This window comes from Saimiri boliviensis, chromosome 2 (assembly GCF_048565385.1).
Source record: "Saimiri boliviensis isolate mSaiBol1 chromosome 2, mSaiBol1.pri, whole genome shotgun sequence".
Taxonomy (NCBI): domain Eukaryota; kingdom Metazoa; phylum Chordata; class Mammalia; order Primates; family Cebidae; genus Saimiri; species Saimiri boliviensis.
The window spans coordinates 189,577,480-189,720,871 of record NC_133450.1 but is presented as its reverse complement, the minus strand read 5'-3'; the positions used below and the strand labels follow the sequence as shown (position 1 = coordinate 189,720,871).

Sequence of the window (143,392 nt, the reverse complement as noted above, 5' to 3'; positions counted from 1 at the left end):
TGGGGCGCGGTGGCTCACACCTGTAATCCCACCACTATGGGAGGCCAAGGCAGGTGGATCACTTGAGCCCAGGAGTTCAAGGCCAGCCTGGCCCACATGGAAAAACCCCATCTCTACTAAAAATACAAAAATTAGCCAGGCGTGTTGGCAGGCACCTGTAGTCCCAGCTACTTGGGAGGCTGAGGCAGAAGAATCACTTGAACCAAGGAGGCAGAGGCTGTAGTGAGCCAAGATCATGCCACTGCACTCCAGCCTGGGCAACAGAGTGAGACTCTGTCTTAATAAAATAAAATAAGAGCCGGGCACAGTGGCTCATACCTGTAATCCCAGCACTTTGGGAGGCTGAGGTGGGTGGATCACAAGATCAGGAGTTTGAGACCAGCCTGGCCAATATGGTGAAACCCCATCCAAAAATACAAAAATCAGCAGGGCATGGTGGCAGGTGCCTGTAGTCCCAGCTACGAGGGAGCCTGAGGGAAGAGAATTGCTTGAACCCAGGAAGCGGAAGTTGCAGTGAGCCGAGATCACACCACTGTACTCCAGCCTGGGCAACAGAGCAAGAGTCTGTCAGTAAGCAAGTAAGTAAGTAAGTAAGTAAATAAATAAATGTCAAGCAAGTTCCTAAACTCACTTTCCTCATTTATTCAGTTATTCAACAGATGGAGTGTCTCTTGTGTGCTAGACGCCATTCTGGCCACTAAGGAGACTGCAGTAAAAAAAAGAGACAAAACTCTCTCCCCTTGCTTGAGGTGATAGATATCCCAATGACTCTGATTTGATCCTTACACACGGTTGCTTGAACCAGACTATCACACATACCTCATAACTATATACAACTATTATGTATCCACAATCCACATTCATGGAGCTGACATTCTATTGTGGGGAGACAGACAACAAATGAAATAAGAAAAATATATAGTATGTTCAATGGTGGCAAGTGCTGGGGAGAAACTAAAGTTGGGAACAAACATGACAGCTGCTGGCCTGGGGGAGTTGTAAACTGAATGGAGCTTCAGGGCAGGCCTTTCTGAGAAAGTGACATCGGACCTGAAAGAGAGGCAGCTCCCAACCCTGTGGAAAGGGTGGTGAGAAAGCATTCCAGGCAGAGCAAAGAATCAGGGCCAAGACTCTGGGGCCAGAGTGGGCTTGGCTTTCCTAAGGAAGAGCAAGGAGGCTGGAGCCCGGGAAGCTAGTGAGGAAGGCTGAGGGAAGGACAGCCAGTGAGAGAAGATGTGGGCCCCTGTGGAGGCTTTGTAGCCATTGTAAGGGCTTTGATTTCCACTGAGTCAGATGCGAAGCCACTGGAAGGTTTTGAACTCGCATTTTAACAAGAGCACTTTAGCTACCGTGATGAGAACAGACATGAAGCGGGTGAGGGTGAAGGTTACTGCAATCATCCGGGTGAAAGGGGATAATGGTTTGAAGCAGGGAAGTAACAGTGGAGGAGTGAGAAGTACTCTGATTCTGGATATGCTTTGAAGATGCAGCAACAGGATTTGCTGACCGGATTGGATGCGGGATGTGAAAGAAAGAGATGGGTCAAAGATGACTCCAGGGTTTTGGACCTCAGCAACCTGAAGGCTGGAGTTTCCACTACTTGGGATGAGGAAGACTGAAGGGAAGCAAGTTACTTGGAGGCAGAGGAACATGAAGGGAATATCAAGAGCCAAGTTTTAGACATTTTAAACTTGAGATGCATATTTTTTTTAAAGACAGAGTTTCACTTTTATTGCCCAGGCTGGAGTGCAAATGGCAGGATCTCAGCTCCCCACAACCTCCACCTCCCGGGTTCAAGTGATTCTTCTGTCTCTGAGTAGCTGGGATTACAGGCATGCACCGCCACACCTGGCTAATTTTTTGTATTTTTAATAGAGACGGGGTTTCTCCATGTTGGTCAGGCTGGCCTCAAGCTCCTGGTCCCAGATGATCCACCCACCTTGGCCTGTGATGGGATTACAGGCGTGAGCCACCACACGTGGCCTGAGATGCTTATTAAACATCCAAACAGAGATATTGAGTGAACAGTTGGATGTTTGGTCAGGAATTCAGGAACACAGTTGGACTATAATGACATTCATCTGTAAAACTTGGATAATATAAAAACACCTACATAATAATACTTATTATTGGGAATATTAAACAAGATAATCCAGGTAAAGCTTTCAGAGCACACAGGGCCTAGCACACAATATGCTCCCAATACATTTTAGGTATTATTCTTACTGAAATTTAAATACTCTCAGTATTTTTACCATATACATACGAGTATGGTTCCTTTTTGTTTTTTTGAGAAGGATCTAGGATCTAGGTCTGCAGTGGCGCAATCTCAGCTCACTGCAACCTCTGCCTCCCAGGTTCAAGTGACTCTCCAGCCTCAACATCCTGAGTGGCTGGAATTACAGGTACCTGCCACCACACCCAGCTACTTTTTGTATTTTTAGTAGAGATGGGGTTTCACTGTGTTGGCCAGGCTAGTCTCAAACTCCAGATCTGCCTGCCTCAGCCTCCCAAAGTACTGAGATTATAGGCATGAGCCACCGCACCTGGCCAAGATGCCTATTAAACATCTAAACAGAGATGTTGAATGGACAGTTGGCTATTTGATCAGGAATTCAGGAGCTGGTTGAACTGTAATAATATTCATCTGTCAAATCAGGATGACATAATAACACCTACATTACAATACTTATTATTGAAAAGATTAAATAAGGCAATCCAGGTAAAGCTTTTAGTGCACGCAGGGCCTAGCACACAATATGCCTCCAATATATTTTAGCTATTACTCTCATTGCAATTTAAATACTCTGAGTATTTTTACCATTACTATAAAGTTATGAGTATGGTTGCTTTTAAGATTAATAAGTTATTTCTGTGTCAATTCCCAGGAATGATTTGCAAAAGAAAAAAAAGTCTTGCCAGGCACAGTGGCAAGTGCCTATAGTTCCAGCTACTTGAGAGGCTGAGTAAGGAGGATCGCTTGAGCCCAGGAGTTCAAGTCCAGCCTGGGAAACATAGTGAGACCATTTATCCTCCCCCCATCTCAGGAAGGAAGAAAGAAAGTGGAAGGAAGGAAGGAAGGAACAAAGAAAGGACAGAATAAAGGAAGGAAGGAAAGGAGAGAGGGGAAGAAAGAAGGAAGGAAAGGAAGGAAGGAGAGAGAAAGAAGAAGACTAAAAGGAAGGAAAGAAAGAAAAAAAGAAAGAGTGAAAAAGAGAGAAAGAAAGAAGACAGTACCTTTGGAATTGGTTTCTAGGCCTCAGAGATGAAAACTTTGAAGAGTTGCATATGCTTTCTAGTCCTTATAAGTCATGCTATGTTTCTTAAATAATCAGTATCTTACTTCATCAACCCAGAATTTATTTCAAGCTTTGGAAAGGGTTTGACATGGAAAATGAGGCAGCTTATCAGGAGAAATTGAATACTAGTGAGGACCCTGTGGGGAAGACATCTCCAACCTGTTCATGTAGCCTTTGTAACACAGAGTTTAAACGGAATGAAGCATAACTGACTACCCCATCTCGCCTTCAATAGCTATAGATGTTATCGCTGGCCACAGCTGATCTGGCTCCTTTTAAAATTGATTCACAAAAGCCATGACCCATGTCTTCCTGAAATAGCAAGCTTCTCAGAGAAACTTCCCTGGAAGAAGCACACCCTTGCTATCGTCTATTAATTTATTCAGTGATCTTTAGCTGTTTTATGTTGGGGAAGTAGAAATGACAGCTGGTATGGTTTTATTACACATTTCTAGATCTTTGAAGCAGTGAGCTTCTAACATCAAAACCTAAACAATGAGGTTTCTCATTATTTTCACATCTCTTTGAATTTTGTCTATAAATCCCTGGCCCTGTAATTCTCCTTAACATCTATGAAAGGCCAGATGCTCAATAACTACCCATTAAGAATCCTCCTAATCCCCATTTATATGCAAGGAAAGAGGTATTGAAGTGGTTCAAACAGTTCAAAAATGATTGTGTGACATATAGATGACTGAGGTCACATACAATCACAGATCTTGTTTGATGAATTTAGCAATGGCAGCACCACCATAAGGACAGAGGTGGACATACCAGTGAGACAGAAAAGGAACAGTAACAGAGGAGGCGTTCTTTCCCTTAATCCTTGTTTTTGTTTTGTTTTGTTTTTTTCCATCTTTAAATGAGGCCACATAAACTGAACAGATTGCTGCTCATGAGGAGGCCCTTGCTCAATTAAACTTCATGAAACACTGATTTCATTTATTCCCCCTGATTCTTTTATTTCTAATAATTTTATTTCTTTTTTGAGATGGAGTCTCACTCTGTTTCCCAGGCTGGAGTGCAATGGTACAATCTCGGCTTCCTGCAACCTCCACCTCCTGGGTTCAAGTGATTCTCCCTGCCCCAGCCTCCCAAGTAGCTGGGATTACAGGCACCTGCCACCATGCCCGGCTGATTTTTGTATTTTTAGTAGAGATGGGATTTTGCCATGTTGGCTAGGCTGGTCTCAAACTCCTGACCTCAGGTGATCCACCTGCTTTGGTCTCCCAAAGTTCTGGGATTACAGGTGTGAGCCACTGCACCCAGCCTGTTTTTCTGTTTTAAAGGAATCTTTTTTGTTTTCTATTAATTTTTAAGGAAATTTTAGTTTTATATTTCCAGCCAAGCTAAGAGGGAAAAAAAGGGGGTTTGTGCATATTGTATATTAAGTATGGTGGTGACAGAAGAAAAGGCTGTTCAGCAAGAGATGCTTTATATCCCAACTTCTCTTTGGCTTTAACATTTAGAACTCAGGGCCACCTGAAAAATGCAGGTGTCTTTTTGTCCATGATCAATGTGACCATAAAGTTTGTCATCCAACCCAGAATACTTCTGAGAGTGAAACAAGGTAATGTAAAGAATGCCACCAGTACAACAAGCAAATCAGACATCACTTTCATCACCAAATAAGTCCCCAGTCTACAACAATTTTTTCATCACTCAAGAGGCTTGATCCAATAGAAAATTCCATGGCTAGCACACAGAATAAATGTCCTTTTCCACCGGAATAAATATGCCCTACCATTTTATGAATACAAGAGCAGGTTTCTTTCCTTCTCCCTTCTCTTATCCAACGACCTCTACTGCCATTTTAATTACAGAGTCCTCTTGCAGATTTTGTCTACCCAGACCTGCCATAACCATAGGTAGCCCCTACATTCTCGCTCCAAAAAGTTCATTCAGGAGTCTAAAGATTATACAACCCATCTCCCGAATTCAGTTAGTGAGCAGTGAGCTGAATATTTAAAATTCCACTAAGGCTGATTCATGCTTGTAACCCCAACTACTTGGGAGGCTGAGGTGGGAGAATCATTTGAGCCCAGGAGTTCAAGACCAGCCTGGGCAACAAGATGAGGCCGTGTTTCCACATAAAATTTAAAAATTAGCTGGGCCTGCACCTGCAGTCCCAGCTACTCAGGAGCCTGAGGTGGGAGGATCCCTTCAACCCAAGAATTTGAGGTTGTGGTGAGCCATGATCATGCCACTGCACTCCAGCCTGGGTGACAGAGTTTTATTTATTTCAATAAATAAATAAAACAAAATTCCATCAAGAGTGACGATATGATTTAGAATTAGTCTTATCTGCTGTACAAACCAGGACAGAGGTCCTAAGGCAATTTCCAAAGTCCTATCAGATAGGTGGCCTTTCTCATCACTAACAGGGGGCTCCTCTAGTGCACAGAATATGCACAATCTAATTCTATATTTATAGTGGCTAGTGCCCAGAGTAGGGGCTGGTATAGAGTGAGTTCTTGGAATATGCTATGGGATGACCAGGCTGTTTTCTCATCTTTGTCAGCTCTGGGTTCTTGAGTACCCGTGCTTTTCCTCCCCCTTTCAATGCAGTGAGGGGGAGTCCTGCTATGATCTGTCAGCTGGCTGGGCTGGGCTTTGTTGTCAGCCATCAGGGACTGGCTAGCATTCTGCTTCACTCAAGTATTGTACTGAGTCAAACAGAGCCTCCCACAGACTCCAGGTATCAGGTTTGGGCACAGGCTGAATCTGCTGGGTTCCATTCATTCATGAACTTCTAACAAAGTCCATTACCTTCCCAGCTCCAAGGTGGGTGCTGAAAACACAGATTAAAAGTCATATACAACATTGAAAGGTTATATATGCACTGAAGCATGAGGGCTAACAGCAGCAACTCCGCAGCAGAACTGCCTCGGTTTGTATTCCAGCTACACAATGTACCATCTGATTATCCTTGGGTGAACATTTAACATCTCTATGCCTAACTTTTCCATTTGTAAAATGGAAATAATAGAGCCTGCCTCCGAGGGTTGATGTGAGAATTACATTCAATGATTTAGAACGATGCTTGGCATAGTGGAAATGCTCAATAATGCTAACTATTACTATTTTTGGGTTTTGGCTCCTCTTCCTGAGGCCCTAATGCTTGGCCCACTTCCCTTCACTCTCCCTGGTTCTGGCTGGCTCCCTCATTTTTCAGGAGGGTCTTTTCTCTGCTCCTGGCCCACGTCAATGCTGAGGACCACGGACACACATCTTCACGCTAACATTTGGCTGGTGCCTTGTCCATCAGGATTTAAATTCAAAACCTTTATGAGGTTAAGCAATTATCTACCATCCCTGAACACAAGTGAATCATTACATAACTATTTTTCTAAGAAGGAAAGAAAACTTGGTCCACACAGAAGGAGGACCAGATTTGGAAGGAGTTGCTCTGAGCCAGGAGCCCCTGTTTCTAAGCATACCTTGTGACTACATATTTCCAGTTCTTTCAGGGACAAAAGTGGGAGTTTCCACCCACCTCTCAGAAATTCTGATACCAGTGAACAAAAAGAAACTTCTTAGAATTTTTAACAATCACACTGTTATTTTCTTCTCTACTCACCCTAAGTTCTCTATCGGGTACGAGAGCTTCTTAACTAGTAATAATTTGGTATAATATATTTATTCAATTAGGCAAATAGACACTTTTCTTTGTGCTTCCCGAGGAATATTTAATATAATGACCAAAGCCACTGCTACCCAGTCAAGAAAGGTAAACTTTGAAATAAACTGGATTTTTTTTCACTTAGATTAAGAAAATTCTGGATTTCTATGGTTTTATAGTTCATAGCCTCAAACTATTTTAATTTTAATTCACACACTTAACAGTTCCATTGAAAAACATTGCATTGTTAGGCCTGCCCCGGCCAAGTTCCAGGTGATACTCTTTGCATCAACTCCAACACTTAAACTTCAGATCATTTCAGTGAAAGCAAATAATCAAAACTATTAGGCCAAGCGCCATGGCTCACTCCCGTAATCCCAGCAGTCTGGGAGGCTGAAGGGGGCAGATCACTTGAGATAAGGAATTTGAGACCCAGGCTGGCCAAAATGAAGAAACTCTATCTCTATTAAAAATACAAAAAATTAGCTGGGTGTGGTGGCATGCACCTGTAAGCCCAGCTACTTGGGAGGCTGAGGCAGGAGAATCACTTGAACCTGGGAGGTGGAGGTTGCAGTGAGCTGAGATCGCACCATTGCACTCCAGCCTGGGTGACAAGAGCAAAACTCCATTTCAAAAACAAAACAAAAAACCTATGAGCCAATAAACATAAAAACTTTCCCCAAATGCGACCATTCTATTACGTGTAAATCACCACTGCTCTGCCACCCACCTCCCCCACTCCAATCCTTGGGAATGTTTCCTTCTGATGGATCTGAGTTAAATTCTTAAGACACAGCGGGGAACCATTGTGTCCCAGAAGTCTCTACTTCCAGGATGACTTAAACACATCTCTGACCTAGCTTGTTTTTCTGTTTTTGTTTTTGTTGCTAATGATGCCTTCTGACCTGAACCAATGGTTCAGTTGCCGTATGCTCCTAACACACACTTACCTCCTTCCTTCCACCAGTGTCCACAGTCTTCACATTGATCACCAAATCCCAGCATCAATCCTGGAAGAGATTGTAGAGACCAGCCAATCCAAGCCCTCATTTTACAGATATGGACTCTGGAGCCTACTAAGAGGTCGACGCAGCCAGGGTCACACAGCTCATTAATGCAAGAGCTGGGACTAGAATTGCTTAACTGAAGATTCATCTCCCTGTGGTGTCATTCTTCTTCCAACTGGTTCTTTTGCCCTTTGCCCTAGTTGGCTTTCCTGCACTTGCACACAGTCCACACCCTCCTGGGATCTGGCAGGAGCCTATGAGGCTCACCTGGAGCGAACTAACTCAGCTCAGCTGGCCTGGGACTCTTTACCTGCAGAGGAACAAGTATGACGTGGCTCTTTTAGAAACATAAACATTGTGTGGTGATGCACTCGATATTCAAGCATATCCATCACCACAGGTCTGCCAAGTCCACCACGCTGAGGAGCAAACAGCTTACAAGTCATTTATAATATCTGAGACTGTTAAGTTCTTTTTTTCCTATAATTTCAGGTTACACTGCAATAAGAGGTTTGGTAGTGCCCCCTAAAACAAACTTATTTACAATAAACATTTACTTAGGAGATACCGAACAGTTCTCATTTACTAGCCACTGTGTTAGCATGGAGTTATAAAAATGAGAAGATGTGATTCCTGCCCTTATTTGGTGGAAGAGACAGACACATAGACAATGGCAAGATATTATGCTAAGTGCCTCAATGCTTGGACAAAAGTAGGCACAGGTGTCACAGACACACAGAAGCAGCAGCTAAGCCAGCACAGGAGGGCTAGTAGAAATTTTTTCATGATCTTTTTATTTAGAATAGTTTAAGATTTATAGTAAAGTTCCAAAGATAGTGCAGAGAATTCCATATACTTCTCACCCTGGTCTCCCCCAGTATTAACATCCTATATTTCAGTAGTACCATTGTTACAACTATGGAACCACACTGGCATGTAACTGTTAACCTAGTAAAGACTTTTGGGGGCTGGGCGCAGTGGCTCACGCCTGTAATCCCAACACTTTGGAAGGCGGAGGCAGGTGGATCGCCTGAGGTCAGGAGTTTGAGACCAGCCTGGCCAACATGGTGAAACTCTGTCTTTACCAGAAATACAAAAAATCGGCCGGACGTCGTGGCAGATGCCTGTAATCCCAGCTATTCAGGAGGCTGAAGCAAGAGGATCACTTGAACCCGGGAGGCCAAGGTTGCAGTGAGTCGAGATCCTGCCACTGCACTCCAGCCTGGGCAACAAGAGTGAAACTCCATCTCAAAAAAAAAAAAAAAAAAGATTTTTGGAAAAGATGGTATCTAAGGTGATTTCTTTTTTCTTTTTGTCTTTTTTTTTTTTTGAGATTGAGTTTCACTTTTGTCGCCCAGGCTGGAGTGCAATGGCGCCATCTTGGCTCTTTGCAACTTCTGCCTCCCGGGTTCAAGTGATCCTCCTGCTTCAGCCTCCCGAATAGCCAGGATTACAGGCGTCTGCCACGACGTCCGGCTAATTTTTTGTATTTCTGGTAAAGACAGAGTTTCACCATGTTGGCCAGGTTGGTCTCAAACTCCTGACCTCAGGTGATCCACCTGCCTTGGTCTCCTAAAGTGCTGGGATTACAGGCATGAGCCACCACACCCAGCCATTTCTGAATCACATTAGGAATTAGCCAGATGAAGAGATAGGAAAAGGGATTTTAATCAGATAGAATTTGTGTGCAAAGGCCTATCTTCCTCACTAACATCATCCCTTTTCATTCACTCTCTTCCTCAACCTCTTCCCTCTTCCTCACTCTTCCTCTATTCTTCTCTTCTCCCACTCAATCTTTCACCTCCATCTCCACATACTGATCTACTAGATGTTCCCTAAACTCACCAAACTCTTTGCTTTGGGTCTTTGCACTATAAAACGTATATTTAGAAAGATCACTCAGGCTGCAGGGTAGAAAATGCACTAGCGGGGATAGGACTGAAGAAAGAAGACCAATTAGTGGACGGCCTGAGCAAAAGTGGCAGTATTGGGAACAGAAAGAATATAATGACTTTTAGAGATATTAAGGAGACAGAATCAACGAAACTTAGTGGCTAATTCAAGGTAGGGCCTATGGGTGGGGGAAGAGTCAAGTTGACTCCCAGATTTCTGGCTTTAACAATCAGAGGGAATGGATGGTAGTGCCAGTCATTGGGCTAGACAGCATAAGAGTTAAGACTGATTAGAAGGGTGCCATTGTTCGAACGTGTCACCAAAAATTCATGTGTTGAAAATTTAATCCCCAATGCAACAGTAGTAGGAGGTGGAGTCTAATGGGAGGTTTAGGTCATGAGAGCTCCACTCTCTCAAATGCCCTTATGAAAGGACTTTCAGGAGAGGGCACTCTCTTGTCCTCCCACCTTCTGCCATGTGAGGATACAGTAAGAAGGCCCTCACTAGACCAGATGCCAGAGCCTTGACCCTGGACTTCCCAGTCTCTATAACTGACAGAAAATAAACTTCCATTCTTCATAAATTACCCAGTCTCAGATATTCTGTGATAGCAGCCACAAATGGATTAAGACAAATGGGAAGATCACTGGTTCTGCCTTGAACAGGTGAAGCGTGTACCCACGGGACATCCGAGAAGGCAGTGAAGTCAAGAGGTCAGCTGGATATACAATTCTGTGTTTCTGGAGAGAAGTGAGCTGGAGATGTATGTGGTAAATCATTAGCCTAAAGACGGCAATTGAGGCCAGGTGAGATTACCCATGAGTGCAGAAGAGAATGGGATCCAGGAAAAATCCTTAAAGAATGTGACCCAAAGAAGAGTGTGGAAGGAAACTCTGGAGCATCTAGCAAGGTGAAAAAGAAGCTAGAAGAATGTGTTATCCCTGAGGCTAAGAAGGGAGAGCTTTCCTGAAAAGGCCATGTGGCCAATAGTGTCAAATGCTGCAGTGGGTTTGAGGCCCACAAGAGTCTCTTGGATTGGCAATAAGGACTTCTGTCAAAGGAAAAGTTTTAGAGAACAGATGGGGCCAGAAGCCCAATCTGTCCTTAGGCTGTAGAATAAACAGGGTGGCCAGGTGTAGTGGCTCACATCTGTAATCCCAGCACTTTGGGAGGCCAAGGTGGGCAAACTACTTGAGGTCAGGAGTTTGAGAACAGCCTGGCCAACATGGCAAAATCCTGTCTTTACCAAAACAAAACAACAAAAAACAGAAACAAAAATTAGCTGGGCATGGTGGCACACACCTGTACTCAGGAGGCTGAGGCAGGAGAATTGCCTGAACCCAGGAAGTGGAGGCTGCAGTGAGCTGAGATTGTGCCACTGCACTCCAGCCTGGGCAACAGAGTAAGTCTCCATCTCAAAAAAAAAAAAAAAAAAAAAAAAAAAGAATAAATAGGATGTGAGGAAAAGAGGACTGTGTGTGCCCTGTTGCTCTTTTAAAAAGATTTACTGTGGGCCGGGCGCGGTGGCTCAAGCCTGTAATCCCAGCACTTTGGGAGGCCGAGGCGGGTGGATCACGAGGTCAAGAGATCGAGACCATCCTGGTCAACATGGTGAAACCCCGTCTCTACTAAAAATACAAAAAATTAGCTGGGCATGGTGGCGCGTGCCTGTAATCCCAGCTACTGAGGAGGCTGAGGCAGGAGAATTGCCTGAACCCAGGAGGCGGAGGTTGCGGTGAGCCGAGATCGCGCCATTGCACTCCAGCCTGGGTAACAAGAGTGAAACTCCGTCTCAAAAAAAAAAAAAAAAAAAAGATTTACTGTGAATCAGAGGCCAGAGATAACTCAAATGGGACTGACAAAGGATAGGAGACACTGGGAGTGTTTTGTTTTGGGTTTGACAGGGTCTTGCTGGCATGTGGTGGCACGATCATGGCTAACTGCAGTCTGTACCTCCCAAGCTCCAGCGACCCTCCCACCTCAGTCTCTGGAGTAGCTGGAACCACAGGCATGCACCGCCATGACCGACTCATTTTTTTTGTAGAGATAGGGGTCTCAATTTGTTGCTCAGGCTCATCTCAAACTCCTGAGCTAAAGTGATCCTCCTGCCTCAGCCTTCCAAAGTGCTGGGATTATAGGCATGAGCCACCATGCCCGGTCTTATAGATACTACTGTAGTATCTTTGGAGTGTGTGTGTGTGTGTGTGTGTGTGTGTGTGTGTGTGTGCATGTACATGGGAGGAGGTAGGGCCAGATAGCTCAGAGTAAATCAATCATTAACTAGAAAAGTTAACTAGAAAAAACTACTTGCTCCATTTAGAGTGCGCTCAATTCATTATTTTTCCACTGAAAAAATTGTCTTATTAGTAGTAGCTATCATTTATGAAGTGTCCACCATAAGCCAGGCACATTATGTACATTATTTTATTTCACTCTTTAAATAATACTTTGAAGTAGCTACTATATCCTTCTGTTGCAGATGAAGAAACTAATGCCCAGAAAGGTTAAGCATCTGGCACAAGGCCTCGAAACAACTTTCTAGAGGAACTTAACCGAATCTTACTCCAAATTCCATGCTTTTTCTACTGCAACTGCATAACCTCTCCTAAATGATTCCTACAGCTGGCCTTCATTTCACAGTGCAAAAAGCAAAAACTAAAGCAGTGGCCAGGTAATTCCACCCACCACTGTGAGAGACCTGAGGAGAGAGACGGATAACCCAGACATACACTTCTTGTTCAAGGACGGTCTCTGAGTTAAGGAATAAACAGTCTCTGGCTTTGAATCCCAGAGCTCCTTGCAGGGGACCCAATATGTCCCTTTGGGGTGGCTGTGTGTGTGTGTGTGTGTGTGTGTGTGTGCTTGCGCATGTACATAAGAAGAGGTAGGGCCAGATAGCTCAGAGTAAATTAATCATCATTAACCAGAAAAGTGGATGTGAGTATGGGAAAATTGTAAAATTTTATGAGAATTTTGCAAAAATTGTTTTTCACCTGGAGAAAACAAGCATCAAGGACGACCCAAGCTGCCACAAGGAAGAATGATAAGCCTTGCATTTGAAACACTGGAGGACATAACTGGGGCTAGTCGATATGTGTTATGGAAAGGCAGGTTTGACTCTAACAAGAAGAGTTAGGCTGGGCATGGTGGCTCATGCCTACAGTCCCAGCACTTTGGGAGGCTGAGGCATGTGGATCACGAGGGCAGGAGATCTAGACCATCCTGACCAACATGGTGAAACCCTGTCTCTACTAAAAAATACACAGATTAGCTGGGTGTGGTGGCTTGCACCCGTAATTCCAGCTACTCAGGAGGTTGAAGCAGGAGAATCGCTTGAACCAGGGAGGCAAAGTGTGCAATGAGCCGAGATTGCACCACTGCACTCCAGCCTGGTGACAGAGCAAGACTCCATCTCAAAAAAAAAAAAAGAAGAAGAGTTGCCCATCCAAGGATGGACAGAACGGTTCCACAAAGTGGTCTTTCCTGTGATGAGAGATAGTCAAGTCGAAGCAGGGGTGTGGAAGTTAGGGGCCAAGCATTAAAGAAGGCTTGGATGGTGTTTTAGACTATTCCAGATCTGAGATTTTGAGAGACCCTCCGAAGAAAATGGTTAAGATGAGGTTTCACATACTAAGACCTGGTCTTTATTCTCCCAGAATGAATCCTAAATATTATTCAGTGGGAATATTGGTATGTTCCTTTATTCATAATCTGTACAATGTATAGCAATTTAACTTTGATAAGAAAGGAAAAAATGTATTCCTACCTTTAGGAAGCTCTAACCTTATCATCCTGATAATGTCAGGGACAAAGTGTGGAGAATTGATGCTAGTAGCCTTACCTTTGTTTCTTGTGGAGATTAAAAATAAGGAGTTTGGGCCAGGTGTGGTGGCTAACACCTGTAATCCCAGCACTTTGGGAGGCTGAGGCGGGTGGATCACCTGAAGTCAGGAGTTCAAGACCAGCCTGACCAACATGGTGAAACCCTGTCTCTAAAAAAAAAAAGAAAAAGAAAAAAAGAAAGAAAGAAGGAATTCATTTCTTGCTTTCTCAGAGGGCTCCTGACAGGGGATTACAGCAAGCCTAACAGAATAAGATCTGTAATCACTGAATCAAGAAAAGATTCTTTCTTTCCTTCCTTTCACTTGATAAATACTAACTGAGCACTTATTATATTACAGGCACTGCATTTTTATTGAAAGGCAAGAAACTATACCCAGCTATATAAGCACATTTTCATAACATATACAGGTCTCTTTTGTGTGATGGGGATGGGATGGGAATAATGGCAAAATCAACTCTAACCTCTGCCGGAAGACGGCTAGAAATTAGTGTGTGCTCTAAATGATGTCAATGCAAACTAAGCCCTCAGTACATTTTATTTTTCCTGCTGCAAAATAACTTCTAGCACAAGAAAGTAAACCTTTTCTAAAAACAAAATCTCCCATTCCTCGTTTGTAGTTCTAAAGGCGTAGAGGCCTGACATCTACACCCTTGGCCAGAGTGTGCTTGATTCCTCGGGAAAAAAGAGGGTCACTAGGAAAAAGCTGAGAACTCTGGATTTAAGGTAGTAATTCTAATGATCAGGGAAATTTTTAAGTGTGCATAAAAATAGTGCTACAAGGATGTTCATTGAAATATTATTTACAGGAAAACATGGAAGCAACTGAATACCCAAAGGAAGAGGTTTAGTAAATAAGTTATGGTAAATCCATATACTGTATGCCATACAGCCATCATTAATGATGTTTAGAGGAATATTTAAAAATATAGGAAGATAGTCAATATCACTTAGTGAAAAATGCAAGTTAAAACAGCATATACTAAATATTCTATTTTTGTAAAAATACACAGATATAAATGGGTGCAGATACACACACACACACACACACAAAAGAGTGAGAGCTATACATGTATATGACAGAAGAAAGGCCAAAAGAATTACCCCTAATGTGAGTGGTTGTAGTATTATGGGGAATTACTTTTTTTTTCTTTAATTCTGTATTGTCTAAATTTTATTATAGTAAAGATATACTTTTTGTGAAAAAAGCAAGTTATTTAAAGAATGATATGTGTTTTGTATAATTATATTGCTATAAATAAATAAAAGCAAATACATTTTAAAGTTCATTCTGTAACTCTGGCTATGATACACTGAAATTATTTAATTGATTTTTTTGTTTTTTTGAGATGGAGTCTTCCTCTGTTGCCAGGCTGGAGAGCAGTGGCGCAATCTTGGCTCACTGCAACCTCTGCCTCTTGGATTCAAGTGATTCTTCCACTGCAGCCTACCGAGTAGCTGGGACCACAGGCACGGGCCACCACACCTGGCTATTTTTTTTGTATTTTTAGTAGAGACGGGGTTTCACCATGTTGGCCAGGATGGTCTCAATCTCTTGACCTCGTGATCCGCCCACCTCGGCCTCCCAAAGTGCTGGGATTACAGGTGTGTGCCACCGCGTCCGGCCTATTTAATTGATTTTTATTTAGTCAAACAAAAAACAACCTGTCCTAGAAGAGTGAGAAATAAGTAACTATACAAAAATAATATGTAGGGTCAGGTACAGAGGCACGCCTGTAATCTCAACACCTTGGGAGGCCAAGGCAGGTGGATCACTTGAGGTCAGGAGTTCAAGACCAGCTTGGCCAACACGATGAAACCCCATCTCTTCTAAAAATACAAAAATTAGCCAGGTGTGGTGGTGCATACTTGTAATCCCAGCTACTCAGGAGGCTGAGACAGGAGAATTGTTTGAACTCAGAAGGCAGAGGTTGCAGTGAGCCAAGATTGCACCACTGCACTCCAACCTGGGCAAAAGAGCAAGACTCTGTCTCAAAATAAATAATAATATGCAGAATTTGGGGGAAACTTTTTTCGGGGACAATTTCCTTTCAATCTAATAAACAAAGCCACTGATTTTTAAATTCTAGACACTAGTAGATATGAAATGCATTCATTTGCTCATTCACTTAGGGGGTACTTACTGAGTTTTTACCACGTAAATACCTCTCCTTGGTTGCTTGGAGGATTAAAGAATGAGCGATGACATGTTCCTTGTACTTGAGGTGCTTACAGTCTACCTGGCAAGAGATGAAATATTTATGAATTATCCAGAAAACAAAGCCCTAAAAGTTACAGAAAGCAAATGCCAGTGAGGTGAAGGCTATCAACATTCTACCTCTCCTTTAAGCTTCTAAGGTCTCCTCTTCCTGAAGAGGCATTTGTCTCTTAGTGAGCAGTAATTTCTAGAAGTAAGTTATCCTCTTTGCTAGGTGAAGACTCTGGTTAGCATCTATCATGGAGCAACCTTTACTGAGAGCCCAAGAATCATTTCTTTATCCTGACCCTTATTTCATTCAGCTTGGGTCTTGAGTGGACTTCAAAGTTAGTTTATTTTAGGAATTCCAGATCATGTTTATCTCCTGAAAGAAGGAGGAAGGAGAGGTGTGGAGCTGGATAATAACACAGTCCATATTAACAGCTGGTGATGGGTGTGGCAGTGTAGAAAGAAGGGCTGCATTTAGTCTGCTGATGAATAGCAGCCACCCCTTATCCTGTCCCTCCCAACCTGGGGTTTAACAACACTCCATTCTTTTCATCTTTACCTCTGAGGGGAGGATTGTCAAGGAGAATATTCACAGTTAAAGTATAAAAAGCAACAAGGTATGATAAGGAAAGGTGCTAAATTGGGAGCCCAGAGACCTATCCTAGTCCCAGCTAGTTCTAACTAGCTTCCATTTGGGCCTCAGCTTCCCCATCTGCCAAATGAAGGGGTTGAACTGTTCAATATTCAACTACTATAGCTCTCTATAAATTAGGAATCACAAGGTTCCTGTGATTTTATGATGGATTTATTCCCCAATCATGAGTCATCAGTCAATCTCTGACTTTGCAAATACAAATTCCTCACCAGTGATGGAAATTAAAGCACTTAATTCTCTTATGAGCAGGTTGTACACTCTGAATGGTGTGTACTGTACTGTCTGGGAAGTCGAGGCAAAGGAAATGGCTCTTTAATCCCTCCTGGGATCTAAATGGAAAACAAGACAGGCTGTGACATCAGCTGCCATTTCCTCTGAGATCAGACTAAATAATACAAATATCAATATTAAATTATGCAAGCACACTTTTTATTTTTGCCTTTCATGGCAAATCACAGTGAATCCTTTGCTCTTAGCTTTTAGTTCAAGGTTATGTAGGAAGAACAGGAAAGATGAACACAGAATTACAGCATTTTTAGAGCTGTAGGCAACTTTAAAAATTAGATCCGACCTCTCATTATCACATCACTGAGAAAAAATGAGGGGTCCAAGGTGTGAAATAGCTCCATATAATGTTGACTTCTGAAGCATATTCTCTCAATTCACCTCACCTAAACCCACTGTCATTGGACAATACCATTACGTATAAGCCAAATAAATAAGCACTTTTTTTGTTTTTTTTGAGATAGAGTTTCGCTTCTGTTGCCCCAGCTGGAGTGCAATGGTGTGATCTCAGCTAATCACAACCTTTGCCTCCTGGGTTCAAGCAATTCTCCTGCCTCAGCCTCCCAAGTAGCTGGGATTACAGACATGTGCCATCATGCCTGGCTAATTTGTATTTTTAGTAGAGACGGGCTTTCTCCATTAGTCAGGCTGGTCTTGAACTCCCGACCTCAAGTGATCCATCGGCCTCAGCCTCCCAAAGTGCTGGGATTACAGTCACCAGGCATGAGCTACTGTGTCCAGCCCTAACTAAGCACTTTTTTAAAAAAAGACAAAAAAGAGAACCTAATCTCTTTTCCTGAGTTTCCTTCATTACAACTAGATGAACCATGTAAGGGGAAAACTGAATTCACCAGGAGGAACGTATCTGAGACAAGAACAAGTCACCCTCCTAGACTGTATCCAAAATCAATTATTCACGCCAAGATCTAGCTACTCCATATTTCTATCCACTGCCTACTTCTGTCTCTACAGGTACAGAAGCACCAGGCCTAAAAAAATTATTATGAAAATAATGTTGACCTTTAACAGACTAGCCATGTGCTACCATATCACCTACCAGGTGTAAAGGTGCTGCTTTAGCTGGGCATGGTGGTGCCTGTCTGTACCTACCCCAGCTACCTGGGAGGCTGAGGCAGGAGAATCCCTTGAGCCCAGGAGTTTGAGACTAGCCTGGGCAACATAGCGAGAATCTGCTCAGAAAATTAATTTAAAAAGGACGGCTTTAATTTAGGGAATAAAATTCAAATGCTTAAAACCTGTTTTTTTCATCAAGAAACATGATTTTTGGCTAATTTATCCCCTCTTTCATTGCCTATGAATCCAGGCAAGTTACTCAAAGGCATCTCTGCAGAGAAAATAAATTAATTGGTAGTTTCATATGTGAACTATTTCTCTAAACTTGGTCAGTATTAGGTGTTGAAGTTACTGGGAAACAATGGGAAACACACACACTGACCATTTTGATATCTGATCACATTTGATGATATTTTCATAGTCATACACTCCATACCAGAAAGTACTAGATGACACAATTAAAATTTAAGATGCATAGGTTGTTTTAAAAAATGCATAGACTGTTAGAACTGGAAGAAACTTTCAAAAGCATCTCATCATATGCTCCCCCCACCCTTTCCAACTAAAGAAATAGAACTGGGTGCAGTGGCTTATGCCTCCGTCAGGAGACTGAGGCAGGAGGATCACTTGAGCCCAGGAGTTTGAGACCAGCCTGGACAACATAGCAACACCCTATCTATTTCTTTTTTTTTCTTTTTTTTTTTTTTGAGACGGAGTTTCGCTCTTGTTACCCAGGCTGGAGTGCAATGGCGCGATCTCGGCTCACCGCAACCTCCGCCTCCTAGGTTCAGGCAATTCTCCTGCCTCAGCCTCCTGAGTAGCTGGGATTACAGGCAAGCGCCACCATGCCCAGCTAATTTTTTTTTTTGTATTTTTAGTAGAGACAGGGTTTCACCATGTTGACCAGGATGGTCTCGATCTCTTGACCTCGTGATCCACCCGCCTCGGCCTCCCAAAGTGCTGGGATTACAGGCTTGAGCCACCGCGCCCGGCCCACACCCTATCTATTTCTAACAAAATATGTTTAAAAAACAAAAACCAGGTTTAGTGGCATGTGCCTGTAGTCCCAACTACTCAGGAAGCTAAGGCAGGAGGAGGACTGCTTGAGCCCAGGAGTGTGAGGCTGCAATGAGCTATGATCACACCACTGCACTCCAACCTGGGTGACAGAGCAAAACTTCATCTCTTAAAAAATAAAAAAGAAAGAAATGGAATTGCAGTGAAATCAGATACCTGTCCCTCAAACACCACTAGTTGGCAGCAGTGCCAGATCTAGAGGCCGTGTCTCCAGTTTTCCTGTTCATGTTCTTTCCACAGTCCTTGCTACTTTCCAACATCACTGTAGGCTTTCTAAACACTCACGAAGGGTTGGCTGGAGGCTATTCCTTGGGAGTCAGCCCCTCCCATTCCAGAGCTGCCTCTGCTATTCCACCGCATGAGTTATAGATGCAAAAGATTGCTAAAGCTGGAATAAGCAGGTGAGTTCCCTTTCTTGCCCCAGCGTCTGCCAATCAGAAAGGTGACAGAAGTTATAGTTATTAGTTGCTTTCATAGTAAGTTACTGTCCTAATTTATCGAAAGTCCATTGTTGCTATACAATATGCAATGAAGAAGGAACATTTTGGTTTCGAATTATGTGAGCAGTTCAGTCATCTGGTTTGTGTTTAAGAAGTAGATACGGCTTGCTGGGCATGGTGGCTCAGCATGGGCATGGTGGCCTGTAATCCCAGTACTTTGGATTACAAGGTCAGGAGATTGAGATCATCCTGGCCAACATGGTGAAACCCCGTCTCTACTAAAAATACCGAAAAAAATTAGCTGGGTGGAGTGGTGCACACCAGTAGTCCCAGCAACTCAGGAGGCTAAGGCAGGAGAATCACTTGAACCTGGGAAGTGGAGGTTGCAGTGAGCTGAAATCGCACCACTGCACCCACGCCTGGGCGGCAGAGCTAGACTCCATCTCAAAATAACAATAATAATAATAATAATAATAATAATCTACACAGTAATGTGGAAAATGTTAAAAATTTGTGTCTCTGGGGCCCCAGAGCCCTAGGTATAGAACCCTGCCCTGCCATGTAGTCGCTGTATGATCTTCAGCAAGTTTCATCTTTGTCTCTATTTCAACTTATGTAAAATTTCAAACATACTCAAGAAAGGCTAGAATAATTAACTAAAATAAAGTACTAGTCACCAGATTAAGCAGTTTTTAATATTTGGCTGACATCATTTCTCTCTCTCATCTCAATGCTTTTTTTCCCCCCTGAGGTATTTCTAAGCACATTTGGGGGCTGGGGGCTGGGGGCTGGGGGCCAGGGGCGGTGGCTCACGCCTGTAATCTCAGCACTTTGGGAAGCTGAGAAGGGAGGATCGCTTGGATCCCGGAATCCAAGAGTTCTAGATCAGTCTCAACAACAATTAGCAATAAATAATAAATAAAAATGAAAGCACGTTTGGGCAAATTGTTTTAAAGATCTCTGTGCTTCGGTTTTCTAATCTAGGAAATGAAGATTATAATACTGAATTCACAGGGGACAATTATATTGAGTATTCAACGTTAGCTATCACTATTTACGGTGGTACCTATGTGCCCAGGCCTCTCCAGGGCATAAAAGCACTTTGCAGCGCAGCGCTCCAGGCTCAAGACAGATGTTATTATTACTACTATTATTATTTTTTGAGACGGAGTCTCGCTCTGTAGCCTAGGCAGGAGTGAAGAGGCGCGATCTCGGCTCACTGCAACCTCCAACTCCCGAGTTCAAAGCGATTTTCCTTCCTCGGTTTCCCGAGTAGCTGGGATTAAAGGCACGCGCCACCGAGCCCGGCTGACTTTTTAATAAGACAAATGTGTTTAAAGACAGCGTGGAGAAACCCGAGTCTGCGTCGCTGAGATTTCAGCCGGCCGCTGCAGGCCTCCCTTCAGATTCGCTGGGTCAGAACGTAGATTGTCCCTTGCAGGCATCCATTGTCGAGTGTGGCCACGAGGGGGCGGGAACAGGAAGTGGGGATAGGCCGAGTTCCGGGCGCGAGACGGCCGCTGGGAAGAGCAGAGCGAGCCGCTTAAGGTTGCTAAGTCAGAGCCGCGATGTTCCGGATTGAGGGCCTCGCGCCGAAGCTGGACCCGGAGGAGATGAAACGGAAGATGCGCGAGGATGTGATCTCTTCCATACGGAACTTTCTCATCTACGTGGCCCTGCTGCGAGTCAGTGAGTGTCTCCCGGGCTGTGACCGTGAGACCGGCGGGTAGCTCACGGATCGCGCACCTTAACTCTAGTCCTACATGCCATCGGGGGCCCTTGAACTGAGCTGAGCGGTAGCGGGGAGCAAGGAGCCTGCTCTCGGTCAAGGGCGACGGGCATATGCTTGGTTTGAAGTCTGCAGGTCAGGGTTGGGTTGCTGAAGTGCACGTGGTGGCCCGGCGCGCGTGGTTAATCATCCTGGTTCTCCCAGCTTTAAGAATGTTTGGGCCGAGCGCGGTGGCTCACGCCTGTAATCCCAGAACTTTGGGAGGCCGAGGCAGGTGGATCACGAGGTCAAGAGATCGAGACCATCCTGTCCAACATGGTGAAACCTCGTCTCTACTAAAAAACAAAAATTAGCTGGTCGTGATGGCGCCCGCCTATAGTCCCAGCTACTTGGGAGGTTGAGGCAGGAGAATTGCTTGAATCTGGCAGGCGGAGGTTGCAGTGAGCCGAGATCGCAACACTGCACTCCAGCCTGGGTGACAGAGCAAGACTCTGTCTCAAAAAAAAAGAAAGAAAAAAGTGAGCTGCCGGGCGCGGTGTCTCACGTCTATAACCCCGCCTGGCACTTTGGGAGGTCGAGGCGGGCGGATTTTTTGGGGTCAGGAGTTCGAGACGAGCCTGGCCAATATGGTGAAACCCCGTCTCTACTAAAAATACAAAAAAATTAGCTGGGCCTGGTGGCGGGCGCCTGTGATCCCAGCTACTCAGGAGGCTCAGGTGGGAGGATTGCTTGAACCCAGCAGGTGGAAGTTGCAGTGAGCCGAGATCACGACACTGCACTCCAGCCTGGGTGACAGAGCAATACTCCGTCTCAAAAAAAAAAAAAAAAAAAAATGAGCTGAAAGAGCTTCAGTAATTATCCCCCGAACAACTCCTTCGTTTTGCAGACAGAAACAACCAGAGTAGGGAGATAACTGGCCCAAGGTCATTCCGCGATTTAGTGAATGATCTTGACCAAAATCCAGGGCTCTTTTTTTTTGAGATGTATTTTTGCTCTTGTTACGCAGGCTGGAGTGCAGTAGCACCGTCTTGGCTCACTGCAACCTCCATCTCCTAGGTTCAAGTGATTCTCCCGCCTCAGCCTCCAGAGTAGGTGGGATTACTGGCACCAGCCACCACACGCAGCTAATTTTTGTATTTTTTTGTTAGAGATGGGGTTTCACCAGGTTGGCCAGGCTGGTCTCCAACTCCTGACCTCAGGTGATCCTCCTGCCTCAGCCTCCCAAAGTGTTGGGATTATAGGCGTGAGCCACCACGCTGGGCCTAAAACCCAGAGCTCTTAACTCAATACCAGATTCCTTCCTTTCCCTTTCTTTTTTCTTTCTTCCTTTTTTTTTTTTTTTTTTTTGCAAAACGGAGTCTCGCTCTGTTGCCCAGGCTGGAATGCAGTGGCGCAATCTCTGCTCACTGCAACCTCCGCCTCCAGAGTTCAAGCCATTTTCCTGCCTCAGCCTCCTGAGTAGCTGGGATTACAGGTGTGTGCCACCACGCCTGGCTAATTTTTGTATTTTTAGTAGAGACAGGGGTTTCACCATGTTGGCCAGGCTGGTCTGGAACTCCTGAGGTGATCCACCTGCCTCTGCCTCCCAAAGCGCTAGGATTACAGGGTGAATCACCATGCCCGGCCAGGTTCCTTCCCTTTCAGAAGTGCCGACCTTTGAAATCCAAAGGTCCAAAAGGTTTTGTTTCATTTCTGTTTCTTTGGGTAGAGGGTGAAGTAAATGGTTGCTTTTTTGGAAAAAATGGGAAGAAAAGGATATGAGTCTATAGGATTAATGCAAATACTTGGGGTTTTTTTTTCTTCTATATTTTACAGTTGACAGTAAGTTACTCCCATTATATAGTCTTGCTTAATTAACACTGGCCCTTTGAGGGAGGCAGGGCTTAAGATTCTTTATATCCTTTTACAAATGAGAACTCGATTTTCAGAGGGAACTTATGCAAGGAATGAAGGTATTGGAGTTACAGGAATACTGAATGTACAAACTGGAAGCAGCTTTATGATCAGTTCTCGAATGCCCTGCCTTCTCGTTCTCAATTCAATGTCCTTTCCATTGTTCTTTGCTGTATATTAATGGCCAGTCTGGATAGAGCAGGAGGGATGGTTCAAATAAATGAAGTCCATACCAAGGTCATCCTATTGAAGGCTCATGTTAGGCCTAGGCCAGACTCACTGATACTGAGATCTCCCTTATTCTATGTCTCTTTCACCGTCTGTGGTATTACTTTGCTTTCACAGGAGAGGGCGCCTTAGGGAACAGAAACACCAAGATCATCCTAATTCAACAGTCTTGCAACTCCCAAATTTACTTATTTCTTGCCTCTTGCCTTCTTTGTTGACCTAGTGCCAGTAAAATATTTGCTTCTTCCCAGTGACCTTTATATTTGATATGAATTGTTTTATTTTCACTTTTAAGTTAAAATATAATTTGTATATTACACAATACACTCATTTAAAGTGTACAGTTCAGTGGTTTTTAGCAAAGTCAGTTTTGCAGCTATCACGGTCAACTTGACAGTATTTTCCCCCTAAAAGAAACACCATACCCATTCATTGCTACCCCGTTTCCCCTTTTCTCCAGGCTTTGACAACTACTAATTTTTTTTTTTTTTTTTTTTGACACAGGCTCTCTCTGTTGGTAAAGCTAGAGTGTAGAGGTGGAGGCTGCAGTGATCATGGCTGAGCAACCTCGGCCTCCCAGGCTCAAGGAATTCTCCTACTTCAGCCTCCTGAGTAACTGAGACTGCAGGCACACACCACCATGCCCTGCTAATTTTTTATTTTTTTATAGACACTAGGTTTCATTATGTTACCCAAATTGGTCTCGAACTACTGGGCTCCATCAATCCATCTCATTTCCACCTCCCAATGTGTTGGGATTACAGGTGTGAGCCATCACACCCTTCCCTGGATATTTCATTTAAATGGAAGTGTCAAATGCATGGCCTTTTGTGTCTGGCTTGTTCCATTTAGCATAACATTTTCTTTTTTTTTTTTTTTTTTTTGAGACGGAGTTTCACTCTTGTTACCCAGGCTGGAGTGCAATGGCGTGATCTCGGCTCACCGCAACCTCCGCCTCCTGGGTTCAGGCGATTCTCCTGCCTCAGCCTCCTGAGTAGCTGGGATTACAGGCACGCGCCACCATGCCCAGCTAATTTTTTTGTATTTTTAGTAGAGACAGGGTTTCACCATGTTGACCAGGATGGTCTCGATCTGTTGACCTCGTGATCCACCCGCCTCAGCCTCCCAAAGTGCTGGGATTACAGGCTTGAGCCACCGTGCCCAGCATAAGCATAACATTTTCAAGATTCATCCATGTTGTAGCATGTGTCAGAGCTTCATTTTGATGGCTAAATAAGTTTCCATTGGATGGATATATCACATTTTGCCTATCCATTGATTTTTTTTGCCATTAAGAATTAGTAGAAAAGATTGGATATACTGCTGACTTTATGAGCTTCTGACAGATCTGTGTTTTCAGTTTAGTATTAAGAAATTGAGCTGGATACAGTGGCTCTTGCCTGTAATTCCAGCACTTTGCAGGGCTGAAGCAGGCAGATGGCTTGAGCTCAGGAGTTCAAGACCAGCCTTGGCAACATGGCGAGACCTCGTCTCTTAAAAAAATTCAAAAATTAGCCAGGCATGCCCAACAACTCGGGAGGCTGAAAAAAATAAATAAATACAATAATATTAACAAAATGTTCTATTAGTATGACTATTGAGAAAGAAGGAATTTGGGGTAGCTTTTTTTTGGTCAATACTTTTACACGGGGTGGTAATATTACTTCTTTACTCTATGTCGACACTTCTTAGTTTTCTAGACATTTCTATGTACATGATCTTATTAGACTCTCTTAATGACCAAGGAGATAAGACTGTATCAGATGTGATCTAGAGTGTGTAAGTGATTTATCAGTAATCAGTAAGAGACCCAAAATAGGTGTCCAGCTCTTCCGGCTCTAATCCAGTGTTTTCCTATATCATACTCTGCCTTTCAAATGAGTTTTTAAAGGTGAAAAGTGCCCATTTGTTTCCTCTATGGAGTTTTGATCCTTTTACAGTTAAAATAAGTTGCCATAGTAAAGGATTGTCATTTGAAAGAGAGTTGGATTTATACTTTATGGTCCTAAGGGACAAACTATCTGGAGAAAAGGTTTTATGTAGTGTAAGAATGAAACTTACATAATAGCTGAATGACAGCAGAATGGACTGCTTTGGAAGGCAATGAGTCCCTTTTGCTGGGTTATACAGGAAGATGCTTAACCATCATTTGGAATTATTTTCAAAAACATGTTTAAACCTATAAGGTTTTCTTCCCCAGTCTTACAATTCTATAATGTAGCCTATGGACTAATAAATTTGAAAACTAATTTTAGGTGTATTTGTTTTTCTTTCAGCTCCATTTATCTTAAAGAAATTGGACAGCATTTGAAGATGGGAGATCACATATGAATGCATGATATGAAGAGCCTGGTTACAGTTTCTACTCTTCTCTGCAAGTGAATAGGCCCAGAAAGGTGTAAGAGACTCTTTGAATGGACATAAAATTTTTGCTTGTTAAGAACAAGTTCGGGTCTGGTAACTGACCTTCAAAGCTAAAATATAAAACTATTTGGGAAGTATGAAATGATGTCTCATGATCCTGGTATACCCTTATCCCTGTGATATTTGGCCTCTGACAATACTGGTATAATTGTAAATAATGTCAAACTCTGTTTTTTAGCAAGTATTAAGGGAGTTATGTCTGAAATGGCACTGTCTTGTCAGTCATTTCTGTTTACCTTTTTCTTCTGTCTAGAGTGTATTTGTGACGAGTCCCTTAAAATTAGTTATGTTTTATCGAAATCAGCATACAACCACAATGATATTTAAGCACAGGATCATTAGTCTGTTTTTAATAAACATATCAATTAAGAAAAATTGGGTTTCTATTTTTCTTATCCTACTTTTTGCTGCAAACCAACAATCACTAGTGAGACTATTATAATACTGAGATTATTACAAGCTTCAGTAAGTTCATCTTGTTTTAGACTAGAGAATTTGCCACTTCTGATAAAGTGTCATTGTGTTTCATTGCCAGGCAGTCTTAATGAAAAGTGGCGTTTCTGCTTGATGTTGAGCATATGAAATATTAATACTACTAAAGGAAAAAAATATGATATTTTTAATCAAATAGTTCTCCAAGGTTTGTTGGGGGGAAGGGATAGTTTTTAACCTTCTCCCCAGGGGCCATTACATATACCTCTTTAGCTGATTTTGTTGGTATTTACCTTTTGTCTCTAAATGTGATGGTCGTGATTGGGATTTAGGTCACTTTCCTCTTCATAGCTCCATCACTCACACATATCTTGTCATTTCTTCCTTCAAAGGATAACATAGTATGATGTTGAGTAGGTCGGTATCATTAGGATTCTGAGAATAGTGACTGATTTTCTTTTCCTGTATATCTTTTTGTTTTTTTCTAGGCTTGGTTTTTCTATGGAATTTCCACTAAATCAACTAAACTTTTTGCCATTTATCTAAATCACTCACAGCATTCAGCTTTATTAGGTACTCTGTTTCATCTTCCTAAGTCTTTCCTGGAGTCTTCTGACCTGCCCCTGGCTAGACTGATAACCTGCTATGCCTGATGTGTGGCCATATTCTGGGAACTTCTTCACTATTGTCCAGGAACTCCTTTTCTTCTCTCTTATTGTATCTCTTGTTTTCTGTTACCTAGTGTCTTGGTTTACTCCCTTGTTTTGATGGAGCCTTTTTTCTCCAGCAGTGTCCTGAGAAAGGTGGCATATGAGGTGAATGACCTTGCTGGTCTAAAAATGTGGTTTTTTTTTTTTTGGACACAAGAGTCTTGCTTTGTTAACCAGGCTGGAGTGCAGTGGTGTGATTTTGGCTCATTGCAACCTCCACCTCCCAGTTCAAGGGATTTTCCTGCCTCAGCCTCCCGAGTAGTTGGCATTACAGGCATGTGCCACCACACCTGATTAATTTCTGTATTTTTATTAGAGACAGGGTTTTGCTATGTTGGCCAGGCTGGTCTCAAAATCCTGACCTCCAGTGATCTGTCTGCCTCAGCCTCCCAAAGTGCTGGGATTATAGGTGTGCGCCACCATGCCTGGCCGTAAAAGTGTCTTTATTCTATAGTTTGCTGAATATAGAGTTGTAGGTCAGAAATATTTTCCTTCAGGATTTTAAAGCAAAGCCTCTGGCTTTCAGTGTTGCTCCTAAGAAATCTGAAATCATTTTGATTCCTGGTTTTTTTTTTGTGGGACTAAATTTTTCTTCCTGAGAAATAAGGATCTTTGTTCAGAGTATGCATATGTTCCATGATGACTTCGTTTAGTGTGTGTTTATTTTAATTCACTGTGGTGGGCACTTGGTGAACCCATTTCAACTTGAAACTTGTATTTTTTAGTTCTCAGAAATTTTGTAGGTGTTTAAAATTTTTATTATTTTTTTATGGACACATAAGTATATGTATTTATGGGGTACATGAGATTTTGATACAGGCATACAGTACATAAAAGTCACATCAGGATAAAGGGATTATCCATCACTTCATTTATCATTTGTGTTACAAACTTTCCAATTAAACTTTTAGTTTTTTTAGATGTACAGTAAATTATTATTGACTGCAATTACCCGTTATGCTATCAAATGCTAGATCATATTCATTCTGTCTAACTATATTTTTATACCCATTAACCATCCCTGTGTACCTCCCCTAACCCTTCCCAGCCTCTGGTAACCATTATTTTACTCTCTATCTCCATGAGTTCAGTTATATTAATTTGTAGCTCCCACCAATGAATGCTTATAGCTTTTTATTGACTTTTTCCCCCTCTGCTCTCTTTTTAGAATGATAGTACTTTTAATGTTTTTTTCTTTATAGTCTATTTTATCTATAATTGCTTTTCTCTTTTTTCGTTTGTTTCATATTAGATGCTTTCCTTGGTCATTTGCTCATATTTAAAAATTGGGGACTAACATGGATGAAAGGCTCTGAGTAGACCTCGTTGATGTTGAACTTTGCCAAACAGCCATCTATTGGGCCATTTTTGTTGAGAAGACTTTTTGTGTCTCTATCTTTAGTTATTTCCTATTGACCTGGTCATTCCTCAGAGAACAAAGACTCTTCCAATCTTCAAAGTGAAAACTGAGACCTGCCAACATTCTGGGATTCAAAGGAATAGGGCTGTGGTGAGGCTCAGGGCAGAGAGGTGTGTGTGTGTATTTCAAAATCCAATATGCATTTGCTCACTGTATCTCTATTTTGAGTATAATACCCCTGCCCAAACTGCCTGGCATCCCATAAGCTAGAGACCTTCTATTTTACCCTTTTTAGAAAGTGAACTTTTTTGGGGGGTGAGGGGGCAAGAAAGAAAGAAAAAGAATGAAAGAGAAAAAGAGGGAGAGAGAACGGAAATCTTGCTCTATTGCCCAGGCTAGAATGGGTATTAAAACCTCTTTTATGCCAATAATTGTGCTTAACAATGTAGACAGGAAGGAATAAGGGAAGAAAATAACAAACAAGCAGCCAACCAATATTTCATTTAAACCTGTGGAATGCTATGCAATTACTGAGGAGTGATTTACTTCCAATTATATAGTCACTTTTAGAGTAGGTGTGATGTGGTACTGAGAAGAATGTATGTTTTGTGGATTTGGGGTAGAGAGTTCTGTAAATGTTTATTAAGTTTACTTGTTCCAGGTCTGAGTTCAAGTCCTGGATATCCTTGTTAATTTTCTGTCTCATTGATCTGTCTAATATTGACAATGTGATGTTAAAGTCTCCCACTATTATTGTGTGGGAATCTAAGTCTCTTTGTAAGTCATTAAGAACTTGCCTTATGTATCTGGGTGCTCCTGTACTGGGTACGTATATATTTAGGATCATTATCTCTTCTTGTTGCATTGATCCTTTTACCATTATGTGATGTCCTTCTCTGATCTTTGTTGCTTTAAAGTCTGTTTTATGAGAGGCTAGAATTGCAACTCCTGCTTCTTTTTTTTTTTTTTTTTTTTTTTCTGTACATTTGGTTGGTAAATCTTTGTCCATCCCTTTGAGTCTTTGTGTATCCTTGCATGTGAGATGGGTCTGGATGCAGCATACCGATGGGTTTTGGCTTTTTACTCAATTTGCCTGTCTGTGTCTTTTGATTGGGGCATTTAGTCGATTTAAACTTAGGATTAATATTAATATATGTGAGTTTAATACTGCCATTTAATACTAGCTAGCTGTTTTGCCCATTAGTTGATGTAGATTCTTCATTATGTTGATGCTCTTTACCATTTGGTATATTTTTGAAATGGCAGATACTGATTGTTCCTTTCTATGTGTAGTGCTTCTTTCAGAAGCTCTTGTAAAGCAGGCCTGGTGGTGATGAAATCTCTGAGTACTTGCTTGTTCACAAATGATTTTATTTTTCCTTCACTTATGAAGCTTAGTTTGGCTGGATGTGAAATTCTGGGTTGAAAGTTCTTTTCTTTGAGGATGTTGAATATTAGCCCCCACTCTCTTCTGGCTTGTAGGGTTTCTGCTGAGAGATCTGCTATGAGTCTGATAGGGTTCCCTTTGTGGGTAACCTGACCTTCCTCTCTGGCTGCCCTTAGCATTTTCTCCTTCATTTCAACACTGGTGAATCTGACGATTATGTGCCTTGGGATTGCTCTTCTTGAGGAATATCTTTGTGGTGTTCTCTGTATTACCTGGAGTTGAATATTGTCCTGCCTTGCTAGGTTGGGAAAGTTTTCCTGGATAATATCCTGAAGAATATTTTCCAACTTGGATTCATTCTCTTCGTCACATTCAGGTATACCTATCAAATGTAGATTAGGTCTTTTCACATAGTCCCATATTTCTTGGAGACTTTGCTCATTCCTTTTAACCCTTTTTTCTCTAATCTTGTTTTCTTGTTTTATTTCATTGAGTTGGTCTTCGACCTCTCATATCCTTTCTTTTGCTTGGTCAATTCGACTGTTAAAACTTGTGCATACTTTGTGAAGTTCTCATATTGTGTTTTTCAGCTCCATTAATTCACTTATATTCCTCTCTAAATTGTCTATTCTCATTAGCATTTCGTCAAACCTTTTTTCAAGGTTCTTAGTTTCTTTGCATTGGGTTAGAACATGTTCTTTTAGCTCACAGAAGTTTCTTATTATCTACCTTCTGAAGCCTAATTCTGTGAATTAATCACACTCATTCTCCATCAGGCCTTGTTCCTTTGCTGATGAGGAGCTGTGATTCCCCTGAAGGAGGAGAGGCATTCTGATTTCGGGCGGGTATTTTCAGCCTTTTTGCGTTGGTTTCTTCCCATCTTTGTGGATTTATCCACCTGTCATCTTTGTAATTGCTGACATTCAGATTGGGTCTCTGAGTGGACGTCCAGCTTGTTGGTGATGATGTTATTTCTGTTTCTCTGTTTTCCTTCCGCAGACGCCCCTCGTCCACAGAGCTGGACCTTCCTAGGTTCAGCTGTGCTTGCTGTGAAACTCTCAACAGTCAGGGTTTCCAATTGCTGTTTTTTTGTGGGGGTGGGACCAGCTGAATCCGATCACCTGGCTCCCCGCCTTGGAGTCCCCTTTTTTTCTTTTCCGAATTGAACAGTCGATTCTCTCCCAGGTGCCCCAGTCACCTGCTGAAAAGGCACCGGGATCTATGCAATTTCCTGTGTTGCTACCTCGCTGGCAGCACTGAGATTTGTGGCACTTTCTTGCCTGGGAATCTCCTGGCCTGGCTCCCTGTTTCAGTCCCCTTTTCAATCAACTAAATGCGCGACTCTGCCTTCCCAGAGCTCCAAACACCAACTAAAAGGGCACCCAGTCCCGCATACTCTGCACTGAGAACTGCTGCACTGGGGGGCCAGCAAAACAGCCACGCCAGCCATGCTGGCGACCCGTGGGGCTCCTCTGCCAGGAATCTCTTGGTCCCTGGGCAACAAAAATTCATCTGGAAGTGTGGCGTCCACTCACTCCCTGCACCTTCACTGGGAGCTGCAATCCTGAGCTGTGGCTAATCGGCCATCTTCCTTTTTTTTTTTGGAGACAGTTTTACTCCAGGCTGGAATGCAGTGCACGATCTCAGCTCACTGTGACCTCTGCCTCCCTGGCTCAAGCAATTCTTACGCCTTAGCTACCTGAGTACTGGGATTACAGATGCACCCTATCATGCCTGGCTAATTGTTGTATTTTTAGTAGAGACAGTATTTCATCATGTTGGCCAGGCTGGTCTTGAACTGCTGGTCTCAGGTGATCGGTTCGTCTCAGCCTCCCAAAGTGCTGGGATTACAAATGTGAGCCATTGCATCTGGCCTAGAAAAAAAAAAAGCTTGTAATTTTGAGAGGGCATTGTGTAATGGAGGCTATTTAGCTGCACAGAGTTACAGAGAACATCTGATTACTTAAACCTTGCACCAATTCCTATTTTAATGTCTACCTTTCTACCCATTATTTCTAGAGGTACCTGAACCCACTAGTTTATGAGCCTTTTAGGGACTCTGTGATATAAATTAGGTTGTGGGGGTTTTTTGTTGTTCGGGGGTGTTGTGGGGTTTTTTTCCTACTGCTAGCTCAGAATTCAGTTTTTCAGAGTCTACTGCATTACTTACTGTTGATCTATTTTCTAGCTTCCCACGCTTTATTCCTGTTTCCTCTTTTCTTCCATCCTTTTAGGTTTATATCTTAAAACAAAAACCTTTACTGTCTTAGTGGGATTTTGGGAGGGATTGAAGGTAGATACACATGCTTAATCTACCATCTTTATCTGGAAAACAAGTATTTTAATTCTGTGGTTCTGTATTTATTTCTTAATTAAGAAGGTGTAGTATATAGCACTGTGGTCATGAATACTGGCTCTAAAGACAGCCAGACTTGATTTTGAGTGTTGTCTCCGATACTTACGAGATGGGCGATTTTTAGCAAGTGAGCCTCTCTGAGTCTCATTTTCTTTAACTATAAGATTAGGACAAGCCGGGCGCGGTGGCTCAAGCCTGTAATCCCAGCACTTTGGGAGGCCAAGGCGGGTGGATCACGAGGTCGAGAGATCGAGACCATCCTGGTCAACATGGTGAAACCCCGTCTCTACTAAAAATACAAAACATTAGCTGGGCATGGTGGCACTTGCCTGTAATCCCAGCTACTCAGGAGGCTGAGGCAGGAGAATTGCCTGAACCCAGGAGGCGGAGGTTGCGGTGAGCCGAGATCGCGCCATTGCACTCCAGCCTGGGCAACAAGAGCGAAACTCCGTCTCAAAAAAAAAAAAAAAAAAAAAAAAAGATTAGGACAATAGGAAGATCTCTCTACTTCAAAGTGTTGTAAAGATTAAGTGAAAAAATGCAAGTAGAGCAGTTGGCACAATTGCTTGACATTTGATAAATGTTAGTCTTTGGTGTAAGGCATTTAGAAGTGATTTGTGCTTGCATTCATGGCGTAGATAGATCTCATTCCTATTTACAGATGCTATGAGATAGCATATTGATCCTCTAATTGTGTACAAACTTTAAACACTTAGGTTCATTATCTAAAAATAGCCGTAACCAATCAATATTAACGCCATTTTACAGATTACAGATGGAGAGGTTGAGACTGGGCGGTTCAGTGGCCAATGAGTAGCAGCTGGCTAAGGCTTAGGGGACTTTTTTTTTTTTCTTTCATTTTAAAAAATTATTTCTAGTCAGTCGTGCTTATTCAGGGGACTTTTAATGTTTACTTATTGATTGTACCCTATCCTTACATGCTTTTCTTGGAGGAAAATAGTGTAATTGTTACCCTGGATTCAGTGTATGTTCAGGCTGGAGTAAGAGAAAATGTGGTGGTTCAGCTTTTGTGGCCAGCTTTGTAACATTCAGGCCGTAAATGCCACAGAGGGGTTCAATACTTGCAATAAACAGTTTTGAAATAGTACATTAAGAAATAATTGGAGCTATATACACTTTGATCCATGATAGAATGAACATGTTTAAAGTAATAAAACAGTGATTTGGTGACCATTTCACACTTGGCCAAATTTTGCTGTTTAGTAAGTTGTCCTATAGGCCAACTCCAGCCAGCCATCTTTTCTGTAAATAAAGTTTTACTGGGACACAGCCACACCCACTGTGTTTGGATATGTAATATGAAATGAGAAAGGACCATAGCAAATTTGAGTTCGGTCAACTCTTGAAAGGGGTACATTGAAAGAAATGGGGATATTGAAAAATGTGTATTCTCCACAAACAGGTTACCAACTTAGTAGGAATTGTGCTCCTAAATTAGGGTAGTGTTCTTCCTGCTGTCAGTGCAGTGTTTAAAAAAAACTGCTTTATCAAGGCTGAGTGCGGTGGCTCACGCCTGTAATCCCAGCACTTCCTGAGGCCGAGGCAGGCAGATCACAAGGTCAAGAGATCAAGACCATCCTGACTAACATGGTGAAACCCTGTCTCAACTAAAAAATACAAAAATTAGCCGGGCATGGTGGGATGTGCCTGTAATCCCAGCTACTCAGGAGGCTGAGACAGGAGAATTGCTTGAACCCAGAAGGTGGAGGTTGCAGTGAGCTGGGATTGTGTCACTGCACTCCAGCCTGGCAATAGAGCGAGACTCCGTCTCAAAAAAAAAAAAAAAAACAAAAAAACAAAAAACTGCTTTATCAATGCTCTTTATAGTTCTTCTGTGGAGTAAGTTAGCATTACAATTAATAATGTGTGCAGTAGTTAACAGGCTGGCAAATTTGGGCCTACATTTGGAATGAAGAACAAGTATAAGAATCAGGACTTCTTTTTCTCTTCCCCCTCTTTGCTTGAGGTAAGCTTATCTCTTATAAGATCCAGGCACCATCCTTTTTACTCTATTTTGCTTTTATAGCTTGATCATATAATAAATTCTGCATGTAGCTGAGTCATCAAGCCACTAAAGCAGGGGTTGACAAGCTTTCTATTGGTCAAATGGTAAATATTTTAGGCTTTGAGGGCTCTTATGATCTCTCCACTCTGCCAAATGCAGTTGATAGTATGAAAGCAGCCAGGGGCAATATGTACATAAGTGAGTGTGGCTGTGTCCCAGTAAAACTTTATTTACAGAAAAGATGGCTGGCTGGATTTGGCCTACAGGACACCTTACTAAAATAAAGAGCAAAATTTGCTAATTGTGAAATGGTCACCAAATCACTGTTTTATTACTTTAAACATGTTCATTCTATCATAGATCAAAGCCCCAGAGATTACAAATTTATTCATCAGCATTATTGAGTTCCTACTCTGTGCCAGGTACTGTGTTAGGAGTTGAGGATATGGACAGGCAGGAGACTGCCTTTCTGAGGTCTCTTATCCGCCATAAGATGCCATGTGAGTAAATATCTCAAAGACCTAAAGACCTTGCTGGAGGCTCAGAGAGCTTCCCTGAAAACATGACATTTAAAGGAACCTGAAGGGTTAAGATGAGGTTATATATGGGGAATAGAAAAGGGTGGAGGGTCAGGCAAGGATTATGTTGATCAAGGTAGGGAGTTCAGAATTGTCCACTTAAAACAACATTGAATGCAATATAGGTACTCTATTTAAGAAAAAGTCAGAAGGGTAAATGAGCAGCTCAGCATTGATTTAGATATGTGTGGTCAGGAAAGAAAGGCATTAAAGAAGACTCCCTGATTTCTGGCTTAAACAGTGGGTTTGTTGTGCCATTTGCTGAAGTAAGGGACAAGTTTCAAGGGGTAAACAATGGGTTCAATTTTGAACCTGCCAATTGGAAGTATCCTTGAGATGGAGATGTTGAGTGGGCACTTGGTTATCCAAATACGGCCAACCTTTTGACTGACTTACTTATTTATTTATTTTTGAGATGGAGTCTTGCTCTGTTGCCCAGGCCTGGAGTACAGTGGCGTAATCGCGGCTCACTGCAACCTCTGCCCACTGGGTTCAAGCAATTCTGCCTCTGCCTCTCGAGCAGCTGGGATTACAGGCACCTGCTACCATGCCTGGCTGATTTTTTTTTTTTTTTTTTCCGTATTTTTAGTAGAGATGGGGTTTCACCATGTTGGCCAGGCTGGTCTTGAACTCCTGACCTCAGGTGATCCACCCACCTCAACCTCCCAAAGTGCTAGAATTACAGATGTGAGCCACTGCGTTTAGCTAACATTTTGACTTAAAATAAACATTAGCAGTTTCCTCTATATCAGGCATCCCCAAACTGCGGCCCCCTGAGGCCATTTATCCAGCCCCCCACCGCACTTCAGGAAGGGGCACCTCTTTCATTGGTGGTCAGTGAGAGGAGTATAGTATGTGGCGGCCCTCTAACGGTCTGAGGGACAGTGAACTGGCCCCCTGTGTAAAAAGTCTGGGGACGCCTGCTCTATATGGATGGTAATTAAAATCATAGTATGACAAGAGAGAAACTCTACAGAAAGAAGATAAGCCAGGATTAGAAAGTATTTCAAGAATGATCACATATGCAGCGAATAATTACGTTTATAAAGATGGCAGAACAGCTAAGGGATTTGTCCTAGGTATAAAGAGGACCAGGTCCATGGTAAGGAAGAGGAGGAAGGAGTACTATAAATGTCTTAATTTCGTATTGCTGCTGTAACAAATTGCTGCAAACTTTGGGACTTAAAACAACAAAAATTCGTTATCTACAGTCCTGAAGGTCAGAAGTTTGATGGGGGTTTTGTGCGGTTAAAATCAAGATTTCAAGGGGGGAATCTGTACCTTGCCTTTTCCAGTTTCTAGAGGCTACCCACTCCAACTTCTGCTGTGGTCACTGAACTTTCTCCCTTTTAAAAGGACCCTTGTGATTACACTGAATCTGCCCAGATAATACAGGGTAATCTCCCCACTTCAGGATCCTTAATGTAGTCATATCTACAAAGTTCTTTTTGCCCAATGAGGTGATGTGTTCATAGGTTTGGGGATTAGGATGTGGACATCTTGGGATGGAGTGAGAGTATTATTCTGACTACCACGTGTGATCGGGTTTAGATTTGGTGGGAAATGTTGACAGTTCCCTTCTGCCCAAATTTGCTTTCTCTGGGAGGTCGTTTGTTGACTTCAGCCTTTCTTAGTCACTCAGCCCCACAGTCACAACCTAGAGTTAATTCTTTTCTCCAACACTAATAATTCTTTGGCCCTACTAGGCCCTATAATTTATTTGTCCTGCTACCTCAGTCTGTAGGCTGTCTTTCCCAAGTACCTCTGCTTAGATTCCATTTACCATCTTAGGTGGTTTGATGCTGTGTCCCAAATTTCCTGTCGCATTGTAATCCCCACATGTCAGGGTAGGGACATGGTAGAAGGTGATGGATCATGGGGGCGGTTTCCCCATGCTGTTCTTGTCATGGTGAGTAAGTTCTCATGAAATCTGATGGTTTAAAAGTGTGTGGCAGTTCCCCCTTCACATTGTACCTCTCCTGCCACCATGTGAAGGTCCTTGCTTCCCCTTCCGCCTTGATTGTAAGTTTCCTGAGGCCTCTCAGTCATGTTTCCTGTTCAGCCTGCAGAACTGTGAGTCAATTAAACCTCTTTTCTTCATAAATTACCCAGTTTCCCGTAGTTCCTTATAGCAGTGTGAAAACGGACTAGTTCACTATCATTGTAATCGTTCAGTATACCCCTACTCTCTTCCCTCCCTCTAGCTTCCTTGTACTCCTAGCAAAACTCAACCCTGGTTAAATCCAACCTGAGATTAATGTGTAGGAGGTTTTGAGGGGAGTACTTTTGGGAAAAACACTTCAGAGAGCAAGTAAGTTTGGGCAGGGCAAGACACTGAACTATGATAGAGTCCCAGGAAACCCCTCAGTCCTGGGCAGACTAGGATGGTTGGTCATCCTAGTTGCAGCAGCAGCTTTGTTGATCTTGTAGGTGTCTTGGATGCTGGGATGGCCTTCCAGAGAGATTCTGAATCAAGGCAAGGGGGCAGGGCCTTTGAAGCCCTGCAGAGACTAGTTATTGGATGCACAGAGGTCTTCTCCCTGTTACTGAAAACCCACTTGAATACATGTATTGTCTCACATATTTTTCTGTCTCTCATATCTTTATAAAGAAGGGGCTGAATAAACGACTGCTGAATTGAAAGGGGAAAATGTTGGCTTCTTGGATGTGACCTGCTGTCCAGGCCTCAGAAAACTATCCCCAAATAAGAAGCAAGATCTTCCTTCACATTCACAAATACTTATTCAGTGACTGCAGTGGGGTAGGCAGTAGGGCAGGTGAGGGATACAGCAGAAAATTCAGTCATGGTTCCTGTCCTTACTTGTCTTACAATCTAGCAGGGGATTCAGTCAGACATTGCATAATTTTATCACTAATTACTTCATTATACAAACTGCTATGAGAGTCAGGAATAGGTAGCTATGAGAACATGGAATAGGGGAGCCCTGGCCTATTTGGCTGGGGAGGTGGTAGGGGGGATTCCTTTAGGAAGAAACACATAAAGTAAGGTTTGGGTGAATAGGAATTGGCAGGGTAGAGTGGAGAGTCTTTGAAACAAAGTGTTAAAGCAGATGTGTTTGAGGAAGAAAGACCAGGGTGACTGAAGTGTGTTGTGCACTGAGGGGCAAGAAAGCCTCAGTCCTTCCAGAAACTCCTGTTATTTATTGTTTTCATACTTGAGTCTAAGACATTCCATTCTGACATCTGCTGGTTATTTTATATACTGCAGTTCCAAATTCCACTACACAAGAACAATCCTTAATAACCTATTTTTTGAAATTTGTAATAATAAATTTGAGATAAAATAAGATCTTTTCTTTATGTTATGGACATCACCCAGGAGACAGTGAACTGTTGTTACTTACAGGCTACTTGTGTGTGCTCAGTATTACAGATACGCATATGTGGTGCCAATTGCCTAATTTAGTATAGGTTCATAAAAACATAGAAATCACATATATAAAAGTTGAATATACTTGTTTCTGAGATGTTAAAACATTACAAAATCATTTAGCACTTTGTCTTTTAAACATAATATATGATGAAATATTTTCAGAGTTATGAAATATATTCTTAAATTGTTTCCTTCAGAAATAAAACACAGCTGGTTTTAGTCCAACAGTCATTTTAAGACTAAAAAGATCTTATTTAAGTAGGTTTAATAGTTTTTCTCAGTCACATGAGTAATAGTAGAGTTGACCCTTGAACAACACAGATTTGAAATGCACAGGTCCACTGACGTGCAGATTTTTTTCAATAAATATATTGGAAAATTGGAGATTTGCAACAATTTGAAAAAAGCACACATGTAGCTTAGAAATACAGAAAAAAATTAAGAAAAAGTATGTCATGAATGCATAAAATATATGTAGATCATGGTCTACTGCCATAAAATGCACACATCTAGTATAAAAAGTTAAGATTTATCAAAGTTTATGTACACAAACAGACTGTACACAGCAAGATTTTGAGGTCCAGAGAAGGCTAGACAAAGATGCAGTATTAAATCATTACCGCATAAAATTGGCTTCTGTAATAGTGTACTACTGTAAATCCATAGCCACCTCTTGCCGCTACTGCAGGGAGCTCAAGTGTTGTAGGTATCCACTTAAAACGCCACGTGATGCTCATCTCTGCATGAGCAGTTCCTCTCTCCAGTAAATTGCGAATCAAAGTAAAAAGTAATCCCCCTCTGTTCTCACATAGTTTTTGTGTTTAATGCCATACCTTGAATAACTCCATTGGATCCATATAGAATGCCACTAATGATGCTGGAAGTGTTTCCAAGAAGCAGAGAAAAGTCATGACAGTAGAGGAAAAAGTTGAATTGCTTGATATGTATTATAGATTGAGGTCTGCAGCTGCAGTTGCTCTGATTTCAGACCGGATTAATCTTGTAAACAAACAACCTAAACTTAGAATATATATAAATACAGTATAGTACTGTCAATGCTTTTTTTCTCTTCGTGATTTTCTTAACATTTTCTCTATCTTTGTTGTAAGAATACAATATATAATAATGATACAAAATATATATTAATCTATTTTTTATGTTATCAGTAAGGTTTCCAGGCAAAAGTAGGCTAATAGTAGCTAAGTTTTTGGGGAGTCACAGTTACATGCAGATTTTTTTTTTTGAGACGGAGTTTTGCTCTTGTTACCCAGGCTGGAGTGCAATGGCGCAATCTCGGCTCACCGCAACCTCCGCCTCCCGGGTTCAGGCAATTCTCCTGCCTCAGCCTCCTAAGCAGCTGGGATTACAGGCACATGCCACCATGCCAAGCTAATTTTTTGTATTTTTAGTAGAGATGGGGTTTCATCATGTTGACCGGGATGGTCTCGATCTCTCGACCTCATGATCCACCCGCCTCGGCCTCCCAAAGTGCTGGGATTACAGGCTTGAGCCACCGCGCCTGGCCACATGCAGATTTTTGACTGCAGGTTTCGGTGCCCCTAACTCCCACATTGTTCAAGTGCAATTTATTTTCCTTTCCACTTAAGTCTATAGAGGTCAAAAGTGCAAAAAAGAAATTATTACATAAACAGATGTACAAAGATACTACTGCATTTGAAACTAAATGTTCCACAGGCAGTTGCCTTACCATACAGTCACTTGAAAAGTTCACTAATCAGCTTACATATGAAAGTATAAATTTGGTGAACAAAATGATTTAGGGACCGCAAGTTGTAATGTAGAAATTGTGGGTTGCTGGAAAGTGGAGGTCTGTCTACATGGAAAGAGCATTAGAATTAGGATTTCGAAGTCCTGTATTATAGGTCCAGCTCTGCTATTTATTATGTGACTATATGAGTTAGATTTTTTAGTTGCAAACATCAAAAGCCAATTTTGACAGAAAAAGAAAAGTATTTTATTAAAAGGATAATAGGGGAGTTCAGCATCACCAAGAGTTCTAGAGAATGAAGCTTGGAGAGTAGACAACTGGAACATCACCCTTTGTCACTTGGTCATACTCCACAGAGCTGATGCAGTGAGGACGCCATTTCTGCTGAACATTAGGTGCCACCACTTACTTTGCCAAAGCCACATGCACAGAACCCTGGATCACGGCAGCCAGTTTTGTTCTAAGAACTTCCTGCACTTGCCATGGTCCCAGAGAGAATTATTCCAGAGACTTTATTGTGTTTCTGGTTCTTAATTCAAAATCAAGAATAATTTGTAGCTTAGAGTCACAAGGGGATGCAGAGACAATACCTGGAAATCACATCTTTTTTTTTTTTTTTTTGGGAGACAGAGTCTCCCTCTGTCACCCAGGCTGGAGTGCAATGGCGCAATCTCGGCTCTGCAACCTCTGCCTCAGGTTCAAGCGATTTTCCTGCTTGAGTCTCCCAAGTAGCTGAGATTATAGGCATGTACCACCATGCCCAGCTAATTTTTGTATTTTTACTAGAGACAGGGTTTCGCCATGTTGGTCAGACTTGTCTCAAACTTCTGACCTCGTGATCCACCCACCTCTGCCTCCCAAAGTGCTGGGATTACAGGTGTGAGCCACCGCACCTAGCCAAATTTCTACTTCTATAGTGAAAGGCATGTTCTGCTTCCCAGCAAACTCATAAACAGGGAATTCCTAAATACAGGGAAGGACCTCAGATCCTGGGCAGCCAAAAAGGATGGTATGTCCACTATTTTGACCATGGACACCACTCTGTGTGAGCCTACTTTTTCTAGAAAGCAAAGTAAATAAAGCTCACATGGCTGAGGAGATTGTATATGTTCACTTACTCATTTGCCAATAAACATCTACCAGGTACCAGGGTACAAAGATAAGTAAGTTTCCTCTCGAGTCTAATGGTAGGATAGAGGCATGCACAAATGAGATGAGGGCAGAAAGAGAAGGCTGAACTGTAGTTTACGAATGATATTCTTACATTTAAGTAGTTACATTTTTTAAAAAATTTCCTGGCCGGGCACAGTGGCTTATGCCTGTGTCCTGAGGTCAGGAGTTTGAGACCAGCCCGACCAACGTGGTGAAACCCTGTCTCTACTAAAAATAGAAAAATTAGTCAGGTGTGGTGGCACATGCCTGTAGTCCCAGCTACTCGGGAGGCTGAGACAGGACAGTCACTTGAACCCAGGAGGCAGAGGTTGCAGTGAGCTGAGACTGAGCCACCACATTCCAGCCTGGGTGGCAGAGCAAGACTCCATCTCAAAAAAAAAAAAAAAATTCCCTGGTTGTGTGTGGTGGCTCATGCCTGTAATCTCAGAGCTTTGGGAGGCTGAGGTGGGCAAATAACCTGAGCTCAGGAGTTCAAGACCAACCTGACCAACAAGGTGAAACCCCATCTCTACTAAATATACAAAACTTAGCCCGGCCTGGTAGTATGTACCTGTAATCCCAGCTACTTGGGAGGCTGAGGCAGGAGAATCACTTGAACCTGAGAGGCAGAGGTTGTAGTGAGTCCAGATTGCGGCATTGCAGTCCATCCTGGGTGAAAAGAGCGAAACTCCATTTCCCAAAAAAAAAATTCCCAGCAGGGTGCAGTGGGTTACGCCTGTAATCCCAGCACTTTGGGAGGCCGAGGCGGGCGGTTCACGAGGTCAGGAGATCAAGACCATCCTGGCTAACACATGGTGAAACCTCATCTCTACTGAAAATATAAAAAATTATCCCAGCATGGGATTACAGCATGCCTGTAATCCTAGCCAGCTTGGAGGCTGAGGCAGGAGAATTGGTTGAACCTGGGAGGAGGAGGTTGCAGTGAGCTGAGATCGTGCCTTTGGCACTCCAGCCTGGGTGACAGTGAGACTCCATCTCAAAAAAAAAAAACAATTTCCCATGTGGCATGTGATGCTTGCACCACTAATAGGGAAGACAGCTTGCTCTTGTAGGACACTGCTGTAGCCCTTCTTTGAAAGTCAGTTGTTTTATAGAAACACCAAAATGATCATGTTAGCTGGCACAAATCTAGAAACTCAAGCTTTTGATCATTTGTTGACAGTCATGTCTGGACTGCCAGTTTCATGCAGGACACTTTTCAAAGGATTAAACATGGCATAGCTTGGCCAGTCAGTAAGGTAAATTATCAGGCTTATTGCAGTGTGGTCTTTCTTCTATACCTATGGTCTTTCTTCTATACCTAGCTACTGTACAACTTTGTATCTTAAATTGTTGGCTTTAGGTTTCAGTGTTTGGTTTGCCCATTTATAAAAGAGAGCAACTATATGGTAACTTAGACCTCACTCAGAATCATACCACATTCATCATATGGTAATAATAGATGGAATACATTTTTATGCAATATAGGAATATATTCTGTAGAACCAGGGCCTGAAAAAGGTCAGTAGGACCACAGGGTCAGTTATTTCAAGCCACAGTTTGGTGTAATAATTTCTTTTTCACAGTATTCTTGATAAATTATGTTTCTGTAGCTGACATTCTCTCATATATACCAGAGGTCTATATCCAACTGCTTTTTAATTTTTTCTTTTTAGAGACAGGGTCTTGCTGTGTTGCCCAGGCTGGTCTCAAACCCCTGGGTTCAAGCGATCCTCCTGCCTAAGCCTGCTGAGTAGCTGGGATTACAGGTGAACTGCTTTTTAAATCATTCTACTTGGATGACACACAGGCATTTCAAAATTAATTATTTCTAATTGATAAACAATTGTACATATGTATGGGGTACATGTGATATTTGACTCATGCATACAATGTGCAGTGATCAAATCAGAGTATTGTAGATATTCATCATCTCAAAAATTTATTTGTATTGGGAACATTTAAATCTTCTAGCTATTTTGAAATATACAATAAATTGTTAACAATAGTCACCTGACTATGCTATCCAACACTAAAATTTATGCCTTCTATCCACATTTTTACCCATTAACCAACTTCTCTCCATCCCCTTCCTCTTCCAGCCTCTGGTAACTGTCATTCTACTTAACAACTCCATGAGATCAACTTTTTTTTTTTTTTTTTTTTTTTTTTTGAGTCTGAGTCCCACTCTTATCACCCAGGCTGGAGTGCAGCGGTGTGATTTCCGCTCACTGCAACCCCTCTGCCACCCAGGTTCAAGCAATTCTCCTGCCTCAGCCTTCTGAGTAGCCACTGCGCCTGGCTAATTTTTTTGTATATTTAGTAGAGACAGGATTTCACCATTTTGGCCAGGCTGGTCTTGAACTTCTGACTTTGTGATCCACCCACCTCAGCCTCCCAAAGTGCTGCGATTACTAGCATGAGCCACCATGCCTGGCCAAGATCAACTTTTTTAGCTCCCATATGAGTGAGAACGTGCAATATTTGTCTTTCTGTGCTTGGCTTATTTCACTTTGCATAATGACCTCCAGTTCCATCTGTGTTGCTGCCAGTGACAGGCTGAATAGTATTCTGTTGTGTTTATATGCCACATTTATTTTAATCTATTCATTTGTTGATGAATGCTTAGGTTGTTTCCATATCTTGGCTATTGTGAATAGTGCTGCAATAAAGATGGGGGTGCAGGCATACCTTTGACATACTGATTTCCATTCCTTGATAAATATCCAGCAGTGGGACTGCTGGATCATATGGCAGTTCTATTTTTAGTTTTTTTTGAGAAACCTACATACATTTTTCTATAATGGCTTTATAATTCAGTGTATGAAAATTCCCTTTTCTCTGTGTCCTCACCAGCATTTGTTATTTTTTTGTCTTTTTGTTAATACCCATTCTAACTGGCAGTGTCGAATTTAACAAGTTCAAACACAAGTTCTTGATCTCCCCCTACTTTCAAATATGTTCCTCTTACAGTAGCTCCCGTTTCAATAAATAACACCTCCATGGGCCCAGTTACTAAGTTAAGCTACCAATCTCTGCTTCCACTCTTAACTCCTGCCTTCTTCACATAGTAGCTGACAAACTATTTTAAAAGGTATCAAATCCTCCACCCCTTCAAAGGTTTCCTGTTACATACAATTTTAAAATCCTTACCATGGCCTACTAAGTGCTGCATGATCTGGCCCCTACTTACCTTTATGACCTTAACTTACACTGTTCTCTCCCTTAAGAAGCTTCAGACAAGCTAGGCATTTTCCGTTTCCACAAAGAGCAATCTTTTCTCCTCCAATCCAACCCACCTGGTCAAAGAACTTTTAAGGGGCTCATCCTGCCCCTCTTCCATTTGGCTAACTCTGTCTTACTCTGAGAGGTCTTCCTTGACTACCCTTCCTTGGTCCCTAATTTATTTAGTTTTATTTTTGAAACAAGAGTCTTGCCCTGTTGCCCAGGCTGGAGTGCAGTGGCATGATCATCGCTCACTGTTAATCTCGAACTCCTGAGCTCAAGTTATCTTTCCTCCAGCCTCGGCCTCCAAAAGCGCTGGGATCACGGGCATGAACACCTGGCCCTGTTTTAAATTACAGTTCCTTCAGTGCATTTACTATAATTTTAAACACATTGGTTTAAATGATACTTGATTACTGTCTACCTTTTCCACTAGAGAATTAATTTCAGGAGATCAGGAACCGAATCTGCTTTGTTCAGTTTGTGCTCATAATAGTAATGGCACCAGCAACAAACATACAGCATATATTTTGTGGCAGGCATTATGATAAGCGCCGTATATACAACTAATTTAATATGTGCTTATAATATATTGCCTGTCAGGTAGCCAAATGGTCAGTTTGTTCAATCAATAAACCCAGCCCCTACGTGAAGCCTAGCATCCCCGGAAACGGCTCATTATACTGTTAGATAACCAGTGCTCACAGGAATCTTCTTTACACTGTATTGGCCTTAGCGTATCTCCCTGCAGTTTCCACCTACTGGTTCTATTTCTGCCCCTTCTGGGGCCACACAACACTAGCCTGAATCGCCCTTCCGCAAGCTCGCCTTTGCAGGACCCTGAGACCCACACGCTCCCTTCTCGTGTCCCTTCCTCCCGCCTCCCGGTAACCCGGCTGCAGATACAGCTTTTCTGCACGGTGGTCGGGAAGCCCAGCCCCGGCCAGCCAGCTGCTCCCGGCATCCCTCGCCGCCTCGTGCGTCACGTGACGGCGGCGGCCCCGCACGCTCCCCAGGCAACTGTCCGCCCCCGGGCGGGGCCGGCCGCGCGCCGCAATCCTACCGGCTGCTGCGGCTCCAGCGGGGGCGGCGGGCGGCTTCTAGGGCACCGGCGGCCGCGGCCCGGACTCAGCGGTGGGCCAGCGCCCTGCGAGGTAAGCGGCCGGTGCGCAGAGGCTGCAGGCGAACTTGGGCGGCCGGGGGAGGGAACCCGGGGCACTTCCCCAGACTACCAACCCAGGAGGCGCCGCTCGGTCCTGGCCGAGGCTGAGCGTCTGGTCGGGCTTCGGGCTTCAGGGCCCTGGCGGGACCGGGAGGGGCGCCCTCAGGCCGCCCGCGGCTCGGCGCTCTCCCGGCACCTGGAGGCTCTGGCGCGCCGACGGAGAGCTGTGCCTTGGTTTCCCGTCGCGTAAAACTACCGGACGCGGTGGATGTACCTCCGCGGTGCCTCCAGCCCTGAGATTTTGCGAGTAAAGTCGAAGAGGAAGAGGCTGCCTCTTGGGTTTGGAAGAACCTTCACCTAGCAGAGGCAAATAGGGGGCTGGGCACCTACTGTGTATTTTATGCAAATCGCAAGCCTCTGAAAGACGGTTTCTTCATCTTTAAACAAAAAGTGATAATCTCTGTCCTGCCTTGCTCTTAGGACTACATGAAAGAACAGAGGGGAAAGTCATTTGAGGAGCCGAAACTCTGGAGTCAGTCAGCTCTGGGTTCAGATCCCAGTTCTGCCACTTACTGGCTTTGTGACCTTGAGCCGGATCGATTCCTCAGCTGTTAAAAGAAGTTATTAAACTCATGGGTTGCTGGGAGGATTAATTGTAAAGGGTTTAGCACACCGTGTCTGGCACAAAAGCTTCAGTAGATAATGCTATGAATAAAAGCATTATTAGTAAGCTAGAGATTGCCCCCATGTGAAGGGTTTTTCAGCAGAATAATCACATTTGTTTCTATGTTTTTAGTCCTAAAAACAGTGCCATTTTGGCTTGTAAGACCCTTTCCCTTTTTCTCATTCTGGGCCCCCTTTGCCTTCTCTTTTACAACTGGCATATGAACTTGTTGGTCCTACTAAATGAGTCAGACTGGATGGGAACGTCAGTTTACTTAAGCAGATGGGTATCAGATTCCCTCTGAGGGGAGAGAAAAGTGCCAGGCATGTGTTGCCACCAAAAAAAACCACAGTACAGTGATTGACTGTCAGAGCTGGAGGATGCCTGGGAAACCATCTAATCCAGCTGTCTTCTTTGCCAATAGAGAGACTGGACCCAGAAAGGAGGAGGAGAACAGGACTTTGATATTGCTCAGAACCCAACAGAGTGTTGGCAATGGGTAGTGGAGACGATGAACCTTTTACCTCAGTTCTAATCTAATTCTGCATTTATTCAACAGCTATTTATGGAACTCCTACTGTGTGCTTATACACCTACTGGATCTGGACATAGACCTGTGAACAAGACACACATGGTCCCTGTCCTCAAAGGGCTTTTTCCATGAGTAGCTATGTTAGTTTGAGGTTATATAATGTGTGTGTGTGTGTATGTGTATCCATTTAAACCCAACTTGTGAAATGAGACATACATGTATATCCATCTCCGGCGCGGTTCTCAGTACATTTTAAAATAACAGTAAGCTCCAGCTCCCAGTGAGCTTACCTTATAGCAGTTGGCCTCCAGGGACAGGAACACACAGAGAGGCCTAAATTGTTTCATGACCCCTCACAGCAGTTCCAAAATCCTTGTTGGAGCCTGCTGAGATTTGGGAGACTGGAGAAAAAGCTGCTTTGCCAGGGCTTTAGGGAAAGGATTTCCTTCTGGCCTGGAACAGTTGGATTTCTTTGTCTTTCTGGTCGCAGACCTCTTAATTGTTTTTAGATTTCTGAAAAGAGCCACCTTCACCATAGTGCCTTCATTTTGGTTGCTGTGGTTATCAGGGGAATTGTGTTTTTATGATTGCACAAGTAGCTGTTAAACGATAAGTGGTCAAGCAGTCACCAGGTCACCATGAGTTTCTGTTCTCTGGTTTGTTTCAGTTGCAGTGCAGTCACACTGTCCCTTGCTTCCCTCCCTTCTTTTTTCCTTCAATAAATGTGCTTTGGTGGCAGTGGAGTGCCAAGAGGAGTGAGAATGAGTAGAAATAGTTAAAAACATACATAAACTCTGGCCTTGGGATAAAACTGAGGGGAGATTACTGGGGTCTCTAATGATGTAGGTAGGGAGTCAGCAAGAGCTCTCAGAGATGGGAGGGTTAGTGTCCTGGACAATCAGGAAGACATCACCTTGCTTTTCACAGGAAGATGTGAAATAAATTCCTTTTATGTGCTTCAGTCATGAGAGTTCCAGTTCCTTCATATCCTGGCAAATAGTTGGTTTTATTGGTTGTAATTTTTTAACTATTTTCTTGTGTGTGTCATGATATTTCTTGTGGTTTTAACTTGTTCTCCTTTGTTACTATTGATGTTGGGCCCTTTTTTCTTTTTTGAAATGGGGTCTTGCTTTGTCACCCAGACTGGAGTGCAGTGGCATGATCATGGCTTACTGCAGTCTCAACCTCCCAGGCTCAAGAGAACTTTCCCACCTCAGCCCCCTGAGCAGCTGGGACAGCCAGATAATCTTTTTTCCTTTTTGAGACAGAGTCTGGCCATGTCGCTCAGGCTGCAGTGCAGTGGCGTGATCTCGGCTCACTGCAACCACCACCTCCCAGATTCAAGCAGTTCTCCGCCTTAGCCTCCCAAGTAGTTGGGATTACAGGCACCCGCCATCATGCCTGGCTGATTTTTGTATTTTTAGTAGAGATGTGGTTTCACCATCTTGGCTAGGCTGATGAACTCCTGACCTCGTGATCCACCTACCTCGGCCTCCCAAAGTGCTGGGATTACAGGTGTGAGCCACAGTGCATGGCTGCCAGATAATTTTTAATTTTTTTTTCTGTGGAGACTGGGTCTTGCCGTGTTTCCCAGGCTAGTCTCAAACTCCTGGACTCAAGCTGTTCTCCCATGTCAGCCTTCCAAAGTGCTGGGATTTACAGGTGTGAGCTACCACACCCAGCCCTTTAGCAATTTTTTTATCAGTTAATTGGATTGCCCCTTTTGTGAACTCTATTCCGTGTCTCTTGCCATTTTTAAATTTTTCTCAGTGATTTTTCAATAAGGACATATATAAACGTTTTATATATATATATTTTTATCACTAAAGCAAATATATTTCCTTTATATATTTTGGTTAGTGGCCCCGTCAGTTGTACATTTTAAAAATATCTTCTTATACTGTGTGGCTTTCTTTTTACTTCCTTAAATTATGTTATCTTAGATCTCATTCTGTAGAAGCAGGGCATAAAATAGGGATTCTTGTTCAAGTGAGACTGTGGAAGGAGCGCTCAGGAAAAGGCATATGAGGGAAGCAGAGTTGAGGGAGGAGAGGCACAGCCTGGTGAGGGGGGCAGTTGCAGTTCTCTGGAGAAAGGGACGTCTGTGAGTGAGTGATGGGTGTGCTAGCCAGTAAAAAGGATCTGGGTGGAGCTGGTAGTAGTCTCCGAGGTCTACCTCTTGCACCATTCAGATAGGCTTGCTTCTTATGTTAAGTTCACTCTATCCAGATACAGCTTCTCCAGGATTCTGGTTAGTCACAATTCCTGAGAAAACTTATAAGAGGAAGATTAGTGGGACAAACTGTAACCCTTGCTGCTGCAGTTGGTTCAGAAATCTAACAAATGCCCATGTCATCCTCTTCCACCATCCATTTTTGTTTCCCCTCCTTTGTCCTTTGAATGTATGATAGAACTTGGTGATGCAGCCACTTGGGCTTGGAGGTATGTTTGTTTTCTTTGCAGTCTTATTTTTGACCACAGATTCAAAGTCTTTAATGGTTCTAGGGTGATTTTGTTTTTATAATTTCTTAACTAATATTTTCCTGGGAATTTACTCCTTCATGTTTATTTATATAACGTTGTTTATAATGTTTTCTTATCTTTTGGTGTACAACATCTGTAGAGATATCTATGCCCTCTTTCATTCTGATTTTATTTTAATGCTTTTTTTCTTCTTCTTTTGTTTTCGGTAGAGGTTCTTTTCAGAGAACCTGCTTTTATCATCAGTGATAGTCTTCATAATAAATTTGTTTTCTAGCTAGGCACAGTGGCTTACGCCTGTAATCCCAACACTTTGGAAGGACAAGGCGGGCAGATCACCTGAGGTTGGGAGTTCGAAACCAGCTTGACCAACATGGAGAAACCCCGTTTCTACTAAAAATACAAAATTAGCTGGGCGTGGTGGTGCATGCCTGTAATCCCAGCTACTTGGGAGGCTGAGGCAGGATAATCACTTGAATGTTCACACATACACAGTGGTGTGAGCCACTGTGCTCGAAGCTGTATAATTTTAATCCTTTGAAATTTCTTGACTTCAGTTAGAGCTCTGTTTATGGTCAGTTTTTATAAATGTTCCATGTGTGTTTGAAAGTGATGTGCATTCTACAGTTACTGTATTCAATGTCCAATGAAATGCCATTAGATCAAATTTATTAATCGTGTTCAAATCTTCTTTATCCTTACTGGTTTCTTTTTCCTTTTTTTTTGTGCCTGTCTTAGCAGTTATACAGAGATGTGTCTAAATATCCAACTATAATTATGAATTTGCCTACTTCTTTTTTAATTCTTTTGCTTTATATCTGTAAGCCCATATTATCAAGTGCATACAAACATAAAGTTGTTTTATTTTCTTGGTGAATTAATTCACCTTTAATCATTATGAAGCTGCCCTTTTTGTTTCTAATAAATTATCTATTTTGCCTTGCACTTATCTGATAGTGTAGCTATGCCATCTTTTTAAAAATCTGTGCAAAATCGATTTTTTTTCCATTAGTTACATATTTTCTGTAACTGTGTGTTTTAGGTAAGTCTCTTATAAATAGCATGTCATTGGGTTTTGGTTTTCTTTAAACCCTGACTTTCTTTGTTTTTTAATTTGAACGTTTAGTCTATTTCATGAATGGTACCACTGATGTATTTGGGTTTAGGTCTGCCTTCTTATTTTATGCTTTCACTATGTTTGTCCTGCCAGTTCTCATTTCATTATAGCTGTCTTCCCTTGTTTGGGGTTATGTTTCATCATTCACCTCTATTTTTTCCCCTGGTTATTTGGATGTTTTACACTTTTTCTTAATGGTTGTGCTTGAAATTTCAATTTAACCAAAGCTGATAGATTTCTGTTATAGGTGGTGAATATCCTTACTTTTTTTCTTAAGAGACGGAGTTTCACAGTGTTGGCCAGGCTAGTCTCAAACTCCTGACCTCAAGTGATCCACCTGCCTTGGTCTCCCAAAGTCCTGGGATCACAGGCACGAGCCACCATGCCTGGCTCCTTACTCTTTTCTTTTGGACAGATAGTACAGTGACCTTAGACCACTTGAACTGCATTTATCCTTTTTCCACCTTAGGGTAGATGAGATGTAAATACAATCTGTCAACTTTGATTGGAGTCTTACTAGCCTACAGAGAGAAAAAGAAAGAGATTAAAGAATTTACTTGAGGCCGGAGGTAGTGGCTCAGCCTGTAATCCCAGCACTTTGAGAAGGCTGAGGAGGGAGGATCGTCTGAGGTCAGTAATTTGAGACCAGTCTGGCCAGCCTGGTGAAACCCTGTCTCTACTAAAAATACAAAAATTAGCTAGGAGTGGTGGCAGACACCTGTAATTCCAGGTAATTGAGAAACTGAGGCAGGACAATCACTTGAACCCAGGTGGTGGAGGTTGCAGTAAGCAGAGACCACACCATTGCACTCCAGCCTGGGCAACAGAACAAGATTCCATCTCAGGGGGGAAAAAAAAAAAAGAATTTGCTTGAGAAAACTATGTGTTTGTCAGGACTTGTTTGGTTGCCAGTGATCAGCTTAAACTTTCTGAATTTGAAAAAGAAAATCAGTTGGCTTTAAAAAGAAAATGTTTTTGTGTCCCTGCTTCTTTTGTCTTTTGCGGTTTCTCCCCTTGGTTGTCTGAGTTTTGCTTCATTCCTTATATGGACTCTTTTGAATTGCCCCATTCCTTGCAAGGGGAAGGGGGATTTTTATTGTCTTCTTCGGGTCAAGTTTCCATCCTGTGAGGTAGAGGACTGCAGCAATCCCAGTGGCAGCCCTAACAGAACTAAATAGAGTGGGAGTGGGGTTCCCCTGAGGACACCGAAGAGGGAAGGTGCTGGGCGGACATAGTTAAGGCCAGGTGCAGTGGCTCATGCCTGGAATCCCAGCACTTTGGGAGGCCAAGGCAGGAAGATCTCTTGAGGCCAGGAATTCAAGGCCAGCTTGGGCAACATAGCAAAGACCCTGTCTCTACAAAAAAATTAAAAATTAGCCAAGGATGGTGGCATGCACTTGTAGTACCAGCTATTTGAGAGGCTGAGGTGGGAGGATCACTTGAGCTGTAGAATATGAGGCTGCAGTGAGCTGTGATCACTCCACTGCGCTCCTGTCTGGGTGACAGAGCAAGATCCTCTCTCTAAAAAAGAAAAAAGTCTTGCTCTATCTCTACCCCTCTACTGGACCAGAAATAGACATCAGACCCAAGAATAGTGCCAAGTCCATGAGAATGAGAAAAAAGATGAACATTCTCTCAGAAATGTGAACGTGGAGGTTGCAGAAGGACACTCAGTTACAGAGATGGAACCTGAAGTGGTAAAGAGAAGCCATGAGCTAGATCCAGGCTTATGAGGGGTCCTGGCAAGCTGATCTTAGGAGGAAGGAGAAGCAATGAGGTAGAAAAAAGTGTGTATGGACTCCAGATATGAGGAGAACGGAGCAGCCCCTTGAGAGTAGCTAAGACACATGAAGTCAAGACGCTCAGACTCCAGCTGCTGAAGGCGTTGGGGCTCCTATGGATCCAGGCCTTTGCTTCTGGAGTCTGGGAGGCCCAGTCCTACTGTGGTACTGTTCCTGAATTTCTGTAAGATCCTATCTTCCTTAATAGTGCATGTATTCTCTTAGGATCTCTGTTATTTGCACTTGCAGTCAAAAGACTCTCTAGAACAGATAGATGGTCAGAGCCTGGGGGCAATGTCCACATTAGTGAATTGCTCACATGCCAATGCTGTTCTAGTCATACTGTTCTGAGTAATAATACTTATTCTCTTGGTCATTGGATGGTGGGAGCTCCAAACCTTGTTGGCTCAGTTACAGTAAAGAATCCTGTACAACTACTGCTTGGCCTGGTAATGTATCTCTGCCTTATTGGCTGGGGAAGGGGGGCAGTGAGCTCTACTTCCTCTAGTCTCTTTTTTCTTCTTCTTCTTCTTCTTTTTTTTTTGAGATGGAGTTTCCCTCTTGTTACCCAGGCTGAAGTGCAATGGCTCAATCTTGGCTCACCGCAACCTCCGCCTCCTGGGTTCAAGCAATTCTCCTGCCTCAGCCTGCCGAGTAGCTGGGACTACAGGTATGCGCCACTATTCCCAGCTAATTTTTTTGTATTTTTTTTTGGAGAGACAGGGTTTTACCATGTTGACCAGCATGGTCACCTGCCTTGGCCTCCCAAAGTGCTAGAATTATAGGCATGAGCCACCACACTCAGCCCTCTTTTTTTTTTTTTTTTGAGATTGAGTCTCACTCTGTTGCCCAGGCTGGAGTGCAGTGGCGTGATCTCCGCTCATGCAACCTCCGACTGCCGGATTCAAGCAATTCTCCTGCCTCAGCCTTCTAAGTAGCTGGGACTACAGGCATGAGCCATCACGCCCAGCTAATTTTTCTATTTTTAGTAGAGACAGGGTTTCACCATGTTGGTCAGGCTGGTCTCAAACTTCTGAGCTCAAGTGATCTGCCCGCCTCGACTTCCCAAAGTGCTGGGATTACAGGCATAAACCACTGCACCTACCCATCTAGTCTCTTTTTTCCTTACCTCACAATAGGAAATTTATTGGCTATAATTAATTTTTATTTTCTAGGATATGGAAAGGGTTGATTCAAAGTGTGATGCAGAGAAAAGAAAGGGAAAGGCACTCAGGGAAAGGAAAGAATCTTAGGAAAGAGGGAATTAGTTGTCATGCACTCCGTTTGCCGTATCAGGTGTGGTATTAATTGCTTTCCATCCATTCTCTCATTTCATCCCCGGAACAGTTCCCTGCAGTAGCATTGTCTCCATTTTATTATTTACTTATTTACTTATTTATTTATTTATTTTGAGACAGAGTTTCGCTCTTGTTACCCAGGCTGGAGTGCAATGGCGCGATCTCAGCTCACCGCAACCTCCATCTCCTGGGTTCAAGCAATTCTCCTGCCTCAGCCTCCTGAGTAGCTGGGACTACAGGCATGCGTCACCATGCCCAGCTAATTTTTGTATTTTTAGTAGAGACGGGGTTTCACCATGTTGACCGGGATGGTCTCGATCTCTTTTTTTTTTTTTTTTTTTTTTTGAGACGGAGTTTCACTCTTGTTAACCAGGCTGGAGTGCAATGGCGCGATCTTGGCTCACCGCAACCTCCGCCTCCTGGGTTCAGGCAATTCTCCTGCCTCAGCTTCCTGAGTAGCTGGGATTACAGGCACGTGCCACCATGCCCAGCTACCCGTCGGTCTCAATCTCTTGACCTCGTAATCTACCAGTCTTGGCCTCCCAAAGGGCTGGGATTATAGGCGTGAGCCACCACGCCCGGCCCATTGTCTCCATTTAATAGATGAGGAAGCTAAGACAGAATGGTCTGACTTCACTGAATGTGTCATTTCATATGTAAAGTATTGATCACTTGATGTGGAATTGCCTCTAACTGAGAGTAATTAAAGAGAAATGGCTGGGAGGCAGGAGGGAGAAAAGGACCCTGATCAGATAGTTCCCTCTGCGTACCCACCTGTAACGTCTGAGTTGGTTGAGGTCCCCTTCAGCTCTGTATTATTCCTTGTTGCCGCTGCCCTGATTCTTGCTGACCCAGGGGTCTGCTGCTGAGTAGAGGTGCCCTTGATTTTCATAGATCCTGGCTTGAGGTCCTACATCTTTGGCTGGGCTTCTTAACAGAGTACTGCTTTTTCCAACATTGTGTAGTGATATTTTAGTGCATAACAATTGCAGATTCAAATTCATTCTTATTTCATGATCTATGAGTTTATATATATATGTGATGGTGAGGCTAGAAGTTCCTAAATTATCACTTCACAAGAACCCTAATACTCCAAGAAAGGAACTAGAAGGCAGGTGGTGGTAATAGAAAGGCTTTGGACTCAGACCAGTTTAGTAAATCCCAGTTTACTAAGTAAAACTGAATAAATGTTTACTCCTAGGAATTGAGGATAAGAATACTGTGTTTTGATTATTGTACGTGCTTATTAAGATGACATGTAAGGCTGGGCATGGTGGCTCACGCCTATAATCCCAGCACTTTGGGAGGCTGAGGCAGGAGTCTTTTTGCATAGCAAGAGTTATCTTTACTCCATTTCCCAACAAGTTCCTCATCTCCATCGGACACTACCTCAGCCTGGACTTCATTGTCCATGTCACAATCAGCTTTTGATCAAAGCCATTCAACAAGTCTCTAAGAAGCTCTAAACTTTCCCACATCTTCTTGTCTTCTGAGCCCTCTAAGTCTCTAGGAAGTTCCAAACTTTCCCGCATTTTTTGTCTTCTTCTTCTTCCTCTAAACTATTCCAACCTCTGCCTATTACTCAGTTCCAAAGTCATTTCCACATTTTGGGGTATCTCTACAGCAGCACCCCACTCTCTGTGGTACCAATTTACTGTATTAATCTGTTCTCATGCTGCTATGAAGAAATACCCACAACTAGTAATTTATGAAGAAAGAGGTTTAATTGACTTACAGTTCCACATGGCTGTGGAGGCCTCAGAAAACTTAAAATCATGGCAGAAGGCACCTTCTCACAGGGAAGCAGGAGAGAGAATGAGTGCAAGCATGGGAAATGCCAGATGATTATAAAAGCATCAGATCTCATGAGACTCACTCACTGTCACAAGAACAGCATGGGGGAAACAGCCTTCATGATCTGGTTACCTCTCTACTTGGTCACACTTCTGATACATGGGGATTATGGGGATTATAATTCTAGATGAGATTTTGGGTGGGAACAGCCAAACTGTATCAGGCACTAAGCATTTTTCTCCTTGAATTGTGGAGTTTTTTGTTTGTTTGTTTTCTGTTTGTCTTTTGGGTGTTTTTTGGTAGACATACCTTTGTTCTGCCAGACTTGAGAGCCAGTCTTTATCAGATTCCCACTGACTCACAAGGTGCTAACCACTTGGTCGTATACACAGCAAGTGTTGAATACATGCTTGGATTCTTATTTACTTCTTTTTTATTCCACAGGGATCTGTGTGGCAGCAGGGAGTCTATAGCTAATGATTTGAGTAGTCTCAGCTATGCTCATATACCAGATAATGATGAGGGTGGCTAATTATTCAGTAAATGATTGTCGAGCATCTGCTATGGGCCAGGCATAGTTCTGGGCACAGTACAAAGCAGTGATACAAAGTTTCTGCCCTTTAGGAGCTTACGTTTTACTCAGGGGAGACAGACAATACATAAAGAAAAACATATAATTCCGCAGTGAATTTCCCTCTAGAGGTGCCCAGGCTCTGTCACCTGGCACTCTGAGTCTGCAGGTATGTTTCCCTTTTCCCATGGTTCATCCCTGTGGAATAACTCAGCACTTCCTCTGTCCCCTCTGTCCCCCCTCACAGATCCACTCATACAAAAGCATTTGTGAGCAATGGAGGTATTGCTAGAGATCTTGGGGGAGGAGCAAAGCAAGGGCTTCACTTTGTACTGTTAATACCAAAGGGTTCCCCTGTTGCCACTTCCTCCCACCACACAGCTCCCAAGTCCAGATCCCTGAGGGATGTTTGTCTTCCTGAGCCCAGCTTGCCTGCCCATCTTGGTGCTCGGTGAACGTCACATGGAGCCCACCCTTCTCAGAAGTAGTGGGAGTACAGACAGCAAATGAACAAAACAGCACCTTCCCTCCAGTGCCTCACAGGTGCAGAGCTCTGGACAGTGCCGTGAGGGAGGTCGTTCCACTTTCTCCTTTGTGGTGCTTTTCCATTTCATGCCCTTTAGGTGTTCCAGTGGCTGAGGGCTTGTTCATCAGACTGCCTCTCTCTCTCAACTCTGTGACTAGTGATCTCAGCCCATGCCATGGCTTTAAATGTCATTCAGGTCCCTATTCAAATGTCACTTCCTCAGAGATCTTCCTTGACAACCCTGTCACAAACCCCTTAACCTGCTTTTTTTCTCTTCGTTGCATTTATGTTAATATCTTTTCTGTTTATTGTCTGTCTCTGAAGGTAGGTCTCATTGACTGCTTTTCAGTTCTTGGAACGATGCCTGGCACATAGTAAGCAATCAACGAATATTTGTTGAATAAATGACTTTTCTCTCTGGAAATTCTCAAAATCTTCTTGAGGTGTAGCAGGCCAGCCGTTGTCAACCTCAGTTTAGAGGCAAAGAAATAGGTTCAGAAAGGTTCAAGGACGTGCTGAAGTGACAGGGCAAGGCAGCAGCAGAGCTGCTTGTTGAGAGCCGAGTCTTATGGGACTTGCCTCCTGAGAGGGTGGCCTTTGCCTCTCCCACTGAGGCTGGGGATACCAGGTGGCCCAGAGGCATGTGGATACCTCTAGTGGGAGGTTAGGAGAGTGCTACACAGAAACTCTGAGTTCTGACACTTGGGAACATAAAAAAATGGAACAAGGTTGGGCATGGTAACTCATGCCTGTAATCCCAGTACTTTGAGAAGCCAAGGTGGGAGGAACACTTGTGGCCAGGAGTTCAAGGCTGCAGTGAGCTGTGCTCATGCCACTGTACTCTAGCCAGGGCAACACAGAGAAACCTCATTTCTAAAAAAAAAAAAAAAAATTTAAAAATGGAACCACTTGGGGTCTACTTCAGGCCATGCTCCCTCCATGACAGGCTCCCATCATTGTTTTTCCAGTTCTTTACAGGCATCACACTCCAGGTGCACAGGCTCTGGGGACATTGGTTACTTTTAATTCCACATGCAAAGGTCCCAGTGGTAAAAGGAAGGGCAAAACTTGAATGCATTGAAAAAAAAAATGTGTTACCTTGTTCTAAGAAATCCCTGTTGCTTCATGGATCCCCATGGATTAGTGAAAAGATATAGTAAATAAAGCCAAATGGAACAATAGGGAATGTGCATGTGAGCTCGGAGTCCAGAGAGGGTAATTGTTGGCTTCATTCTAGATTCAGAGCCCTGGAGTTGGGTACACAGGCAAGTCTGGAGGGAAGCAAGTGCTGAAGGGTTGAGAGTAACCTGCTGTGAAATCCCCCTTCCCCCGAGAGGCCAGTGACTATGCCATGTGCTTCCTACTATAGGTGGGCTTCTCAGAACCCCAAGAAAACTGAAGCTCTAGTAATTTCTACATCAAGTAGCTTGGCCCCAAATCCCCCAGACACCCACACATCATCCTAAGGGAAAGAAACTATAATTTAATATTTGCAAAATTGTGAGTTCCTGCCCTCACTGTTCCACCTAAACACCTCTCCTGGATGGATCTCCTTAAAATATAGCTCTGATCAGGCCACCTCTCTTTTGAGAAATTTATTTATTTATTTATTTATTTATTTATTTATTTATTTGAGACGGAGTTTCGCTCTTGTTACCCAGGCTGGAGTGCAATGGCGTGATCTCGGCTCACCGCAACCTCCGCCTCCTGGGTTCAAGCAATTCTCCTGCCTCAGCCTCCTGAGTAGCTGGGATTACAGGCACGCGCCACCAGGCCCAGCTAATTTTTTGTATTTTTAGTAGAGACGGGGTTTTACCATGTTGACCGGGATGGTCTCGATCTCTCGACCTTGTGATCCACCCGCCTTGGCCTCCCAAAGTGCTGGGATTACAGGCTTGAGCCACCGCGCCCAGCTTCTGAGAAATTTATAATAGACAAGTACAAGCTTCTTAGTCTGGCATTCAAGGCCTTTCCCAACATGCAACTTGTGTAAGAGGGTAGAGCCACAGTGGCTTCAAGAGGTCAGAACTGGGCCGGGCGTGGTGGCTCAAGCCTGTAATCCCAGCACTTTGGGAGGCCAAGGCGGTTGGATCATGAGGTCGAGAGATTGAGACCATCACGGTCAACATGGTGAAACCCCGTCTCTACTAAAAATACAAAAAATTAGCTGGGCATGGTGGCGCGTGCCTGTAATCCCAGCTACTCAGGAGGCTGAGGCAGGAGAATTGCTTGAACCCAGGAGATGGAGGTTGCGGTGAGCCGAGATCGCGCCATTGCACTCCAGCCTGGGTAACAAGAGCGAAACTCCGTCCCAAAAAAAAAAAAAAAAAAAAAAAAGAGGTCAGAACTGACACTACCTGGGGAAGAGTAGTGAAGTCAATCTCAAGGTGTCCAGGGTGTTATGATAGTGCCCTTTAGAGTTTCACATGCTCTTTCAGCCAGAAATGGCTGGGCTGGGCTCTGGTAACAATCTGCAAGTTCTTAGTGCCTTAACCCAAACAAAGGTGTATTTTTCATCATGGTGTATGTCCATCTGGGCTTTGTCGGAGTCCCTCTGCTTACTCTAATCATGTAAGGATCCAGGTTCTTAGGGTAACTGTCATCTCATCAAAGCAAATGTTGACAGTTGCTGTGCCAGGAAGAAAAGCAAGCTCTGGATGATCTTGCATAGACAATGAAGTGCTGTAGTTGAGAAGTAACGCACACCTCTTCTACTCAAAACCCATTGGCTAGTACTAGTCTTGTGGCTCCATTTGACTTCAGGAGGGATCAGATGTACATTCTCGTCCTGTGCTCAGAAGGAAGGAAAACTGGAAGTAGTTGATGAAGAGCAATGATTGCCAATACAATGTGTGTTCAATTTTTTAATCATCACAGCAAGCCTTTTGGGTGCTATCAATTTATATATGAGGAACCTGAGACCCAGAGAGGTTAAGTGACTTGCTCAAAGTTACCTGCAACTTGATCCCAGGGCTTCTGGCTTTGAAATTATTGGTCTTTGCATGATACGGAGAGCCCTTCACTGAAAGTGTTGAAGCTAAGGAAGAAGGACTCTGCATCCAAGTGTGGGTCGGGTCCTTTATCACAATCACCAGGGAGCTTGTTAAAAATGCACATAATTGGTTCCACTCCAGAGATTCTGATTCTGGAGGTCTGACATGGAGCTAGGAATAGGCCCCAGGTGATTCTTCAGTAATGATTGAAGAGCCACAATTAAAGAATCACTGCTATGGGAGGTCCTACTAAGTCTGGCTTAAAGATTTTCTTTCTTCTTGATCTCTGTAAGCTGCAATCGTGCTTAATTCTTTCTGTCTCACATTGTTATTAGCTATGACAGCAAATGTTGCTATCACCTGCTGGTTGATACATTAATTATTCACCCAGAATTTGAGGTGGGGGCATGATGGGGGGCTCATCTCTGCTTATTCACTTACTTTAAAACACTGCTATTAAGTGTGTACTTTGTGCTGCATATTGGATAGTATATGGGGTTCTTGCTGTATTCTCTGTAACTGAATTATGATAGCCTAGGGCATTTCTTATTGATGAGCTGTTATGGTAAACGTGGGAAACCCATCTGGGGCAGAAATCGGCAGTGTTGGGTACTGTGGGATGTCACATGGGGCACACAACACACTGACGGGGTTAAACACTTACATAGTAAAGTAAACTAGGCTCGGGTTGACAGGAAAGCTGAGATGCATTTATGAGGGTTGGTGGTTGCGATTTGGGTCTCTCTTATAATCCCTCCTGTGAATTAGAATACTGACCATTAGCAATAGGTCCCAGGAGAACCCTAATGGAAACACCCGCAAAAGACCATATCGAAGCCTCTCACCTGGAAGGTTGTATGGGTTAGGTTCCTTTAGTGTTAGCTGATTCACTCTTCAACACCTGTTAGAGTTGCCCCTTGCAGAAGGACCGAACATCATAGAGAAAGCATCTCAGAAAGTGCACAATATACGGTGCTCTCTGAAAGAAGAGCATACGGTTATACTCAGAGGAGCTCAGAAACCAAAAGCAAACTGTGGGGATGATGAGAACAGAGTCTAACAAGTAGGTCAGAGCTCTTAGTAATGATGAAAGATACTCCTTTCAGATGCAGCAGTTGGTCCTGGTTAAAGTGAGATCACCCACTGGGAGGAAATGTTTGGGTAGTTGATGGTTAGCATACTTTCGGAAGGTTACTAAAATGGGGATAATGATGTTCTTCTGGTGATTTTAAATTGAAGTGGCTAAATAATAAGGAAAAAAATGAAACCAGGACAGCTAGAATATATTATAATGAGCTTCTCTTTATAGGGAGATAAGAAATGTAAAAAGATAAATGTAAACAGTGTGGGGACACAGGATGTAAATTGTTATGTGGAAGGGAGACTATCTGAGCTAGCTAGAAATTAACCTTGTGAAGGGTCAGGGCTAGATGAAATATAATATGTGAAGTCATTGAATTCAGAGAACCGCGTATAGGTCACCAAAACTTTATGGAAAGACAGCAAAATAACATTTTAAAATTTCTTCTCAATTGAAGCAAGCCAAGAACATAGTTGGAGGAGAGGGCCTAGCTGAGGCTGAACTGCATCTACCCCCCTCAGAGGGATCCTGGCAGTGCTCCTTTCTCATGAGAATGATTTTGTGAGGAGAAAAACAACATTCGAATTAGGAAAAGAATAACTAGAGGCAGAGCTACCCAAGGCCTCCGGGAGGGGTAAAGAGGTCTGGGATAGAGTTCGGAAGGGATGCATAGTGCAAGGATGTGAAGTTGTGAGGGAAAGAGTGAGTTATGTGAGAGTTCAATATAAAAGAGTTCATTTAAGCTGCCAGAGGTACCACTCTCTTGTGATGATGGTCATATCAATTGTAGGTAATCACAAATTGTCATTTATTGTTATCATTGCCTGAAAGAACCCCATAGCCTGGGAAAAATCAGAATCCCACTCTCATAGTGCCCGGACACATAGACCCAGTATTGGGATAATCTAGGCACCTTGTAGCTAAGAATGTTCTTGTCTTTTCTGTTGCCCTGAATAGTTGTAATAGAAAATGGAGTCAACACCAGGTATTGAGTCTTCAGAGAGAAAAGTACCCAGTTCCTATCATAAACAATCCAGTGGAGGATGCAGAAGACCTAGAAACAATGACCAAGCTAGTAGAAAAAGCATCTCTAATATCCAGATTGTGGTTTTGACATATTCCATTAAAGAATTCAGAACAGGTCAGGCATGTAATCCCAACACTTTGGGAGGCTGAAGCAGACAGATCACCTGAAGTCAGGTGTTCAAGACTAGCCTGGACAACGTGGCAAAACCTGTTTCTACTAAAAATACAAAAATCAGCTGGGCATAATGGCGTGTGCCTGTAATCCCTTGAGAGGCTGAGGCAGGAGAGTCACTTGAAACCAGGAGGCAGAGGTTGCAATAAGCTGAGATTGCACCACTGCACTACAGCCTGGGCAAGAGTGAGACTCTGTCTCAAAAAAAGAGAAAAGACTGCAGAACAAAAATATGTTCAACCGACTTACCATTTTTTTGACGAAAGTACAAAAGCAATTCAATGGAGAAAGGATAACCTTTTTAACAAATGGTCCTGGGACAGTTGGATAACCATAGGATAAAAAAAAATCAGCATAAACCTTACACTTCAATAAGAAATTAACTCAAAATCGACTGTAGGCTTAAGTATAAACTATACAACTTTTAGAAAAACACACAGGAAAAAAATCTTTAAGATCTAGAGTTAGGTAAAAAGTTCTTAGACTTGACACCAAAAGCATAATTCATGAAAGGAAAAAAAAAGTCAAAAATTGTGGTGATACTGTGGTGCTGACGTAAAGATTGACAGATCAATGAAACAATAAATAGTCCAGAAATAATCCCACACTATCAATGTTTGATGTTTTGAAAAAGTCACCAAAGGAACCCAATAAGGAAAAGAGACTGTTTTCAACAAATGGTGCTAGGATAACTTGATATCCACATAGAAAAAGAATAAACCTCAACCACCTCATACCATAACAGAAATTAATTCATGATGGATCATAGAACAGTATGTAAAAGTCAAAACCACAAAGCTTTCAGCAGAAAATACAGGAGACTATATCCATGACTTAGGAATTAACAAAGCTTTTTCAGATAGAAAAAAATAAAAGGAAAAAAAATGGTAAGTTAGACTTCATCAAAATTAAACACTCTCATCAAAAGATTCTGTTAAGGCAATGAAAAGTCAAACCACAGATTGGAAGAAAATATTCAAAGAACATATCTGGCAAAGGAAATATAAAGAAGTCCTATAATTCAATATAAAAAGACAGCCCAGGCCGGGCATGGTGGCTCACGCCTGTAATCCAAGCACTTTGGAGGCCAAGGCGAGCGGATCACGTGAGGTCGAGAGTTCAAGACCAGCCTGACCAACATGGTGAAACCCCATCTTAAAAAATAAAAAAATAGCCGGGCGCGGTGGCTCAAGCCTGTAATCCCAGCACTTTGGGAGGCCGAGGCGGGTGGATCACAAGGTCGAGAGATCGAGACCAACCTGGTCAACATGGTGAAACCCCGTCTCTACTAAAAATACAAAAAATTAGCTGGGCATGGTGGCGCGTGCCTGTAATCCCAGCTACTCAGGAGGCTGAGGCAGGAGAATTGCCTGAACCCAGGAGGCGGAGGTTGCGGTGAGCCGATAACGCGCCATTGCACTCCAGCCTGGGTAACAAGAGCGAAACTCCGTCTCAAAAAAAAAAAAAGAAAAAAAAAAAAAAAAAAAAGATATATGCCACAAAAAATAAAAAAATAAAAAGCCCAAATAAGAATAGACAAAAGGGCCAGGCACAGTGGCTTACACCTGTAATCCCAGAACTTTGGGAGGCCGAGGTGGATGGATCACCTGAGGTCAGGAGTTCAAGACCAGCCTGGCCAACATGGTGAAATCCTATCTCTACTAAAAATTCAAAAATCAGCTGGGCATGGTGGTAGGTGCCTGTAATCCCAACTGCTCGGGAGGCTAAGGCAGGAGAAATCACTTGAACCAGGAAGGTGGAGGTTGGAGGTTGCACTGAGCCAGGATCACGCCGTTGTACCCCAGCCTGGGCGACAAGAGTGAAACTCCATCTGAAAACAAAATAAAAGATTTGAACAAATAATTCAAAAAGGAGATATATGAATGGCCAATAATCATATGCAAAAAGTCTCAACATCCTGTGTTATGAAGGAAATGCAAATTAAAACCAAAATCATATACCATTACATACCCACCAGAATGATAAAATTTTAAAAACCAGCAACAGGCTGGGCATGGTGGTTTACTCCTGTAATCCCTGCACTTTGGGAGACTGAGGCAGCAGGATCACTTGAGCCTAGGAATTCAAGGTTGCAGTGAACTCTGATCATACCACTGCACTCTGGCCTGGGTGACAGAGTGAGACCCTGCTTTAAAAAACAAAAACCAAAAAAAACAAAAAACACCACAAATGTGGAGCAACTGTGTATCTTTCTTGATAGGAGTGTAAAATAGTATGGTCTCTCTGGGAAAAGAACCCAGAAATTCCACTCCCAAATATTGACTCAAGAAAAATTAAAACATGTCCACAAAGACACTTAATATAAGAATATTCACAGTAGCATTACCCATAACAGCCCCAAACTGAAAGTAATTCAGGTTTCATTAATTAATGAAACCTGAATTAATTTTTTAAGGAGAATTAATTTTTTTAAACTGTGATATATTAACACTTAATACAGTGAAATACTACTCAGCAGTTAAAAAGTAAACCACATGCAATGAGATGGATGAATCTCAAAATATACTGACTGAAAGAAGAATACATACTGCATGATCCTATTTATATGCAACTCTAGAACAGACAAAACTAATTTGTAGTAGGAAATCATGATAATAGGAATTTGAGGAGATAAGAGAAAAAAAGTCAGTGGTTGCCTCTTGGGGTTGAGGGTGGAACTTGGCTGAAGAGTCATGAGAGAACTTCTGGGGTATTCCGTTTCTTGATGGGGGCTGTATTGCACATATGCATGCACTTGTCAATTCTACAAATATACACTACTGTACATTCATACCACGGAATAGTACTCAGCATCATAAAGAAATAAACTATTGATGCACACAACAAGTAGGATGAGCCTCCATGGAATTACAGTGAATGGAAAAAAGCCAGTCTTAATAAGTGGCACACTGTATAATCCCATTTATATAACTTTTTTTTTTTTTTAAGACTGAGTCTCACTCTTTCACCCAGGCTGAAGTACAGTGGTGCAATCTTGGCTCACTGCAACCTCTGCTCCCAGGTCCAAGCGATTGTTCTGCCTTAGCCTCCTGAATACCTGGGACTACAGGTGCATGCCACCATGCCCAGCTAATTTTTGTATCATTAGTAGAGATGGGGTTTCACCATATTGGCCAGGCTGGTCTCAAACTCCTGACCTTGTGATCTGCTCACCTCGGCCTCCCGAAGTGCTGGGGTTGCAGGCATGAGCCATCATGCCCAGCCTATATAACATTTTTGAAATGATAAAATTTTAGAACTGGAGGACAAATTAATGGTTGCCGGTGGTTACGGACAGGAGAGAGGAGGCAGGCTGGAAACGTGTGTAGTTACAAAAGGGGAACACAAGGGATCCATATGGTGTTGGAACTGTTCACCATCTTTACTAGTAGTAGATACGCAAAGTTACGTTGGTAATAAAATTGTGTAGAACTTAATACACATGCACAAGTGAGTACAAGTAAAACTCGAGAAATTAAATTAGATGTTGGACTGTATCAATGTCACCATGCTAGAGTGGTATTATATGGTAGTTTTGCAAACGGTTACCATTGGGGCAAACCAAGAAAAGAATACAAAGGGTCTCTATTATTTCTTATAACTGCATGTAAGTCTACAATTTTCTCAATGAAAATGTTTTAAAGATAGCTTCTTAAAGCTGTTATGTTCTCTAGACATACCACATAGCAAGGAAGCTATCAGTGGATACAGGGGTTGTGCCAAAAGGACTGAGGAACCATTTTAGGGGCCAAAGACAGCTTAGTTTGAGCCTCAATAAGTAGGGATTTCAAAGACTTGAAACCCACAAAATATGTTTAAGTCCATGACTTCATAATAATAGTTTAAAAACATACATGTGGCTGGGCGCAGTGGCTCATGCCTGTAATCCCAGCACTTTGGGAGGCCGAGGCTAGTGGATCACAAGGTCCAGAGATAGAGACCATCCTGGCCAACGTGGTGAAACCCTGTCTCTACTAAAAATACAAAAATTAGCTGGGCATGGTGGTGTGTGCCTATAGTCCCAGCTACTCAGAAGGCTGAGGCAGGAGAATCACTTGAACCTGGGAGGCAGAGATCATACCACTGCACTCCAGCCTGGAGACAGAGCGAGACTGTCTCAAAAAACATACATGCGTGCACGCACACATACGCACGACCTGAATTGGTCACTACCATGGTCTGAATATGTCCCCCCAAAATTTTTGTGTTGGAAACCTAATCCCCAGTGCAACAGTTTTGGGAGGTGTTTAGGTCATAAGGACTCTTCCCTCATGAATGGAAGGGTTTGTGGGGTGCACTCTCTATCCTTCTGCAGTGTGCAGACACAGATTTTCATCCCTTTTGCTCTTCTACTTTCCACCATCTGAGGACACAGCAAGGACATCCTCACCACGTGCCAGCACCTTGATCTTGGACTTCCCAGGCTCCAGATCTGTAAGAAATAAATAATCTGTTCTTTACAGGTTAGTCAGATTCAAGAATTTTGACTTAGTTGCACTAAACAGACTAAGACATAAATTGGTACTGGAGAAGTGGGGTGTTGCTATAACAAATATCTAAAAATGTAGAAGCAACTTGGAACTGGATAATGGGTAGAGACTAGAACAGTTTTGGAAGCGAATGCTGGAAAAAGCCTTCATTGACATGAATGCTACATTAAGGATGGTTCTGGCCAGGCAAGGCCTGGGAAAAGAAGGGATATAGAGGAAGCCTCATTCTTAGAGATTACTTGAGTGGTTGCAGTAGTGAAGACTACTCTGATGAGGTCTCAGACAGCAATGAGGAACAAGGTATTGGAAACTGGAAGGAACATCATCTTTCTTAGAAGGTGGCAAAGAACTTGGCTGAATCAATGTCTATGTCCTAGGACTCTATAGAAGGCAGAAAAGAGAGAAATCTAGAAAAGCTAGGTTATTTGCCAGAGGAAATCTCTTAAGTAGCAAAGCATTCAGGATGCTGTATGGCTGCTTCTAACTGCTTATGGTAAAGTGGGAGAAGAGAGAAGGATTTAGGACAATTTATAATTAAAAGGGAAGCAGAACACAAAGATCTGAAAAATTCTTAGTCTGGTTATGCAAAGAATTTTAAAAAATGAAGAGAAAACCAAGGGTGTGGCCAGGTGACTATTTGATTTTCAAGGCTGCTTCTGCCATCACAGGCCTTGAATGCTAGGGCTATGAGGGCAAACCAGCTTAAAGAGACAAGCCCGGGGTACTATTGGGACCTTGGAGCTCATTGCTCAGGGACACTTCAGACCTCTGTTCCCAGGTCACCCCACTTGTGGCTCAAGCAGGCCAGGTGTGGTTGGGCTACAGATCCCAGGTCTTGAACTCCTGGCCTCAAATGATCCAAAACTACAAAAATTAGCCAGGTGTGGTGGTGCAGGCCTGTAGTGCCAGCTACTTGGGAAGCCAAGGCAGAGAATTGCTTGAACTCAGGAGGCTGAAGTTATAGTGAGCCGAAATCACACCACTGTACTCCAACCTGGGCAACAGAAAGACTCTGTCTTAAGTTGGGGGCGGCGGGGGGAAGGCCAGGCACAGTGGCTTATGCCTGTAATCCCAGCACTTTGGGAGGCCGAGGCAGGTGGATCACTTGAGGTCAGGAGTTTGAGACCAGCCTGGCCAACATGATGAAACCCCTTCTCTACTAAAAATACAAAAATTAGGCATTTTGGCGAGTGCCTGTAATCCCAGCTACTCAGGAGGCTGAAGCAAGAGCATCACTTGAACCTGGGAGGCAGGTTGCACTGAGCCAAGATCATGCCACTGTACTCCAACCAGGGAAATAGAGCAAGACCTTGTCAAAGACAAACAAACAAAAACCAAAACAAAACAAAAAAGAAAACAGAAATAAAAGGAAAGCATCAAGCTGGCTCTTCCTGTATGTACTATGCCACGGGATAACCAAATAGTGGATGCATAGAATTATAAAACATCCTTATAAAATTATTTCAGCTAATCATAGCCAAATGAGTTTTGATTGGGCTTTGGTTTTTGTTTTGTTTTATTCTGTTTTTAGTGTTCTTTGGTGAATTAAGACTATTAACATTTCATTACCGCCAATGCATTGATGGATAGAGGCATTGAGCACCACTGGCTGCTAACATCAAAAAAGAGAACCAGAAATATGGTTCCTAATAAAAAGGTACAGTGCCACTTGTAGTGTTGCTAAAGGGGTTGGACCTGAGTTTGAGCAAGCCTCCGGACCCAGCTTAGCAGCTGGACATGCAGGACATGCAGATGACAGGAACAGGTGAACTCTCCTGTGAGTAATCGTGCAGTCAGCAAAATTCAGACCCTGAGAAACTCTGGTCACATGAGTCAGGGTTTTCAACAAATGCATTGTAAAGAAAAGAAGGATAGAGAGGAACCTCCAGATGAAATGAGAATCAAAAGACCTATCAAGCCAAAAACTTAAGGACAAAACTAAAAATTATGGCCTCTAAAGATGCGTACTGAGGTGATGAAACCATGAAGAAATGCTTGGATATAAGTTCAAGATTGAACTTACTTTTTGAGGAAGGGTTGGAATGGGGGACATAGAGAGGCTTTTAGGGTGGCTGGGAAGATTTTTGTTTGATTCAGGAGGTGGTGAACAGGATACTTGCCTTGTAAAATGATTCTCTAAACTACGTATTTGCTTTGTGTGCTCTGTGTTTTGTTTCACATGTTTAAAATGTTAGGTAGAACTGTTCTCGGGGTGCTGTGGGAGCCCAGGGGAGGCACTTAATTTCTGAGGGGAGAGGATAAGGAAAGGGCCTCTGAAAGGTATTATTGAGAGGGCAAGGGTAGGTTGGGAGGAATGCCAGAGATGAGGCTAGAGGAGACAAGCTCACAGCTGATCTGCAGTACAAGATTTGACCCAGGACTCCATGGGGAACCACTCAGGAATTTTAAGCCAACAAGTGACAAGGTCAGAGTTGTATTTTAGAAAGATCCTTATGGCAGCTGTATGTCAGATGAATTGGATGGAAGTGCGCCTGGTTCTGGGAGACCAGTTAAGAATCTATCGTGGTAATCCAAATCAAAGATGTTAAGGCCAGAAGTCATGCAGGGACAGGGAGGATAGTGAAGAAAGTACTAATAGGAGAGATTGCTTAAGGAGACAGAAACCCTAGAGAGGGGGGAAAGGAGGAAGAAAAGAAATCAAGGTTTCTTTAGTTCTGACTTGGGCAGCTAGGTGGAAAACGATGGTGCTGTTAACCCAGGAATACAGTACAAGGGGTGGAGCAGGGATGGGGAAAGATGATAATAATCTATATTTTTTTATTTTTTGATAATGGAGTTTCACTCTATCGTCCAGGCTGGAATGTAGTGGCACAATCTCGCCTTACTGAAACCTCCACCACCTGGGTTCAAGTGATTCTCTTGCCTCAGTCTGCCGAGTAGCTGGGATTACAGGCGCACACCACCATGCCTGGCTAATTTTTGTATTTTTAGTAGAGATGGGGTTTCACGATGTTGGCCAGGCTGGTCTTGAACTCATGACCCCATGTGATCCACCAGCCTTAGCCTCCCAAAGTGTTGGCACTATAGGCATGAGCCACTGCGCCTGGCCTCTAGTGACAGTTTTTAGAGGTATGCACCCATATAACTAACACACCAGTCAAGATACAAATATTTTCTTCACCCTAAAGTTCCCTTGTAACCACTTCAAGTTAATTTCCACCTTGTTGGCAAGCACTGTTGTGTTGTGTTTATTTTTTGAGACAGGTTTTGCTGTTGCCCAGGCTGGAGTGCAGTGGCGCAATCAGCTTATTGTAACCTCAAATTCCTAGACTCAAGGGATTCTCCCACTTAGCCCCCCGAGTAGCTGGGACTACAGGTGGACACCACCAAGCCTGGCAAATTGTTTTAACTTTTTTCTGGAGATGGGGTCTTGCTACGTTGCTCAAGCTGATCTCGAACTCCTGAACACATGCTTCCCAAAGTGGTGGTATTACAGGCTTGAGCCGCTGTGGCTGGCCTAAGCACTGTTTTGATTTTTATCACCATAGACTAGTTTTGTCTTTTTTGTTTGTTTTGCATTGTTTTTTGAGATAGAGTCTTGCTCTGTTGCCCAAGCTTGAGTGCAGTGGCATAATCATATTTCACGACAGCCTTGATTTCCTGGGCTTAAGTGATCCTCCCACCTCAACCTCCCTAGTAGCTGGGACTACAGTCGTGTGTTACCATGCTCAGCTAATGTTTTTTGTTTATTTTTGTTGAGAGACAGGGTCTCAGTATGTTGCCTAGGCTGATCTCAAACTCACGCTCAAGCAGTTCAACCTACCTACCTGAACCTCCCAAAGTGCTGGGATTAACAGGTGTCAGCCACTGCGCCCAGCCACAGCATATTTTTGAGGTTCATACATCTTGCCTGTATCAATGGTTTATCCCTTTTTATTGCTGAATAGTACTCTGTTGTACAAATAAGCCAGAACTTGTTTATCCACCCTTCTGTTGATGGACGTTGAGGTTGTTTCCAGTTTGTTCGTTTGTGTTGCTATTATGAATACAGCTGCTATAAACATTCTTGTGTAAGCCTTTTTGTAAACACCTATTTTAATTTATCTTGTATAAATAGAAGTGAAATTCCAGGGTCATAGGATAGGTGTGCATTTAACTGTAGAGGAAACTGAAACACTTTTCTAAAGTGATTCTAAGGCCGGGCACGGTGGCTTATGCCTATAATCTCAGCACTTTGGGTGGCCAAGGCGGGCAGATCACTTGAGGTCAGGAGTTCAAGATCAGCCTGACCAATATGGTGAAACCCTATCTCTACTAAAAATACAAAAATTAGCTGGGCATGGTAGCATGTGCCTGTAGCCCCAGCTACTCAGGAGGCTCAGGCACGAGAATTGCTTGAACCTTGGAGGCCGAGGCTGCAGTGAGCAGAGATCATGGCCACCGAATCAAAAAAAAAAAGACATCTCTAGGAGTTACTCCATGATTTTTTTCAACCTACTAGTGAAGGTCTTTTGTCAGCTTTGTTTTGTTTTTTCTTTCACTATTTCTTCTCCCCTCTTATTAAACTGTCAGCAACTTGAGCACAGAGACCATGTCTTAATCTCAATTTATTAATGTTTTCTCTTAGGACCTGTTACATAATAAGTCTTAGTAGATGTCTGTCAAATGAGTGAATGAACAAAATTAAACACAGAAATTAAGTGGAAAATTAGAATAAATTTTCATAGCAAGTGATCCCTACTATGTGTGATGAAGTCCATGAAGTCTTGCCCTCTACATGTGCAGCCTAGCCTTCAGCCTAGGAACTGCCCCCTACCCCACCCACTCTGTGCTGTTCACTGTATTTTGGCACCTTGCCTCACAAATGCCAGCCTCTTCAGCAGCACAGAACTCAAATCTGCCTGTTCAGTGGGACTGTCACTCTGCTTGGGCTCCATCTCCTTACACCATAGTAAGACAGTGCCTTGGAATGAATGCCAGGGTGTTCTTGATACCCACTTTCTAGGTTTCCTTGCTTTACAAAAATCAGTCTTTTTTTTTTTTTTTTGAGATGGGAGTTTCGCTCTTCTTGCCCAGGCTGGAGTGCAATGGTCAATGGTGCAATCTTAGCTCACTGCAACCTCTGCCTCCCGGGTTCAAGCAATTTTCCTGCCTCAGCCTCCTGAGTAGCTGAGATTACAGGTGCGTGCCACCATGCCTGGCTAATTTTTTTGTATTTTTAGTAGAGATGGGGTTTCACTGTGTTGGTCAGGCTGTTCTCAAACTCCTGACCTTAAGTGATCCACCCACCCGGGCTTCCCAAAGTTCTGGGATTACAAGCATGAGCCACCATGCCCAGCCCAAAATCACAGTCTTGAGCAGCTTGCTACTCAGTGCCTGAAAACACATATTCACTTGCCTCATATATTTTGTCCAGCTTTATAGTTGTTTATGGCAAGAAGGGAATATCTAGTTTCATTTATTCCGTCATGGCCTGAAGTGGAAGGTCTGGGTTCTGTTTGGGCATGATGTTGAGTTTTTGGTATCTATGGAATATCCAGGTAGAAATGCCCAACAAAGAATTGGGTATGTATGGAGCTTGAAAGATGATTGGGGCTAGACATTCAGGTTTTGTAGTCATGCGTTTCCAGAGATAGTTGTAGCCAAAGGAATGGCTGTGATTGCTCAGATACAAAATGGATAGAGAATGAATAGAAGAATCATTTCTGTTAAAAAGCCTGAGAAGCCGGGCTCGATGGCTCACCCCTGTAATCCCAACACCTTGGGAGGCTGAGGTGGGTGAATCACAAGGTCAGAAGTTCGAGACCAGTCTGACCAACATGGTGAAACCCTATCTCTACTAAAAATACAAAAAAATTAGCCAGGTGTGGTGGCACGCATCTGTAATCTCAGCTACTCAGAAGGCTGAGGCAGGAGAGTTGCTTGAACCCGGGAGGCAGAGGTTGCAGTGAGCTAAGATTGCACCACTGTACTCCAGCTTGCGCAACAGAGTGAGACTCCATCTCAGGGAAAAACAAGCCTGAGAAAGTATAGCTAAAGAAATAAATGAAGAACAGGAAGCATCAGTGTCATAGAAGCTGCCATAAATAAACTGGCATCCATCTGGGGAAGTGGCAGATGTCAGGAGCCCAGTCTTTTCTCTGTTATACTTAACAGTCCAGAGCCCAGCTTTTCTCTGCTGTTGCTGAGGACTTAGTAGAGTCTTACTGGCGATCACTAGAGAAGAACCTACATACCTGGACTCCAGTACAAATCTGTAGAATTAAAGCCACACCAGTCTTGACGAAGCTCAGCGTTTCTTTCACATCGAATCACACATTTGTGCTCCTAGCCTTCTTGGGGCTTAGATAACTAACGAGTATGATTAGCATTTTCATAAAATTGCAAGGATACCCAAGGCCCTGGAGAGGTTAACAATTTGATGAAGGTCAGTTGTTTCTAGTCCTACTTTATTGATTGATTGAGATGGAATTACATTGAATATGATTGGGATGGAGTCACACTCTGTCGCCCAGACTGGAGTATAGTAAGGCAATCTTGGCTTACTGCAACATCCGCCTTCCGGGTTCAGGTGATTCTCCTGCCTCAGCCTCCCAAGTAGCTGGGTTAGTTGGTTTGGTTTGGTTTTGAGAGAGTCCCGCTCTGTGACCCAGGCTGGAGTGCAGTGGTGCGATCTCGACTCCCTGCAACCTCCACTTCCCAGGTGGGTTCAAGTAGTTCTCCTGTCTCGGCCTCCTGAGTTGCTGGAACTATAGGCGCACACCACCATGCTCAGTTATTATTTTTATTTTTAGTAAAGATAGGGTTTCACCATATTGGTTAAGTTGTCTCCAACTCCTGACCTCAAGTCACCCCACTCAGCCTCCCAAAGTGCTGGGATTATAGGCATGAGCCACTGCGCCAAGCCTAATTTTTGTGTTTTTTAGTAGAAATGAGGTTTCACCATGTTGACCAGGCTGGTCTTGAACCCCTGACCTCAGGTGATCCACCCCACCCACCTTGGCCTCCCAAATTGCTGGGATTACAGGTGTGAGTCACTGTGTCCGGCCTTGGTCCTACTTTCTAGTTGTCTAGAGACTATAGGGTTTCAGACTTGGAAGTTGCTCTAAGTCATCTACGTGGCTCCCTTGCTTTTTAGGTGGGAAAAATGACACTCATAAATGAGAGGGCTTGAACTAGTTATAAAAAACAAACAAACAAAGCTGGCTTACATTATCAGGGATATCTGATGGCATTCAAAGGGCAAAGATAAAGCTGAGCTTTGAGAGTAGACTAGAGCCATAACCTGCAGTGCTATAGAGAAACTGGATGCCCCTTGCTTCTGCCCTTTTCTCTGCTTTTTTCATTCTTCTCTTATTGTAGATCAGCTTCTCCTGTCTTGCCTCTTGTGCCTCAGCCTGGGGAAAATGATAACCAGAGGCTATTCCTGAGTTTATAGCTTAGGAAAAAGGCCACTCATTCCCCACCATTCAGGAATGAGGCCAACCTGATTCTAGAATTGCAACTCCTGTTCTCCTGGAAAAGGTCCTGATGGCCCCATTAGAACCATCCAGAGTCCAATCAGTTGCAGTCAAGGGGTCGGGGATCCTTTGTTCTACACATTCATCTGCAGGGAACCCTACCTCTGTAATCATGTGATATACATCACTGGTAGAGGAGAAGAGTTCCAGAAAAAGCAAGTTGGTGGACGGCTGGGCAGCCAGCCATAGGTGTTCAGAATAACCAATAACTGCTCAGAATAACCAATGGCAGAGCCAGGACCAAAACCCACAGCATCTGACTCGGTAGTTGTCCTTTCCTGGGGCTGCCCCACTTGGGGAAACAGTAATTACTTGATCTGGGAACGAGCAGAAACAGACAGACGGACAGTCACTGCCTCAGTTCTCATTCCTATTAGTGTGAGGAGATAGGAGTCTCTTCCTTGAGAGTATAGGGGATCCAGAGCTCTAGGACTCTAACAGCCAAAGATGGGTTCCCTCTTAGGAATACAGACTTGTCTAGTTGCAAGTCACAGAAACCCAAATCAAACCAGCTTGAGCAAAAGGGGGATTTAGTAGAAGGCCATTGGGATATCCTACAAAATCGAAAGAAGCACTGTAGATTCCAAGGCATCTTTAAGAATCTGAAATCAGTACTACGAGGACACACACACATGTGTTCACCGTTTTTTCTTCCTCTTTTTAAAGTGTCATCTTTCTGTTTGGCTCTTGTATCAGAAGGTTTTCTCTACAAGGTGGGGAACCTGGAAGTTCTGGAGTCATATCCTTATAGCATCTGACCATAGAGAAAAGAGAGTCTTCCCTGCTAATTCCTGGTGGAAAACTCTAGGATAGGATTCAGTTTGAAAGGATAGAGTCCTCCGACTGGCTGGGCCTCGTTTACTTGCTCACCCTTGGGCTCAGAAAATGGCAGTGGGGTATTTTAAGAAAGGGACTGGTAAGTAGGAGAGATAGAAACCTTTTTTGTTTTGTGTCTGTCTCCTAGGTGACCATGGAGGCTGGCGGCCTCCCCTTGGAGCTATGGCGCATGATCTTAGCCTATCTGCACCTTCCTGACCTGGGCCGCTGCAGCCTGGTATGCAGGGCATGGTATGAACTGATCCTCAGTCTTGACAGTACCCGCTGGCGGCAGCTGTGTCTGGGTTGCACCAAGTGCCGCCATCCCAACTGGCCCAACCAGCCAGATGTGGAGCCTGAGTCTTGGAGAGAAGCCTTCAAGCAGCATTATCTTGCCTCCAAGACATGGACCAAGAATGCCTTGGACTTGGAGTCTTCCGTCTGCTTTTCTCTTTTCCGCCGGAGGAGGGAACGACGTACCCTGAGTGTTGGGCCAGGCCATGAGTTTGACAGCCTGGGCAGTGCCTTGGCCATGGCCAGCCTGTATGACCGAATTGTGCTCTTCCCAGGTGTGTACGAAGAACAAGGTGAAATTGTCCTGAAGGTGCCCGTAGAGATTGTGGGGCATGGGAAGTTGGGTGAAGTGGCTCTGCTAGCCAGCATTGATCAGCACTGCTCAACCACACGCCTGTGCAACCTCGTCTTCATGCCAGCCTGGTTCTCACCCTTCATGTATAAGGTGGGTGTCCATATCAATAGATGGCATCTCTAGTCCTGACCCCAGAGGCTTGGCCTCTTTTCTGGGTTTGTAATCCCCTTTTTTGTTGGAATCGAAAGTTAAGAGTTAGTATTATGCTCATACTCCTCTGAGTGCTGAACCAGTTGAAAAATAGGCACATGATCAGCATAGTTCAGAATTCTGCTTTATTCCTGGTAAAGCTGTATTTAAAAATGTGGCTTGGGCTTGGAGCCATAATTCTTTTCCACCTCTTCCCTTTCCAACTGGGCTAACTGGAGCCACCAGTGGCATGCGACTTGGTGACAGGAAGCAGAGAGCATATGAACTGCTCATGGAGGCATGCTCAGAGCGAGAGTCACAGAGGAGAAAGGCTGTGCAGGACCATGTGAGTCCTACCTTGTGTGGGATCAAAGAAGGTCAGGCTTTTACCATGATTTGCTCATTCTCAAGGGTGATAGTGAGAAGGTCAGGAAATATTTGTCCAACACATTCCTTCCATGAATGCAGATCAGAAGATGGTTCATAGTAAAGCATGTATCTGGGTGTTGGTAGTTCTTGGCAGAACAGTCTATAGCTTATACGTTGCCTAGAAACTTGGATTATGTAGGTGGTCAATAAAAATAATATTGCTTTCCTGCCTGCTCATAAAAAAAAATGAAAGATTTGGCTGGGTACGGTGGCTCATGCCTGTAATCCCAGCACTTTGGGAGGCCAAGGTAGGCAGATCATGAGGTCAAAAGATGGTGACCATCCTGGCCAACATGGTGAAAACCCGTCTCTACTGAAAATACAAAAATTTGCTGGGTGTGGTAATGCATGCCTGTGATCCCAGCTACTCAGGAGGCTGAGGCAGGGGAATTGCTTGAACCTGGGAGACAGAGGTGGCAGTGAGCCAAGATCATGCCATTGTACTCTAGTTTGGTGACAGAGCAAGACTCCATCTCAAAAAAATAAAAGTTTGCTGGGCGCAGTGGCTCAAGCCTGTAATCCCAGCACTTTGGGAGGCTGAGGCGGGTGGATCACAAGGTCAAGAGATCGAGACCATCCTGGTCAACAAGATGAAACCCCGTCTCTACTAAAAATACAAAAAAATTAGCTGGGCATGGTGGCCTGTAATCCCAGCTACTCAGGAGGCTGAGACAGGAGAATTGCCTGAACCCAGGAGGTGGAGGTTGCGGTGAGCCGAGATCGTGCCGTTGCACTCCAGCCTGGGTAACAAGAGCGAAACTCTGTCTCAAAAATAAATAAATAAATAAATAAAAGTTTTTAAAAGTATATCGTCATTGTTATTACCAATAACAACTTACTTGTCTCTCATGTTTGTAATGATCATGATACCACTAGTCATTTCTGACAGTCATAGTGTGTGTATGGCACATGCTTTATAGCCATTATCTCATGGATTCCTCTCTACACACCTATGAGATAGGTAATGTCGTCTGATTTTTTCTTTCTTTCTTTCTTTCTTTTTTTTTTTTTTTTAAAGGTGGGGTTTCACCATGATGGCCAGGCTGGTCTTGAACTCCTGACCTCAGGTGATCCACCCACCTTGGCCTCCCAAAGTACTGGGATTACAGGCGTGAGCCGCCGCACCCGGCCATCATCTGATTTTATAGTTAAGGAAACAGGCTCAGCAAGATTAAGTGACATATTGAGGGTCTCAGACTTAGTAAGATCCAAAGCCTATTCATAATCTAGATGGCTTTCCATCTGTGACCTCACTGGACCCTCCACAGCAAACATTTGTAGTAGACAAAGTAGATGTGGTATGCCTGTTGTGCAAATGAGGGTTACTGAAGGTCAGAGATGGCAAGTAACTTTCTCAAGTGGTTCGATCTCAAATTCAGGCTTCCTCATCTAGATGCTTGTAAAATTATGTCATACTATGTTATCTGAAAGCTTGAAAGCCTGGGTTTTCGCCCTAGAGTATTTCAGAAAAATTGATGAATGTCTCTGGTGCTGGTCTGCAGACCCAGAAGGAGAATTTGTTTCTAGAAAGGAACAATGCTCCAGACCCTTCCCATTTTACAATAAATTTATTCTTTTTTTTTTTTTTTTTTTTTTTTTTTGAGATGGAGTTTCGCTCTTGTTACCCAGGCTGGAGTGCAATGGCGTGATCTCGGCTCACTGCAACCTCCGCCTCCTGGGTTCAGGCAATTCTCCTGCCTCAGCTTCCTGAGTAGCTGGGATTACAGGCACACGCCACCATGCCCGTAAATTTTTTGTATTTTTAGTAGAGGCGGGGTTTCACCATGTTGACCAGGATGGTCTTGATCTCTCGACCTCGTGATCCACCTGCCTCGGCCTCCCAAAGTTCTGGGATTACAGGCTTGAGCCACCGCGCCTGGCCAATAAATTTATTCTTAGAGTAATATTTTGACGTTAGCCTCTACTTCTCCCTCAGAAGTACAACCACAGATCCTTACAGGATGGGGCCTGGCCTTGGACTCGTTTGTGGCCTGCCCTCTGGCTTAGTGCTTAGCATAAGTTAGTGTTCAGTCCTGGTTGTTCTCAAACCAAAGGAGGCATGGGGGCCTGGGGTGATATTGCCTGAAAAATGCAAAGGCCAAGATGATTTCACAGCAGTTTTCAGTGACTTCCATGGAGAACCTTAGCAGTAGCCCTGCATCTCCAGAGAGAGCTGGCTTTTGTCTTTAGAGGGAAAATGGATTTAAATAGCAAGGAAAAATTAGGTTAGCCATAAGGAAGAAATTAGAGAAGTTAAGGGGGCTTAAATTCTGGGGCAATCTGTCAAAGATGGTCACTGCTAGAGGATTTTTAAAATTGTTCAAGGGTTAGGTATGTCTGGGTTATTAAATGGAATCATGAGATACTCCCTCATTTTTATGGTTCAGATACATCTGATGAAACATGTGAAATCCAGAAGCAGTTCTTTTTCAGGAATAGAGAGTGAGTGGGCTTCATAAGACTGTTTCTCAGTCGGGCCCAGAGAGCCTAGAGGCCCAAATGAATCAGGCGGGAGAGTTTAGCACTTCCCCATCCCCACCCTGGACTCAAGGATGCTCTGTTCCTTGTGTCCCTGACCCCAGATGATAATAAATGACCTCTTTTTTTTTTTTTTTTTTGAGACAAAGTCTTGCTCCATCACTCAGGATGGAGTGCAGTGGTTCTTTCTTGGCTCCCACTGCAACCTTCGCCTCCTGGGTTCAAGCAATTCTCCTACCTCAGCCTCCCAAGTAGCTGGGACCACAGGTGCACACTGCCATGCTCAGCTAATTTTTTATGTTTTAGTAGAGACAGGGTTTCACCGTGTTGCCCAGGCTGGTCTTAAACTCCTGAGCTCACATAATCCACCCACCTCTGCCTCCCAGAGTGCTGGGGTAACAGGCATGAGCCACTGTGCCTGGCCAGTAATAATTGACTTTTATTGAGTGCCAAGTTTGTTCCTGGTATGGTGCTTTGTGAACTAGTGAGCCCCATGCTGCAGACAAGGAAACTGAGACTTAAAGAGGTGAAGTCATTTGTCCAAGATAACACATGCAGTCAACCCCTAGAACCCATGCTTTTTTTTGCTTTTTATTTTCTCCAACACTGAGTCACACTCTGTTGTCCAGGCTGGAGTGCAATGGTGCAATCTCAGCTCACTGCAACCTCTGCTTCCTAGGCTCGAGCTATTCTCATGCCTCAACCTCTTGAGTAGCTGGGACTACAGGCGCATGCCACCATCCCTGGCTAATTTTTGTATTTTTAGTGAAGATGAGGTTTCATCATGTTGACCAGGCTGGTCTCAAACTCCTGACCTCAAGTGATCTGCCCATCTCAACCTTCCAAAGTGTTGGGATCACAAGAATGAGGCACCATGCCTGGCAGAGCCCATGCTTTTAACGACTGTTCAATACTTCCTGACTATGGCAGCATACCTTGCCCCCTCTCTTTAGAGACATAACTTTGCTGTGCACCACATGTATCAGTTGCTACACAGTCAGGACTCTTTCCCAGCACATATGGCCAGGCCTCTGTCACTGCCTGTCTCAGCCCAGGTGCATGGCTTGAGACTTGAAGTTTTAGGAAGAGTCTGCTGTCATCCACTTGTCTCCCTTCCTTTGAGATGAGAAGGATGGAGGTGTGGGCAGCTCTGGTTTTCCTCCCTCTCTGATGCAGAGCAGCTTCCCAGTTCCTTTTGATGACAGCTGACATCTGTGCCCTGGTGGGGAGGGGAAGATGATCAGCAGAACAAATAGCCTTTCCATGTTCTACCTTCCTTAAAGGGCAGCAAGAGTGCAAAACAAATCTCATCCCTCTTAATAGCCGTTTTCTTCTTTTCATTCCCCAGACAACAGCAGGTCATGTTCAGTTTGACAACTGCAACTTTGAGAATGGGCACATCCAGGTCCGTGGCCCAGGGACTTGCCAAGTGAAGTTTTGTACCTTCAAAAACACCCATGTCTTCCTACACAACGTGCCCCTGTGTGTTCTGGAAAACTGTGAATTTGTGGGCAGCGAAAACAACTCTGTGACTGTTGAGGGTCACCCATCTGCAGATAAGAACTGGGCCTACAAGTATTTGCTAGGGCTTATCAAGTCCACACCCACTTTTCTCCCCACAGAGGACTCTGACTTTTTAATGTCCCTGGACCTAGAGAGCCGCGACCAAGCCTGGAGCCCAAAGACCTGTGACATTGTTATAGAGGGCAGCCAGAGCCCTACCAGTGCAGCCTCTAGCTCCCCAAAGCCAGCTTCCAAGGTTGGCTCACAGGAGGCAGAGGTGGGTAGTGATGGCGAAAGGGGGGCCCAGACCCCAGACAGCAGCGATGGAGGCCTGAGTCCCAGCGGTGAGGATGAAGATGAGGACCAGCTGATGTACAGACTATCCTACCAAGTACAGGGCCCACGCCCTGTACTAGGGGGCTCCTTTCTGGGCCCACCTCTACCAGGAGCATCCATTCAGCTGCCCAGCTGCCTTGTGCTGAACTCACTGCAGCAGGAGTTGCAGAAGGACAAGGAGGCCATGGCACTGGCCAACTCTGTGCAGGGCTGCCTCATCCGCAAGTGCCTCTTCCGGGACGGGAAGGGAGGTGTCTTCGTCTGCTCCTACGGCAGAGCCAAGATGGAAGGAAACATCTTCCGGAACCTGACTTACGCAGTGCGGTGTATACATAATAGCAAGGTGCTGTCTTGACTTTACACTGGTGAGGGGGGTCCTGTGGCTATATGTAGGAAGGGTTTGATGGGGATATTTTGCATTTAAAAAATAATTATCTTTGAACTTATTCACACACACTTGACATCATGTCCATCATCTGATTTGGAAAGGGCAAAATTAGTTTTCCTCATTTCACAGAAAGAGAAGCCTAGAGAGAGAAGGTGGCTTACTCAGAGTCACATAGCAATTTAGGCAGAATTGAGGCTAGAAACTTGGGTCTTCTGCCTCTTTTGACTATGTCATGCTGCTGCTCACACTTCTCACCCATGTCGGAGTAGGAGAAACAAAGTCTTTGTCCTGGATAAGAGAAAATTCAGGGAAATATGATTACTACCTTCACGCCAAACCTGAGAGAGGTTGTTGGGAAGGCTTCCCAGAAGAAGAAACCTCTATGCTGGGTAGAATGAATAGAAGGTCTGGGAAAAACTGGACACGTGATGAGAAAGGGGTGGAGAGTGAAGGTGTCCCAGCAGCAGGAACATCCTGTGCCAGGGCCTGGGAGTGAGGTTGAACCATGCAGTGGGGGTAGGTTGAAGGATGAAGCTGGGGGTCAGCAAAAGCTACCTTGCCCAGGCCTGGAATCCCCCTTGAGACATTTGGACTTTATGCTAAGAATAGTCCTTCCAGCCACTGCTGTCTGTAATCAACACCTTGTATATGCTGGCACTTAGGGCATCACAGAACAATCTGCAAATCTGTAAATGGTTGATGACAGGAAGGCCTTCTGAAGGGAAAGATTGCCCTTGCAGAAGAAAGCATGGCATAGCACCTAGGATTGAGTCTCACCTCTCCACTAATTCACTGTGAACATTACCTTCACTTCTGTAAAATAGAAATAAGAATTCCTGCTTTTCTTTGCTCACTGGTTGTTGGAGGGTCCCATGCCATAATACTGGCAGAAGTCCTCAATAAACTAAAGCACACTGTACAAAGGTCATTTATGAATGTTGCAGACTTCTAGAATGGCTAATAGCAATTGCATTTTAATTAATTTAAATTTAACTGTGTTTTACCCAGTCCGCTTCCAAAGAGAATTTCAGGTGGTGTTACTTGAATGCAAGTAACACCAAAAGCAATGCAAGACTGCTATACACAGAATAAAAGAAAATGGCCAAATAAAAAGGGAAAGGTGATAGCTTTGCTGTCATGAGTACCACAATGAAAGGATCTGGTTCAAGCCCTCAAGGAGGGAATTCTTCCTTGGCATATTATTGAGAATATGGATTTCTAGTTAAATTGTGGCTCTGCCCCTTAAGTCCTATGGACTAATGTTACTACCTTTCTCCAAGGCATGATGAGGATTAGCTAAGGTCACATATGTGAAGTGCTTAGCAATGTGCCTGGTACATAGCAAGTGCTTGATAAATGTTTTAATTAGTTAATTTTTTTAAGACTACTGCAGTCCAGTTTGAGAAGCTCTATGGTAGAGGTAAACCATGGATGGCATAGGAAAGGGAGTACCTGACCCAGTCTCTAGAAACCAGAGAAGGTTTCTTGGAGGAAGAGTACCTGGACTGAGCTGCACAAGAAGAATAAGGGTTGGCAGGGTGAAGCCATGCAGCAAAGGAGGTGTGTGTGAAGGCCCAGAAATAAGGGAAGACGCACCATTTCAAGCAAGGCCTTGATCCTTGCTCCTCCGCAGAGGGCTGTCACATGGCTCTGCCCTCTGGAACGTCCCAGATGCTCATTTGGCAGATGCTCAAATGTCCTACATAAAATGGTAAAGGCTGGCAGGAGGAGCCTGGTTGCTTGAAGCTCCAAAAAGAAAAGTGTCACCAACTGATTTTCTTCTTTATGTGTCATACATTTCAGCTGGAAATCAGTTAACTCATGTAGAACAGTAGAGACTGAGGTCAGTAGTATTTTGTTTAGAAATGGGCACACCTCTTCTTTTGCCTGGCTTTTAGGGGACTGGTCTAGTTAGGAGCTGAGCCCATTTGAATCATAGTGATGATATGATCATCCTAGCGTCCCGCAGGCTTCAGATCCCTCCAGTTACCTTGTGCTAGTTTTCTCCACTTCAGGTCATCCTTTGCACCCACTCCTCAGAGAGATGATCTCTCTCTGCTCTCGCCCTCCCCAGCAGTAGGCTGCCGTTATTTGTCACCCTGCATGATGGCAGGGTTTCTCTCTTGTCCTGGGTCATCCTTCGTCTAGGTAGGTACTGTGTCTGTGGTCTTGAGAGTAGGACTTTTTCAGTGACCCTGCCTCCACCCCCAGTACTAGGGGAGCTCTGATGATATGGCCTTAAGATACTTTCCTCCCACCACCCCCAGAGATAGTTTTTTCCCTGTTCCCCCACGTGTAAGATTTGTTTTATAAGGAAAATTAGGGGGAGCCGGGCGCAGTGACTCATGCCCATAATCCCAACACTTTGGGAGGCTGAGGCGGGTGGATCACAAGGTCAGGAGTTCAAGACAAGCCCAACAAACATGATGAAACCCCATCTGTACTAAAAATACAAAAATTAGCCAGGCATGATGGCATGCCTGTAATCCCAGTTACTACTCAGGAGGCTGAGGCAGGAGAATTGCTTGAACCCAGGAGGTGGAGGTTGCGGTGAGCCAAGATCACACCACTGCACTCCAGCCTGGGTGAGAGAGTGAGACTTCAAAGAAAGAAGGAAAAAGAGAGAGAAGAAAGAGGGAGGGAGGGAGGGAGGGAGGGAGGCACGCACACATGCAGGCATGCACACACACACAAGGAGTTGATGCCTCTGTCACTTATGCCCCCCAGCCTGCATCAGGAGGCCACTGTCTCCAGTCTCTGATCTGCCCCTGGTCTTTCTCCATGAGCACCTAGTGAAGTCCACAGAGAAGTGAGCAGATGCAGCTACTCCCAGGGTTTCTGTACTCACAGTAGTTCACAGCTAGTCTTTAACAATGCATCAGAAATGTTAGCTGAGTTCTCCTTACTGGCATGCATGGCCCCAGGAGCCCTGCATTCTGCAGGCAAGTGCCCAGGCCTCATCTCCTTGGAGGCGCCTGTCTTTCTGTGGCATTCAGGCTAGCTGGTTGTCCTGCAGCCTCAGCTCTGATGGGTTCCAGAAAGGTTATGTTTGTATATATTATCTTCTTTCTACTTCCTTCATCCTAATCAGAAGCTGAAACCTTACAATTAATACTCCTGTTCTACTTCAGTCTTCACAGAATTTTATCCTAATGCAATATATTAGTAGTAGTACACAATTCATAATAATGTATTTTATTATTGATCTATAATGGTTTAAGACAGCATAGACAGATGTATTACAGATTTTTTATATACTGTCATCCTTTGGTATCCGTGGGGGCTTGGTTCCAGGATACCAAAATCCACAGATGCTCAAAAGCCTTATATAAAATGGTGTAGTATTTGCACATAACCTGCACATATCCTTCTATATTTCAGTCATCTCTAATTATAATACCTGATACAACGTAAATGCTGTGTAAATAGTTCTTACACTGGGTTTTTTAATTCAATTTTATTTTTGTAACAGGATCTCACTCTGTCACCCAGGCTGGAGTGCAGTGGTACAATCTTGGCTAACTGCAACCTCTGCCTCCCTGATTCAAGCAATTCTCCTGCCTCAGCCTCCTAAGTAGCTGGGACTACAGGAACCCACCACTATGCCCAGCTAATTTTTGTATTTTTAGTAGAAACAGGGTTTTGCCATGTTTTCCAGGCTGGTCTTGAACTCCTGACCTTAAATGATCTGCCTGCCTCAGTCTCCCAAAGTGCTGGGATTACAAGCATGAGTCACTGTGTCTGGCCTGTTTTTTTTAAGTAATGTTTATTATTGTTATGACTATTTTTTAATAATGTATATTCAGTCTACAGTTGGTTGAATCCCTGGATGCGGAACCCACAGATATGGGGAGGCAACTGTGCTTATTAAATATAAAAAGTAAAGGCTGCGCGCGGTGGCTCAAGCCTGTAATCCCAGCACTTTGGGAGGCCGAGGCGGGTGGATCACGAGGTCAAGAGATCGACACCATCCTGGTCAACATGATGAAACCCCGACTCTACTAAAAATACAAAAAATTAGCTGGGCATGGTGGCGTGTGTCTGTAATCCCAGCTACTCAGGAGGCTGAGGCAGGAGAATTGCCTGAACCCAGGAGGCAGAGGTTGCGGTGAGCCGAGATCGCGCCATTGCACTCCAACCTGGGTAACAAGAGCGAAACTCCGTCTCAAAAAATAAATAAATAAAAATAAAAATAAAATGTAACTGGAAATACATCCCTTTAGTAGCAGGTTGCTGTGTTATGGTACCTTGTTTGAAGGAGGTTTTCTTATACCATCATTTGTAATCATCCCTTAGTTTAGAGGCTCAGTAATTACCACCCCAGGATGATACACCGTGAAAGAGTCAGGATGTGCTAGAACAGGCCTTTGTTTTATAAAGCAGAAGGGAAGGTGGGAGAGGAGAACCTGTATGGTACCTTACTCTCCGTGCTGTCTCAGACAGGTGGATTTTAGTGAAGGTGCATTGGAAGTGGTGGATCTGGAACTTTATTTCATTAAAAGTAGCTGCCCCTGCCAGGTGCGGTACCTCACACCTGTAATCCCAGCACTTTGGGAGGCTGAGGCAGGTAGATCACAAAGGCAATTGAGACCAACCTGGCCAACATGGTGAAACCCTGACCCTATCTCTACTAAAAATACCAAAAAAAAAAAAAAAAAAAAATAGCTGGGTGTGGTGGTACGTGTCTATAGTCCCAGCTACTTGGGAGGCTGAGATGGGAATGGCTTGAACCCAGGAGGTGGAGGTTGCAGTGAGCAGAGATCACGCCACTTGGCAACAGAGCAAGACTCCATCTCACAAAAAAAAAAAAAAAAAGATAGCTGCACCCTTGACCCCTAGGGAAATCTTCATGCAACCTTAGTGCATATAGAATCTGAAGACCACTAAATCCCATGTTCCCCTAAGTATCCTTTCTGCCCCATCATCCAGATATGCTGCTTGCAAGTTCTGAGTATGGAGCACAGGGCCAAGCTTTGATCCAGGTTTTAGTTAGAGGACCAGCGTGGGCCAGGCATGGTGGTTCACGTATAATGCCAGCAGGGAGGATCGCTTGAGCCCAAGAGTTCCAGACCAGCCTGGGCAACTTAGTGAGACTCCATCTCTATAAAAAATACAAAAATGGCCGGGCGCGGTGTCTCAAGCCTGTAATCCCAGCACTTTGGGAGGCCGAGGCGAGTGGATCACGAGGTCAAGAGATCGAGACCATCCTGGTCAACATGGTGAAACCCCGTCTCTACTAAAAATACAAAAATTAGCCGGGCATGGTGGTGCACGCCTGTAGTCCCAGCTACTCGGGAGGCTGAGGCAGGAGAATTGCTTGAACCCAGGAGACAGAGGTTGCGGTGAGCCAAGATCGCGCCATTGCACTCCAGCCTGGATAACAAGAGTGAAACTCCGTCTCAAAAAAAAAAAAATACAAAAATGAAAAACAAAATTATTCCAGGCCACCTGCATAGTAAAAATAAAAATAAACAAAAATACAAATATTAGCCTGTTGTCCCAGCTACTCAGGAGGCTGAGGTGGGAGGATCACTTGAGCCTGGGAGGTGGAAGCTGCAGTGAGCTGCGATCACACCACTGCACTCCAGGCTGGGTGACAGAGCAAGACCCTGTCCCAAAAAAAAAAAAAAACAACAATGTGAGGCTGGTAAGGAGGCTGCAGGGCAAAGCCAGGTGGGGCCTGGAGATGGCTGTGTCCTGGGAGCACACCGTGGGTGCGTGGCTGTGCCAGCATTGAGGCATTTCTCTCACCTGCAGGGTAAACTGCATAGATCAGGTGGTGAGGAAAAGACTCAGGTGTTCCCCCAGGGGGTTCTGAAAATATCTTTGTGAGAGGAAAATAAATGGCTTTCTCTTTTCTGCTTAGATCGTCATGCTCAGGAACGACATTTACCGCTGCCGAGCGTCAGGCATCTTTCTTCGCTTGGAGGGTGGTGGCTTGATTGCTGGCAACAACATTTACCACAATGCAGAGGCCGGCGTAGACATCCGGAAAAAGTCCAACCCGCTCATACTGGTACTGTTCTTTGTGTTCCCTCCCTGTTCAGAGTGCCTCTTGGTTTTCAGAAAACTTTACTGAGGACATTTAAATACAGGTTGCCCTGTATTTATGTGCTTCCTGTTTGCAGGTGGCTCCTGCTCTGTCTTCTGTGTCTCTTTGTGACTCTGTTTGTCTTTCTCTGTATTAGCAGTAATTTTGGACAAGTCATTTTCTGGCCATCTCCCCATTAATAAAGAGGAGAACCAGAAAGACAGGGAAACCTCACAGGGCCCTCAGCCCTTCTGTGCTGTGGTTGGCTTTGAGTTTGATAAGCATAAAGAGAATGATGTCTGTCCTAAAGACACTTGGATTCAAAAACAAACAGAAGCAGTATCAGCGAACCCCAAGTTAGTTTATTCATTTGTGTAAAAGTACATTTAGGATATTTAGTTCTCAAGATTATTTTTTTCATAGATATTGTGAGGCCATATTGAGTCTGATTTTCTACCAGTGTGAAAACCACTTAAAATCCTAGAGTATGTGGCCACTGACATTAGAGACCAGATCTTTTTCTGCTCTGGCTTTTCCTGAGAGGCAGGTTTGGGGGTTGAGGTTTTTTGTTTTGTTTTTGCACAGATTTATGGGGTATGGGAGAAATTTTGTTACATGTATACTGAGAGACAGATTTTCCACAAGTTGGGAAACGTAACAGAATTTTTATGGGCTTGAAAAAATAGTAGCCACCATTAATGCATGATGGTTATTATATGCCAGATACTTTTCTAAGCACTTTGTAGATATTTACTTATCATTAATGCTTACAGAACCCTGTGAAGAATTATTATCTCTATTTTGTAGTAAAGACATAAAGCACAAAGAGGCAAAGGATCCTGCCCAAAGTCCTATACCTATTGACAGAGCTGGGATTTGAATCCAGGCAATCTGATTCAGGGTTGATGTCTAAACCCATTTATCTTGACTGCCCATGAAGATACAGAGAAAAGGCTGGGCACGGTGGCTTACGCCTGTAATCCCAGAACTTTGGGATGTCAAGGTAGGAGGATTACTTGAGTCCAGGAGTTTGAGACCAGCCTGGGCGACAGAGCAAGACGTTGTCTCTACAAAAAAAAAAAAAAAAATTTTTTTTTGAGACAGAATCTTGCTCTGTCACCCAGGCTGAATTGCAGTGGCACAATCTCAGCTCATTACAACCTCTGACCCCCAGATTCAAGTGATTTTCCTGCCTCAGCCTCCTGAGTAGCTGGGATTGCAGGCATGCGCCAACCAAGCCTGACTAATTTTTGTATTTTTAGTAGAGATAGGGTTTCCATGTTGGTCAGGCTGGTCTCGAACTCCTGAGCTCAGGCAATCCACCCACCTTGGCCTCCCAAAGCGCTGGGATTACAGGAGTGAGCCACCACACCAGGCCCTTCTACAAAAAAAAAAAAAAAAAAATTTAATTAACTAGGCATGGCAGCTCACACCTGTAGTGCCAGATACTTGGGAGGCTGAGGTGGGAGGATTGCTTGAGTCTAGGAGGTCGTGGCTGCAGTGAGCCATGATTGTGCCACTGCACTCGAGCCTAGGCAACAGAGCAAGACCCTGTCTCAAAAAAAAGAAAAAGAAAATACACACAGCTAGCCAGTATCTTCTGCCAATCCCTTCCCCTCACTGTGTTTCTGACATACAGCTGGTAGTTGATGCATGGCCTTGGATTAGGAAATTATTGCCACTCTGGCTAGAGAGATGAGAGGGGTCTGCCTTTCCAAGGACAGAGAGACAGCAGGTAGAAGGGGGAAGGGTGTGGTACATTTTAGTCCTGGTGTTGTGCAAGGGTATAGGGATGGAAACACCACTACATATTCCCTTCGGAGCTTTTCAGCCCTGTGCAGGACTTCTCTTAGGCAGTGATTGCCCTGATGAGCCTACTGAATCCTTCTGGAGAAATCTGGAAGGAACAAGAATAAGGAGAATTTGCGCACAAAACACTTGAAAGCCAACTAGGATTTTATTTCTGTGAAATCGTTTTGGAAGAGATGCAGCTAACTTCCCAACTTACAGAGTATAGAATTGGTTTTCAGCTATAAATTAACAATTAGAGTGAGATAATTTTATTATTATTCTAATCTAAAAACATTAAGTCACTGTGCAAAAGCAACTAACTGGAATGGGAAAGATAAAAACTAGGTTCCAGGTCTGGCTCTTCCACAGACATACTATATAATCCTGGGCCTGTTTCCCCATTCCCGCAAAGAGATATTAGAAATGAATATCTTGCCAGGTGTGGTGGCTTCCATCTGCAATCCCAACACTTCAGGAGGCCAAAATGGGAGGATCACTGGAAGCCAGGAGTTTAAGACCAGCCTAGGCAATGAAGCAAAAGCATGTCTCTACCAAAAAAAAGAATATCGCTAGGCATCCTAGCGATGCCTAAAACCTTGTGCCCCATGGGACAACTTGGCCCCCCGGTATCTGCATCCTTGCACTGGCCTTCCCTGAATGAGAAAGGACTAGAAGTCAAATGACTCTGACCCCTCTCTGGATATGGTCCCTTTAGGATGGCACTTGGCCAACATTTGTTTGCACTGGGATGTTGCCCTTCCTTAAGAGGTGGCCTCCTTGGACCCTGGAAGGTATGGCCTGGCCAAATGATTGTGTGTTTGGGGGACTCGTTAGAGGCTCCAAAACTTTCAGTAGCCTGCCTTGCAGGTGAAGAGTGAGAGCCCTCCTAAGACGCTGGGCAGTGAAGACTCCAAACTTCATAGTCTCCCTTATAGGTTTTCCTGTGTGTACTGGTGCAGGAAGGGCAGGGCACCAGCATGGCCTGTTCCCTTTGTCATGGGCTAGGGATCTTACAGTGACATCATTTTCTTCACTGTGTTCATCCTGCCTTGGCTGTGTAGGTGGCAGTTGAGCACTCTGCTTCTTGCTGGCATGTCTGATCGAGCTTCTGTGGTGTCTCATTTTCACTTGCAGTGTAACCAGATCCACCATGGCCTTCGCTCTGGCATTGTCGTCCTTGGCAATGGGAAAGGCATCATCCGGAACAATCAAATCTTTTCCAATAAGGAGGCTGGCATTTACATCCTGTACCATGGAAATCCTGTTGTAAGGTGTGTGCTGCTGTTTCCCTCCTTCATCTTTGTTAACCTCCTCCCTGTCTTCCCTCCATTTGAAAACACTGTTTATGGAAACAACTGTACAGACGCAAGCAGAGAAGAGACTTCACTATCATCCCACCTCAGTAACACAGCTGCTTTTGTGTTTATGTGCCCTTCCAGTTAACTCTGTGTAGGCTTGCTGTTCTGCAGTCACTACTGAGCTCGTCTAACACGGGCAGACTCTGCTCCCTGGGTGCTTACTCTATCCTGGAGAAATGGACACAGAAGTACTCCAAGGCAGGGATGGAACAGAAAGTTCAACTCACCTAACAATTTCAGTTAGTTGATAGTGGTGACTGCGGATGCTGTGTGAACATCCTGGTGCTGTACCTGGCCTCAGCATGAAAGCATGCTGTGGTCAGGGACTGATAGAAGTGATAGGTGGGAAGCAGCAGTGGCAGTCCTGGGACCCTGTCTGCCATCCCAGCTCTAGTATGAGCAGACTGTGATAATGCTGTCAAAGTGGTACCACAAGGACAGACTCATTCTGACTAGGAGGAGGTCTGACTAGGAAGGCCTCATTTAGGAGGTACCATCAGAGTTGGATGTTGGAATATGGGTAAGACTTGGACTCATGGAGATGGAGGTAGGGAGGGGTTGGTGGACGATCCAAGTAAAGGGAACAGCATGAGCAAAGGCAGAAGAGCACTGCAGATTGAGCAAACCATCCACTGTGGCTTCAGAAAAAATCTGACATGGTATGACAATGGTATAGAATATTTTTAATTGGGATGGTCCCAGAATATCTTGAGCCCTTTGGTCACTGCAGCATGACCCTTAATGTCCTTGTGGCAGACCATCTGTGCCACACAGCAGAGTGGAAAGGAATGATGGAAAGAACGGATTGGGCCAGGTGAGGAAGGCCTTATGTAGACCAAGCTGAGGCGGGGAAGCCTATTCTTTCTACACAGCAGGGGCTCATTAAAGGCTCTGAGCAGAAGACTCACACGGTTATGTCCATGCTTTAGGAGAATAGCTGGTCTTTTTTTTTTTTTTTTTTTTTTTTTTTGAGACAGAGTTTTGCTCTTGTTACCCAGGCTGGAGTGCAATGGCGCGATCTCGGCTCACTGCAACCTCCATATCCTGGGTTCAGTCAATTCTCCTGCCTCAGCCTCCCGAGTAGCTGGGACTACAGGCGTGCACCACCATGCCCAGCTAATTTTTGTGTTTTTAGTAGAGACGGGGTTTCACCATGCTGACCAGGATGGTCTCGATCTTTTGACCTCATGATCCACCCACCTCGGCCTCCCAAAGTGCTGGGATTACAGGTGTGAGCCACCACGCCCGGCCAGAATAGCTGGTCTTAATGGGCACAAATATATTCAGAGCATTTTTCACCCCCTGTATTATTCCATAGGTACTTTTTTCCATGTTATTGCATGGCCTTTATATTCATCACTTTGGAAAGTTTCACCACATTCCGGTATTTTGATACTCCATAATTTTTGAACCAGACCTAATTGCTGTTTCAAAAATTATGGAATATAATCCTGTTTTTCACTGTTACAGCTTACTAAAAACAATTAGTGGTACAGAGCTCTTTCTCTTCTGCATTATTGCCTTACCAGAAGAGTGTGTATTTGTATGTAGGTGTGCTGTTCATTTAACATACATTCCAGCTACTCTGTATAAGAGGGCAGTCATATACAACCTGTGCAGGAACAGCCCCCGCTCCGTGGAGTTTACAGTCTCATGCCCAAGACTCATATTCACACAGCCATAATGGAAGACTCACCAAAATGCGTGCTTTAATAGGGCTTCATGCAGACTGCCCAGAGGAGCTCAGCCGTGATCTCAGCTGAGCATGTCAGGGAGCTAACATTCAAGTTGTGCTTGAAAGATAAATAGGATTCTATTGGCAGGGAAAAGACTTTCTGGGTCAGAGGCAGGAAATTCAGGGTATGTCTGAGAAAATGGTGAGAAATGTGGTGTGTCCAGGCATGAGATGCCAGAGGGATAGTGCAAAGGCAGGTTGCTGCTGGATGCCAGAGGACCTTGAATGCCAAGCGTGATAGGCAGAATAATGGCTCCAAGGATATCCATGTCCTAGGCCCTGAAACCTGTGCATATGTTGCCTTACAAGGCAGGAGGAACTTTGCAGATGTGAGTAAGTGAAGGACCTTGGAGAAAGATGAGGGGAGATTTTTTGGATTATACGGGTAGGCCCAGTGTAACCACAAGACCCTTATGAGAAGGAAGCAGGAGAATCAGATTAAGGGAGCAGGGGCCAGGCACGGTGGCTCACGCCTGTAATCTCAACACTTTGGAAGGCTGAGGCGGGCGGATCATTTGAGGTCAGGAATTCGAGACCAGCCTGGCCAACATGGGGAAACCCTGTCTCTACTAAAAATACAAAAATTAGCTGGATGTGGTGGTGGACATCTGTAATACCAGCTACTCAGGAGGATGGCTTGAACCTGGGAGGCGGAGGTTGCAGTGAGCCGGGATTGCACCATTGCACTCTAGCCTGGGCAACAAGAGCGAAACGCCGTCTCAAATAAATAAATAATAATAAAATAAAATTAATAAGAGAGCAGGAGATTCGTGAGGACAGAAGCAGAGGTCAGAGTGATTGAGGCCACAGCCCGAGAAGTACAGGCGGCCTCTAGGAGCCAGAAAGGCTAAGGAACAGATTCTCCCCTGGAGCCTCCAGATAAAAAGCAGGTCTGCTGACACTTTGATTTTAGCCCTGTGAAACCCATTTTGAACTTCTGACATCCCGAACTGAAAGATAGAAATTCATACTGTTTTAAGCCACCAAGTTTGTGGTAATTTGTTATGGTAACAATAGGAAATGAATACACCAAGCTAAAAAGTCTGGGCTTTACTTTGGGGATGCTGGGGAACCATTAAAGAGTTTTGAGTGAGGAATATCATAATTATATCAGTGTTGGGTTTTTAAAACATAGTTATCTTGAAAGTATAGGTTGTGCTTTTTTTTCTTTGAGACAGAGTCTCACTCTCTTGTCCAGGCTGGAGTGCAGTGGCATGATCTCGGCTCACTGCAAGCTCCGCCTCCCGGGATCAAACGATTCTTCTGTCTCAGTGTCCCAAGTAGCTGGGACTACAGGCGTGTGCCACCACGCTGGCTAATTTTTTTATTTTTAGTAGAGATGGGGTTTCACCATATTGGCCAGGCTAGTCTCGAACTCCTGACCCCAAATGATCTGCCTGCCTCGGCCTCCCAAAGGTGTGAGCCACCACACCCAGCCTAGGTTGTGTTTTCCTTCATTTCTTTGCAATGAGAGGTAAGAATCTGGAGCAGGATACAACTTTGGAGATCCCTGAAATGGCCTGGATGAGGCAAACCATAGCATATATTTTTGCAACAGAAAGTTACATAACCAATTATGTTTCTCTTTTTTCCTTGGATGCAAAGAAGCACAGGATTCAAAGTGCTCCTCTGCAGTTAATATCCCATCTGGGCTCTTGGTACACTGATCTGTCCCCTTCTTCTAAATGTTTCCTCATCCCTCCTGTCTCTTTATTCTGCCTGTCCCATATACGTACGTACGTATACGTACACACACACACACACACACACACACAGACACAGGCACACGCACGCACACACACATGCACACACGTTTCTCCAGGTGGCCACAGATTCTTTTTGGAGGTGAGATTTGTATTAAAAATATACCAGGTGTCAGTTACACTGCTAGTCCCAGCTACTTGGGAGGCTGAGGTGGGAGGATCACTTGAGTGCAAGAGTTCAAGGATAGCCTGAGCAACATAGCAAGAACCCATCTCAAAAAAAAAAGTGGTAAACATTTTCTGGTTGCAACATTTGAGGATTGGATAAAATACATATAAGGCCAGCTGCGGTGGCTCACGCCGGTAATCCCAGCATTTTAGGAGGCTGAAGTGGGCAGATCACTTGAGGCCAGGAGTTTGAGACCTGCTTGGTCAATATAGCAAAACCCCGTCACTACTAAAAATACAAAAAATTAGCTGGATGTGGTGCACACATGTAATCCAGGCTAAGGCATGAACATTGCTTGAACCCAGGAGGTGGAGGTTGCAGTGAGCTGAGATTGTGCCACTGCACTCTAACATGGGCAACAGAGCAAGACCTCAACAAAAAAGTCATAGATGTAGATGACAGTCAAGTGAGGCTACAGTGAATTGGATATCACTGTGCTCATCTAGCATAGTTGGGGGTTTAGTTTTTCATCAAGCTGTCCCAGTGACAGCTAAACACTTTAGGAAATGCTTTTATGCCCCTGTGGACTTGAGCCACAGGGAGGCCCACAAAAGAAGGCAGGCTCCTGGAAGCATGACACTGGTCCCCTGGGCTCACCTCTTTTATTTTGTTCTCCTTCCACTTTAGCGGGAACCACATCTTCAAGGGCCGTGCTGCCGGCATAGCAGTGAATGAGAATGGCAAAGGCCTCATCACAGGTATGAATGGGAACTGCCTGGCACCTGGCAGCCAGGCCAAGGTCCCCTGCCATTACCCCCCAGCTTCAGGACATCACACTGCGCCTTTACCCCTACAGACTGTGGCCTCCTTCTCTCACTAATGGGCCAGAGCTCAGGGAAACCAGCTACATGGTGGCCGTGCTTCTCACAGGAAGCTTCAGAACAGAGCGGGTGTCTGCTCCTTCCAGGCCCAGAGCAGATAGGTTCTCACCAGATGGCTCACAGAACACTTTCAGAAGCACTGATGCCCAACCACCTGTCCGAATCCCTCCTCTTGGTCTTTGTATGGACCTCTGCCTGCTCTGGAAACCTCCACCCAGCTAACCCCTGCTTATCCTTTGGGTCTTAGCTTAACTGTCACTTCTTCAGGGAAGCCTTCCTTCCCCATTGTACATAGATACACTTACCATACCCAGGACACCTCCTCTCTAGGGCCTTTGACTTAATTGCTGAGTGGTGTGCGGTGTCAGTCTCCTCTGTTATAAAGTGGTAAATTCCACAAGGTGAGAGTCAAGTCTGTCTGGTACATCTGTGTAGCCTTAGCGCAGAGCAGAGCCAGGCCTGGGATATGAAAGAGATTCCACAAATACTGGTCCAGCGAATCCCCCTGACTGAACTCTGATCAGACATGTTCCAGGAGCTGCAGGCTGTAGGCCAAGTTCCAGGAGCTGCAGGGACAGCAGTGAACAAGGCTCTCAGCCACTGACATTTTAGGAGAGGAAGCAAATAAATAAAAGCCTACATATATGAGCAAAAAGCATCCTATCTGAGAATGACAAGTGCTCTGTGGATAATTAAGGCAACAGATGGACTGGGTGGGCATTTAGGATTGTTGGTCAGGGCAGCCTTCTGAGAAGGTAACGAGGAAGCCAAGACCCCGAGTTGCTGGGAGGAGCTGGGAATGAACCTCCCGTGTAGGGCCACCTTTGGGAACAGACTTGGCATGGCTGAGTGGAGATTGCTTGTGGGACTGGAGCATGGTTGCGCAAGGGGCCTGCAGTGGGGTCTTGGAAGCAGGAAGAGGCCAGTCACACAGAATCTTCTGATCCATTGCACCTCAGTCCCAGGAGACTGCCTCTTCCCTGCCACAGTGTTGGGGCAGCAGTGTCATGGACCACCCGTCTGACCCATGACTCTTTCACTTAACCCTTGAGAGATGGTGGTGCCCAGGAGGAGGAGGGGATGGGTCTGATCAGAGTTCAGAGCTGAGGCTGAGAAGGACAGGTGAGGCTAGTACCTTCTCATGGGCTTTTGAGTAAATGGCTACATTCTGCCTCTGAGGACTCTAAAGCCAGTTTATTCTCTTTTTTTTTTTTATTTTGAGACGGAGTTTCACTCTTGTTGCCCAGGCTGGAGTGCAATGTCACAATCTCAGCTCACCGTAACCTCTGCCTCCCAGGTTCAAGCGATTCTCCTGCCTCAGCCTCCCGAGTAGCTGGGACTACAAGCATGTGCCACCACACCTGGCTAATTTTGTATTTTTAGTAGAGACGGGGTTTCTCCCTGTTGGTGAGGCTGGTCTCAAACTCCTGACCTCAGGTAATCTGCCTGCTTTAGCCTTCTGTTGTGCTGGGATTACAGGCATGAGCCACTGTGCCTGACCTATACTTTGTTTAGAGTCCTTGTTTTTGTTTGTTTGGTTTTTTGGACACCAGTGTTACTCACCAAAGCTACTTTATTCTCTTTTTTGAGCCAAGTTCTCAGTCTGTTGTCTAGGCTGGAGTGCAGTAGCACAATCATAGCTCACTGCAGCCCTGACCTTCAGTGTTCAAGTTATCCTCCCACCTCAGCCTCCCACCCAGCTAATTTTTTTGTATTTTTTGTAGAGACAGGGTTTCACCATTTTGCCCAGGATGGTCTGGAACTCCTGAGCTCAAGCAATCTACCCACCATGGCCTCCCAAAGTGCTGGGATTACAGGCATGAGCCACTGCACTCAGCCAAAGCTAGTTCATTTTTAATCATCAGTCTTCAACGCCATTGAGTATAGTAGGTGCCAGGGAGATAGGAGTGCACAAGATAGACACAAGCCTTGCCCTTGGAGAAAGGAGTTCGCAGATGAATCCCTGAAATATCAGATAGCAGACAAGATTTAGAGTGCTAATTGCTAGCAGTGTAAGGCCAGGGCCTCCTGGTCTGGAGTGGCCTTGATCAAAGCTGTCCAAGTCCTCTATTTGCCAGCACTGGAGCTGGCCCTTGGGTACTGACCACCTTTTCTGCCTCTCTCCTTAGAAAATGTTATCCGTGAGAATCAGTGGGGAGGCGTGGACATCCGCCGTGGAGGGATCCCTGTTCTCAGGAGTAACCTCATCTGCTTTGGCTATTCAGATGGTGTGGTCGTGGGAGACGAAGGCAAAGGCCTCATCGAAGGAAATACCATCTATGGTGAGGACCATGTTGCCAGCTCAGCCAGGGAGGCAGGAAGCTCAGGTTCCATCTCTAGCTTGTGGGCCCTGAGAAGGTCACTGCCTTTCCCCGTGCCTCAAAGACCTCATCTGAACAGGCACTGTTAGGTCACAGTCACCCAGGCCCTCTCAGAATGAAGAGCCTCTTATAATAAATCACTTTGTAGTCCAGATTGACCCCATGAGGTTAGCAAAGCAGAAAGCTTTATCCCCATTTAAAATAGCAAAAGACAGGAGTTGTATCATGTCTAAGGACAGGACTGTTTAACCCCTGGCACATATGCATCTAACTCCTCTCATCCTTTCTTTTGATCCAGAGAGCTGAAAATATAATGGGAAAACAAGATAATCACAGGAAGAAAACTATTCTCACTCACTCTGTGACTTTGGGCAGAGCCTTAATCTGTCTGGACTCTCTCTCTAATAATACAGTGATAATAATAAAGATGACTCGGGCCCACCTCTCTGCTCGGCCCTTTCTACGCATGATCAAATTTAATCCTCATGACTGCCTTCTGAAGGAGGTGCAGTTATTAAACCCATTTGAAAGATGAGAAAACTGAGGGACAGAGAGAGGTTTGGTAACTTGCTCAAGGTCACACAGCTGGGAAGTGGCAGGGCTGGGATTTAAACCAAGGCTGCCTCCTATGTAGGGAGGGATTGGTGCCCCCTTGGCACTATCACTGTGAGTTCGTGTGCTTCTAATGTGGACATGTGGCCCTGACAATCCTTAGGGCACTTTTACACTGTGTGGAATGGGCCAAGCTTCTGAGGTTCACCTGATCCTGCCGACCTCTCTTGTATGAAGGAGAAGTCTACAGCTAGATCCATAAAGTGATTTGTTTGAGGTCATTAGCAAATCAGGGACTCTCTCCTAGGCCAGTGGTCGTTAGCAAATCAGGGACTCTCTCCTGGGCTAGTGGCTTTTGCTTCCCCTCTCAGGGAGATTCAGGTGCCACTTCACCTGAGTTCAGTGTTGGTGACCAGCTCCTCTCACTGTCTAGCTAACAAGGGCTGTGGTGTGTGGATGATGTCGTCCAGCCTCCCCCACGTCACCAGCAACCACGTCAGCTACAATGGCTTGTATGGAGTGGCAGTGTTTAGCCAGAAGGATGGCTCTAGCGAGTTACCTCGAGGCCATAGGGCTCAAGAGAACTTCAGTGAGGATGGGGACGCCATCCTCTGGGAGACAGAGCTAGAGAAGGAGGAGGACCCACTGCGCCGGCCCATCACCATAGCTCTTGTTGAGTCTAACAGTATTAATCACAATGGAGGTGAGTGTACCCCTCAGCCCCTGCTCAAGAACCTTCCATGGCTCCTCACTGTCTTAAGGGCCTTCTGCAGACTGATCCCAACTTGCCCTCAGGCCTCATCAGCCACTTCTTCCTGCCTGATATCCAAGCCCCCTTCATTTACTTACTAAACTTGAATCCATTATTTCCTGCCTCCTAACCTGCTGACTTCACTCACACATTTCTCTCGCCTGAAATTCCCTTTTTCCCATCCACATGTCTCAAACCAACTTCAAAACTTGCTGCGAATGTACCACTTCATTATTTCCTCCTTTGAACTGGACCCTCCCCATCCCCAGTGGCACTTTTATGGCTGTTTGATCAACACCGATAAGCCATGAACTTGAGACAGAACTGAAGCCCACCTATCTCAGTGGCCCTGTCCCTGCAGTACCAAATCCCGCTTCTGGCACAAACACTTTTAATCAATTCTAGGATACATTTTTTACAATTTAACATCTCTCATGAGATGCATATCATGGTTTAATTGACAGTGATTTTTCTTTGTTAGAGAGGCAGAAAATGAAAGTGTTTTCAATCTATATTATCTTAAACCTGATGAAAAATGGAGGCCGGGTGCCAGGGATCACCCCTGTAATCCCAGGACTTTGAGAGTCCAAGGGCAGGGGTTGGGGAGTGGGAGCGGCAGGTATTGCTTGAGGCCAGGTGTTCAAGACCAGCCTGGACAACATAACAAGACCCGGTCTCTGCAAAAAAATAAGTAAATAAATAAAAAAAATAAAAAATTATCTGGATTTGGTGGTCCCAGCTACTCAGGAGGCGGGAAGATTGCTTGAGCCCAAGAGTTCAAGGCTGCAGTGAGGTACGACCACTGCATTCCAGTCTGGTGACAGGACCGAGACCCTGTCTTAAAAGGAAAAAAAGATGGTAGATGTTTGATATTTCTTGAATTGAAAAAAAAAAAATTACTATGTAGTTTATCTAAAGCCAGGGCTCCCAAAGCTGGCTGATTATCAAAATCACTGTGGGATGGGGGTTAGAGGGTAGGGTGGAGGGGTGAGTGGGGAATGGAGGAAGGCTTATTAAAAACAGATTCCAGCCAGGCATGGTGGCTCACACCTGTAACCCCAGCACTTTGGGAGGCCAAGGTGGGCAGATCACCTGAGGTCGGGAGTTTGAGACCAGCCTGACCAACATGGAGAAACCCCATCTCTCTTAAAAAAAATGTTTTTTTTTTAATTAAAAAAAAAAAAAAAAGATTCCTGGGCCAGGTGCAGTGGCTCACACCTATAATCCTAACAATTTGAGAGGCCAAGGCAGGAGGATCATTTGAGTTCAGGAGTTCAAGACCAGCCTAGGTAACATAGAGACACCCTCCCACCTCTCTACTGAGAAAAAAAAAATTTTTTTTCAAATTAGCTGGGCATGGTAGTGAGTGCCTGTAGTTTCAGCTACTGAAGAGGCTGAAGTAGGAGGATGCTTGAGCAGAGTTTGAGGTTGCAGTGAGCTCTGATGGTGTCACTGCACTGTAGTCCAGGTGATAGAGCAAGACCCTGTCTCTGAAACAAAATAAAATAAGATTCCTGGACTGGTAAGTGCTTGCCTCTGGTAGTGGTAGAGGGCAGGGCGATGGATAACGCCCAGCCCAAACCCACTTACTTGGAAAATGAGTTCTGTCCCCTCCCAAGTCAGGGTTTCCTCCATGTGGCCATGCTGTCTGTCCAGTACGACAGGCAAAGACACCTAAATTCACAAATAGATATTTTTGTTTTTGTCGCCAAGCCAGGAGAAGCAACAAGCTGGTGCCACCAAGATACTGGAGCTTGCAGGCTCATGGCTGCAGATACTGCTGCAAGGTCCCAGCCACTGTCCTCCACACGACCTCCCCCAGCACTGCCCCAGCCCCAGCCCCCGTTGCTCTTGTGGTGGGCAGAGGGACCTACCGCAGAACCCTCCCCTCCTCACCCCCAGGTCTGGCTGCCCTGATTTCTTTTCCTGACAAGCCATGGGGCTGTAATCCTGCTGATTTGGGACTTTTTTCCTTAGGCACCTGGTGTCTCTAAGTATACACAACCCCAGGCATCGATTTTCCTTTCCCAAATTTCTAACACATGTTACTTCGCTTCATAAGTTTTTCTACTCCAAAATCACCCAATTTTCATTAAGAAGATAATTTCCCAAATAGGGAGGCAGATTCCAGCTCAGTGTAGGAAGGAGAGCAAAGCAAAACCTTCTAACCTTGCTCATTCCCCCTCTGGACGGGTAGATCTGCCTGTCCAGAGGGGTAGTGAGCAACCTTGAATCAGTAGTGAGCCAGGTCAGTGGAGCCAGGTACATGTGGCAGAGGACGGCAGAGATGTAGGAGGCATTCAGGCACACTGGGAGCTCAGGCCAGAGGAGAGTCTTCTCACAGCATGTCTCCCTGGCTACCCTGAGTAAGGACTTCGTTCAGAAGAAACAGTGTTTTTTTGATGCATGTGGATTTCCTCCTGCTGTTTCATCAGCTTGGAAGATGCAAACTCAAGGGTTGGTTCTGAGTGTTGCTACCTCTTCTCCACTCCATTCTCTTGGAGTGCACAATTCAGGGAAGGCTCTTCCTGACTGGTGGTGTCAGGGCTGACCCTGGGACCCCTTGTGCTTTCCAACCCCTCCACCCATAGCCTCAGGACTCTATGTCCAGAGCAGCGAGGCACTGCATGTTATCACTAATGTGATCCACGCAAATGGGGACAGAGGCATCACTGTGGCCCAGAGCAGCCAACTCACCCGCGTGGCTAACAACAGCATCTCCTGCAACCAGCAAAGTGGGGTCAAGGTTGAAGCCCAGTGCAAAGTGGAGCTCCGGGGCAATGGTATCTATGACAACAGAGGCCAAGGCATTATCACCAAGGGTGACAGCACCATCGTCATTGAAAACGACATCATTGGCAACCGAGGCAGCGGGCTGCAGCTGCTCCCCAGGTCCGACACTAAAGTGAGTATTTGTGCATGTGTGTGATGTGTGGTACCCACACAGGGCACAGCCCTGTGATAGTCCTCATGCCCTCTGCTGAGAATAGAACCATAAGCACTCAGCACTGCAAGGGACAGTATCCCTCCTCCCAGGACTCAGCCTGGGAAATGTGGGTGGGATTTCCCACAGGAGAGGGCAGAGAAACTGGGTTCTGAAGGATGAGCAAGGGATCACCAGCAGGAAGCCAGGGGTGAGGGGTCACTTCCTTGTCATAGCGTTGGGAGCCTCCCAAGGTATAGTCATGGTCTCCATATCAAGGGCAGGGCTATTTCAGCTCTCTTTCCATAACAGAATAACCTTGTACAGTGTCTGGTGTACAGTAGATGCTTCATGAGGAGAGAGATCCTGCCTCGGGGGCCTTTGCACACACTCTTCCCTGTACACCCCACGTACCCTGCCCCTTTTACACTGCAGTCCTGCAGCTTAGGTGCGTCTTCAGGAAGAGTCCCTGACTCCTCACCTCCCACCCCAGGCTGTTTGAGGTACCCCTTGTCTGGTGCCTTTGCCCACCCCGTCCCACAGAGCACTCTCAACAGTTTGGTATCTCTTCCTTTACCCATCTGTCTCCCCACCGGACTGTGAGCTCTGAGCACCTTTCTGTGCAGAGCCCTGTTTCAATGTGGAGCCAAGCAGACCTGGTCCCTGCCTTTGTGGAATTATGATCCCAAAGGCTCTATCTTTATTTTTAGTTCAACAGTTTTGGGGGTACAGGTGGTTTTTGGTTATATGGGTACATTCTTCAGTGGTGATTTCTGAGATTTTGGTGCACCCATCACCCAAGCAGTGTACACTGGACTCAATATATAGTCTTTTATCCCTCACCCCCCTCCCACCCTTTCCCCCCAAGTCAGCAGAGTCCATTAGATCATTCCTATGCCTTTGCATCCTCATAGTGCAGCTCCCACTTCTAAGTAGTGAGCAAATAAGAACATAGGATACTAGGTTTTCCATTCCTGAGCTACTTCTTAGAATAATGGCCTCCAAGCCCATCCAACTTGCTGCAAAGGCCACTATTTCATTCTGTTTTATGGCTGAGGAGTATTCCATGGTGTATATATACCACATTTTTTTTTTTTTTTTTTTTTTTGAGATGGAGTTTCACTCTTGTTGCCTGGGCTGGAGTGCAATGACGTGATCTCGGCTCACTGCGACCTCCGCCCCGCGAGTTCAAGAGATTTTCCTGCCTCAGCCTCCCAAGTAGTTGAGATTACAGGCATGCGCCACCACACCTGGCTAATTTTGTATTTTTAGCAGAGACCGGTTTCACCATGTTGATCAAGCTGGTCCCAAACTCCTGACTTCATTTGATCCACCCGCTTTGGCCTCCCAAAGTGCTGGGATTATAGGCGTGAGCCATCGTGCCCAGCCTGTACCACATTTCTTTATCCACTCTTGGGCTGATGGGCACTTAGGTTGGTTGCATATTTTTGCAATTGTAGATTGTGCTGCTATAACCATGTGTGTGCGTATGACTTTTTCACATAATGACTTTTTTTCCTTTGGGTAGACAGCCAGTAGGGGGATTGCTAGGTCGCCTAAAGCCTCTTTACAGTTCTGCAGCTTCATGGGTTAGTGTCTTACGACAAGGAATAAAGAGTGCCTGGGCTTTGCCTCTGAGCACTGTGGGGTCAGAGGAAAGGAGAGAGGTGCACACTTTTGCCTCAGCTGAGTTGCCAGTGGCCCTGACTTCAGACACTCCCTCCCGTCTCTGCCAGGACTTTGCATATTGTTTCTTCTTCCTGGAACAGTTCTCCCTGTTCTGCATCTGATAAATGCCTACAACTTATCTATCACCTCTTCCAGGAAGCCTTCCCTGACTCCTGCAGGCTATTCTCAGTGCCCTTCTTTGAGCTCATGTGGCTCTTCATTGGCCTGCTTAGCACATTCCTGCCCCTCAGTTTTAGAACTGATAATTCACTTGCCCAGCTCTCTCAGTCTGTGAGTCCCTGAGGTATGACAAGCTCTGGCTGCCTCTCCCAGGTAATAAAGAACCGGATCCACTCCTTCCGGGCCTACGGCATCACAGTGCAGGGCCGCGCCAAGGCCCTGGTGCAGGAGAACATCATCTTCCAGGGCAAAACCAACAAGACCATCTTTCAGCAGATCTCAAATAACCGAGAATGCGTCATGCAAAACAACAAGTTCCTGGTTTTCAAGAAAAAGTAAGTGCCTGGCGTTGCCTGAACCAGTCTTCTAGAACCACAGTAAGCTCCCTGAAGAAGCCAGGCCCACACCCAGTGATTGTGGTTGTCCAGGCTGCCTGCAACCCTGCCAGCTGTTGACTTCAGTCAGAAAAATGCCTGTGCCTGGCTCTGTCAGGTGGGGGCTGAGGACTCCCTGGGAGGGAAAAGCTTTTTCAGAGTCAGGGATACATAGTTTCAGATTACAGCTCTGCAGATTCCTTGCTGCTGCTGTACATTAGTCGCTCTGCTTCAGCATATCACAGTTGCCACTACCCATCTTCCCCAAACCTCTGACCTTCCATGTTCCCCACTTCAGCGACATTGCCATCCACTCAGTGTTCTCAAAACAAAACTTCTGCTCCCTTTGTCTCCCTAATACCAAGATGTCCAGTCTTGGAACCAGGTCTTGTTGATTCTGCTTCTAAAATGTTCCCATATCAGGCACCTCCTCTTTCCCAACTGCCACCACCCTAATTCAGGTCTCAGCACCTCTCACCCTACCCTGTGCCACCTGCATTACTGCGATGCACAGCTTTTCCAGCTGTTTCTGCGTGGACTGTGTTCTGATTGGTCTGTGCTTTGCCAGCCTGGTTGTAAAATCATATTGACATTTGCTGTATCACTCCTGCACTGGCAATGTCACCTGTCCCTCTGCAGCAGCCTCCTGCTGGTCTCCCTGCCCTTGGCCACCCCCTGCCCCACTCTAGGTTGTCCCGTGTATCCCGCCAGGTTCATCTTTCTAAGTGAGAGCTCTGGTCATCTCACTTCCACGGTTAAAAACCTCTGATGGATCTTCATGTTCTGTAGTAATGATCCCCATACTTTTTGTGTTACACACACTCTTGGGAAAAACATTTTGTTAAGAAACCCCCAATGTGGTTATACCTATTTATTTATTTATTTGTTTAGAGACGAAGTCTCACTCTGTTGCCCAGGCTGCAGTGCAGTGGTGCGACTCCCAGCTAATCTTTGTATTTTTAGTAGAGATGGGGTTTTGCCATGTTGGCCAGGCTGGTCTCAAACTCCTGACCTTAGGTGATCCACCTGCCTCAGCCCCGCAAAGTGCTGAGATTACAGGTGTGAGCCACCACACCTAGCCAGTATACCTATTTATAACTTATATGTGTCTATTGTAGCAGTATATTATTTACATTATAAACTATACCCAAAATAGAAAAATTTCAAGTATAAAGTTAAAAACAAATCAGAATTCTAATATTTTATTCCCACATCCCAGCAGATAATATTGTAGATTCCCTGGGATCCACCTTTCTCCCCTTCGGAGACCCCAGGGTACAGGATACAGCCCAGACTTGGCCAATGCCAGCTCCGGTATTGTCCGATGTGCACCCTGAGGTCATAATTGTCTTTTCTAGCCTCTCATTACTCCTTCTCGGTAGTGCTCCCCTGCTGCCAAGTCAAACACATACAGTCCTCCCAGCAGAGGTGAGGCCTTTTTACTCACCTGTTAGTAGCCAACCTCTGATTCTGTCCACACCTTTCCAATCCTTTCATTGTAATATGATTATCATAAAAATACATGTAAGACAATGGCCTTAAGCAAATAGAAATTTGGTGTGTGTAAAGCTGGTTCCTTGTAACTCAAGCATCAGAAAACTCTGACCACAGATTCACTATGATTTGATTTCCCCCCGCCCCTCCATACTCTCTATAAGGGTTTGGATGACTGGAAACTCACCAACTTCCATCCCCAATAGATTTGGATTTTCCCAAATGTCATATAAAAGAATTCCTGGGCCGGGCGCAGTGGCTCACGCCTGTAATCACAGCATTTTGGGAGGCCAAGGCGGGTGGATCACGAGATCAGGAGATCGAGACCATCCTGGCCAACATGGTGAAACCCTTTTCTATAAAAAAAAAAAAAAGCAGCAGCAAGCAAGCAAGCCTGGCCAGGTGTGGTGGCTTATGCCTGCAATCCCAGCACTTTGGGAAGCCAAGGCAGCTGGATCACCTGAGGTCAGGAGTTCAAGACCCACCTGACCAAAATGGCAAAACTCCATCTCTACTAAAAATACAAAAATTAAGCGGGTGTGGTGATGGGCACCTGTAGTCCCAGGTACTTAGGAGGCTGAAGCAGGAAGATTGCTTGAACCTGGGAGGAAGAGGTTGCAGTAAGCCCAGATCATACAATTGTACTCCAGCCCATCTCAAAAAAAGTTTTAAAAATCCTGTAGTATGTAGTCTTTGGAATCTGGCTCCTTTCACTTAGTCTAACACAGTGGAGATTGATTCATGGTGTTGTGTGTAAGGCATTCATTCCTTTCGATCGCTGGGTAGTCTTCTGCTGTATGGGCGTACCACAGTTTATTCACCCATCAACTGAGGGCTATTTAGGTGGTTTGTAGTTTTTTGGAGATTATTAACAAAGCTTCTAAACATTTGTGGTCATAGAGCTGAAAAGAAGTGAAAATGAAAGAAGAAAGGCTGGGCACCGTGGCAAGCACCTGTAATCCCAGCCACTCGGGAGGCTGAGGCAGGAGGATCACTCAAGCCCAGGAGTTTAAGATCAGCTTGGGCAACATAATGAGACCCCGTCTCACAACAACCACCCTATGATCTTATCCATTCTTACTTAAAATGGGGAAATTGGCTGGGTGGTTGAGGTTGAGGCTGCAGTGAGCCAATGATCGTGTCACTGCTCCCCAGCCTGGGCAACAGAGTGATACCCTGTCTCAAAGTGGGAAAATTGAGGCCCATAGACCTTATCCAAGGTTATGTGCAGAGTTGAAGGCAGGGCTGGACGTGGAATGCAGGACTTTTGCCCCTTAGTTTCCCAGTATCCCACCTCTTTGGGCTCACACTAAACTGGAAGATAGAACCTACATCCAGATTTCAACACCTAGATCCACCAATCTGGAACCAAAGTTAAGACTGTGCTGTGCACTGCAGCGCTGCAGACCTCTCAGACGTTCACTGACTTCAGTTTTGCACCTCCAGGTCTGATACATGGCGCCTGGTGAACCCACCAGCACGGCCCCACCTCGAAAACTCTCTCAGATGCCCCTCAGCAGCTCACAATGGGCAGGTGACAGTCATGGCAACGAGGATCACAGCCCGCGTGGAAGGTGGTTACCACAGCAACCGCAGTGTCTTCTGCACCATCCTGTGAGGACACAGACCTGTGTGCTCCCCATAGGTAGGGCCACATCTGTGTGTCCCCAGATCCCAGCCTGGGACTGGGGTGGGATTAGTGGCCTGAGGAGAGGAAGGCCAGCTCCCAGGGAACTTTACTGAACCATACTGTGAATGTGTCAAAGTCCCAAAGCCAGGTGAGCTCAGACCCCACAGCTTGAGGAAGGGGGCTGGATGCAGGGCCAGCTCAGCCTGAACAATCCCCTCCCACTCGGCCTTTCTTGTGGGGCCCTCACCAGCCTGCAGGGGTCGCTGTCGTGCACTTGGCTGCATGGCTGGTTCTATCGGGCCCTAGGTGCTGCTGTGTTGGGTGTGATGGGAGGGGGTAGAGGGAGCCAGGAGCACTGGCTTCTCCCTGAGGACATTGGGCACAAGAGTGCTGGTCTCTTCTATCCCTGGCACTGTCCTTTGCACTTGTTTGGTGGCCCCAATGTGAGTCGCTGTACAAAATGCTGCCTTTACTATTTTCTAAGAAATGACTTTTCTGTGAACCAAAAGTAACAAAAACCTCAATAACCAAAATAAAGTTCTATATTTTAAAAGAGGCATTTCTGGAAGGCTTTCCTTGGTTTGGGCATATACTGGGGTTTATAGGTGGGAGAGCTGTGTCCAGTCATTCCCAGAAATTAAGCCTCAAAGTGTTAAACCCATCTGAATTTTAAAAGTAATCACATATTCTACCCTGAGGATGCATTAGAAGTCCTTTTCTGAGAGATATTTTCCAAGGAGTCGTCACATACTTGATTTTCATGGCTTAAAGAGGCAAGTCGATTCCCTGCCCACACCTCTGCTGGAGGAAGACAAAGTATGCTCCAAGTAGCATTTGCCTCAAAGCTCAGGCAAGACTCCTTTCTATTTTGACTCCCTCATGGAGGCCCCTAGGTGCTGGGTAAACTTCTCTCAGAAGAGCTGAGCTCTCCCTCCCTCCCTTCACTGACCCAGCCTTCCAGGTGCTGAGTATCACAGATCTCAGCTGCTCCCACTTGAAGCAGGACCCTGGAGATCTGAGGATGGGCCCAGGCCATATACCTAAGCCTTCCTGTGTCACACTCCTGTCTTACAGCACCCCTCTGGACACCGCTTCTCCATCTCCTCAGTGGCACATACGATTGGTTAGCAGGTAGTATCCATTAATGTCCTTCTAGAATGCCTCCTGTAACTAGAGGTTGGTGAGCTGAAACCTATTTCAAAGACTCCCTTGCTGCTAGGATTCTATATCCGAATCAGGCTCCTATATACTGTATGTGCACCAGAAGGAAGCAAGGTGGAGGCCAGCTGCCCGCTCTTCTGGCTGTCTTTGCTGACAAGGTGGTGGAAATGCAAACCCTGAATGCATGGGTAGCTGAACTCAGCATCCCAGTGTTGAATCTCCAGAAGCAGTTACGGAGTAGAAAGGGCTTCCGAGTCCCCTGATGGCAATCCCAGCAGTGTGTTCTTAAACTCAGCAGTCCTGATGGCAGCCTTCCAATTCCCAGTCCTCTAGCCTATCTCAGAATTCTATAGCACCCTATCCGTATAGTAAAATCCTTTCTTAAGATACCTAGAGCAGCCAGGCATGGTGGCTCACAACTATAATCCCAGCACTTTGGGAGGCCAAGGCGGGCACATCACAAGATAAGGAGTTCAAGACCATCCTGACCAACATGGTATAACCCCGTCTCTACTAAAAATACAAATATTAGCCAGGTGTGGTGGTGCCTGTAACCCCAGCTACTTGGGAGGTTGATGCTGGAGTGCAGTTAAGTCAAGAACACGCCTCTACACTCTAGCCTGGGCAACAGAGTGAGACAGAGAGACTGTCTCAAAAAAAAAAAAAAAAAAATTACCTAGAGCAAATTATTTTCTGAACTAAACACTGACTGACTCATCCTCTTCAAGGTGTGGTTTTCAAAGCTGACCCCTGCCTTCTATGTGGCTTCAGCCAGGCAGAGAAGTTGGGTCACCACTTCTTCTGACTTGGCTGCACCCCATTACAACAGGCTGTACCCTACTGGTGTGTAAGAACCCCATCACAATGGTGACCCAGTTAGCTTCTGATAAAGCCTTGAAGCATCATTTTCCAGGGGTGCTGAACCTGATCCTCCTTCCTCACCATGTACTCCACTGGCTCTTCCAGACCTAAGCACGTCACTTCACATTTCTCTTTGGAAACCTTCATCCATTAGATTTGACTCAGCCTGGGATGGGCGCAGTGGCTCACGCCTATAATCCCAGCACTTTGGGAGGCCGAGGTGGGTGGATCACGAAGTCAGGAGTTGAAAACCAGCCTGACCAACATGGTAAAACCCCGTCTCTACTAAAAATACAAAAATTAGTTGGGTGTGGTGGCACCCACCTGTAATCCCAGCTACTTAGGAGGCTGCGGAAGGAGAATCACTTGAACCCAGGAGGTGGAGGTTCAAGTGATTGATCATGCCACTGCATTTCAGCCTGGGCAACAGAGCAAGACTCCACCTCGGAAAAAAAAAAAAAAAAGATAAGATATGACTCAGCCTGATGAAATCTTTGAGCCTGAGCCAGGCCCCACCCTCCCAAATCCCCACACAGGTGAACCAACATGGGAAACTTGCCATTTATAATCACAGCAATAACACCAAAGGAAAGAGATGAAGTCCAACCTGACCATCACTTTATACTTCTGCATAGGACAGCTCAATGAGATTCTGGCTTCTGGCTTCATACCTGTGCCAAAGCAAGGCTTCTTTTTTTCCTTATTTTACTTTTTAGAGACAAAGTCTCACTCTGTCACCCAGGCTGGAGTGAGGCCACGTAATCATAGCTCACTGCAACCTTGATTTCCCAAGCTCAAGTAATTGCCCTGCCTCAGCTGGGATTACAGACACACACCACCAGGCCTGACTTTTTATTTTTTTATTTTTTGCAGTAGAGACAAGGTCTCCCTATGTTGCCCAGACTGGTTTCGAACTCCTGAGCTCAAGTGATCTTCCCACCTCAGCCTCCCAAAGTGCTGGGATTTCACGTGTGAGCCACCATGTCCGGACCTTTCCTTTTTAAAAAATAAAAATGGAAATGAATAGGACCAGCCAGTGGCTACGATGCAGCCAAAATCTCCTATCTGGAAAGCAGGCATCTAGGTAATCTTCCTCCGCTTTGACAGGCGGTCTGAGGTCTGGGCGGGAGGCAGCGGGAGGGACAGGGTGCCCAGTTTGTGATCTTCTTCACCACCGGCGGCCACAGACACCCTTCTTTTGGAGATCTTCAGCCTCATGGCTTTGGCTATCTCCATCATCCTAAGGAAGACACAGACAGAACAATCAGAGAGACTCCTCAATGTGACTGTTCAGGGAGGTGTGGCAAAAGGTAGCAGCACATTCATGCTCCAGGCCATAAAGATAGAATCCCAAAGGTTGCCAGCAGGAGCAAAGCCCCAGGCAGAGGGGCAGGCAAGGTCCCCTCACCCACTGGGAGCCATCAGACAGACAATTTCATTTTAATGCACTGCCGTTCGAAAGATCCATGTGGGTGATGAAAAACCAGAGTATCTTAGAGCCCTATGGACAACTTTCTTTACCACCCATAACCAAATTTTTAGCAATCAGCATTGAGCACTTGCTAGAATCTGACAAGTTCCAAGTACCTGTTCTCTTTATTCAGCCTCAGTGCCTGTGGGAACACAGTCTGTGGACAACTCTCAGAACTGTCCCTCCATGGACTGCTAGGAGAGTCCAGACAGAGGTGTGTTCACTGGCTCTCCTAGACACCATCTGGGTCCCTGGATACCACATGCCCCTATATCACTGACAAAGATCAGCTGACCCCACAGTTATAGGTTCCCGGGCAGCTCTGCCCCTACTGTCTGAATCTCCTCTACAAGGTTAGAGGGAGCCCGAAAGGTCACCCCTACCACCAGCTCTCCCAGTCAGGTCAGAGAAGTGCAAACATGACATCCCTGCCAAACAGTGGTTCCACCTTGAACACCTCCCCTGGGCAAGCCCTTCCATCTGATTCTGAGGAAGCTCTTCTTACTAAGTGGAAGTTGAGTTCTCCTACAACTTCCACCCTGGGCTGCACCCTCAGAACCATACAAAATCCCTCTCCCCAGTGACAGAAATTCAGAGAATGGAGGCTGTTTGGTTATTCAGGAACAGAATGTTATGGAAAGGCTCACATCTGAAGTCCAGCTGCTCCCCTCCTGGTTGGGTAACTTTGAGAAAGTCATGTACTTTTCTAAACCTGATTCTTCAATTGTTTTCTAGGGAAATCAGTGAGATAATGACATAATTTAAGACTGTGCCTTGCAAAGAGAAGGCACTCAGTAATGTCTATTTGCTCATTCAGTCAATGATTGATTCACTGAAAATCGACCTCTAGTTCCAACTTGTTCCCACATTTAAAAATCCTCAGTTCCCTTAGTGGCACCTCATGCTTTCCAGTGGTACCAGAAGTAAGACATCAAGGTGCCCTGCAGGGAGCTCTTTATTCTGTTGTGCTCACCTTTTCTCACTGAGCTTCAAGTCCCTCTGTAACATTGTCAGGTCAATTTGGAAGTCATTTATGTGCAAGGCAAGTATGATCACATATGCAGTAATCTTCGCCTTCATAGAATCCGAAATTAAGTTCCGTAAACTAGAAAATCAGTGGCAATGAAGAAACAAAATTAAAGTCTAAGACAATTTCTCCAAAAGCAAAATAAGAACATCCAAGCGTATTCCCATATGCACTCAGGAACTAAAGAAAAGGAAAAGGAATATGGATGGCTTCTTTGCCCTCCCAAGGTTCCTGGGCCTCACACACAGTGGAGCAGTGTGCCAGTCCACATTTCCCTCTGAGGGGGAAAGAGAAAGTTGGGCCTACACGCTCCCTGGGCACCACTAGCACTTCGAGCTGGTGAGGGCCCTCTGAGTCTGTCCCACCTGCACAGCAGGGCTGCTGGGAAAACAGTCATTCCCAAATCAACTGTGCTGATTCTTCCAAGCACACCCAGGAGCAGAAAACACATTCCATGCAGATAGCAGGAAGAAAAGCCCAGGGGCACTGCTTGTGGGTCTTTCCCCAAAGTCCCCAAGTTGGCCTGCCGTTTTATGCGACACTGCCTTTCCGCAGAACACCAGCTCTGTGGGACATCAGGAAGGGCTCCTCAAAAGAAGTATGTGAAGTAAAACAAGTCTCTATTGTAGGACCTCCCAGAGCTTCTAAGATTCCCAAAAGACAATACTTTTCCAAAAAGGACAGAGTAATATTTAGCGTTTGCTAGACTTACTGGGGCCCCAGGAGACTTCCAAATGGCAGCAGTCTCTTTAGCACTGCATATCAGTGGACATGAAATTGAGTCCATGCCCCCGCTCCTTACTCCCCCACCTGCTTTCCCTTGCACAGGAAAAATCCCAGAAACCACCCTCTGACCTGCCATTGTTGTATGTCAAGCAGGTAAAGTGCTTCAGCAGTTTGGTGTTGATGATGTGGGGAATATCAGGTCCCAGGGCATCTACAACACAAAGTTAAGTTTGATCATTTTCTCTTAAAACTCTCAGGCCACACCTCAACCATGAGCTGAGAGAAAAGGCCAACAGTTGGGCCACTGTAATGACCAAGAACCAGGAGGTAAGAGAAGCAAGACCCACAAAGCAGAACAGCCATGGCAAAATGCAAACATGCTCGGTGTGCTGCTGCTGGCAGACCTCCCTGCAAGAGTGATGCTGGTGAGGGGCCGGTGACAAGAAAGACCACAGCCTGAGGCCCAGGGACACAGAATTTTTTTTTTGAGACAGACTTTTGCTCTTGTTGCCCAGGATGGAGTACAATGGCACAATAGGTCACTGCAACCTCTGCCTCCTGGCTTCAAGCAGTTCTCCTGCCTCAGCCTGCCAAGTAGCTGGGATTACAGGCATGCCCCGCCACGGCCGACTAATTTTGTATTTTTAGTCGAGACAGGGTTTCTCCTTGTTGGTCAGGCTGGTCTTGAACTCCTGACCTCAGGTGATCCACCCACCTCAGCCTCCCCAAGTGCTGCGATTATAGGTGTGAGCCACAGACGTCCCAGCAGGACGCAGATTTAACACGACGTTAGAAAACAAAATTGTGCTGAAAGCTCAGAGAGACAGAGAGGGAAAGGTGGAATTGGAATGTGAAAATAAGAAATAAGTGGCTGGTCGAGGTGGCTCACACCTGTAATCCCAGCACTTTGGGAGGCCAAGGCGGACAGATCACCTGAGGTCAGGAGTTTGAGACCAGCCTGGCCAACACAGTGAAACTCCACCTCTACTAAAAATACAAAAATTAGCCAGGTATTGTGGTGTGTACCTGTAATCCCAGCTACTTAGGAGGCTGAGGCAGGAGAATCGCTTGAACTCAGGAGGCGTAGGTTGCAGTGAGCTGAGATTGTGACACTGTACTCCAGCCTGGGCAATAGAGTGAGACTCCATCTCAAAAAAAGCAACTAAGCAAATACAGCCTGGGTGAGGTCACTCACGCCTGTAATCCCAGCCAGGACTGTGGGATGCCAAGGCAGGTGGATCACCTGAGGCCAGGAGGTCAAGACCAGCCTGGCCAACATGTAGAAATCTCATCTCTACTAAAAAAAACCAAAAATTAGCTGAGTGTGGTGACGCCCACCTGTAATCCTAGCTACGAGGGAGACTGAGGCAGGAAAACTGCTTGAACTCAGGAGATGGAGGTTGTAGTGAGCTGAGCTCATAGCACTGCACTCCAGCCTGTGTGACAGAGTGAGATCCTGTCTCAAAAAAAAAAAAAAGAAAATGACTAAGGATATATAGTCACGCCCCGCATTGTAGTGTTTTTTTGTTGTTTTTTTTTTTGTCAATGACAGACCACAGATGTGACAATGGTCCCATATGATTTTTTTAGACATAGGGTCTTGCTGTCACCGAGGCAGTGATGAAATCATAGCTCACTGTAACCTGGAACTCCTAGTCTCAAACACTCCTTCTGCCTCAGCCTTCCAAAATAGGCATGTACCACCATACCCAGCTAATATTTTTAATTTTGTAGAGACAGTGTCTTGCTATGTTGCCCAGGCTGATTTCAAACCCCTGCCTGGAAATGATTCTCTCACCTTGGCCAAAGTGCTGAGATACAGACATGAGCCACCATGTCCAGGCTGTCCCATAAGATTATAATATCATAGTTTTACTATTCCTTTTCTGTTTATATATTTAGACACACAAATATCACTGTGTTACAACTGCCTATCATATTCAGTAGAGTAACATGCTGTATAGGTTTGCAGCCTAGGAGCAACAGATTATAGCATATAGCCTAGGTGTGTAGTAGGCTATACCATCTAGGTTTATGTAAATATACTCTATTAATGTTTGTACAATGACAACATTTCCTAAGGATACATTTCTCAGAACACATCCCCATCCTTAAGCAACACATGACTATACTGAAAAACAACAGTATAGACTATTGGATGCCCAGTCACAGTAACAACAACTAAACACACCTTTTCCCTAAAACCACAGACATCTCCTGGGTTTCCAACTCTGGGTAGGTATGAATGTGTGACCCACAAAGGGTCCTAGCTACAAGTGACACTGGGTTACCATCAGACTGACTCTAGTTAGAAATAAGCTGACACAACACAAACCTGCCATAAGCCTTCGAGATACGTATGTGTATCTCATATACATATATATAAGCTCTCTCTACACACACACACACACACTCTCTCTCTCTCTCTCTCACACACACACACACACACACACACACACACACACACAGTGGCTGATGTTTGTTCTAACAGTCCCTTAAAGTTTTCATTCCATTTAACCCGGATAATCTACTTCGCCTAATGAAGAATAGAAGTAGCAAATGTCAGCTCTGGAAGGGCCCTGAACTATCATATAATCCATTATGCCCCAATTTTCAGTTAAGAAAATGGGAGATCCAGAGAGAAAAACAGGCCTGGCAAGTCCCCTTGACATGTCAGCAGTACTGGCAGGAATCTCACAGTTGATGGACTTGGACAGACATATCCATTTTCTTCTCTCATTAGAACTCATCTAAGAATTATAGACAAATAATAGACTGGAAACGATTAGAATAAAATGTTTATCATAGACTTACTTTTCCGCTTTACTACCCTCTGAGCTCGAAATTTGATGAGGGTATCCAAAAACCATATGCATCGGGCCTGGCGGTCTCGGCTCTCCACATTTGATGGCAAAGACTTCAGTGCGTCTATGACAAACGTGCAATGGCTAAAACAAGGAAAAGAAAGGGAGGCCTGTGTCAGAGTAAGATGTGCTGTCAGGAACTATTTCCCTCTTACAATGAGAATAGCAGGCACCTCTCACCCCCGACACACTCAACACCTGATGAAAGCCTAGGCAACAAGACAAGATCCCAGCTCCACAAAAAATTAGCCAGCATTGGTGCCACACGCCTGTGGTCCCAGCTACTCGGGAGGCTGAGGCAGGAGGATCACTTGAGCCCGGGAGGTCAAGGCTCCAGTGCACTGTGTTTGTGCCACTGTACTCCAGCCTAGGTGACAGAGCAAGACCCTGTCTCAAAAAAAAAAAAAAAACAAACCACGAACAAAAGCAGCTGATGAAGGACCAGCACACTCAGCATTCCTTATAACAGGAGGAACACGGTTTAGAGCAAGGATCGATCAAGGGCTAGACAGTAAATATTTTAGGCTTTGGAAGCCACACCACCTCTGTTGCAACTACTTGACTCTGCCATTGTAGCGCAAAAGCAGTCACAGATATTACCTAAGTAAATGAACAGGGTGTGCTCCAATAAAACTTTATTTATATGTTACTTATTCACAGGCAGCAGGCCAGACTTGGCATGTGGGCCATAGTTTGCTGACCTCTGTTTTCACTGTCAGGAGCATAGAGTCTGCAGGCAGCCTTCCTGGGTTTCAATCCTTTCTCTGCCATTTAATGGCTTGGGCAAGTTTCTTGACATCTAGTGCCCTGGTTTCTCCACCTATAAACTGGGGCCAGTGATAGTACAGGTAGTCTCCTCCTAAGGATTTTTTTCTGGATGAAAAGAGACAATGCCAGTAAAGCACTTAGAACAGTGCTTGGCACAAATGGAAGGGCTGAGTCAATGCTCACCATTATTTTCATGCAGTCCTACTGCTAGCAAGCCCCTGGACTCACAGAGATAGAAAGGCTCTTCAAGATCATCTCATAGCTGCCTCATTTTACAGATGGAAAAACTGAGGCTTCAAGAGGGAAGATTAGGGCAGAGCTCGAGGACTGTTTTCAGACTCCCAGCTCAGAGCTCGTTCCTGCACCTGCCCCTGAGTTACAATCGCATTCAGACAACTACAAACTAGTACTGAGCTCTTCTTTGGAAATAAATCTTTGAAGCAAAAAAAAAAAAAATGTAATAATAATAATTCCAAGGCACTGGAAAGGCACTGGACTTCACTGACCAGTAAAATTTTAAAACAAAAATGGGAGGAACAAACCTCAGATTGACAATTCATCATCAAAATGAAATTATTAAAAGAAAAAACTCAAAAGCAAAAAAACTCACCATCATAAAAGAAGCTATTTTAATGCGAAAAGGGGATGAAAAAGGAAATAACCTCTGAATTATTTAAAATATACACTATTTTAAATACATAAATTTAATGTTAGAAAAGCCCGCCTCATGTCTGTAATCCCAGCACTTTGGGAGGCCGAGGTGGGTGGATCACGAGGTCAAGAGATAGAAACCATCCTGGTCAACATGGTGAAACCCCGTCTCTACTAAAAATACAAAAAAATTAGCTGGGTGTGGTGGCGCGTGCCTGTAATCCCAGCTACTCAGGAGGCTGAGGCAGGAGAATTGCTTGAACTCAGGAGGCAGAGGTTGCGGTGAGCCGAGATCGCGCCATTGCACTCCAGCCTGGGTAACAAGAGCGAAACTCCTTCTCAAAGAAAAAAAAGAAAAGAAAAGCCCGCCTAGCATATCCTCACAGAGAAACCATCACTTTGGCCAGTACTCATTCCCAGGCCAGCATCTGGGCCCTACTAATGAAAATCAGCATCAGCATGACACTGGGTGACACAAGCAGCTCTGGTTCCCAGCCCCAGAGTAGAAGGCCTCACCAACTTCTGCCCTGTCGCAGGTCCCAAGCACTCAGAGACCAACCCTCTCCCTTGAATGTGACCCACAGCTCCTGGAAGCCCAAACATTCAAGAAAACTCTGGCTTATTCATGTTCAAATGCTGAACAGACAAACCTACTCACTGACTGACACCCAAAGGAACTGCTCAGTGTCTGACTACTGTTGTGTCCCAACAGCACTCCCCGGAGCCCCCATCTGCCCAAATTGGGGTACCTGTTCTCCTCAATCATCTTCAGTATTTCTTCTGATGTGACGTTCCTGAAAGCTTCAGATGGACTCTGAAGAGCTTCATACTCCGCAGGGGAAAGAACTAGTTACAGGTCAAGAATGTAATCCAACCAAAATAGAAACATCCAACTAGCTTGATCATCTCTTTCACAGACAGGGAAACTGAGGCTCAGAGAGGCAATCACACAGGGCAGATCACGTAAGGGCAGAGCTCGGTGACTCCCAGCCCAGAGCCCATTCCCTGCCCAGCCTTTTCTGCCTTTTCTCATCACAAAGCCACTGCAGGCCTTTTCCTTCTGGCTGAACCTACAGAGTGGTGAAATTCTAAGCTCCAACCCTTCCTCTTACAAAACTGGTCTGCCCTAGACTTTGGGCATTTAGCTGGTTCAAAAGTTGTATTTTGACTATCCATGGAGAGTGACCCCCACAGGTCTGAGCTGTGGGCATTTGGCATTTTGCTGAGGAATGGATTTGAATCCCAGGGGCTGGTCCCTTAGCTAGTGAAGCCAAGTTGACCTCCTGGCAAGAGCACTGGGCAACTGCAAAGATTTGGAAGGAGTTCTTGTAAAAGCCACAAGAACACAGACACCCTCAGAGAACCTGACTGTGCACTCATGTGCAAACATCCCAACTTGTCAAATAAAGCAGCTTTTCTACTGCAAGGATACGATCTTCAAATTTATACACATCTTCAGGCTTGGCTGCATCATCATAGCAGGGAGGAAGGTAGAGGGAGTCATCTTGCAAGTCATTGTGGATAGCATCACTGACCAGAGCTTTTTAATAAAGAAACAATCCATGCATCACCCTGTTTGCTTCAGGTTCAACAACATTCCTTTCAGTCTGTGCACCTGAGACCACAAATGGTCTGGAAACCCCGAGTCTCAGTGCATCTGGCAAAGTCACCTGGCCTCCCCATCAGGCTGACTGCTTCAGGACGGCCATCTTCACTCATGAACAAACACAAGTTAGGCACTGGAGAAGGTGGAGGTGGCAAAGTTCTTCTCAGGTAACTTACAATAGAGTTGGGAGAGACAGCTGCGCTAACAAGCATTTATAATACAAAACGAAAAAGTGAAGAGCATCCAAAATAGCCTTTAATGGCTTAACTTCTAATATATTTTGCCACACATTGTAGGCAAAAGAAACCTTTCAGAATGTAACACTAATTGCCCTACAAGAATAACTACGTGGCCAGGTGCGATGGCTGGCTCACACCTGTAATCCCAACACTTTGGGAGGCCATGGCGGGAGGAGGGCTTGAGCCCAGGAGTTTGAGACCAGCCCGGGCAACATAGCAAGACCCTGTCTCTCCAAAAGACGCCTGTGGTGCCAGCCACTGGGAGGCTGAAGCAGGAGGATCACTTGAGCCCAGAAGTTTATGGCTACAGTGAGCCATGTCTGTACCACTCCACTCCAGTCTGGGTGATACAGCAAGATCCCATCTCCAATACATACATACATACACACATACATACATACATAAATCTATAAACTTGTTGAAATGTATATAATCATAGGATATGGAAAGATTTTCCAAAAATTACTAGAATTCCATTCTTAATAGAAAAACTGCCCTGCCCACAGTAACAGTGGTGTGTGCCTATAATCCTAGCGACCTGGAAGGCTGAGGCAGGAGGACTGCTTGAAACCGAGAGTTCAAGATCAGCCTGGGCAACACGGCAAGACCTCATCTCTGAAAACAGTAAAAAGAAAGCTGCTCTTATATAAACTTGCTCTTCCGTTCTTATAATGTATTTGAACAATAAATACTTTTTTTTTTTTCTGAGATGGAGTTTTGTTCTCGTTGCCCAGACTGGAGTGCAATGACAAGATCTCAGCTCACTCTAACCTCCACCTCCCAGATTCAAGCAATTCTCCTGCCTCAGCTTCCCGAGTAGCTGGGATTACAGGCATGTGCTACCACGCCCAGCTAATTTTGTATTTTTAGTAGAAACGAGGTTTATCCATGTTGATCAGGCTGGTCTCAAACTCCTGACCTCAGATGATCTGCCAGCCTCGGCCTCCCAAAGTGCTGGGATTACAGGCGTGAGCCTAAAATTAAAATTTAACTGTATTTAAATTTTAAATTTTATTTAAAATAAATTTTAAAATACAATTAAATACTCCAGCTACTGAATACCAGAAAAAGAGCCACCAATCCCAAAGTGAAATGCCACCTCTGGAGGCTCATTTCCATCAACACATCAGCCTTTTTGACTAAAGCTTCCCTACAACTCACAAGGAGAGACCTGAGGCCTTCTCCCTCTTCTGTGCCCTGCAGGCTGTAACCCCAGCACCATGACCAAAGCACACACGTATCTATCCCGTGCCTGTCCCTGTGCTTGACTGTGAGATCACTAGAGGACAAGGCCATGTCGGATGTTTCTTACTACTTCCAGAGCCTGTCTCTGAGAAGGCCTTCAGCAACAGGCAGAAAGGAACCCAGCCCTAGCTCTCAGCATTCCATCTGTGGGTGGGTAAAAGATCTCAAGAGAAGAAAAGCTGTCATTATGGGCAGACTCTTACCCCAAGTTCCAAACGCTTACCAGTCACACCCTTTGTATCAATGATAGTCTCTGCAGCTTTAGCCACCGCACGATTCAAAGAATCACCGCCAACTTTGTTCATTCTCCTGGCGTTCAGAGCTCGTTTCTGTTTGGTGGTACCAAAGGCTTCAATACAAGAATCCATCTGTGTAAGAGATAAACCTGGTTACCAGAGACAGGACAGGTAGGCACTGCTCCTCCTAGCTGTGTCACTATGGGGACACTCTCAGCATCCTGGAGCCATCACTCCCTCACCTGTGAATAAGGCTGAATCGCACCTATTTACCTCACAGGATTGCTGTAAGCACCAAATGCTATTAACAGACTGACCGATCAACAACATCTCCATCAGTAAAATAAAAAGACTTGACTAGAATTAGGGCGGTAAATCTGTAGCACACAGCTTACCATTCTCCCATCCTATATCCGTAACAGACAGGGCTAAGAGGTCACTGACTCCTTCCCCCTGAGCCAAAAGGTAGCCTCACACCCCTTCTCAATACAGTGCTCCACATAGCACCAGAGATTCAATCAATTTGCCACTTGGGTGAGATGACCTTTGCAGGGACCTTCTACACTGAAAATCATAAAGTTTACTTTGTTTTAACGTGAAAGTTTTCAGGCTACAACCAATATATTCCAAAACTTGGACAAAATCCTAAAAATAAGCATCATGCTACACCTGTATCAGCCCAGAGAACCAACACCAAACACTGGCACAGAGCTGTGTGCCCCAGATGGAAGGGGGACTGTTCTCTGTGGGACCAAGAAGGCTTCTGCAGGTACAAACTAACTGTCCAGAGAAACAGGCTGAATGAACTGGGAGCAGCCAGGCAGACGCTTGAGTTCAGTAAGCTCATTTTAATGAAGGAAAAACCAAGGTATGGAAGGAACTTGCTTAAGGTCCCACATCTTCATTTTCTCACACTCACCTTTTCTCTGTAAGTTTTGGTCTGACTCTCTTGTACCAGTTCACTCTCAACTGATTCATCTATCAAAACACACAAAAACAGACAGAAAGAAAAGGGAAGTGGAAGGCTTACAAATAGTAATAGTGTTTAATATTCGTTTGTCTATCTAAGAATAATAGATTTTTTTACTACAGGACTTCCCTGAGCCTAACGTGAGTGTATACTGTGAATATTTAATATGTAGCTTTAGTATACAATTAAAGAACTTGGAGAGTAAATGAGAGAGTCAAATGAAGGGGACATCAGGCCCAACCTCTTCATTTTGGAAATGACTCGCCCCAGGTCAGTTCACCAGGTGGTGGCAGACAGGATTAGAAAACAAGTCCTTGGCTCTTCTGAAGAAATAATTTTGCTTTCTTGATGAAAGACCTAAAAGCAGGCATGAACATGAGGTATGTGGTGGTATTTATACGATGCTCTCTAATCATCTACAAATTACTCAAATAAGGGGCAGCAGAACCTAGCAGACAACTGCACAAGCTCTTGAGTGGCCTTGCCTGTTATCTCAGACATCACCCATGACAAGGTCATCTAAGCTCTGCCAGTTTCACCATTGGTTAAAAAGAAAAACAACAGTATTTACTCCAGAGGTTGCTGTGTGCGTCACAAGTGCTTAGAACAGTGACTAGCACATAATAAGGACTTAAGATAAATGTTATCTGTGTGTGTGTACTAGCTAGAATAAATTCCTATTTACAGATTTCTTACATATAAAAACAAAAATCTGTTTAATCATGTTAAATTACAATTTTCCTTGCCTCCTTGGATTTTATAAGAACAATTGGAAGATGACTTAAATATAGTTATATATGTTTGCAAAGCAGGGGGACCCCTAGGAAATTCACAGATGGGTGTCAGGACTCAAGAGCCCTTTAAAATTATGTGTAAAATTTGGCCAGGCACAGTGGCTCACACCGTAATCCCAGCACTTTGGGAGGCTGAGGTGGGCGAATCACTTGAGGCCAGGAGTTCAAGACCAGCCTGGCCAACATGGTGAAACCCCATTTCTACTAAAAATAAAAAAATTAGCCAGGCATGATAGTGCACACCTGTAACCCCAGCTACTCAGGAGGCTGAGGCAGGAGAATCGCTTGAATCTGGGAGGCGGAGGCTTCTGTGAACCCAGATGGCGCCACTGCATTCCAGTCTGGGTGACAAAGTAAGACTCGGTCTCAAAAAAAAAAAAATTAGGTGGAAAATTCCGTATTTTAAAAAAATCCCATATATATATTTGTGTGTTATATATGTTTCTCAGAAGCAGGTCCAAGTCCTCATCAGATTCTCAAAAGGGGTGGAGGCACTGTTTTGAGAGAATAAAGCTGGAAGTAATGCCTCTGAGGTATCAGGCAGATTCACAATGATCCCAGTGATTCTTATCTACTACCCTGTCCTGCCATGGTTCTCAATATGTAAGGGCATCACTAAGGATTCAAATTCTGAGATTTAAGGAACAGAAGCTCCTTAACTCTGACGCTCTTCTTTATTATTTTGGAAGGTCTCACTCTAGCCCTAAGCATTCTAAGATGACAAAGCAGAGAAGCAATGTAAATTCTTCCACTAGATTAGGGAAAAAAATAGATCTTCCCCAAATGAGTGAGACTTGTTCTCAACATGAAAGTTACCATACAACCTAATAAGCAATTTTTTGTCTACCAGAAATTCTAAAACCTCTTTATCCTACCTATAACGGTTAAGAATTAAGAAAGGTCTTTGATGGAAAAGATTTTATATCAGGCATGTCCTTTAATATTCTGCTCTGATCATTGCATAGCTTGCTTTTATGAACCTCCCACCTCAAGCCTCTAAACACCATGGGGACAGGATCTGTGTCTTGCTTACTGCCATATCCACAGCCTCACACCTGGTGCAGGAGATCATCAGTAAGTGCAAGCTGAATACAAACCTCTAGGCCAGGCTCGGTGGCTCATGCCTGTTATCCCAGCACTTTGGGAGGCTGAGGCAGGTGGATCACCTGAGGTCAAGAGTTTGAGACTAGCCTGGCCAACATGGTGAAACCCTGTCTCTACCAAAAATATAAAAATTAGCCGAGTGTGGTGGCATACTCCTGTAGTCCCAGCTACTCAGGAGGCTGAGGCAGGAGAATTGCTTGAACTTGGGAGGTGGAGGTTGCAGTGAGCCAAGATTGCACCACTGTACAATCTGGGTGACAGAGTGGGACTCCATCTCAAAAAAAAAAACAAAAAAAACACCACGATATGTATATAACCATTCTCTCAACACAGACAAAGCAAAGAAAAAAGAATAAAATAAATAAATGAAAATAACTATAAAATGTGTTTTATAAATCTAAAACTCAAGCCAGTTAATCCAGCAAACCCAAACTCTGCAGTGTTTCTGTCAGCTTTCATGACTGGGACCTACCTGAAAACAGTGGCTGCATGTTGAACAATTCAGCATCATATACTTCCATTTGGCCAGAGGTCTTGTTCAAAATTCCCACAAAGTGCCTGAGTAAAGAAGGAATAATACAAGTAGCAATGGATTATTCAAAAATATTATTTGTACAGCTTCCTTTTTCCTTTATTTTTTTTGAGACAGAGTTTCCCTCTTGTTGCCCAAGCTGGAGTGCAATGGCACGATCCTGGTGGCCAGCAACCTCTGCCACCAGGTTCAAGTGATTCCCCTGCCCCAGCCTCCTGAGTAGCTGGGATTACAGGCATGCACCACCAGGCCCAGCTAATTTTGTGTTTTTAGCAGAGATGGGGTTTCTCCACGTTGGTCAGGCTGGTCTCGAACTCCTGATCTCAGGTGATCCATGTGCCTCGGCCTCCCAAAGTGCTGGGATTACTGGCATGAGCCACCACACCTGGCCTCTTTTTTTTCTTGAGACAGTCTTGCTCTGTCTCCCAGGCTGGAGTACAGTGGCACGATCTCAGCTCACTGCAACCTCCACCTCCCGGAGCAATTCTCCTGTCTCAGCCTCCCAAGTAGCTGGGATTACAGGCGCACACCACCATGCCTGGCTAATTTTTGTATTTTTAGTAGAGATGGGGTTTCACCATGTTGGCCAGGCTGGTCTCGAACTCCTGACCTCAGGTCATCTGCCTCCCTCAGCCTCCCAAAGTGCTGGGATTACAGGTGTGAGCCACTACGCCTGGCCCTTTTCCTGTTTAAAAGTTGTCAACCTTCTCTCTGCCCGCACACCTGAGGAATGTATCACCTACTCATGGGTAACAATAATCTCCCCTTCCCTCTACCCCAAAGCAATTCTCTGCAGGGAGAGGGAAAAGGAAAGGATGGGAAAGGATGAGATGGGATGGGATGGGATGGGATGGGATGGGATGGGATGGGATGGGATGGGGGGATATGAGGTAGTTCTGGGGGGGGAAAAAAAATAGCTACCAGGTGATTCTGTTAGTTGATCACATTTGGGCTCGCTGCTGTACTATAATGAAAAACTCTTTAGGGGTGTAGGAATCTAGAATTACACTAGAATTTATGGCACACCAGTTTTACGGTGGCAAAACCAAGTAAATGGGGAGGAGAGCAATCAGAACTAGAGCATCTTTGAGAGGGGAGAGTACAGGTTAATAGTTCAGAGCAGGCCGGGCGCGGTGGCTCAAGCCTGTAATCCCAGCACTTTGGGAGGCCGAGGCGGGTGGATCACGAGGTCGAAAGATCGAGACCATCCTGGTCAACATGGTGAAACCCCGTCTCTACTAAAAATACAAAAAACTAGCTGGGCGTGGTGGTGCGTGCCTGTAATCCCAGCTACTTAGGAGGCTGAGGCAGGAGAATTGCCTGAGCCCAGGAGGCGGAGGTTGCGGTGAGCCGAGATCGCGCCATTGCACTCCAGCCTGGGTAACAAGAGCGAAACTCCGTCTCAAAAAAAAAAAAAAAAATAGTTCAGAGCATCTATACACCAATCTGACCTCTACTGGAGTATGGTCTAGCAGGGCTCTGAAAGGGCCTGGTTTGTGTTTCATTGTTGGGTGCCATCAAGGGGCCCTGTCTTCATCATGTCAGCCCCCGAGAGTTACACAGTTCTGGCTGGACAATCTCCATTGTACAGAGGAGAAGACTAGGGGTTAGTGATGGGCAGAGTTGCCCAGCCACTCAGTCAATCAGCAGCACAGCTGGACAGGAATCCCAGGCTCCTCTTTCCCAGCCCAGACCCTTCAACACTACCAAGTTCTTTACCTGTCATTAGTCACACATTCCAAATTAATGGAGAGAGCTGCCTTTTGGAATAAGACAGCTATAAATAAGGTTACAAATGAGGTTTTTAGGAAATTTAAGTTCTCTTTTCTTTATAATAATGTCTATAGGCTGGGAGGGGAAGGCTCTGGGTCTATGAAGAACACAGGGAACATCTAGTAGTAAACCTCTCTAGATTTCCCCTGCTGCCCCTAAAACAGACTGGAAACAGCAGTGCCAATGCTGCCACCACTCCCATCCCCGTCACCCTTCCCACTGTCCCGTCCCCTGCCATTACCTGCACAAAGTGTTGCATTTGAGGGCTCCAGTCCCAAAATTGTTTCCCACATAGGAAAGCCTATCTGTTTCAGCTGCCTAAAATGCAGAGAGGGGAAACTCCATTTACCACCAATGTTGAAAGGTATTAAGCATCATCTCTCTTTTCTACATTTGCTGAAGCTTTAGAATCCAGACCCACAATGGATTAGAACTAGTTCATCTCTGGCAGATGATCCAGCCCCACTATCTCTAAGGGAATACAGGGTGTCCCTGGAGGGAAAGCAAGATGACTTTTGAAAGAGAAGCCTCAGATATTGCTAGCTTCTAAATGGTATGAAAAGTTCTTGGGGGAATTCTACCACAGGACTTGAGAGAGAGGCCCTGGGCTTCTAGCACTTATAGGTATGCAACAAAGTGATTCTGTCAGCAATCTCTCTTTGGCCCAAAGTCCAAGCCCTTTTTGATCTTCTTTGCCCATCTCTCCCATGGCTATTCTTTATATACACTCAAGACCATGACTGATTCAATTCCCAATCATAAGCAAGCTTTCCTGCTTCTCTGCATTTGTCCTCACTATCCTTTCCACTTGGAACATCAAACCTTGACTGCCAAACTCTCATTCCATCCTTCAAGGCTCAGCTCCAACATGCCCTCCCCAAGGAAGGCATTCTGGCAGAGAACTCTCCTCCCACTGAGCTCACTCTGCCCTGTACTCTTCCCACATGGCCTCAGAGCTTTGTGTAAAAGTGTCCCTCACAGCCAGTTCTCATCTCTCTAGAGCTGAGCTTCTCAATCCAGGAAAATCCACTCTGGTGCTACTGACATCCAGTGGGTAGAGACCAGGGATGCTGTCCCCACAACGAACAATTATTGGCCCAAAATGTCAATAGTCCTGAGGTTGAGAAACCCTGCTCTAGAGTATGAACTTTCTCCGAGTGGGGCCAGGCCTAGTTTGGCTGTTTCCCTAGAAGCTTGCAGCACAGGGAACAGAAGGGGTTCCATAAATGCTTGTTGAGAGAACAAATGAATCAAAGATGGAGTCTGTCCCCACATTCCAAGTTGCTGGGCATCAGAGTTCTTCAAAGGTCCTTTTGCTACTCCCTTTTTCCTCCCCTCACTCCTTCCCACATCCACACACACCCAGGGTGGAGGCACCTGGCAACTAATGCACTTACCAGGATCCGTTGATTCCTCTTCCTGGGGTTGGTGGAATCTTTGTTTTCATACAAGGTAAAGCGCATGTTGCCTGGACTCTGCAGCTTCCCGTTGGAGAACTGGACTGTAAGAGTGTAGCCCAAGAATGCAATGAGAGCAGAAGGACACATAATGCATGGCGGGACCAGACTGCCATTGGGAGGGAGGGAGTGTCGGAATGGGGATGGCAAGGAAGCTTGGGTCCTGATCTCAAGGGAACTGGAGGAGATCCGGGCCAGCTGAGAAGAGGGGATAGGGAGGTGTGAGAACCCTGGGGAGGGGCTGTGAGTGACATGGGAATGTCTGGGCGTAGGAGCCTGGCAGCAAAGGCCTGGTCCACACCTAAAGTGACAGAAAGAACCCCTGCCCAGTGAAAAGAGGGAAATGGGGGAGGTGGGAGACCTGGTGGGTGAGGGGACAGCAGGGTCCTGGACACAGCCCTGGAGAGCGGGTGCCTGGGATGTTCCGGGTGGGAGGTAGCGACAGACGGCGATTTCAGAGGGGAGTCCTGATCGAGCCCAAAAGAGTGGTGGAGACCAGGGGGGTCCTGGCACCTCTGGGAGGGACCTAACGGAGGGCGAGAGGGCAGCTGAAGCACCGAGACGGAAGCTGAGAGGGTTAGAGGAGCTCTGCTCCAGCTCCGCCGTCTTTACCCAATGCAGCTCTCTGACTCCCAGCGGGCGCCCCACAATACAGCCACTTCGCAATCGGCAACGCGTCTGCCGCCATGTCGACTGTCTGGCCTCCAAGCACACGAGTTAGGATAGCAACAGCCGCGAGAGCTCTTTTAAACACCGGGTAGCCCAGGCCACGCCGCTGGCGGAAAAGGCGTGGCTCCGCCGGGCACTGCCCAAGGTGCGTGAGCCACGTGGCTCCGCCCCCCGCGTGGAGAGGCGTGGTTTCCACCTACGCGGTGCCACACCCCCCGCACGGCCGGCCGAGGCGCAGCACCTGATTGGCTCAGCGCTCTCCGCCACTCTGGGTTTTGTAGGTCCAGAGGCCGAGGCGCCAAAGGGACCTGCGACTTCAGTCTAAGCTTCCTGTGGGCTTTCTTCCCGCTTAGCACCATCTAGAGAGAGAATCGTCTCTTTCTGTCTCTCTCTCCTGCAGTGACAAACACATCTTCCCAAAACCTGAAAGACCAAGTTCAAATTTAGAATTCTCTGATCGGAACTGCTTGAGCCCCAACTAAATGCGGCTGCTGGCGAGGAACTCTCTGGAGAGCCTCCCACCTACACAGGAGGACATCCAGCTCTAGGTACAAGCTTTGTCCACTGTAGGGCTGTTGGGTCCCACAGGATCGTGGGGTGTCCCTTATGCTGTGCTGAAGTGCAGGATCCAAGAATTAAAGAGACAAGACACTGAAGAACTGGTGGAGAGCATCTGGACTCGGGGCCATGCCACCTGTGAGCAGAGACAGGCGAGGGCCGGAATGCTTAGAAGCATCTGTATTTATTAGGTACAAGCAGGGGGAAGGATTATGTTAGGTCATTATCTATAGGCTTAGTGACAGGGCATACATAATCACGTGAGTCACAAGTGAGGGGGCCCCCCCATTATGTCATCTGGGCAGAGAGGTGGGCCACGCACAGTAGTAGAGGGTCATGTACAGAAAAGGGGTCCACCCCCGTTAGGTCACTGAGGCAAGGAGGTGGGCTGTGTGCAACAGGTGTCGTGGCAGCACTTCTTTTCTGGGGGCTGGAGAGTCAAAGGATTTCTAATAGAAAGATACTGTAAGCCAATGCACTGGGAGCTGACAGACTTGTGCTCGTCTCTTAAGATATTTATGGGAGGCTGATTTGAACTAACACAGAAGGAAGAAAAGGCTGACAGGGTGTACAGCCGCTGTGACTGGTCACATCAGAGGGGTTCTTCTCCCTCGATTATTTGCAGGATCTCAGGCCTGAGGCCTACTTTCCACAGGAACTGAATGCAAGGTACTACAACTCCTTTATCAGGAGAGGCTCTTGCTCCAAGCCTGCCATACAGCGTATGACCTTTCAGGCAGGGACGCCACCTGGGTCTTTGGTTCTTGTCCTGGTCTGGCTGTTTTCCCATGTACTGCTTCTGTTCTGTGACTGCTGTAGGCATTCCTCCTACTATAAACTACTATGTGGTTATATAGAAAGATTATATAAATCAGCCCTAAATGTGTCAGTACAGCTCTGACTATAATACCTATATGATTATACAGAAAGATTAAATGGAACTAAGTATGATTATATATATAAGCTAGATATAGTAAGCAATAAGTTAGTATATGATTATATAGAAAGATTATATGGGACTAAGTTATATAAGCTAGATATAAATAAGCAATGAGTTATACTTCAGACACTAATTGTGCCTGGAGTCTGCACAGTTCTCCTTCCTTGGTGCCCCTGGGGGGTGTTACCCACAGTCCACAGTCTGGCCAACAGCTCTCCACCATGGGCTATGGCGGGCACACCTGTGTCCCAATCAACCCTGAGGTGAACGAACAGAAGCCCAGTGAACCCAAAGCATTTGGGCAGGAGATTCTGAAGTGGAATAGAAGAGGGAGTCCGAGCTAATGGGCATGTCCCTTTTTCACTGGGAGTTCAACCCTTCTTCTGCATGGAGAGTTTTCAGAGCAGAAAAAGGGCGAAAGCAGGGCCTTTAACCATGGACCCTGGCCGAGGACCCTGCCCAAAGATTCATACCACTGAACGGCAAGAACTGGGGTTGACTCCTCTCTGTCCTCCGGATCACCTTCTTTCAAGACTCCCTTCCTTCCACACACGCTCACATCCGCCTCCAACACTCAGGACCCTAGGACTAACCCTAAAGCCTGCACGCCCCTTTGAGCACTTGTCACACTTTTCTAATTACCCAATCTCAGACTTAAAGAAACACTGCAAGAACTTTTTTTGCCCTGAAACATTGAGTAAGCTATCAATCTGATATCCTTTCACCCCTGAAGACTATAGTATTTCCTACAGAAAGGGACATTCCCTAAATAACAAAACAGCCATCAGTATCGGCAAACTGCCAGGCGCAGTGGTTCACGCCTGTAATCCCAGCACTTTGGGAGGCAGAGGGAGGTGGATCTCTTGATTCCAGGAGTTTGGGAACAGGCTGGGCAACATAACAAGACCCTGTCTCTACAAAAAATAATTAGCCAGATGTGGTGGCACACATCTGCCATCCCAGCTACTCAGAAGGCTGAGGTGGGAGGATCACTTGAGGCTGGGAGGCAGAGGCCGCAGTGAACTGTGATGTTGCCACTGCACTCTAGCCTGGGTGCCAAAAAAAAAAAAAGGAAATTAACACTGGTACTTTACTACCATGTAATCTTCACATCTCATTTAAGTTCACCCATTGTCCCAATGTTTCTTGTTTGTTTTTTGAGGCAGGATCTCACTCTGTCACTCAGGCTGGAGTGCAGTGGCAACCAGGGCTCACTGCAGCCTTGACCTTCCAGGTTCAAGTGATCCTCTCACTACAACCTCCCAAGTAGCTGGGAATATAGATGTGCCACCACACCCAGCTTTTTTGTTTTGTTTTGTTTTAATTTTTATTTTTTATTTTTTTTTTGAGACGGAGTTTCGCTCTTGTTACCCAGGCTGGAGTGCAATGGTGCGATCTCGGCTCACCGCAATCTCCACCTCCTGGGTTCAGGCAATTCTCCTGTCTCAGCCTCCTGAGTAGCTGGGATTACAGGCACGCGCCACCATGCCCAGCTAATTTTTTGTATTTTTAGTAGAGACGGGGTTTCACCATGTTGACCAGGATGGTTTCGATCTCTGGACCTCGTGATCCACCTGGCTCGGCCTCCCAAAGTGCTGGGATTACAGGCTTGAGCCACCGCGCCCGGCCTTAATTTTTTTTTTTTGTAGAGACCGGGTCTCACTATGTTGCTAGGGCTGGTCTCAGACTCCTGGGCTCAAGCTATCCTCCCGCTTTGGCCTCCCAAAGTTCTGGGATTATAGGTGTGAGCCATTGCAGCTGGCCCAATCATGTTTTTATAACAAAAATGTCCTGTCAAGAATCATGTGTTGGCTAGGTGCGGTGGCTCAAGCCTGTAATCCCAGCACTTTGGGAGGCCGAGGTGGGTGGATCACGAGGTCAAGAGATCAAGACCATCCTGGTCAACATGGTGAAATCCCGTGTCTACTAAAAATACAAAAAATTACCTGGGCATGGTGGCGCATGCCTGTAATCCTAGCTACTCAGGAGGCTGAGGCAGGAGAATTGCCTGAACCCAGGAGGCGGAGGTTGCAGTGAGCCGAGATCGTGCCATTGCACTCCAGCCTGGGTAACAAGAGCGAAACTCCATCTAAAAAAAGAAAGAAAAAGAAAGGAAAGAAGGAAGGGAGGGAGAGAGGGAGGGAAAAGAAATGTAGGATCTCCGGCCAGGCGCAGTGGCTCACGCCTGTAATCCTAGCACTTTGGGAGGCCAAGGTGAGCGGATCACCTGAGGTCAGGAGTTCAAGAGCAGCCTGGCCAACATGGTGAAACCCCATCTTAAAAAAAAAGAAGAAGAATGAAGGATCTCCAACCCTATCAGATCTTCTGAATCAGGATCTGCAGGTGATTAATGCACACTTGAAGTTTAGGAAGCACTGTCGTACCAGACCGATTCCCTTTTAAGGCACATCTTTGCCAGTCATACAAATTCTGTGAAAGTCCTCTGGATTGACTGTTTTGTATCGAGGTGAAAGAGTGAAGATTATAACACCCCCACTGAAAGCAAAAACTCCAAGAATTACCACAGGCAAGAATTTCAAATTATAGAGATTGTATCCATGGAAGTAAAGTGTTGACGGTGGGGCAGCCGGGAAGGGGATCATAGTATAGCCCTGTGTTGTTTAATTATTTAACACTGATTCAAAAGACACACATATACACACCACGTACATATACATACATGCCTGTATAACAGGGATGGGGCAGGATGGAGGGAGCCCTACTTTGGGATTAACAAAAATGCAAAAGCCTCTTTTATATTCAAATCATGGATAATCACAGGCAGAATTTACCGCATAATATTTGTTTGGAAATTTCGTTTGGAAATTATTCAGAGACATCTGTAGTTCTTCTCTCTTAGTATCATTTTTCAGAGAGGGAAAATGGTTTTCAAGAGGGGGAAAGGTGAGGGAGAAAAGCAAAGTCCTCCTTTCCTGGAGTAATATCTCCATCTGCTGGTGTTTCAGGATAACGCTAAGGAAGACCTGAAAAGGCAAGTCAGATTCCATGCTGTGTTTGCAATGACTTGCCCTATACTCTGGGAATGTCTTCTGTCTCACCTCTTCTCTTCCTTCCTTGTGCCTCTGCTTCTCTTTTTCCTCTCTTCCTTTTTTTTTAATTTCAATTTTTATTATTTTTTTTAAAGGCGGGGTTTCGCCACGTTGGTCAGGCTAGTTTTGAACTCCCCACCTCAAGTGATCCGCCCACTTCGGCCTCCCAAAGTGCTAGGATTACAGGCGTGAGCCAGTACTCCCGGCCTCCCTTCCTTTCTTCTTCTGTGTTTGTCTCACTCTCCTGTTCTCCCCTCCCTCCCTCTTCCTTCATATCTCTGATGCAGACTGTCATTGCATACCTACATACATGGATGACTCACTCCTTGTAAGGTGGACTTCCCACCTTGAACAGGTTTTCTGCTTACATAGAGCTGAATCTACCTTCTGTAGCTTCTCCCTATAGCTCCAGTTCTGCACTCCAGGGCCATGCAGAACACAACCAGCTCTTCTTCCCTGTTCCCTTCAAAAGCCTGGATGCTTCTATCATGCTTCCCACATATCTGTTCCTCTCCTGTCTTAGCAACTCCCAGCCGAAGTTATCCCTCACATACCAAAGTTTCTAGGTCCCTCCTCTTCCTGGTCACCTCTGCAAGACATATGCCAGTATATCTGGATCCTTCTCATACTGCTGTGTTCCATAGATCAGTACTCCAGTACTGGGCTGGGTAGCACAGAACATGGAGAATTCATCACATCCTTTGTGCATTTATTGTAAACATCTATACTGCTCAATTAACTTACTGGGGTTAAGAATAAACAAAAGTGGGCCTGGTGCTATGGCTCACGCCTGTAATCCCAGCACTTCAGGAGGCCACGGTGGGCAGATCACAAGGTCAAGAGTTCAAGAACAGCCTGGCCAGCATGGTGAAACCCCATCTCTACTAAAAATACAAAAATTAGTTGGGCCTGGTGGTGTGTGCCTGTAATCCCAGCTACTTGGAAGGCTGAGACAGGAAAATTGCTTGAACCTGGGAGGCGGAGGTTGCAGCGAGCTGAGATCATGCCACTGACTCCAGCCTGGGCGAGAGACCGAGACTCCATCTCAAGAAAAAAAAAAAAAAGACAAGAAGAATAAACAAAAGTTCTTAGCTTTGCTTCTGCTAAGTTATATCATCCTTGTAACTTTTTTAAAAAACAAAAATTCGGAGCTTTGTACTAAGGGCTGTTAACTCAAGTTAATTTAGCCTGCTAATATATATTTAATTTTTTTTTTTTTTTTTTTTTGAGACGGAATTTCGCTCTTGTTGCCCAGGCTGGAGTGCAATGGCGCAATCTCGGCTCACCGCAACCTCTGCCTCCTGGGTTCAGGCAATTCTCCTGCCTCAGCCTCCTGAGTAGCTGGAATTACAGGCACACACCACTATGCCCAGCTAATTTTTTGTATTTTTAGTAGAGACGGGGTTTCACCATGTTGACCAGGATGGTCTCGATCTCTTGACCTCGTGATCCACCCGCCTCGGCCTCCCAAAGTGCTGGGATTACAGGCGTGAGCCACCGCGCCTGGCTAAATTTTTCTTAATATTTATTAGATTTTTTTAACTTTTCAAAAAAATACATAGTTGATGTTGAAAATATAGACAAATATTAAAAATAAAATTACAGTAATCTATGATCCCTTCCCCACAAAAAGGCAAACATTGTTAAATTCTGTTTTATTTATTTCTAGTTTTTTTCCTCTGTGCATATGCACATTTATATGATTGATACAATATTGTATTCAATTTTGTACCTCCATTTAAAAAAATTTCACCCAGCGCCTTGGGAGGCCAAGGTGGGAGGATTGCTTGAGGCCTGGAGTTCAAGACCAGCCTGGGCAACATAGACTCTGCCTCCACAAAAAATAAAAATATTAGCTGGGCGTGGTACCTGTGCCTGTGGTCCCAGCTACCAGTGGGGCTGAGGCAAAACAACTGCTTGAGCCCAGAAGTTCAAGGATGCAGTGAGCCATGATTGCGCAACTGCACTCCAGTTCGAGCAACAGAGCGAAACCCTATCTGAAGGGAAAAACAAATACTATGCCTGCTATTTTGGATGAAGCTCTAGGATTTGAATTGAGTTAAAGAACTTGAACTTTTTTTTTTTTTTTTTTTTTTTTTTAAACAGAGTTTCACTCTTGTTAACCAGGCTGGAATGCAGCATCACAATCTTGACCCACCCCAACCTCTGCCTCCCGGGTTGAAGTGATTCTCCTACCTCAGCCTTCCAAGTAGCCGGGATTACAGGCATATGCCACCATACCCAGCTAATTTTGTATTTTTAGCAGGGACAGGGTTTCTCCACGTTGGTCAGGCTGGTCTCAAACTCCTGACCTCAGGTGATCTGCCCGCCTCAGCCTCCCAAATTGCCAGATTACAGGCATGAGCCACCACACCCAGCTCCAAATGTGAACATTTTTAAAAGATTCTTTTTTTGCCGGGTGCGGTGGCTCATGCCTGTAATCCCAGCACTTTAGGAGGCCGAGACGGGTGGATGACGAGGTCAAGAGATCGAGACCATCCTGGTCAACATGGTGAAACCCCGTCTCTACTAAAAATACAAAAAATTAGCTGGGCATGGTGGCACGTGCCTGTAATTCCAGCTACTCAGGAGGCTGAGGCAGGAGAATTGCCTGAACCCAGGAGGCGGAGGTTGCGGTGAGCCGAGATTGCGCCATTGCACTCCAGCCTGGGTAACAAGAGCGAAACTCTGTCTCAAAAAAAAAAAAAAGATTCTTTTTTTGTTTTAAGTTCAAGGATACATGTGTAGGTTTGTTACATAGGTAAACTCGTGTAATGGGGGTTTGTTGTTTGGATTATTTCATCACTCATGTATTAAGCCTAGTATCCATTAGTTATTTTTCCTGAACCTCTCTCTCCTCCCATCCTCCACCCTCCAATAGGCCCCAGTGTGTGTTGTTCACCTCTGCATGCCCATGTGTTCTCATCATTCAGCTCCCACTTATAAGTGAGAATTGTATTTCATTTTTCTGTTCCTGCGTTAGTTTGCTAAGGACAATGGCCTCCAGCTTCATCCATGTCCCTGCAAATGACATGATTTCATTCTTTAAAAAGATTCTTTTTTTTTTTTTTTTTTTTTTTTTTTTGACACGGAGTTTCGCTCTTGTTACCCAGGCTGGAGTGCAATGGCGCGATCTCGGCTCACCGCAACCTCCACCTCCTGAGCTCAGGCAATTCTCCTGCCTCAGCCTCCTGAGTAGCTGGGATTACAGGCACGTGCCACCATGCCCAGCTAATTTTTTGCACTTTTAGTAGAGACGGGGGTTTCACCATGTTGACCAGGATGGTCTCGATCTCTCGACCTCGTGATCCACCCGCCTCGGCCTCCCAAAGTGCTGGGATTACAGGCTTGAGCCACCGCGCCCGGCGCTTTAAAAAGATTCTTAATACACAGTCAGTTTATCTCTGAACAATTTTCAGATGTTTTAAAATCTTCGTGCTGTCGTCTAACATTTTATAAGACATTTCAAAAGATGTAAGAATTAAAATCTACAATCCTTGCCTTCAGGAACTAACTTCCTAGGAGGAACACAGAAAATGGAAAAAGCACACTGTAGGGTGAATGCTGCTGAGCCTCTAGAATTACCCTTTTAGGTTCTGTCAGTTTTATTGGCTTCACATATTGCCATGGTCTGAATGTCCTCTCCAAAACCCATGTTGAAATTTAATTGCCATTGTGATAGTATTAAGAGGTGGGGCCTTTAGTAAGTTGCTAGGGGCAGGGCATGGTGGTTCATGCCTATATTCTAGCACTTTGGGAGCCTGAGGTGAAAGGATTGTTCATGAATTCAAGACCAGCCTGGGCAACATAGTGAGACCTTGTCTCTACAAAAAAAATAAACAAAATTAGCTGAGTGTGGTGTCATGTGCCTATGTTTCCAGCTTCCAGGGAAGCTGAGGTGAGAGGATTGCTTGAGCTGATGAGATTGAGCCTGTAGTGAGCTGAGACCTTGCTACAGCACTCCAGGGTGGGCAACAGCATAAGATCCTGTCACACACACACACACACACACACACACACACACACAGAGAAGTAATTAGGTCATAAGGGCTCTACCTTCATGAATCAATTAATGCCATTATGATGGGAGTGAGTTAGTTATCACAGGAGTAGTTTCCTGATTAAAAAAAGACTAGTTCAGCCTGATTTCTGTCTCTCTTTGTTTCACACACTGACTTGCCCTTCCATGCTGGAATCACCAAATTCCAGTGCCATGCTCTTTGATTTCCTGGACTCCAGAACCATGAGCCAAATAAATCCCTGTCTTTATGAGTGATATGGTTTGGCTCTGTGTCCTTACCCAAATCTTGTGTTGAATTGTAATCCCCTGTTGGAGGTGGGGCCTGGTGGGAGGTGATTGGATCATGGTGGTGGTTTCTTGCTTGCTTGCTTTTTTCTTTTTCTTTCTTTCTTTCTTTCTTTCCTTTCTTTCTTTCTTTCTTTCTTTCTCTCTCTCTCTCTTTCTTTCTTTCTTTCTTTCTTCTTTCTCTTTCCTTCTTTCTTTCTTTTCTTTCTTTTGAGATGGAATTTCGCTTCTGTTGCCCAGGCTGGACTGCAATGGCTCGACCTCAGCTCACTGCAAACTCCGCCCTCCAGGTTCAAGCAGTTCTCTGGCCTCAGCCTCCCAAGAGCACAGTATGTGGGCCAGGAGTTCAAGACCAGACTAACACCGAAAACCCGTCTCTACTAAAAAAATACAAAAAATTATCTGGGCATTGTGGCATGAGCCTGTAGTCCCAGCTCCTTGTGAGACTGATGCAGAAGATTTCCTTGAACCTGGGAGGTGGAGGTCGCAGTGAGCTGAGATCATGCCACTGCCCTCCAGCAGCCTGAGCGACAGAGCAAGAGTATCTTTTTTTTTTTTTTTTTTTAGACAGAGTCTCGCTCTTTCGCCAGGCACCAAGCTGGAGTGCAGTGGCGCAATCTCTGCTCACTGCAACCTCTGCCTCCCGGCTTCAAACAATTCTGCCTCAGCCTCCTGAGTAGCTGGGACTACAGGCATGTGCCATGAGGCCCAGTGAATTTTTGTATTTTAGTAGAGATGGGTTTTCACTATGTTGGCCAGGATGGTCTCTATCTCTTGACTTCGTGATCCGCCCGCCTTGGCCTCCCAAAGTGCTGGGATTACAGGCGTGAGCCACTGCGCCTGGCTGCAAGACTGTATTTAAAATTAAAAAAAGGTTCCAGGTTTTCTTCTTTTGATAGTATAGTTAAAAAATTAGATTTGATTAAATTGATATCAAATTTGTTGTAAAACGTCAGCTGTTACCAGCTGAGGGTAGTTGTCCATGTTCTTTGGCATTTTGAAGGAAGAATTGGACAAAACACACAAAGCAACGCAGCGAAAGCAGAAATTTATTTTAAGCAATAGTACATGCCAGGGTTGGGAGCAGGGTTGAGCAAGTCTCAAAAGCATCCAATACAGAATTTTCTGGGGTTTAAATACCTCTAGAGGTTACCCATTGGCCCACCATCAGTCTGATTGGTTGTAGATGGAGACCAATCAGAATAAAGAGCAGACCAGCAACCGGTCTGATTGATTGCAGGAGGAAACCAATCAACATGAAAAGTAGGCTCACGATCAGTCTGCTTGGTTGTAGCAGAGGCCTCTCAGAGGTCTTTTCATGTTTCAACTGCCAGCCAGAAAAAGGAGGGGTTACAACTGCCACGCAAAAAAAGGAGGGGCTGAAAAGGGAGTAGCCTCTGATATCCAGTCAGCAGGAGTCGGTGGGAGAGTCGCCGCCTCCAGACCGTGTTCTCCTGCCTCACAGGTAGATATCTAACTTATTTTTTCTATGACTGTATGGCCTATGCTTTCAGTATTATCGTCCCTTACGAATCTTAGAGTTTGTATGTCTAATTTCAGGAATTTTTTTGTTTTGGTTGTTGTTTTTTTTTTGAGATGGAGTCTCCCTCTGGAGTGCAGTGGCGCAGATTTGCTCACCGCAACCTCTGCCTCCCGGGTTCAAGCGATTCTTCTGGCTCAGCCTCCCAAGTAGTTGGGATTACAGACACACGCCACCATGCCAAGCTAATTTTTGTATTATTATTATTATTATTATTATTATTATTATTTAGTAGAGACGGAGTTTCACCATGCTAGTCAGGATGGTCTCAGTCTCTTGACCTCGAGATCCACCTGCCTCGGCCTCCCAAAGTGCTGGGATTACAGGTGTGAGTCACTGCGCCTGGTGTCAGAAAGTATCTTATTGATACCATTTGGGGGAAATATATAGATTATTTTAGGAACAATTTTGTCAATGATTTGAAAATCCAAGCAACATGAAATTCTAGGTTTTCCTAAATACTACTAAAATGACGCCTGTTGTAGAAACTAAAGTAATAAAGCAGTCTGTAAAACTAAAACTTAAGGACACCCCAACTTTTTTTTTTTTTTTTTCCTGAACGGAGTCTCTGTTGCCCAGGCCGGAGCACAGTGGGCACAATCTCGGCTCACTGCAACCTCCGCCTCCCGGGTTCAAGTGATTCTCCTGTCTCAGCCTCCTGAGTAGCTGGGATTACAGGCACGCACCACCACACCTGGCTAATTTTTTGTATTTTTAGTAGACACGAGGTTTCACCATGTTGGCCAGGCTGGTCTCAAACTCCTGACCTCAGGCGATCCACCCGCTTCGACCTCCCAAAGTGCTGGGATTACAGGCATATGCCACCGCTCAAGGTCTAAGGAGACCCTCTTAAAACATCTCAACACCACCCTCCCATTCTCCTTCCCTGAATAACATTGTGAACATTTGATAGTATCCTTTCACCCTCAGTCATACATTCACAAACTGTGTGTTTGTGTGTGTGTGTGTTTGCAAATTCTTTTTTTTTTTAATTGTACTTTGGGCTCTGGGGTACAGTGCACATCCTGCATCCTGCAGAATTTTTGCATAGGTACATATATGCCATGGTGGTTTGCTGTCTCCATCCCCTCTAACCCTGTTGCCTACATCAGGCGTTTCTCCCAGTGTTGTCCCTCCCCATCCACCTGGCCCCCCGCTGTCCCGTCCCTCCCCTCCCCTCCACCCGCCCACCTAGCCAAGTGAGTGCTGCTGCCTTCTCTGTGGCCAAATTTTGCCTTCTGTTGCCATTGCTTTTGTTGTTTTAGTCATGAAGTCCTTTCCTGGGCCTATGTCCTGAATGGTGTTGCCTAGGTTTTCTTCTAGGGTTTTTAATGGTTTTAGTTCTTATGTTTAAATCTTTAATCCATCTGAAGTTAATTTTAGTGTAAGGTGTCAGGTAGGGGTCCAGTTTCAGCCTCCTGCATATGGCTAGCCAGTTTTGCCAACACCATTTATTAAACAGGGGATCCTTTCCCCATTGCTTGTTTTTGTCAGGTTTGTCAAAGATCAGATGGTTGTAGATGTGTGGCGTTGCTTCTGAGGCCTCTGTTCTGTTCCATTTGTCTATATCTCTGTTTTGGTGCCAGTACCATGCTGTTTTGATTACTGTAGCCTTGTAGTATAGTTTGAAGTCAGGTAGTGTGATGCCTCCAGCTTTGTTCTTTTTGCTTAGGATTGTCTTGGCAATGTGGGCTCTCTTTTGGTTCCATATGAAGTTTAAAGTGTTTTTTCCAGTTCTATGCAGAAGGTCAATAGTAGCTTGATGAGGATAGCATTGAGTCTATAAATTACTTTGGGCAGTATGGCCATTTTCGCAATATTGATTCTTCCTAATCATAAGCATGGAATGTTTTTCCATCTGTTTATGTCCTCTCTTATTTCCTTGATCAGTTGTTTGTAGTTCTCCTAGTTCTCCTTGAAGAGATCTTTTACATCCTTTGGTAGTTCTATTCCTAGGTATTTTGTTCTCTTTGTAGCAATTGTAAATGGCAGTTTGCTCATGACTTGGCTGTTTGTCTTTTGTTGGTGTATAGGAATGCTTGTGATTTCTGCACATTGATTTTGTATCTTGAGATTTTGCTGCAGTTGCTTATCAGCTTAAGGAGGTTTTGAGCTGACATAATGGTGTCTTCTAAATATACAATCATGTTGTCTGCAAATGGGACAATTTGACTTCTTTTCCTAATTGAATGCCTTTTATTTCTTTTTCTTGCCTACTTGCTCTGGCTAGAACTTCCAATACTATGTTGAATAGGAGTGGTGAGAGAGGGCATCCTTGTCTAGTGCCAGTTTTTAAAGGGAATGCTTCTAGTTTTTGCCCATTCAGTATGATATTGGTTGTGGGTTTGTCATAAATAGCTTTTATTATTTTGAGATACATTCCATCAACGCCTAGTTTATTGAGAGGTTTTAGCATAAAGGCTGTTTAATTTTGTCTAAGACCTTCTCTGCAGCTATTGAGATAATCATGTGGTTTTTGTCTTTGGTTCTGTTTATGTGGTGGATTACGTTTATAGACTTGCATATGTTGAACCAGCCTCGCATCCCCAGGATGAAACCTACTTGATCATGGTGGTAAGCTTTTTGATGTGCTGTTGGATTCAGTTTGCCAGTATTTTATTGACAATTTTTGCATCAATGTTCATCATGGATATTGGCCTGTAGTTTTCTTTTTTCATTGTGTCTCTGCCAGGTTTTGGTATCAGGATGATGTTGGTCTCATAGAAAGAGTTAGGGAGGGTTCCCTCTTTTAGTATTGTTTGAAATAGTTTCAGGCCGAGCGCGGTGGCTCAAGCCTGTAATCCCAGTACTTTGGGAGGCTGAGGTGGGTGGATCACGAGGTCAAGAGATCGAGACCATCCTGGTCAACATGGTGAAACCCTATCTCTACTAAAAACATAAAAAATTAGCTGGGCATGGTGGTGCGTGCCTGTAATCCCAGCTACTCAGGAGGCTGAGGCAGGAGAATTGCCTGAACCCAGGAGGCGGAGGTTGCAGTGAGCCGAGATTGAGCCATTGCACTCCAGCCTGGGTAACAAGAGCGAAACTCCATCTCAAAAAAAAAAAAAAAGAAAGAAAGAAAAGAAAAGAAAGAAATAGTTTCAACAGGAATGGTACCAGCTCCTCTTTGTACATCTGGTAGAATTCGGCTGTGAATCAGTCTGGACCTGGACTTTTTTTAGATGGTAGGCTATTAATTGCTGCCTTGATTTCAGACCTTGTTATTGGTCTATTCAGGGTTTCAACTTCTTCCTGGCTCAGTCTTGGGAGTGTGCAAGTGTCCAGGAATTTATCCATTTCTTCCAGATTTACTGGTTTATGTGCAAAGAGCTGTTTGTAGCAATCTCTAATGATAATTTGTATTTCTAAGGAATCAGTGGTGATCTCCCCTTTATTGTTTTTTTAATTGCATCTATTCAATTCGTCTCTCTTTTCTTTTTCATTATTCTAGCTAGCAGTCTATTTTGTTGATCTTTTCAAAACACCAGATCCCGGATTTATTGATTTTTTTGAAGGGTTTTTCGTGTCTCTAACTCCTTTAGTTCTGCTCTGATCTTAGTTATTTCTCGTTTTCTGCTTGCCTTTGAATTTTTTTGATCTTGCTCCTCTAGCTCTTTCAATTTTGACTATAGGGTAGTGATTTTAGATCTTTCCTTCTCATGTGGGGATTTATTGCTAAAATTTCCCTCTAGCCACTGCTTTAAATGTGTCCCATAGATTTCTGGTACATTGTATCATCATTCTCATTAGTTTCAAAGAACGTTTTTATTTCTGCCTTTATTTCATTGTTTATCCATTCATCATTCAGGAGCAAGTTGTTCAGTTTCCATGTGATTGTGCAGTTTTGAGTGCTTTTCTTAATCCTGAGTTCTAATTTGATTGCACTGTGATCTGAGAGACTGTTTGTTATGATTTCCATTCTTTTGCATTTGCTCAGGAGTGATTTACTTCCAATTATGTGATCAGTTTTACAGTAAGTGTGATGTGGTGCTGAGAAGAATGTGTATCCTGTGGATTTGGGGTGGAGAGTTCTGTAAATATCTATTAGATCTGCTTGGTCCAGATCTGCATTCAGATCCTGGATATCCTTGTTGACTTTCTGTCTTGTTGATCTGTCCAATATTGTCAGTGAAGTGTTAAAGTCTCCCGCTATTATTGTGCGGGAGTCTAAGTCTCTTTGTAGGTCACTAAGAACTTGCTTTATGTATCTGTATTGGGTGCATATATATTTAGGATAGTTAGCTCTTCTTGTTACATTGATCCTTTTATTATTAGGTAATGCCTTTCTTTGTCTTTTTTGATCTTTGTTAGTTTAAAGTCCATTTTATTAGAGACTAGGATTGTTACCCCTGCTTTTTTATTGCTCTCCATTTGCTTGGTAAATCTTCTTCCATCCCTTTGAGTCTATGTGAGTCTTTGTACATTAGATGGGTCTCCTGAATACAGCATACCGATGGCTCTTGATTTTTTATCCAGTTTGCCAGTCTGTGTCTTTTGATTGGGGCATTTAGGCTATTCACATTCAATGTTAATATTGTTATGTTTGAATTTGATCCTGCCATTTTGTTACTGGCTGGTTGTTTTGCCTGCTAGTTGATGTGATTTCTTCATTGCATCATTGTTCTTTACCATTTGGTATGTTTTTGCCGTGGCTGGTACTAGTTGTTCCTTTCCATGTTTAGTACTTCCTTCAGGAGCTCTCGTAAGGCAGGTCTTGTAGTGACAATATTTCTCAGCAATTACTTGTCCATAAAGGATTTTATTTCTCCTTCCCTTATGAAGCTTAGATTGGCTGGATATGAAATTCTGGGTTGAAAGTTCTTTTCTTTAAGGATGTTGAATATTGGCCCCCACTCCCTTCTAGCTTGTAGGGTTTCTGCTGAGAGATCCACTGTGAGTCTAATGGTCTTTCCTTTGTGGGTGACTTGACCTTTCTCTCTGGCTGCTCTTAGGAATTTTTTCTTTCATTTCAACCCTGGTGAATCTGACAATTATGTGCCTTGGGGTTGCTCCTCTTGAGGAGTATCTTTGTGGTGGTCTCTGTATTTCCTGGATTTGAATGTTGGCCTGCCTTGTTAGGTTGGGGAAGTTCTCTTGGACAACACCCTGAAGAGAGTTTTCCAGCTTGGATTCACTCTTCCTGTCACATTCAGGTATGCCAATCAAGCATAGATTAGGTCTTTTCACATAATCCCATAGTTCTTGTAGGCTTTGTACATTTCTTTTCACTCTTTTTTCACTAATCTTGCTTTCTTATTTTATTTCATTGATTTGATCTTCAATTTCTGATATCCTTTCTTCTGTTTGATAGATTCAGCTGTTGAAACTTGTGTATGCCTCATAAGGTTCTTGTGCTATATTTTTCAGCTTCATCGAGTCATTTATGTTCTTCTCTAAGCTGGTTATTCTAGTTAGCATTTCATCTAGCCTTTTCCCAAGGTTCTTAGTTTCTTTGCATTGGGTTAGAACATGGCCTTTTAACTCAGAGAAGTTTGTTACTACACACCTGAAGCAGCCTGCTGCTGTCAATTTATCAAACTCATTCTCTGTCTTGTTTTGTTCCCTTGATGGTGAGGAGTTGTGATCCCTGGGAGGAGAGGAGATGTTCCGGTCTTTGATGGTTTCATTGTTTTTGCGCTGGTTTCTCCCCCATCTTGGTGGATTTATTTCGCTTTGATCTTTGAAGTTGGTGATTTCAGGAGGACTCTTTGAGTGGACATCCTTTCTGTTGAGGTTGGAGCTATATCTTTTTTGGCCTGTAGAGGCGCTACTGGGCTGCCTCAGATTCAGTCCGGCTGCTGGGTGGGTGGTCTCCCCCTGGAGTTTGTTTACAAGGGTGAGATTAGCCCCGCCCTCTCAGTTTGAATTTTGTGGGGGTGGGGCCTGCAGGCCTTATGGCCTGTTTCCCTGCTTTCAATTCTGCCTCTTTCTGTGGGACGGGTAATTCCATCCCGCTGGCGTTAGTCCGAACTTCTGCCCAGGTCCTTGCTGACAACTTGCGGCACCAGGCGAGCCATCACTCAGATTTGAATCGATAACCCATGGTGCCCCTCAGTCCAGCGGGGCTCTCGTGGACCATGGGTTACAGGAGGAATGAGGGAAACACAGGATCTGAATTGGGGCACCAAGTGGGTGAAGTCCCCAACCCTCCAAGCTGACTGCAGGTTCCAGGTGGGGACGCACCCCACCCTGTCTCCGTTCACCCTCCCTGGGCTGCTCTCGCTCTGCTTTGGCTTTGGCTCGCCTTCCCTGGGCTATTTTCAGTGACCTACCAGTCCCACTGAAGTGAACCCGGCATGTTGCTTGGAATCATGAAGTCCTCTAGCCCTCTGTGTCTCATACACTGGGAGCTACATTCTGGTGTTGCCTCTCTCGGCCATCTTGGCGCGTTCCCCTCACATTCACAAACTTCTACATGTACCTCCGCATGTGGGTTTTATTTATATTTATATATTTATTTCTGAGAGGGAGTCTTGCTCTGTTGCCCAGGCTGGAATGCAGTGGCTTATTTCTGCTCACTGTAACCTCCATCTCCCAGGTTCAAGTGACTCCCCTGCCTCAGTCTCCTGAGGAGCTGGGGTTACAGGCACCTGCCACCATGCCCAACTAATTTTTGTATTTTTTTTTTAGTAGAGACAGGGTTTCACCATGTTGGCCAGTCTGGTCTCAAACCCCTGACCTTGTGATCTGCCTGCCTCATCCTTCCAAAGTGCTGGGATTACATGCATGAGCCACTGTGCCCAGCCACAGGTTTTTATTACTTTTGTATCTATGGGAGCCTTAGTAATGAAGGAGCCATGATACATATTTATCAATTTTTTGATATCTTCTGTAGTTGCACATTTAAGTTTGTTCTCCCCCCATGCCCACCCCTTGTACTTACAAAGCTGTGGTAAACAGCCTTGGGTTTATTATTCCACATCTGTGTATTTTGGCAGTATACATTTCTAGAAAGGAATTGCCAGCTAGAAGGGAACTAATGCATATTTTAAATATATATATATATATATATATATATATATATATATATATATTTTTTTTTTTTTTTTTTTTTTTTTGAGACACAGCCTCGCTCTGTTGCCCAGGCTGGAGTGCAGTGGTATGATCTCCGCTCACTGCAACCTCCGCCTCCTGGGTCCAAGCAATTCTCTGCACCAGCCTCCCAAGTAGCTGGAATTACAGGTGCCCACCGACACACCCAGCTATTTTTTGCATTTTTAGTAGAGACGGGGTTTCACCATCTTGGTCAGGCTGGTCTTAAACTCCTGACCTCGTGATCCACCTGCCTTGGCCTCCCAAAGTTTTGGGATTACAGGAGTGAGCCATCACGCCTGTCTGCATATTTTAAATTTTGATAGATACTA

General features: G+C 44.7%; 3 protein-coding genes across 5 annotated transcripts; 2 read left to right on the top strand and 1 right to left on the bottom strand.

Moving 5' to 3' along the window:
- The first annotated feature begins 20,892 nt into the window (after nucleotides 1–20,892).
- On the top strand, nucleotides 20,893–26,048 carry TOMM5 (translocase of outer mitochondrial membrane 5). The gene is made up of 2 exons (XM_039474787.2): nucleotides 20,893–21,088; nucleotides 25,526–26,048. Exons 1-2 carry the CDS (start codon nucleotides 20,968–20,970, stop codon nucleotides 25,558–25,560), a joined length of 156 nt encoding a protein of 51 aa, XP_039330721.1. The 5' UTR covers nucleotides 20,893–20,967; the 3' UTR covers nucleotides 25,561–26,048.
- Nucleotides 26,049–45,042: 18,994 nt separating this feature from the next.
- On the top strand, nucleotides 45,043–106,039 carry FBXO10 (F-box protein 10). Of its 3 annotated transcripts, XM_039474790.2 has the most exons (11): nucleotides 45,043–45,176; nucleotides 74,156–74,746; nucleotides 79,041–79,874; nucleotides 85,786–85,935; nucleotides 88,876–89,012; nucleotides 93,394–93,464; nucleotides 95,717–95,869; nucleotides 96,894–97,163; nucleotides 99,803–100,116; nucleotides 102,136–102,317; nucleotides 105,297–106,039. In XM_039474790.2, the coding sequence occupies exons 2-11, from the start codon at nucleotides 74,162–74,164 to the stop codon at nucleotides 105,466–105,468; spliced, it is 2,868 nt and encodes a 955-aa protein (XP_039330724.1). In that variant the 5' UTR covers nucleotides 45,043–45,176; nucleotides 74,156–74,161; the 3' UTR covers nucleotides 105,469–106,039. The 3 variants fall into 3 exon arrangements, with proteins under 3 accessions (XP_039330724.1, XP_039330722.1, XP_039330723.1); XM_039474788.2 differs by lacking the exon at nucleotides 96,894–97,163 and having other exon boundaries at nucleotides 45,119–45,176; XM_039474789.2 differs by lacking the exons at nucleotides 95,717–95,869; nucleotides 96,894–97,163 and having other exon boundaries at nucleotides 45,119–45,176.
- Nucleotides 106,040–108,347: 2,308 nt separating this feature from the next.
- On the bottom strand, nucleotides 108,348–125,757 carry POLR1E (RNA polymerase I subunit E). The gene is made up of 12 exons (XM_003940057.3): nucleotides 125,578–125,757; nucleotides 124,906–125,009; nucleotides 123,750–123,826; nucleotides 121,676–121,761; nucleotides 119,255–119,313; nucleotides 118,323–118,467; nucleotides 116,442–116,549; nucleotides 115,759–115,855; nucleotides 113,541–113,674; nucleotides 110,856–110,937; nucleotides 109,947–110,078; nucleotides 108,348–108,742 (listed from the first exon to the last, which is right to left on the bottom strand). The coding sequence occupies exons 1-12, from the start codon at nucleotides 125,651–125,653 to the stop codon at nucleotides 108,583–108,585; spliced, it is 1,260 nt and encodes a 419-aa protein (XP_003940106.1). The 5' UTR covers nucleotides 125,654–125,757; the 3' UTR covers nucleotides 108,348–108,582.
- Nucleotides 125,758–143,392: the final 17,635 nt, after the last annotated feature.

Coding starts and splice junctions, on each gene's coding strand:
- TOMM5 (XM_039474787.2), top strand. CDS start 20,968: ATGTTCCGGATTGAGGGCCTCGCGCCGAAGCTGGACCCGGAGGAGATG. Junction 21,089..25,525: donor CGTGGCCCTGCTGCGAGTCA/GTGAGTGTCTCC, acceptor TTTTTCTTTCAG/CTCCATTTATCTTAAAGAAA.
- FBXO10 (XM_039474790.2), top strand. CDS start 74,162: ATGGAGGCTGGCGGCCTCCCCTTGGAGCTATGGCGCATGATCTTAGCC. Junction 74,747..79,040: donor TCTCACCCTTCATGTATAAG/GTGGGTGTCCAT, acceptor TTCATTCCCCAG/ACAACAGCAGGTCATGTTCA. Junction 97,164..99,802: donor CAGTATTAATCACAATGGAG/GTGAGTGTACCC, acceptor CTCCACCCATAG/CCTCAGGACTCTATGTCCAG.
- POLR1E (XM_003940057.3), bottom strand. CDS start 125,653: ATGGCGGCAGACGCGTTGCCGATTGCGAAGTGGCTGTATTGTGGGGCG. Junction 115,856..116,441: donor TGTGTATAAATTTGAAGATC/GTATCCTTGCAG, acceptor ACCTGTAACTAG/TTCTTTCCCCTGCGGAGTAT. Junction 110,079..110,855: donor TTGACATACAACAATGGCAG/GTCAGAGGGTGG, acceptor CTGATTTTCTAG/TTTACGGAACTTAATTTCGG.